Source organism: Camarhynchus parvulus, chromosome 14 (assembly GCF_901933205.1).
Source record: "Camarhynchus parvulus chromosome 14, STF_HiC, whole genome shotgun sequence".
NCBI lineage: Eukaryota > Metazoa > Chordata > Aves > Passeriformes > Thraupidae > Camarhynchus > Camarhynchus parvulus.
Genome location: NC_044584.1, coordinates 7,738,734 through 7,854,084, shown reverse-complemented (window position 1 = coordinate 7,854,084; position 115,351 = coordinate 7,738,734). Strand labels below are relative to the sequence as shown.

The following is a 115,351-nucleotide window of genomic DNA, read 5'->3' as shown; positions in this document are numbered from 1 at the left end:
GGCACGAACATACATTTGGGTTTTCACTACTTTTCACTGATGTCCCGCCAGGGACTTTCAGGTTTACACAAAGAATAGCCACTACCAGGGCCAGCAAAAAAAAAAGCTTTCAGCCAACTGAAAGAAATAATAATAGGTTAATTCTTTCATTTCCAGTCCTGAGGCAATATTCTCTCTCTTTCTCATGTTTTACTGGTCTTTTTAAACTGAGTTCTAGGGAAATGGGTGGAAGATGTGGAAATCCTATTGCAAAAGCACCTGCCCGCTCTTTTCCCCGGAGAGCCACACAGAGAACATTCTATTATTTAGTTAATTGCAAAGAAACAATTACAAAGGAACTTGGCAAACTCTCTCTAATCACAGCAAGACCCACTGCAGTCCAGTAAGTCCAGCAAATTAGCAAATAAGTGAACATAAAAAGGAAAGAATAACACAGCTCAAATTGCACTTTGTTCGTTTGTTTTGTCACTCTTCATTTCTATTTAATTATTTAAGGTATTTCTTCATAACATTCTGGTACATTTTGTATAATAATGAAGGTTTACTAGCATGGAAATGCAATATATGGCTGTTAAATATCTACCAAGAGAAGGAAGAAAACTGCCAATTTTCTGAGTAGATTATAGAGAGCCTGTTCAGGAAAGATTTCCAGGTTATATAAATAGAAGGTTCTGCCACAATTTGTATACGTTCCAAATAAGGATTATTGCTCAATAATGGCAATGCAAAGCAATGTTTGTGCAGAACATTGTAACTTGTACTACAGGCACTCATGGTCAATCCCATTTATTAAAAGCTCTTCTAATTTTCCATGCACATATGTAGAGGCCATTCAAGCCTTTTTTTTACAGCAGCACTGTAACCAAGTGACAGATTTTACAGGATTCCATCCCTAAAGTCAGAGCACAGCAGAGACTCTCAAGCTGTGTTACTCTGCTGAGGCTCAGGCTCAGCTCTGCAGAGCTGATGGGCTGAGCAGGGGACAGGAATGACATCCAGGTGTGGGACTGTCTGCCTGATGGCAATGGACAGGATGGCCCTCCTGTCCCTCCTGCTTCTTCCCACACCATTTTGAGCAGCAAGATTTTATGACACCTCAGTTCACACTACCAGCAACAGAAGACCAGCAGGGGCTTGTGTGGTAGCCAGTGCTGTGTGTCTGTGAGGCAAAACCCTCCCCAAGAGAGGGGAGCTGGGACAGCCTGAGCCACACCTTGGGCTGGGACATTGGTTCAGAGACAGCTCTGGTCAGGGGAACACCACAAACACTGTCCTGGAGAGCAGGGGGAGTCCAGATGCTCAGGTTTGAAAAGGGTAATTGGGAGGGACAGGCAGGGAGGGGCAAGAGGAGCAGGGTGCAACTTCATCAGTGAACCAGAGCAGAGTGAATTCCTGAGAACACAGCAACCCTCACTGCTCAGGGCTCTTCCTTGAGCACAGCAGGAGTGGCTACTGAACACCACTTGTAACCAAAGTGCCAAACACACACCAAAACCAGGCCAGGCATTGGGAAGGGATGTCAGGGCTGCCTCCACCAGCACAGCAGCACTTCAGCAAACAGAAGGAAACATCAGAGGAACTCATGCAGCACCTGACCACCAACCATGCCTGGAAATCCTTCTCTAAAAACCTGGAGTCTAACATGGAAATTTTGCTCTTTGCCCATTGAATGAAACTTTTTTTTCCCCTTAAAAAGTTTTTGTGAGGAAAGCAATTCATTAGCTGACAAACCTACCACAGAGAGATGCTGCAAAGCTTGCAAGAGTCAAGGGCATTCCAACTTCAGCTGCAGACAAATTATGGCTTAATATAACTAAGTGTGAATGTTTAATTGCTTTCAACTGAATTCAAGACCAGTCTGCTCCAAGAAATAATACCAATTTTTTCCATTCATGCCTCATGGATTACCTCTGGTGTTTAAGATTTAAAACGGAAGTTTCTCGTAAGAAATCCAGAGAATATGCCAGTAGAGCTGAGAGGAAAGAATAAAAAATGTGAAATTTAATTAATAAAATCATCCAACAAAGACTGTCTCATCTTGTACTCTCATAGCTGCTGTAGTCCTACACCAAGGACTCTGCTCGACAGGAGGATGACTGCAGGATTCCCATGTTTTCACAGCAGGGTCTTCTATTGCCATAAACCAGCAGAAGGCTTCTTTAGGGAGTCCTTAGAGGCTTTTTCAGTGGACCTGGAAAAGAATGCACATGTCCCAGCTCCTTCCAGAGCTTCACACACAGCAACAATAACCCAGGTGAGAGGATACACTGTTAGAAAACTGTTGAACTCTGTAGTCTCCTGCTCCCAGACCAGTTTTTTAAAGCAAAAACCCAGCAGCTCTTCCAGTTCTACCAGGTTTTGGTCAGGAACACTGCTCATTCCTGATGGGAAAATCTTGAACCTGCACTAAAAGAAAAGAAATTTCACACCTTACATGTTTCAGTTATCTTGTTACTGTCCACTCAGGAAATCAGGGATAAAAGGTCAGCCCAGGTGCAAAGAGAAAAGAGGACAGTGCAGTAGAGGCCAGAGGGGCAATGAAAATACAGTAGTAGCAGAAGAAACACATCAACATTCAGTTATAAACTTTATTTCAAAATTCAACAGTTCAAAGAAAATTCATTGCAATTGTTTTAGCTTTTCAAAGATCCCAAAATAAATTATATAAAATACTTGCACAGTTCTAAATATTAAAAAGATCATAAAAATTAATGGTGCTCTCATATGCCAAGATTAATCCTTTTCCATTTTGACTACATTAGAAGTTGCCTGTGCAGGGATTATTTTTAGAGCTATGCAGGAAACAATACAGTTTTCAGGTCTTGATGCCTCAGTAAAGATTTACAGGCAAAGGCACTTAAGGGCAAAAAGAGATCAAGAGAGATAACATCCCATTAAAGTCAGATCTCTGCACTCACACACAATCTCTAACTAACACTGCTGCAAACTGCAGATGGTTTTAAGGCAGAAACATTATTCCATATTGACAGAATGGAAAGTGTGCTTTTAGATTACACTGGATACAGGGGAGTTTCATTTTCATTCAAGGCCTTGACACCCCCACAAGGTTTCCAGGGCTTTCTACAGAGGTGTTTTTCAGAAACAGTGTGTTTGTACAGGGCCTATCTTGGCAGATTTGAGCCTCACTGATTTTTACTGTCCTCAGCTCCCTGTGGAGGAAAATGCCATTTATTCAAAAATTAACTTTTTCTTCCTTCTTTGTGCCACAATTCTTCCCAGATTTATGGGTGCTGGCATTCAGATAGATTACCACAGAACCAAACCTAGTGTCAATTACTACTCCCTCCAGCACATTCCATCACAGTGTACAACAGAACAACACCTAAGGCTGATACTGTGCAGGCTTCCCTTCCTCCTGTACCACACCAAGCTCCTGATGTGGAGTGAACACATAATTACCTTCCAAAGTAAGGTATGAGTTTGAAAGCCATCTCAATGTTAGTATCAGATCTTTGATAGCTGGGAGCACTCCCAAATTTAGAAAATTTTAGACACATTTTGATTCACCCCAGAGAACACTTGTTCCTTTTCACCCTGGTTTCTGCCTGTGTCTGGTCATTCCAAGCTCCCATATCTCATTAATCCCAGAATTTGTCTATGGACAGTGCTGCTGCTGGCCACATGCTCAGCTCAAACACAAACCCTCCTGCTCTGTATCAACTCCCTAATACTGTCACATTGCTCATTACAGCACAGTGAAGTAAAAGAATGTTTTCTTTATTGCATTTGCTGCCCCAGTACCTCCCTATAGGATGACAGCCAGGCAGGTATTTGGTATCAGCCTTGGTCCTGACACATCACACACTCTCCCTTTAATGTGTCAGGCCTCATCTCTGGTTACTCTCTGGAGAGATCCATGACAGAGTCACAGTTACAGACCTGAAACATTATACACAACAACTCAGTACAGCACTGCTTCCATTTAGCAAAATGACCCTTCTTCTTAATGTGGCTTCCAGAAAAAGAAAGAAACATATCCCAGCTTCTACCAGAAGGATTCTATCCCTTTTCTTTTACGTATATTTTTTTATCCTTCCTGCAGATGACAGTCATGTGACCAAAGCACCAGCAGGAAAAATTTACCCAGTGGGAGTGCAAATGACATTCTTCAGACTGCTTTGGGTATGGAGAGCTCCCAAAACTGCCTTTGGAAATAGCACAGGCAGCATTTCCACCGAGGGGATTAAATGAAATCAGCTGCATTGTGCTGCAGCCATCCAGTTTCCTCTTTGGCTCTAAGTACTGGCACAAACTATGATAAGCCTCAGATAGTCTTCATTGAAATCACAGAACTGAGACAGCCCTGACTTATTGGTATTCTGAGGAACAGTGGTGACTGATTTTTAATTTAGAAAAGCTGATAAAAATCTTATATTTAAGAGTGTGCTTTCTGTTTACAGGAGACTTTATTACTCTTTGATGACAAAGAAACCATTAGTGTTTCCAGCAAACCTTCACCACGTGCTTGTAAAATTAATTTCCCCTTCCAATAAGTATCTTGATTTATCTAGCTCACCTTAAAAAAAAACTCACACACATTTCAATGTCTTTGAAGGATGTTGGTGCAACAGTAGGAACTATCCAGTCCAAAAGTACAGCCTGCAGAGATCTGGAAAGACCCTCTCTGATGAAATCCTCAACAGCCCATCAGGCTGTTTTGTTTGGTCTTTGCATGGATAATCACACTGTGAGTGCTTTTTCTGGATGCAGTACTGATTTCTGTTATAATCCAACCTACCAGTTCTGCTCCCAAACTAAACTGCCCCAATTAGATATGAGCAATGTAGTCAGGTGAGCATTCCAGACTCCAGACAGTTCTATCTCCCATGTCAAATATTTTTACACATTAAGAGTTGACCCTGCAAAACACTCATAATTTGTGACTTTTTAAGCAGAAAAACCACTCACAGGGGTATCCCTTCAGAGCACACTGCTGCTGATACACACCTGCCCTGACAAATGCCAAAAGCTGATTATGTCATCAAACATTTCAACACAAAGCAGTACCACACATGTCATCATACATACACAGGAAAAAGTCAATAAATAAGAAAACCCAGCTGATACAGTGGGCCTAGAATAGTCCTATGGCAAAGAAATGGCTTTCTAAAAGCTTTTACAAGGTCTGCACAGACTGTAAATGTTCAATATAAAAATAAAAAGATATTAAAATATGATACAGTAAAAATTTTAAATAGTAAAGCAGAGATAGCAAATACCAGTTGTACCCCTTTCATATATGGGCTAAAAACTGGAGTTATGCCATGTACCACTTTCTGATTGAACAAATTATTTTATTGACCTGAAACAAAACTTTGTTTGGCATTAAATATCTTAAGGCTTTATTGCTTTCATTTAAATTTGGCAACTGAATTTATAATCCTCATTAAAAACATTGAGGTGTTTTGGTTGAGTTTATAAATCCAAACTCTCTGTGTACCAGGAGGGTAAGGTTAACAGTCAGTCAGTGGCTTTTAGCCATAAAGTCTGCAGAGAAAACATGTCAAAGAATTACTCATTTGTGGCTGAAATCATGTGAAGTGTCATTAAAAAGGGGCTGATATTCCCCCTTTTTCCATCTTTGATATGCTTGATCTTGGTACAAATAGTTTTGTTGGTGAACCAAGTAATTCCAGACCACCAGAGGCTGTTAGCAAACCTTAGAGGTGGGTGTGGCTTTTCTTCACCTGCAGCAAGGGAGGGACAACGACATCGTCGGAGTCATCGGAGTGAGCCTCGTCCAGGGCCACACAGGGGGCAGAGCAGGACCTGCCTGAAAGGATTCCAGCAAACAAGCTCATCAACACACAGCACTGACCAAAACAAACCCTTGGGCCACGTGAGCTATTCTCTGAGCCAGCAAGTTTCCAAGTTTACCTGGAGTCATCCAGTTATGGATGGCTGTGATCGTTTTGTGCATGGAGCTGTTTGTGCTCCTCTTTAATGAGCCACAGTGCACAGCAAGGGCTGAGCTGACACACTGACCCTGCATGAGCTCTCTTATTGCCTTTAAACCTTTGCAAGGGGTTACACACACCAAGTAAGGCCATTTGATACTGAAGCCATTGCAGGTCAAAACCAAATATTTATTAAATGCCCAGAAAAGGAAAAATTGACCCAAGCTTAAAGTACACAGAGAGGTCACAATGAGAACTTGACTCAAAAATAGACAGAACAAAGGGAAATAGATGCAAAAAAAACCTCACTGTCTTTAACCCTTACACATGTAAAACACCCAAAATATTGTACACATGCTGTTCTACTATAATGACAATAAAAGACAGTGACCACACCATTGGGTTTTCCCTTTTAAAAAAATTTTGTTTCTTTGCTCTTTTCCTGGATGTGTTTCTATGCATCTCAACCATTCCAATGCTTGAAGAAGTGTTCAGGTTGTGAACAGATATTCCTGATGATTCCAGTAAACACTGGAGAATCAGAGGCATGAAATCAATATGTACGAAGTCCCTGACACAGGAAGAGCAGAACCAGCAGCTTATAACCCCTGTGCAAGAGATGTAGGAGCTAAATGATGACTGCTATTAATACCTTCCAGCACAATATCCTCCCCTCAGCTATTAATACCTTCTAGCACAATATTCTTCCCTCAGCTCCACTTCTTTTTCAGTTTCAAACATAAATTCCCTGAAAAGACTCTCCCAGAGAAGAAAACAAATCAAGGCAACCTGTGGTAGAAAGAGGAAACTGGCAAGAAGCCACAGTCTGAGGTTTTGACCTGAACTGGAGGGCACACAGAGAATATTATCCAGGGACAGCAGACCTGCCACAGGGCTTGTAGTGAAATAAGAGATTTCTGACACAGGAAAAAAACATCCTGGTATGGAAGAGGAGGCATACACAGAAAGTGGAACATGGAATAAAGAAAAGGGACCACAACTGGCCCAGGAATAGGAAAAGAGTGACAGAGCCTGTGAATGGCAAGGGGGATGCAGGGAGGCCATTCCATTACATTGACCTCAGCCTAAAAAGCAAGGAAACACATGATTTTCTAGTTAAGTGAAAATCTCTGCATCAGACAACAAATAATGTCAGAGTTTTTCAGGGAGATTTATGAGACAGTACCACTGGTGATATGGAGGAGCAAAGGAAACTGTCAAAACCAGGCATGCTAACCAGAAGAAGCAACTCTAAGAATAAACATATTATACATGAAATAGCTTAATATTATCCAAATCACCCTTGATTATATCCTGCTCTGACATATGAGATTTTCTTGTCTTCATTTTCAGTTTGATTTCAACTTTATCTTGGTGCTTGTGAAGGCTAAGCACTGATATGGGCTAAGGGTTGTATGTAAATTCATTAGGATTCCAAAAAAGCCTGAAATGAAGTTAACAGTTGCAGCCAGAGTGGCCAGTAATATGCAAAGAGAAACACTGCCCTTAATCAAGATTGCTGTGCATGTACAGAACATATTCTTCCTTCCTGTCACTCGCCTGACAGAACAAAACAAAACACAACACCAAGTTTCACAGGCTGAATCGCTAATTTCTCTTTCATTTCATGGGAAACAGCAGAAATGGCTCTATAAAATCCCCAGGTCCTGAAGACAAGCAAAGCAGCACTGAATAATACACTTTTTAAAAATGTTTTCTTTTCCTAGAAAATACAGAGCTATCTAACCTGATGCAAACAATGACTTATAAGTCTGCAATGCTACACCAGGATTACATACATTCATTCTGGCAGATGTATAAGGTGTTTTAAAACACATTTTCATCTTCCCCATTGTTCTTCAAATAATGCCAGAGGGGTAGTGAATTGAAATGATTTATTGCAACACAGATATTGACTGAAAGCTTAAGATCATTTTAAGACCTAGAGGTCATGAAATGCAAGTCTGGACTTGGGACAAATGAAGAAAAAACTTGTTCAACAGCTGCATGATTTAAAGCTGTAAGAATTTGATTGCTTTTAAATCACTCAGCTGCTCAACAAGCTCCTTGTCTCACATCCTTCCCAGGCTGCAGGATGACCACTGAAATCCCAATTTACCATCAAACCCCAGTTTTGCCAGTGGATTTTTTCGTCAATCATGAGCCCAGAATGGCAAGGGTGGACTTTTAGTTAAACTTAAGCTACATAAATCCACATGGAAAAAAACCAAACAGATCCTTGAGGGGTTGCATTTACACCAGCATGCTCTCCTTCCTTTAGGAGGCTTTTCCTAATTCATTTTTTGGGAGATTTTGGTTCAACACTCCATGCACCAGGATCTAATACTTCAGAGATCTCAGTGCCAGGCAGACTTTTGGGCAGCTGTGCAGTTACAGAAGCACATCCCCAGTGTGCCTCCCCACAAACCACCTGGATACATTCTGTCCTCATCCTAGAGCTTGAAAACATCTCCCACATTGAGAAAATCAGCAGCAAACAAAACCTGCTCTGCTCCCAATCACTCCTTTTTGATATTCACCAGGAAAGGACTGCAAGGAAGAAAGTTTCAGAGTATGGTTTCCTCTGTTTCTCTTCCAGTATAAACTATCCCAGAACTTCTTCACTCATCACCTTGTCATAATCTGCAATAAAACTTAGCTTAGGAGACTTCATAGCTAGACAATGACTGTGCCCTGCTGGTACTCACTCCTATGACTGTGTTCACAAGGCTTGCTCATCTTACACTCCTCTGTGGGTCCTAGAAGGACTAAACATTTAAGGGATTCTTTCTCTTTGAGCAGAATTTCAGAACTGATTTACCCTGGCTTTAGAGTGAGCATGCCAATAATGACTACTGCAGTAGAGCTCAGGCAAATCAAGGTGCTGCAGCATTATTTTTTTCCTGGATACTATCACCAGACATAATTAAAGTCACTCAAAACTCAAACATCTTCAGAAGCAAGGACTTCCTTCACAAAGCAGAACGTGCCTCTGAATATGGAACACAGTGAAGTTTCTTAAACACATTTTCTTCCACTGAAGTGCTACCTCTGTTTTCACAAGCCCTGCAAATCTGGCTTATTCCCCACCTCCTATCTTAGAGAAACAGCCTCACTGCTTACAGCATTCTCTGTCTCTGAGCAAGCCTGCAGGGACTGAGAGCTTTTCATGGACAAAAAATCCTGAGCCAGTGTTTCTCAGGTCGCACTCAAAGTTGCTCCTTTTTTCCCCAACTGGTCCATAAAAGCCTCAAATATCCCACTCTGGACAGAACCAGCCCTTTTCAATTTAACTCCTTTGAAGCTGCATGTCTAAGGCTGTCTTATCTGCAGCATTGCTTTGTCTTTCTTACTCAGTACTTCTAACATCCTCCTAAAAGCCTCTTTGGCTTTAACTCTATCTTCTCACAAACAGCAATAAGGAATCCAAGAAGAAAACCAAAAGGCACAAGAGCCATAAAAGAGACAGATTTTCTCAGTTTGTATTACAGTGGTACTTGCTGGCAAGGTTATCCAGGACTTCATTTTTCCCCTTACTGCAGCAACTGAAAAGTGCTGAAAACACCATGACCAAGTGCACACGGCTGCCTAGGATGGCTCTTTCTAGCAGATGTCTGCCTGTCTTCTGCAGAAACTAAGTCAGGGTGGTGGAAATGCTCTCAGCTTGTCTATGGCTGAGGGCCCAAAATGTGATGGGAAGTACCATACCCCAGCTACAGGGCTGAAAAGGAAGCAGAGAAGGCAATGCAGGGGAACACCATGTTCCCTCAATAATTACCACTTACATCAGAGAGACCTTCCAAGCCACAGCTGGGACAAACAGACAAAGCTCTGTGAAGAAGCTGGTGCTGAGACTGTCAGAGCTTTTCTTTTTTATGCAGGGAACTGCACGTGCCAGTAGAAGCAACATGCTACCAAATGAAGCCACCCACAGGGAGTACAAGGCTGCACATGTGTGTGCACATGCAGATGTTCTCTATAAAACTGTGCAGGCACCCACTCAAAACACCCAGACTTTTGAACACAGGGGAGGGAGATTACCAGGAAGAGGAGATGTGGGGACTGAAGATCCCTGGAGTGCTGCTGAGCCTGGTCTCTTCTCTGAGCTGGGAACTGCAGGATCTGCTTTCTCACTGGGGGCACTGGGCACAGAGGGCCTGCAAAGAAACACACTCAGAGCATGAGGCACAGAACAGTGTTTGCAGTCTCTCTGCACAGGCTGTGCTGAAAAGTTTCTTCTGTTGCTGCTCTATCACCTGCAGAAGTGAACCCAGACACTGAACAGAGGTGACAGCCATGTACCTCTCCTTGCAACCATGGCAGCTGACATTAAAAACTTTCAGAGCAGTAAACCCTGGAGAGAAAGGAAGTATTTCTCAAGACAGAGTCACCATGAATCTAAGCAAATCCCTGCACCCTGCCTGAGCTAAGTGACTGGATGGTATTCTAGCTTCTCCCTCTTCTTCTTCCACATAACCCTTCACCTGCACATGCCAGGGCTTCAGATTCACACATTAAGCAAATGGATCAGTAATCTGTGTGGTAACAACAGCAACCTTTCTGTTCCACAGAGGAATTATTATGATTTCACTTTACTTTCACTCACTGCTATGGAAGAGAACATGCAGCAGAACATGGGAACACTCCTGCTGCCACAAAGCTCCTTTTAGGTCCACATCTTTTGAATCTTCTCAGGAACTAGCTCACCCTTGTCTTTTCTTATAACAATGGCCTTGTTCTCCTTCTCTGCTAAGGAACTCACACTAAAAATCTATTAAAAAAATACTCCTGTAATAAAAATGATTTTGCTATTGCATGTTGTAGAAATATCTACTCCTGGCTTACCTCTCCTGAAGGGATTCTGTACGTGCTAAGTGAGCCCTGAAAATGGACTGGATGAATGTCACAATCTCATCTCTCTCCTTGCAATCAGAAGAAAAGCTCGAGGAGTCTGACATGGAAGACAGGCAGGAGTTCTGCAAAGCAATCAGATTAAAGAAAACTGACCTTTTACAGATTGCACAGAAGCTCTACAGAACCTTTCACAATCTTCTTGATTGTGAAACTGGCAGTAGAACAAACATCCCCATCTTTTGGTCTGCAGTTTTTAAGGTTCTGTAAGACTAAATCAGCAGGAAATGCAAATCTGATCATCATGTAAGCTTTGAAGCATCAGCATTCAATTAATGAAAGAGCAGACACCTGCAAGGAAAGTTCATTTATTTTCCAGGAAGGAAACCTTTTGAAGATTAAGGAGGTAAGACGACCTTCATAATGGATTTATTTTCTGCTTGTATCAAGCCAAGTATTCAGTCCTCCTACATTGGGCCAGTTTACCAGAATCAAAGAGCATGGAAAGTACAATCAGATGGACAACCTGGATGGAGAATTACAAATTAACTATAGTCTGTTAAAGGTCCAAAGGATATTTGTATAACCTGGCAAATGATTTACAGAAACTGAATGTTTAATTGGTAAGGAAATTTTTTTCATATTCATAACTGAATAATCTGGAGCAAACTGGACATGAGAGAGGACACCAAGTCTTGGGCTAAGCATGCCTCATCAAAACTCCTTTACTTTTAAATCCAATAAAGATGTTTTCCAGATTCTTATTGCTGAACTTTGGTGAAAAAAGTTTATCTCTGACTCTAGTGATTGAGTAGTGAACCCTTGAGAGCAGGTAAAGTTTTCAACAGACTCCAAATTAGAGAGTTAAAGGGGGTGCTATCTGAAGGGAGAACCAGGGGAAAAAAGAGTTACAGTGTTAGAGACCACAAGGCTGAGAAGTTACAACTTTACTTCCAAGAAAAAGCGTGAACTACAGAAAGTAAGAAGGGAAGCCAGGGAATGAGCTCAGTGTCTTTCTAGAATTACAGTGGTGCTGCCAACCAGCACATTAAAACAATCACCAGGTGATTCAACAGATTAAGCCTGGAAGTAAAGTCCTTTACAGGGCAAGATAAACACAGAGTGATGCTGGGAACTCCATCTGTCCCCACAATTACCTCGGTGTGAGACTTCACATCAGGCACCCCAGCATCCAGCAGCACTTTCTGCCGAGATAAATGTCCCCTGAAGGCTGCCTGGAGCAGAACAACTGCCTGCCATGGAGAGAAGTGCCCGTTAGCTCCTCTGAAAGATAACCCCAGACACTGCACCCCCAGGGGCAGCTCTGGGCTTTAAATTCCACCTGGGAGGTGCTCAGGACTGATCCTATCAAATGCAGTGAAGTTGGAGCTGCCAGCACCAGCCTGAATTTCACCAACACAGCACCGTGCTCCATTCCCATGGCAGATTCTGGGTGCCCAGAGGGCTCTGAGATGCTGTGCTGCAATCAGAGACCAAACCAAGGCTGGCAGACCTTGTGGTGATTGCACTGAAGGCAAAGCCTTCCATTCCCCTCAGAGATTTTACTGGGTAATAATCAACAAAAAGCATTTAGAACAGCATGTTTGTGTCACATGGTTAGAATTAATTCTAATTTATGAAAGTTGGATTTCTAATGTTCTGGAAGAAACAAAGGTAAGATGCTACATTGTGCTATTTGAAAAAACAGTTTAATTAAAACCCTTCTGCAAAACATTCATCAAGAAATGACTTTGTGTGACAAACTTTTCATTATCTTCATAATTCTCACAATATTCTTCCTTAGCAAAAGCTTCAAATCCTATTTCAAATCTTTCTGAAGATTTATCATAATGAAAATTAAATCAGGATTAGAGTTATCACATTTAGAAAACTTTATTGTCTGTTGATATCAGATTTGGTTCAGAATTTTCAGAAGCTTTCACCTTGCAGAAGGTGCCAACTATGGAAAATTAGAGACCAAACATTTGAGACCACTGAAAATACATGAAACAAAATCAGGATGTCAGAAGGAAGATTATAGCCAGCCTGAAGAACAAATATTGTCTTGGCTGTTTGCCCTTTGATACAAATCAAATCTGTTGTGCTGTTTGGTTGGGTGCCATAAACACACTCACCTCATGCAGAGCAACTTCTTCTTTCTGAAATGAAAAATGCCCATGTTAATGCCACAAATATACACAAGTTTTAGCTAATAAAGATTTGCCAAATTTTCTCAATAATTAAAAGAAACACTTGTCCCAACCCCTGCCAAACTCAAACAACATAATCTTTCAAGATGTGTGAATAGATGCTAAAACAAGATAAGATTCAGAGGGGGCATAGCTGTTCCCTGGTAGGAGAATCTCACCTTGGTTTTGTACATCTTCCAGTATCTCTGGATAATTCTGGCTGCTTGCTCTTTCCTGTGACTTTCTTTGCCTGTCACCGTGCAGACTGGAGGAGCCTGCAAAGGAGAATCTCTAAGTTAGCACAGTAAGGACAGAGCTGAGAGGGAACAGATTACAAATGACTCAGGAAAATCAGCACCAGAGCTCATCCTGCCTGCAGGGCAGAGGGAAGTTCAAGAGGAAAACCTTAATTCTGAACCCTGTTTGTGTTCAAACTTATTGTGGAGATGACTCTGAGAGTGAAACACATCCCTGCCCCCTCTCAGCCCTCAGCAGGGCATGGGAATGGAGAAGTTTCCATTTGCACACACTCCTATTTTTCTGTGCATTGCTAAGGCACTGCTAACTCACTGTTTTGTTGCTCAGAAATGATTTGTGTGTTAGCAACAGACTGAGAACAAAAATCAGGTTATCTGATTCTGCAGTTCTTCTCCAGGAAAGACAAGTATTAATTAACCAGGGAGGTCTCTTGTGCCTCATCCTGGCAACTGTGGCCCCATAATCATCTCTTTAAGCTTACTGAGAGCTGGCCATTGTATGACACCAAGCTTGTGTAAGTTGGCATAAATCTACTCTTCTATCTTAATGAAATTAATTAGAGGAAAAAGGAAGAAACCAAGAACAAAACAAGATCTTGTTCCAATAATTTCTCCTGAGGTGTGGTTGCATATTCTACTTCTCACCACTTGATCTTTTTTGATCCCAAATTATCCCACCCTACTTGTCATATCTCACATGCCAAACAAAAGTTAACTGCAAGTTTAAAAGACTAATTTAATTTGTTGGTGTAAAATTTTAACTAGAGGAACAAGAGATTTTATAGACTCTGAAAAAACCTCTTGATTCTGTGAAAAGAATTTATTTATAACCTAAAACCGCCGAGCTCCAGGCTTAAATTTAGCAAATGGATCATGTCATATTAAAAATGACAACCTACTATTAAAATGAGAAATTGGTAGGAACTTAGTGATAATTACAAATAATGGGAACATTTCAATAAATGGATGGTTACTGGCCAAGAATATATATAGTCTGCAGAGGGAAAAAGGAGCTGTTTGTTGGCTGTTTTTAAAGACTCCAGTTATTTGGTATTCAAAACATCCTCTAGCATCCATGAGCCTGTAACACACAGAAAAGAATCTACAGAATGGCACAGTATATCAGAAACCAGAGCCCTCTGAAGCCACTGGACATTTTTATTAGTATTTTTTACTATGTGTATTTCAGGGTCTATTTATTTTTAAGTGCAAATCAAAACCCCCAGTAACAATTTCCAAGTAATATTTAGTGAAATGAGATTAACATGGCCACAGTGCCTCTGAAAGCAGCTCTGTCAGTGCCCATCCATCTCTGCTGGCCAAATACCTCACTGGGAAGAGGGACAGAAGACTGCAGAGATATCAAGCTCAGATATATTTTACAAAACCCCAAACTGATTCAATAGCCACATTTAAGACTGTGCAGGATTAACAGAATATATGCACAAAGATATTTATTAGGTAGAATGCCTCAACTCTAGGAAGACTTCACTTGAAAGTGAAGTTCACTTATTTCATTGTATTGACACCCTCCTTAATTCTTGACTCAAATATTATGTTCCACCAGCAGCAGAATTAAAACCCCCTCAATTTCCATGATGACGAGTGTTCTACAACCTGTAAATCTTCCCATGAAAAAGCACCTCACTTCCATCCTAACAGAAGAGCAAGTGAGTATTTTCTGACTGGACAGAAGTGCCCTAAGTGACCACTTGGCCAGCAGAAAATACACTGAAAAGGGATTTTTATCTTTTGCCAGTCTGCCAGGGAGCACATTTACCTGTGTCTCCATTCTTTATCTAACTGTCAACTCCTTCAAAACCTCCCTCCCTCTACAAAATCAGACTGAAATTAGAAAATGGCCTCAGATGCTGTAAGAAGATAAATGTAACCACAAATTTTTTATTTTTTAAGTTTTGGTAAAAGCCCCAAATACTTAAAAGTTTAAGTCTTTTGCAATATTACACTGAGAAAGAAAAAAAGCAACAGCAATGCAGAGGATCACCAACAGAACAGCTTCAAAAATCTCCCCAAGTTGCAGTGTTAATTATTGAAATAACTTATTTCCAACAAACATTGGGAGTTAACCATCATTATCTCTATGACAAGATTTAATAGAGCTCTCAAAAAACACAAGAAGCAGCTCTTTGGACTACCAACTCCATTTAAAATCTATATCAGACACAAAGAAAAAAGAAAAACACAACCAAAAATGTGGCTGTACCTTATTAAGCTTTTCCACTGTATCTTCTCCAATTTGTCTTTTCTCCTCCTCCAGTTTTAACTCCAGTTTCCCTACTTTCTGTGTCAGGTTCTGGATTTCCTCACTATGGTTGGAAAAGCAAAGATATTTATAGCTTATAGAAATTTTCTGGTGACCCTGCTTTGAAAATACTGAACCTATTTCATACCACTTGGTTGCTTTGGGTTTGTTTTTTAAGGCCAAGGAGGGAAGCTGCTCAGGATGATACCTGTTCTCATAGTAACAGACACAGAACATCAATTCTCAATCTGTGACAGCCTTATGTTAAAATTAAGGTTACTGTGGTAGCCTTGATACTATTAATAATGTATTTAGATCTGCTACAGTTTTGTATTTGTCAATCAAAATCCTTTCTCACAAAACAATATTGAAATCACTTTTTTGTGCCTCCCTTGCAGAGGATTCTCACTCACAGTTGTGCAGAATACAAGGAGTAACTGGAATGACACAGAGACAATGGTCTAGAAACACAGGTCAAGGTAAAGAGAGCACAACATTTTCATGGAGAAAAAAGTCTGAGCCCAACAAAAAAGCTTTTTCCATTTATCTTATTAATTTTTATTATAATTTAGATCTTATTTTGCTATAGTACTTCGTCTTCCACTTCCTCTGAGAGCACTCTATAGAAGTCTTTCCCTAGTAACTTACTCCATCCCTCCAAACACTCCTGCTTAAAAGAATCCCCAGCTTCTTGCAGCTCAGATGAACTCCTACAGAATTTGAGCCACTTCAAAAGAGATTTATAGTTCAGGAGATTTTTTTTTTGGTATTAATAGTTCCAAAAGGATCTATTCATAAAAATGCTTTACCTTAAAGTCTGCTCTTCTGTACTCTTTTCTTCCATCTTACTCTGCCACTTCTGCAGCTCCAGCTCCACTTCAGCCTTAGCCTGCAGTAATTGCTTGATATCTAATCTACAAAGGTACAAGGAAATCTCAGTGATACCTGAGACATTCATACTTCCACCAAGTAGTTATTTTTTCTTTAAACTTCTGAATCAATTGGATTTTCTCAAATTTGTAAAGTAACTGAATGCTTAATTTTTCCTTTTAAACAAAACTAAGTGCAAGCACCCATTGCTGAGGAGCAAAGGCCTCCCCATGTGCTCTCACTGTGCATTTTTGTTCAGAGGTGACACAGGAGGCAAAGTGTCCCCAACACACCTCCCTCTGGGCATGTCCCTGCTCACAGTGCTCAGATTAACCCGCCCCAAGGCCCTGACACACCAAACAGTCCAGACAACACAAACTGCACATCAATCACTTATGGGGAGAACAGAAGCCACAGAGCATCCCAGGGCAGAAGGCAGGTTTAAATGGAGAAAGTGGCAAATCAGGACAAAACATGTTGGAAAAAAAAAAAACCACAAATTTTTACAGCACAATACAAACAAGAAGTGCTTCATAAACATATAACCCTTATAAAGGTTTTCAGCGGGGCTGGCAAAAAAATAAACCTTGAAAAATGTGCTAGAAAAAAGCAAGTGTCTCATTTTCCATCCTCTGGCTTTTCTTCTTCAATGTAATATTATGAAGCAAGTAGGACTAGAACAAAGTTTTTGAAATAAAAACTGAAGGGATTCTCAAAATTAATATTCTAGTTGAAAATGTGAACTCCTTATTACATCATTTCATAACAGGATCAGAAATGATGAAACACGTCACACCTACAGAAGAACATCCCAGACAAGAGTAACACTTACTCTTTACTGAGCAGGAGATTCTGAAGTGCCTGCCTGTCATCCTTCAGCTTCTTCACCAGCCCCTGGAGGCGACAGCATTCCTCACCTAAACGTTGGGATGCTGGATGGTCCAGGTCCACAGAATGTGAAGATGACTCAGGAAGCACTTGGGATGTCTCACTGTCACCTAAGGACACCCTGCTGCTCTCCATGGCACACACTTTCTAAGCAGGGTAAATTCACATGGAAAACACGCACACACAAAAAAAGAAAATTAAATTTAGCGTGAAATTACTTTATTTAGGCCGTGAGAAAAGATCAAATGGAAGTTAATTCTAAAATGTGCACCTATATCTAACAAGTGTGAGAGAAGAAAACAGGGAGGGAGGGCTCATGCTACAGACAGCAGGTTATGTGTGTGAGGCAGAATGCACAAGGCTGAGACACTGAAGGACAAGGCAGTGGTTCTGCATTTTCTGCTCCCAGACAGGTAAGAAAGCCACTTAACTATGACCACTTACTTTTTCTAGATCCAAAATCTTCCTCACCAGCCTCTGTCTGCTCCACTCACTATAATCTAAATACAACAACAAAGCTTTAAACATGTAATTACATCCATGGGGCAACATTGTTCTTGCTTTTTGAAACTTCTGGCCCTATCAAAATACCATTTAAAGATCTCTGAATGCCAACTTTAAATATCTACCAACGAAAAAATGAGAATGGGCTTAAAATATCTCACTTCTAAACCAATTAGCTCAGAAATCAATATAAGCCACTCATGTTCACCAGTTTTCAGCTATTGAAAAGGTTTCCTCTATCAATTCCAGTTTACAATTCTCAGGGACAATAAGAGAGGAAACACAGATCTGACTGGAGAAATCAGACTCCTGAAAGAAGGCTCTCATTTCAACTTTGCCACTCCTGAATCTTCACCTTGTAATAAATCCCTTATTTCTCCCTTTGTAGGGTCTTGCTGTCACACATTTGTCAGATGTACCCAAACCCCTTGCCCCACCCTCAGTGATTTTCCAGCACACACTTTTAGTTTTACTGTGAGGAGGGGAAGTGCTCAGCACGTGATCCAGGTCCTCCTTCAGCCTGCGGTTCTCAGCCTGCATTTCCCTGATGTTCCTGGAGAGCCTCAGCACTGCAGCATTCAGGGCCCTCAGTCGTTTCTGGGTGTCTCTGCCCTCTGCACTTGGAAAAGGGATCAAAACCAGAAAGTTAACTTAAAAGCAGAGAACAAAGAAGCAGCATTAAAAAGAGTGGAGCAGCTTCACTACAGCCTCAGTTCCTCCATAATAACATTTCTCAATGTTTTTTTTTTTACTTGGGGAGTTACCTATTCTTCTCTGAAAAAGCATGCAAAGATCATCTTGCTCAACACTTCCAGAATTGTTTTAATTTGCATCAAAAAATTTGAAACATTGAAAATTCATTTATCACTTTTACTTCCTTCCCCACTCTGTTCCTTTATGCACAAACAAGGGCACTTGTATGAATATTATTTATCTTATTTTCTGTTTGTTTTGTTAACCAACCTTATAATGTTTTACCAGCACTCTGTGAACCTCTGATTTAAAAAATGCTTCAGTAAACTGTGAGACTCCTCCAAAAAACTGTCCAGCACAGAGAGCCAGCCTGCAGGCTCTGAATGGCTTTTGTTCACTAACAAACATTGAGATTGGGGGTGAGAGGGAGGGATACACAGAGATGGAATAATGCTCAAACAAATCCAACACCCAAGTGTATTTTCAGATAACTGGAAATGGTGCTCTACTGTAAAAGAAATCATCCTTGCGTCTATAAACCCCAGAGAGATCTGAAACAGATTTGAAGAACACAGCTAATATGGAAATGAAAAGCATCAGAAATGGGAAAGTGTGTTAAATCAACTTTAAATATACTACAGGGATTTACTTTTTTTTTCTAATAAAGGGGGGAAGAAATCTGAGTTTCTAGATGTGCAAAGTTGTAACGTTTGTTCACAAAACAGACTTTTAGTGAGATGAAATAGATTTGCTTTATTGCTGTGAGAAAATTCCCAAAACCTTACTGGAAATAAAGGCCTGAAGTAACTGATGGACTTAGTTTTGCACAAATGCCACTGCCAGTGACAACCACAGAACAGTTTGTGAAGGAATCTTACATCCCATCCACTGGAATAATTACAAGGTAAAAGGGGAGACAGCCTACAGTTAGCATATAAAAAAAGGCCGAATTTTCAGCTGATCTCCTTTTTATAAATTAAAAAGAAATGAAGAAAAAACCAAACAAAATAAGGCTGTCCAGGTGTCATGGATGACTATCCACATAGCTGGGCCAAACAGGAGGAAAAACAAAGAGTAAAAACCAAAACACAACACACCATCAAAATGGGGGAGTGACAGGAATTATAGAAAACATAACCAGACCACTCAGTGACATTATTTTAGGCTCATCTAAACCTAAATAAAAAAATCTATTTCAGTCCATTTTGACAGCTTCAAAAGTCAGTTTCTAGCTACAACTGGATACTACAGCTTCACATACAAATACCCAGACTTCAGCATTAACACTGAAAAAAAGAAGCCAAATGCCATTCACTTCAGCCAGAACTAATGGAGACAAGCATCATGAAAGAAATACTCTCAAACAACTCTTTCAACATGCCAGAGTCCTGACCTTCAACATGATTTATTATTTCAGTGCTCAGCCTCTCCAGCAGAGACTGGCAGTCCTGTAATGGAGAGAGACTGCCCTGACCACCACTTTTTGAAGCTGTGAATAAATGAGGACAAGGAAGAGACCTGGTGAGTCATTTTCACCTGTAAATAAATGAGGTGTGATGGCTTAGAGCCTTGAGAGGCTGGTCACTGCAGGCCTGAGCCAAAAGAATAATTTTTTTTAAAAAGTGACAAAACAAACTGCAATTTTCAATCCACAAGTGACAGTGAATTAGGGAACATAAGCAGTACAAATAATGAACCAAAAGAATTCTCACACGTTTCTATCAATCTAAATAATTACACTCAATGTTAAGACAGTTGTCTGTACTTCACACCAGGGGGTCAAGTATATTTTGAAGTGGTGTGGTAACAAATTTTACTGTCCTACAAGACACTCTTACCCTTTTTTCAGCTCAAATAACACTCACTTGCAGTGATGCTTTTAATTTGTTCTCTTAGTGGACTTTTGTCTTCTGCCTTTGTGCTTTGACTTTTATTGCCTCTATAAGCTGTTCACCCTCATGCCCACACTTGCACACCAGTGACAAGCACCAGTGTAAGGTTCTCTGACACAATTTACTAATCTGTGTCTCTGTACCAAAGGAAAATAATGCTTACTCCAAGAACATTTTCTTTGCAGCACACACTCTAGAGCGAGATGCAGAACTGACTCAAGTGTGAAATGCCAAACATCCAGGGAGTTTGTTTCAATTACCAGTAATGCCAGAATGGGTGTGATTATGAGGGAAGATCTAACAGAGATAAATTTTCAGTGCTATCCTGTACTTTTTAAATAGCTCTGGTGTTTTTCCAGATCCATAAAATGATCTATCTACAAGCAAAAAAATGTGACTAAGACATATTTCAAGGCTGTGAAGCCAACTAAAGCAGTACTAAAAAAGTAAATCTAGCAATTTAAATGACAAAAACTGTTCCCATGTAGTAGTTTTCCATCAGTTAAAGTAGAACTCCACACAAACATTTTTATCAGAAGAATTAAACATACTTTTTCCTCATAGTCTCAGACTTGGCCAGGAGGAGTTGGAGGCGATGAACCTGGGAAAAACAGATTCCATTAAGGAGCATTAGCAATGTCAGCTTCCACAGCAACACAGCTGTTCATTAGGTGAAAATCAGAACAAGACTCTCTGGGTAGTGGCAGAGCTAATGATGCCATCACTGAAGATCAGGCTACTGTTAAATTTGCTTCCATCTCAACATCACACTTATGGATGTATAGTGGGTTCTTGACTTGCCCTTTTTCATTAACACACTCAACTTATTGAATAAACACTTTTTTCACACACACATCTGGAGCTGTGAGAATAACTATGAAAACCTGCTACCAATGACAGGTGCTGTTAAGGTACAAGAAACTTATCTTGAACATTCCATTTGCACTTTGACTCAACAACTGCCCAGCTTCCTGTCCTGCATGCACCCTGAAGGACCTGCCAGACATACCTCTTCATAGTAGGTTTCCATGGCTAACCTCACTTCTTCCAAACTACTGGTCTTCATGTCTGCCTGGGATTCACTGAAAATAGAATTATACAAAAAAAAGAACCCAGTCAGATCAGCAAAGAGACTGCAAGCTGGTGGTTCATAATTTTTTTGGTTTATAATTGCCAATATGTTCTTGGGAGTTTATTAAAATGTCTTAAGGAACAGAATACAAATGAAAAATAACATGGATTTCCAATTCTTTCTATTAGCTCATCTAATACAAGCCTCTACCCCCTGCCCCCTCAAAGTCATACTTAATAGTGTTGTCTTTCTCCTTGCACTGCTCTTCAAGCTTGACAATCTTCTGCTTTAATCCAGTAACCACCTACAGAAAGAACAAAGAGCTCGTGAGTCCTTGAATAATCTGTCTCTTCACAGAAGGTCTATTCCTGTCTGCCCTGTCTTTATACATTGTACCCAATCAGACATACTTATTTCTACATATTTCAGTACTTAGTAAATCATACACATCTGCTACCCTGTGAAAAAGAGAACACTGATGAAATCAGATGCTTGATTTCATAATGAGTTTAACAATATGGATATACAACCATAAAATAGAAACAACATTGCCCAATACCTTGCCAACATCAAAGCAAACAATAGGGAGAATACTGCCTAAACAGACTCAAGACAATGACAAAGAAAGCTCCCCAAAATAATGTTAATTCTAGATCTTTGTTACTGACTCCTTACCTGCTAATAGAGATACAGATTATGTGAATCCCTAACTGATTATTCTTTCTGACCTAATTTAATTTTTTAGTAGTGTTTCACCTTAGCAAGAGGAAAAAGGACAAATGAAAGCAGGAAGTGATGAAGACACTCTTACCCATCCATTATCAGTCTTCTTTTCTGACCAAGCTCGTGCCAGCTCAGAGCCCTGCAACAGAAAAAGCAAGTGACCAACTCTGCTACTTTATTCTACTGCTGGCTCTCCCCACAGAATTTTCTAACCTGCTCAACTCCACAGTCCAACAGCAGAAATTCTGAACTCCCGATGCCCACAGCTTTCTATTAGCACATTTCTCCCAAGACATAGTTCTGCACTCAGTGACAGCCACAAGAAATTCAGTAAGATTCAAGTCTGCCCACAACCACAAATGTTTCTTGTCAGGGCCTGACAAGGCTGCTCTTCTGCCTCCTGGTCAGGTCTCAGAACTGCATGCACCCATCACTCTGCAAGAGGTTAACTCCCTTCTACTCTCAGGCAAAATATTCAGAAAGTAGGCTCCTAATTAGACAGCATTTTTATTTTACCTTTAGAAATTAAAGGTATTTGTGCTAAATGAACTTATCTGGAGTGCATGGCATCATTTTCCTTTGAACTGAGCTGGACTGCTGAGCTGAGATGCACAGACCAGAAACCCCTTTACATCACCTCTCATATTCCAGCTCATCACTCCTAGGAGTCACCACACTACAAACTGCCCCACGTTCATCCCCACAAGAAATCCCCACCCTGGAAGGATCCAGCAGTTGCTCAATCTGTTTGTCCTTTCTACTGTTCTCCTCTTCCAGGCGACGGAGCTTGGTCTTCATTCTGTCTCCCTCATTCCTCTGAGCTTGTATTGTCTAAAAGAGGGGAGAAGAATCATTTCAGAAATAGGAAAAGTTTTAGTTTAACCCTACATTACAAATGCAAAAAAATGTGGTGGATAGGCCAAGTTGTAGAAACCAAAGTATTCTGGATCATTAAGGCCAGGACAGGTACAGGATGGAGCAATCATGACTTTTTCTATAAGAATCAGAGAAACTGTACCTTTTTCAGTTCTATAATTTCATCATACATGTCTTCTTTCTCTTTGTAGTCAGGAGTTCCAGGAATGTAGCCTACAGAAAGGGGTATGTAAAATAAGTAGATCCAAAAGAGGTATTTTTAACCAACCAGAAACGTTGCAGATAAAGAGAAATATCTAGAACAGTACCAAAGTGGAAACTAGGTTTTTCTCCTTTCCTCGAAGAAGAAAAATCAACAAGGAAATTTATTTTAGAAACAGAGGTGAAATGGAAGTGTTACTGTATGAAACTTCTGCCAGATTTTGCAGCCAATTTTTTCCTAATTACTTCTCTGCTGCTACATTAAAATATCCATCTCAAGAAAGATACAAACATCACAGAAGAGTGCAGTCTTCTCATCCCAATAAATCCATTATTTACAAAAGGTTTCTAAAAGATGTCTAGAATGCATTTTTCTATTTATGTTTAACATGCACAAATATATCATCCTGTAAAGTTGCCAGAAACTGTGAATCACCAGTAAATGTATCGGTGTCATTTTAAATGGAAGTGGAATTTTAAAGTTTACAGTTCTCCTTTAAGAAAAGCAGAATAAAACTTTGAAAGTTTGGTCTTCTCATAAAACTCATTTGATTTTAATGTCACAACCACATGATAAAACACTTTCTAGAGAAGAAGTAAAAGGAGTCAATTACACAGAATTTCAGGCAAGCAGATGGTTTCTATCAATGGTTCCTAAACTATGTTTTGAAGTCACAATAAATTGTCTACAGCTGTCCCATTGAACCATATTATATTTGCAACGTTTTCAGCTGCAAATGCATGGCAATTTGCAAAAGTTTTGAAAGCTAATAGTGATTCATTGCTTCAAAAAATTGGAAATCCCTGCCTTAACCAATTTAGGAATCTCAAAAAGTATCTCATGGATCATATTTTCCCACATGTATTTTAGTAAACTAAAATGGTTCTTGCTTTTCTTAAGCAATATGTGTTTTAACAGGGGGAAAAATAATTCACTTTTATCTACTACACCATTATAGAGCTTACCATTACTGGAAGAACGAGCATGTTTTGGCTTTTTCATTCCCAGAGCTTCCTTCAAATATTCTGGAGTGCTACTGGAAACGTTAGCTCGCCCATGCCCCGTGTCAGCATCTGATTTCAGAGCATGGCTCATTCCTGCCAAGAGAAATGGGACAAAAATGCAAAAATCAGGCATAATTGTGAATTAAATTTGTGGAATTATTCTGAACAAATGCAACATGGAAAGCTCCAGATGCTGTTAATTATTCCCTCTATAAATGCCAATGCTCAAGATCAGATAATTCCAACCACCCAAATAAATAACAGTGAAATTAACTCCTATGTAACCTTTAATAAAAAACAAGTCTATTTTTTAATAGTTTATATGTTAAGCTGTCCACAACAATGAATTTTATCCACAAATGCAAACAACATTTCTATAGTAATACCTTGTTTCAGAAATCCCAGCCACATCTGCCTTGAGTTTTCAACAGTTGCATTCTCAAAACAAGCACTGCCTGTTCCCTGCAGAGATCTCCAAGCTGCAGCTTTTCTAGGATACAGTTGTGTGCTTGAGCTGTAGGGAGACTCTGCAGCAAAAGAAAATATCTCAGTACTGCCTTCAAAAGCTCAAGGTTACTAAAATTCTTGTTGTCTTGTTCTTCAAAGTTTCCAGACTCAATCCTATTACTTGTAAAAATAGAATTTAACAGCATATTCCAGACTGGCTTATACAGAGCAATGGGACAGGCACATAAAAAAGCCACAAAACCCAATAAACTCCACTATAAATAAAAAAACACAATTCCAAAAACTGAAAAGGCTTAGAAAAAGGCAGAGTGACAGTAGTATGACTAACACATGTGGAAATATTTATGTGTACAGTTTGGATAGGCATCCTTAAGATACCTGCAAATCTAAATGTTGTTATTTACAACACTTTGGGGTAACATTCACTAGAAGCCAATGAAGCAAGGTAAATGGAAAAGTATAGCAAAAAAACATAAACCCCAGAAAAAAAGGACAAACCTTTAGAACTGCAGATCTAATAATAACAACATTGTACTGGGGAAAAAAATCAAAACAACCCATCACAAATGAAACAGAGAACCACTAAATCTACACACAGAGATCTATGACTGGATGGTAGAGAGCTCCAGTAATTCCAGAGTCTCTCTGCACAACAGGTATCAGCATCTCCCCAAAAAGACAAGGAGAAAAATTCAGAATGGTTGCCATCAGAAGACATAATATGAGAAAAAAAGCAGATTATGCTGGAGAATCAAGAAATATAACCAACCCATAAATGTCAATATTTCAGTCTATACAAGCTGGACTTCATAGGTTAGAGAACAGATCTCAAATAGGTGTGCTCTGAACACAGCAGTGAATAACTCTGAAGAGAATAACAGGATGTTGTCTCAAATAAAGCTCCCAGTTCCTGTATGTTACAAATGTATCCAGTTTTGCAATTGCAGACTAAAAAGTTTTGCAACACTTACTTGGTGACTTTGGAGGTTTGTGAAAAATCTTCTTCTTCAACTTCTGAAAGAGAAATGGATTTTTCTTCTGTATTGAAAATACTCAGCTCTTAAGATATCATATAATCTCAAAATTGCCTTCAATCTCCCATTTTCTATGAAGCTCTTTTGTTCTAATAAGACAAAACCTTTTCTTTCAAAAAAAGAAAGATGGTAGCAGTAAGCAGATGCAGATTTGGGCACAGCAATGGTGATCAGAATTAAGGTGGTGCCAAGTGAAGTCTGATTATACAGATAAACTGTCAATTCTTGCTCAGAACATGAGACCTTTCCCATCAATATTAAATATGAGTAGCAGAAAATTCAAGATGATCCCAGAGTAGAGGCTGATCTGTAGAACCCTTTAGCTAAAGGAGTTATTCAATTCCATTACAACTCTCTAAAAGGATTACTTAACCCACAACTTGATAAAACAGCAAAATAAGGCCAAACACCATTTGCAGCCCCAGTGCTGAGAATCTGGAAGGCAGAATTCCATCTGAAATTAGAGATTTGTGACTCAAGCCCACTGCAGCGCCACTGTTCACTCTCCTCTCTGAGGGGTGCTTGGTGAGCAGGAGGCAGCACACAGATGAGCAGGAGCTCCAGAGGGGTTTTGGGGCATTAATCCAAACTCACCAGGGCTGTGTCTGACGGGCAGGTTTTCACGGACAGGCTGTCATCTCCCTGCAAACACACACAGGACATTTACTACTGAACAACTGCTTGCAATACACATCCAGAAAACTTCTACAGCTCTACAAAGCTGGAGAGCAATAAATTCACACAGTAAACACTGTGACCAAAGCCTCTGTTTCTCTGCCATTGCATTGCTAAAATGTCAATTGTTTAAAACAAAAAAAAGCCATTTTTCAAAACCACTAAAGCCACTGAAGGATGGTGGGGCTCTTGCTGCAAAGCCAGCATCTTTGCTCTATACAAATAGTTTTGGGATACTGTTAAAGTCACTTCAGCAATGAACCATCATAGAATTCTTTGGGGTGGAAGAGACCTTAAAGATCATCCAGGTTCAAGCCCTGTGCCATGAGCAGGGACACTTTGAGGGCACCTGAGTCACAGAGATTTGGCACTGCAGTGCACAGCACTGCACCAGCTGAACCTTCATAGCTCTGCATGAATTTCTCCACCATTTAAGCTGCAACTCACTCAGCTCTTCCCTTCCTCCCTCACCTGTGCTACCCCTGCTATGCTATGGGATTGTTCAGCTCCTGTATTGAAATGGGGAAGCGCCCAGGACAAGGGAAGAAACCTCAAATGCAAGGAAGATGACAAGTTTGCCTCCCTCTCAAATGCAATCCACAGCTGAAGGAAAATTTCCACTTAGCTTCTAAATTATCTGGATGCTGCCCTCACAGAAAGACCTTTCCTACTTGCTGCTGACTCTGAGGCACTCAGCACCAACCTGTGGACAGATGCTGATCTGTGCCTGTCAGAGGCAGGGGAGGGGATGAAGTATTTTTGGAAACCCTGGCTGGCAGAAGAGGAGCAAGGAGAGCAGGTTAAAGAGCCTGCCACGCTGGCTGAGAGCAGGCAGGGATGTGTCCTCACACACCAGGCCACACAGTTTTTCATTTCCTGAGGCAATGCTCCTTGCAGCACAGTGATTAATTTTGTTATTTTAAGGCGTCTCATTCTGAAATATCTCTCACTGCAGCTATCATGATTGGAATCAGACAATGTGGAGAGTGCCCAGCTTCGACAAATGGTAACAACAAAACCTTGGCCAGGATACAAACATGCAGTAACAGCCCCAGCACTATTGCTTGGGAACTTTCAGAGCCCCTTTGCTCCTGCAAAACTGCCCCAACCTGCAGCAGGCAACAACAGAACCTGGGGGCTCCCAGAGGGGCTCAAAACCTCCAGCTGGCTGCTGAAGGGGTGGGAGACAAACACCAGCACAGAATCACAGAATTATCTAGGTTGGAAAAGCTCTCCAAGATCACCAAGTCCAACCTATGACCCAACACCACCTCGCAGACCACGGCACTGAGCGCCACGTCCAGCCCTCCTTTGAACACCTCCAGGGACGGCAAACCCACCACCTCTCTGGGCAGCCCATTCCAATAGCTAATCACTCTTTCTGTGAAGGAATTCTTCCTAACGTCCAGCCTAAACCTTCCGTAGCACAGCTTGAGACTTTGTCACCTCTGTGCCGTGCTGCGGGGCACTCGGGGCGACACAGGCAGAGCCCAGAGTTCCCCCGGGGAAGGCAGAATCCATCCCACTCCTCCTCCGAGCCACCGTCTCGCCGGCCCGACGAGCCCGGGGGTTGCTCCAGGGTTTTGCTCCGGCCTCGCGGGAGCGTTCCCTGAGCCGAGCCCGGGCCGAAGCAGGCCTAGACAGACCCGGGGCCTTCTCCTCCTCCCCGCCGCTCACTCCTTACCAGTTCCCCCTCTGCGGCCGCCTCGCCAGCCCCCCGGGCCATGGTGGGAGAGCAGTGGGAAGGCCTCACGGGGCGGCGGGGCCGTGGGGTCCCCTTCGGGCCGTGGCTGCCGGCTCGGGGCTGGGAGCAGCCATCGCCCCCCGGCGGCACTTCCGGGTCGCGGTAACCATGGCAACCCTCAGAGGCCCGGGGTGGAGACGCATGCGCAGAGCGGGGGCGCGCCTGCAGGCAGGGCCGGGGGAGGGCTCGGCCCAGCCGCGGAGCGCGGGTGACACCAAGCGGCCCCGCAGGGAGCGAAACCCCGGCGGGCGGCGGAGCGGCCTCTGAGAGGGCTCCGCTCCACTTGCGGGCCAGGAGTTTTTGCCCGAGATCGCCGGGATAACTCGAGGCAGGGCGCAACTCCATCCCGCGCACCGCCGCTACCGTCCCGGAGCCACCGCCTGACCCTGGAGCGCGCCCGGGTCACGCCCCCTGACCGGCCAATGGCCACGCCCCCCGCTCCGCTGGCCACGCCCCCTTTGCGACACTCGCGGTGCGGCCGGCCCGGCCCGGCCCGGCTCGGTTCGGTCCCGGTGGCCCCGGCCATGTGCGACCCCCAGTCCCGCTTCGTGGCCCGGGCCCGCCGCCGCTTCGCCATGACCCGCGAGTGCGCCGTGCTGCTGCCCGGAGTCTGCGCCGCCCTGGCCGACCCGCGGCAGCCCGGCCTCGACGACACCTGCCTGGAGAAACTGCTGGACTGGTTCCGCAGCCTGACGTGGTTCGGTGAGCGCCGGGGGCTGGCAGGGGCCGGTCCGAGGGGAGCGGAGCCGGGACGCAGAGTAGTTCGGGTTGATCCATCACGGGATCGCAGAGTAGTTCGGGTTGGAAGGGACCTCTGGAGATCATCCAGTGCAACCATGCCAAGGCAGGGTCACCTGAGCGGGTGACACGGGAACAGGAGGCCAGGTGGGATTGGAATGCCTGCACAGCTGTCTGAGGTGCTGTGTCACCCGAAAATGCTGCGGGTGCCCCCGAACTCATCAGTTCTAGCAGCTGGCAGGGCTTAATACAAATTTTATATTTTAATACAAAACCCAAAAGACTTCATTCAGGGAAGAGATGTGTACAGGTGTATAAAGCAGTCTGATGGAACTGATACACATAAGTTGTCCTTTAGCACCTGCAAACAAAGCAGTTTTGCTTTTGAACCACTCAGCTCAGGGAACTGCTTTAGTGAGACAGGACAGTCGTGCAGTGGGACTTTGGAAGCTCTGCAGAGCTCGGTCCTGGCAGTGAGCTGCTGTTTTCTGCTGTCCTGGGCAGACCCCACTGTGGAGCTGGTGCAGGACAACCCGTGTCTGACAGAGCTCCTCAGCTCCGTGCTGGCCCTGCCTGATCCCAGCCCTGGCATCCTGTCCTTCACCCTGCAGCTGGCCGGGATCCTCGCCTCGTCCGAAAGCCGCTTCCAGCACCTGCAGGTGAGCTGGGTACCACTGACCCGGGTACCCACTGCTGTGTGTCTGTCTGCTCCTTCTGTGTGCACAGTCCCTAAAAACGTGCATGTTCTCCTTAGTAAATTGATGGCAGCAAAAGTGATTCGACAGCAAAGATCTACAATCACCATTCCTGTTCAATTCTTGTGTACAGCTGCTTCTCACTTCTGTCTCACCACAGCAGGACTGTGAATGCTGATGGGTAATGCTTCCATTTTTAGTTCAAAAGAGTGTATAGGGTAACCCAGCTCTGGGTTGGACTTGATGATCTTGAAGGTCTCTGCCAACCTAGTCATTCTGTGAACACTACTTCTCAGCAGCCACTGCACTGTACTGCATCCCAGGACAGATCCTGCAGATTTAAACTGCACTAACAGATGTTGTTTTCCCTCCATAGTAGGTTGACAGGAAATTTTTGATTCCTTGCAAAAACAAGGGAGCGTTTTAAAGCAGTGCTTTCTGCACCAAGATACGTTTTAGTACAAAAACCAAAAGGCTTCATTCAGGGCAGAGATGTGCACAGGTGTATAAAGCAGTCTGATGGACATTATGCACATAAGTTGTCCCTCAGCACCTGCAAACAAAGCAGTTTTGGTTTTGAACACCCTGGTTTATCCATGTGTTACCTTTAAGCGTGAGATTCTGAGCGCTGCCTGTTTTATGATACTTGTAGCAAGAGCAGGTTTCACCACAGCACTGATACTCTTGACTGGCACAGAGCAGCCCCTTTTCTCCCTGTTTACTCTGTTTTCTGCCCTGCCTCAGCAGGAGAAGCTGCTGGGGAGGCTCTTTGGCCCGGAGGGGCCGCGGGGCGGCGCGGCGTGGGAGGACGCGTCGGTGCGCAGCGCCTGGCTGAAGGGTGTGCACAGCATGCTGCACCACCTGCCTGCCCTGCACTGCCTCTGCTCCACGGGTGAGTGCTGCTGGGGCTGCCAGCTCCCCACCCTGCTGTGCCCCTTGCTGTGCAAGATGGGTGTCTTTGGTTTATTTTAGGTTAAAGTGAGCCATTTGTCCAAAAAACTAAGTAATTGAAAGATGTTGGTTAAGTTAGCTGAGCAGCAAGTTAACTTTTGTTGAGTTAGTTATGCATTTGGTTTTTTCCTCCAAACACTGAAGGTGGTGCTCTGGCTGAAGGGTGTGCACAGCATGCTGCACCACCTGCCTGCCCTGCACTGCCTCTGCTCCATGGGTGAGTGCTGCTGGGGCTGCCAGCTCCCAGCCCTGCTGGGCCCCTGCCATCCCAGCCTCTTGCTCAGGTGCCAAATGAGCAAGATGGGTATCTTGGTTTATCTAAGGTTAAAGTAAGCCATTTGTCAAAAAAAATGAAGTCATTGAAAGATGTTGGTCAAGTTAGCTAAGCATTAAGTTAACTTTTGTTAAGTTAGTTATGCATTTGGTTTTTTTCCTCCAAACACTGAAGGTGGTGCTCTTTCTAGAGGGGAAAGAATCTTTTAAAATTAAGAGCTCTTATAAAATTAAGATCCCTTATAAAATTAAGAGCTATCTGTATTCTTATTTGTAACTCCTACTAAAGGGTACATTTCAGCATGATTTTAGTGCAGAAAAACTGAGCAGAGGCTCATTTCATTTGCAGTCCTGTTGTTATGGAGTTATGAAATTTATGCTGTTAACACCAACTTTAGATCCCATGTACAGAGGGGTCTAAAAGACTGGATTGGTATTAAAGTGCAGCACATGCTGCTGTCCCTGTGATGGAAAAGTGGTGCTGATACTGCTGTTCATGTTTTTCTTACTGGTTATGTCCAGAGATGGTACAGGCTGTCCATAAATGCACATTGAGTGTGCTGTCAACTCTCCTAATGTCACTGATGTTATATTGAAGTCTGATCCTAAGTTATTAAACCCATGAGGATCTGAAACAATTTCATTTTCTTCTCTTTGCTTGTTCTTAAGGACTAGCTGACTTTGAGTAGAGACTACAAAATGAAGTATAAGAAAACCCCATCACCACCATGTAAAGCTGTGTGGTACCTGAATTAGAGTCATAACTGGTTGTTTGTTCCTCCAGTGACTTGTTTTGTTTTCCCACAGGAGGCATGGATGTGATCTTCACTCTGCAAGGAGATCCCAGCCTGTTTGTTGCTTCAGCTGCCAGCCAGCTCCTGGTGCACATGCTCACCTTCTCCCTAGAGTCTGAAACATCCAAAGCTCTCAGTACCAAGGACTGTGACTGGCCAGGCTGTGCCCAGATGATTGTAGAGCACATCAGAGAGTCCCTTCAGTCCAGCTCTGCCCCTCACATTGAGCAGTCTCTGAAGCTGCTGAGCAGTTTGTTTGGCAGTTGTTTTGGCAGTTGCTATGCTGCATGGACTGAAGTCCTTTGGTTGGACATAGCAAAGCAAATAGAATCCTTTCTGCTGGAGGAGACTGTTCAAGCCCAGCCCCTGCTGGCCAATCTTCTGCTGAACGTGGCACGGTAAAGATCTTGTGGCACCTTGGAGCCTGTGCTGAGATAGATCTGTTTGCCCCCCTGGGATGGGTTACACTTACACTTCTCTCTTCTCAGATCCCCTGCATTTTCTGGCACTGAAGGCAACTTTTGGACATTAGTAACTTCTGCTCTGGAACACTTAACCCCAGTACAAGCAGGTCCTCTGGCAGTGGGACTTTTGAAGCTCTGCAAATGGTAGGACTTACAGCAATGAAATTTCTGCACTGTGCAGGTGTTTCTGCTCCATAATTCCCCTTTAGGTGGTGAAAAAGCAGCAGGAAATCATCAGATGAATACAGCACATACAGATACTGATTTCCAGGCGAAATAACACTTTTGTTCTAAGATAGAAGGACACTTTTGTTGACAACATATGCCTCTCCCAGCCTCCTTACACAGGATCCCACTCTCTATTTGCATTGATAAAGCAATAGCTTTATCAAGCTTCTCTATAGCTTGATAAAGCTGCTTCTAAATTCCAGAGCAGTTTCTCCTCTGCTTTCATTTAGCATTGGAAGAAGGCTCAGATTGTCTTACTGCTTTTGTTGCTCTGTCATTGCTGGCATATTTTAAAGCCTGCATGAAAATCATTATCCTGCTCAGCATTTGGGGGCAAGTATTTGGGAAGGAGTTGAAGTTTGCTTGTGTTGGTAACTGCTGTTTCCTCCTTGAAGCCCACAAGATGTCAGGATTCAGGCACTGACTGTTCTGCTTCAGCCAATGGACTGTATTTTGAGAGCAGCCTCCCAGCCTCTGGAATGTGCAGGTACAGTTGTGACAGAAAAGTTAGAGGCCAGTCTACTTGCCAGTATTTTAAGTGCCTGGTGCATGTTCATACTACATCAGCTGAATATCTTGGTAGCCTTAAAAATCACAGCCTTTTTTATTCATTGGTGACCTGAGCTCTTCCCTTCTCTGGTCCTCTAGGTTTGCTGGATGAGTCTGTCAGTGATCCTGCCGCTGTTGAAAGTCTTCTGTCCTCCAAGACATCTTGTGCTGGTCTCCTGTGTCAGACCCTCACCCACCTGGAGAAGCTGCTGTCTCTGGTAACATTCAGAGAGGGGAAAAAAGAGCCTGGTCCTTGACAGACAGTGTTAAGATGGTTGCAAACTTTTTCAGTAAAGCATAACAGAATGTGGAGAGGAGTTGGCAGTGATGGTTTCCATATTTGAAGGAAATTTAGCCCAGTAGGCTCTAAAAAGGAAAACAGAGGGATACTGAGACTCCTAAAGAGGGAGTGCACGTAAGTTTTAAATTTGTCTTGATGAGCTTTGTTACCTTACTTGTATTGCAATTATTAATCCTGAGAAGAAGCACAAATTTGAACTGCTTTCCCAAGCAGTCAGAAGAATCTCCTTCCATCTGTGCAGCAGCAGTTCTTGGAAGAGAGGATAATTTATTTGTAGTACATTATGGTACCTTAAGAACCCACTAGAAGTTGCAATTTTTGCTGCCTTCTGACCTAAAACTGCTCTGTTCTTGAGACTGTTTCTGGAAACTTTTTTCTTTTCTTTCTCACCCATTAGAAACATTTAAGAGTGGATTTACCCTGTGTGTCTTTGCTGCACTCTCTCATGACAATATTACAATTCTGCAATGGCTTCCTGAGCCCAGCTTCTCCTCTGGGAAGCACAATCAGCCGGAATCTGATCAATTGCTTCAGAGTGCAAAAGTCAGCCCTTGATGTCCTTGCAGCACTCTCAGAGAAAAAAGGTGACTTAACCTTTGCTTTCTTATCCAAAACAATTTTACAGTTCTGTGTCTTTGTGTATTTCAGCAGGGATTTGGCTGCTCCATCTCTCAGTATTGGCCCTTTGGGTTTGTTTTCTCTGTTTCAGAGTGTGACACTCTCATAGGAAATCTATTTGATGTCCTTCTGGCATATCTGCAGAGTCCAAACACCAGCCCTACTGTGAGTATAGAACTAGGGAGAGATCCAGGTCTATTAGCTTGCCCCAGTGGGGTGTAATTCTCATAAAGGATCTGACTGCAGTTGTTTCTTAGCACACTTTGTATTAGAATATGTAAGACACTTGTCTTGTCCTGGGTGGCTTGCAGAAAATAGCTAAAGTTGTAATGAGCACATAACTGACCAGTACATTGAGAGTTCTTGCGAAGACAGGAGCCATCATGTCTAAGAGTAGCACTGACATACTCAGCTTGACATGGTCATGAAGTATTGAATTCTTTTTATTAAGGGGATTTGGGGTTTTGCTTTGTTTTGTTTGAATGACTCTGATGCCAGCTGCAAACCCAAAGCTGGAGGTCCTAGAACTTCATAATACTAAGCTGAACAGGGATTTTCTAGTTGTTTGTTAGAAATTATATTTAACCACCATTTTTTGTGGCTGGCTTCTTAGTAAGGAGGCATATGCACTTTTTTATTCTGATAATTTCTCTGTAAGTTTGAGGCTAAAATTAATTTTACCTTTAAAGGCATAAAGGCAACACTGCCTCCTCCTGTAGTAACGTCAGTCTGTTTTACATTGCTTCAGGTTCTAAAGAAAACCTTTCAAGCTACATCCAAGTGGTTGGTGCACTTGCAGGAACTGTCCTCCTCCAACAGTCAGTGGCCACAAACTGAGAAGATTTTGGAAGGTAATGAAGCTGTTCCAGCTGGGACAAACAGCAGCGAGGGGCACACATGAAATCTGCTCCTGCCTACCTTTCCTTTTGAAGCACTAGATTCACTTGTTCACAATTATGTTGAATTTAAGTTTAGCTGCCCAAATAGTGCTTTGCAGAACTCTGGAAGAAACACCCAGCAGCAGCAAAAGGGATTGTATGAGATGAAATGGTGTAGGGCTTGTACAGTGAGTGTTTCAGTAGGGCTTGTTGCCTTTCATGTCCATTCAGGTTTGTCACTTGCCTTTTACAGATGTGTTGGTGGTGCTGCAGAAACGTTTGTGCAGTCCTTGCTGGGAAGTCAGAGATTCTTCTCTGGAGTTCCTCACTTCCATGGTTAAGTGCTTGAGTGGTAGGTGCAAAGATTTACCAGTTCAGATTTGAGGAGTATTTCCTTTAATGGTGTGAAAGTCAGGCTGGTGAAACGTCTTCTGACCTGTAACTGGAGGGCTGAGAAAAGAAAAAAGTGTCAAGATTTTTACTCTTAGATCATGATCAAAATCTGACAGAAATATTAATATACTTACCCTGCTTTTTCTGCTAAACTCAGATTGCTGTACCTGCCTTAATGGCAGTTTTGATGAGTTAAACTGAGGGGTGTTGAGACTTGTCTGTCAAGGCAGGTTGACAGTGTTTAATGGCAGATAATACTTTCTGGTTTTCAGTTTGCTCTGCACTGGAGTCTGGTTTCTTTCAGCTGGCTGGGGGCTGGCCTTTAGGAGGCTAAAAGCCTTAACCTGCTTTATGTGCTTGGGCTTAATTACTGATTTTTACTTTACTGATAGCCCAGGCCTTGAAGCAGGCAGCACTGAGGCAATGCTGATTGTCATACAGGAGCTCTGCTGTGTTGGAAGGGAGGGAAATGTTGTCAACTGCTGTTGTCCCCAGGTCACAAAGGAAGTATCCAACATGCTCAGCTGCTTTAGCACTTTACCCCGCAGCCCCTCTCAGTGCTGCAGTTACTTTTGTTTTCTCTTCCATATGCCTGACAACAGGAAAGGAACACTATTTTTCCCTCCTGTAAGCAAAGGCATAAATTGAAACAAGGCTGGAACCATGTCCCCACTTGCCTGCAGAAAGCTTTTTCTTGCTGTTAAAACAACTCTAAGTGCAATTTTCTAAGTTCCAGTGTCTGTCAGGGCTTGACTAAAAGCTGCTGGGAGAGGGGGAGTGTGACACAGAACATCTGCCTGGTCCTGCAGCAGCTCCTCTCCCTGGCAGCTGTCCCTGTGGGCAGCGGCCATCCTTGTACGAGGCAAAGGGCTGTTTGCTTTGGAAACAGCTTCATGCTCAGAGAGAATAAAATCCCACTTCATTGGATTGCTGTCTTGTTTACAGACCAGAAGGAGTTCAGGCAGTGTCTCCTGTCCTCTGAGGTGCTGAGGCTGACAGAAAACCTGCTGGAGGACCCAGAGAGCTACGTGCGAGCGAGCGCCGTGACTGCCGTGGGACACCTGGCCCCCATTGCTTGCTTTGCTCCAGAGTCACCTGTCACAGGCAATCAGTATAACAGAGAGGTGGGATAACCTTTTCTGCATGAGCAATTCCCATCAGTTTACTGCTGTACTGCTTATAACTTTCTTCCCAAGTTATCTGCTGATGCAGGCAGGTTGCACAGCCAGTAATGGGAAGATTTTTCACCCCTGTTGTTTTTGTTTCTTTGCATGTTCTTCCCCTCACTGTGCTTTCTCTTTTGTCTTTTTACATCTAGAGCATTGTAGCAAAGCTTCAGGAAATCTTGTCAACCGACTCAGAGGGCTTTCCTAGGAGGGCTGTGATCAGCATCTTCACCAAGTGGCTGAGGGAAGGCTGCACAGGTCAGCTGGAAGATACAGAGCACTTTGTCTCTAGAGTCATCCAGACTGTGGAGCATGACTTAGACTGGGAAGTCAGACTTGGTGGTTTGGAGCTGGTTGAAGTTTTCTGTAGTCAGACCATTTGCCAGCTCTCCCAGTGTCCCTATGCTCCTGTCTCCTCTGCAGTCCCCAGTTCCACCCCTCAGAACGAGCTGCTGCAGGTGTTCTGTCGAGCAAAGCTGTTTGGGTTTTTGTTTGGCTCTTTGTGTGACTGTGACAAACCCGTGGGGCAGAGAGCCTGTGATGTGCTGGTTGGCTTGAGAGGTCATTTCTACCCCATGAGTACTTTGGAGAATCCACAGGAGATTGAAGATTCACCTGCAGGACGTGGCATTGCCTGGTTACAGAGGACACTAAGGCAGGGTTCTCTGGCTCAGAACTTCCCCGTGGATGGTGATGTTGGGGTGGATTTCCAAGATCCAGAGAGCATGATGTTAGCTTTGGGTGCAATAGATTTACTGGAGCTGCATGATGAGCTAAATAAAAGTAGTGACCATGTGGAGGAAAGCCCTCAGTCCCTCTTACAGGACATCCTTGCTGCTGTGGGGACCATAGAGGATAATGAAGTTGACTGTTACTGAACACAGCTTGTGCTCTGAAGGAGCAGTGCTCAAGCAGTTTTCTTCTGGAGGAGAAGGATGGTTTTGTTATCTGTTAAATGGGTTAGAAAATCTTTGCTTTAATACTGATGAATATTTTTTTTTGGTTAAGTGTCATTTCCAATAAACTGTTGTTTCTTTTTCAAAGTAAAAACATTAAGAATGGTATTAGTTCTTTTTTTTTAAGTTGTTGTCTTTTAGGAAAGCATCAGACCATGCCTACATAAGGAAACATTAAAAAAAAACAAAAGAGTGACTGCAAACAAGCTGTTGCAAGCTCCTTTTAGAGCCAGAGTAGCTACAACTGATGGAGACTGGTTTTAAGGAACACTTGTTTTGACCTTTCTGTATTTATTCTATAAACAGAGCTCTCAGCATTTTAAGGTCTAAAGCAGAAAGTGGCATTTAAGGAGTCAGAAGCTGATCATCCTTGGCATTACAAATTTTCTCCTGTAGATCACAGACTTGTTTGATCTCAGCAGTGACACCAACATGCTGACTTTGGTTTTAATTGAAGCCAGAAGCAAGTCCATTTTGCTGATTCTTTTTTCAAGTGCTCCTATTTTTCATTCCTAAAGTACTCAGTTTCCAACTTTTTGAGAGGAGCTTACACTTAAAGATTTTTCAAGATAAATTTGGTCTGTGATTAGCTTTGGTAACAATTAGAAACCAGCAGACATAGTGGGAATGGCAACATCATTTTCTGAGAAAAAAATGCCAGTTTTTTAAAACTTAGGGAAGAGTGCAGTTTGCAACTTGCCCCAGTATCTTGCCATGTGCTAAGAAGCTTCTGCAACCTAGAAAAATCCCCAAAGCAAACAGTACCTTTAGCAGCAGATCAAACCATGGTGGGCTCTTTTCCAGCACTGAGGTGTTACTGAGCATCCTTTATCCTCCTGCAGCCTGTGGAGAGGCAGAACATGACACTGATTTTGGGGCTGCAGCATCTGAAGCAGTGAAAGGACTGCACAAATCTCCTCCCTGCAGCAATACAATGGATTGAGCTGTAGTTTGGATCTCTTGCTGCTGAGGCTGAAGGTTTGCTCTGTGCCTTTTGCACAGCTTTATGTGTGACAGAGCCCTTGGGTTTTGTTCCAGCAGCTGTTTTTAGGAGAGAATAGCTCTGCTTCTGACACACAATTCCACCTGAGCTGGGTCTACACCTGGCAAAAGACAGAAGATACTCAAATTCAGGCCTTTTCCTGGCACTGCATTCATCTCAGAAATGGGTTAGTGAGAGAGCAGGGATGTGATTTTAGAGGTGTGGAGTGTTTGTGGAGTTCCAGCAGCCCTGTCCAGTGAAGGCACTGCAGTTCCAAAAGCAGCGCTCTGTGTTGACAGTAGGTCAGCTGTGCTCCAGGGGAGGAGGCAGCAGCTTGCTGGGTGAACCCTCCCTCCTGTTCAGCACTGCAATTCTTGTCATTCCAGGACTCTGCAGTTTGGGAGACTCCAAGGAGTTACTCAGATACCAGCAAATTGAAAAAGTGAGTTGTTACAGAAGGAAAACTCACTGCTTATTACCAAGGTCTCTCAACTCCCAGACCTATTAATTTTTCATGGAGCTCCTTTTTCTTTTTAATAAGCTGGGGTGAGGGTGACATGATATTTATAGCATTTGCATCATTGCAGTCCAAAATTGTGTTTATACACTTGTACACCAAAAAGCAAATTGCTTGGGGGGGCTCCTTACCTTTAGAAGGGGTATTTAGGACTTGTTTCCTCTTTCATTACAAACAGGTCTCCACCTCCAGCAGCTCTGTGACAGTGTATGTCTGTCTGTGTATTTCTGTCTGTCTGAGCTCCCTGCTTTGCCTTTTTGTTTTCTCTGCTGCTCCAGTGACAGTGGAGTGCCCCTGACACCGAGGTGCTGGCACTGCCATGCTGCCCCTGAGAGCTGGGACAGACAGGAAGGGTCAGGGACATCTGGGCAGAGTGTGGAACAAGTGCCCAGGCCTAGAGAGATTGAGGGAGATGAAAGCAAATTAGAAATTCCACCATTCTTTCTACAGAAAACAATGGGGTGGGATTTTTGAGCTACCAAGTTTATGAACACACACCAGGAGCTATTGATGTGGATCATCCCTCATGCTGGGATACCTCTCTAGGATGCCCATCTTCACACACTTGAGGACTCATACAAGCCCTACACCACTTGCTTACACTCACAGCTTATTTTAACCCATTTCTTACCTACCCAGGGTGGTTTTGCACCTCCACAAGATCCTTATCCCAGCCCAGAGCTTCCTGCTGGGTTAAGAATTACACTCTGTGCCAAGTCCTGCCAAGGAGCTGCGGTCATGCTGCACATGGAGGAAGGTCTGGCTCCCAAGGAGAACAGCCCTGAGCAGCTCTGGCTGCCCCCAGGTGCATCCTGGGCATTCACTTCAGCCAGTGCCATTGTTGTTTAACCACTTCACAGCCCAACAACCGTTGTCCCTCCAGAAACCACCACCAGCTCACTCTGTCCCACAGCACAGAGAGGCAGGGGCTGCCTGGCCTGCTCTAATGGACATTTTGGGATGGATTTCTCTGGAAACTCCAGCGTTCATCCCATCAGAGCTGTAGCTGTGTTTGCTTCCTGCAGGAGGCAGGCACCACTGGGAGTTTTCCCAACACCCACAGAGCTGATTGTGCCAGAGGCTGTGGCCACACATGGGCCTCAGTGCAAGAGGACACGAGGCTCAGGACTGTCCTTTGTTTTTAAGTAGGCTGTGAATAGCTGGCAGGAGAAATACAGGTGGTATTGACAAAAAACATCACAGTTTAAAATAATTGTATCTCTGGTGGCTGGTGCTGGGAAAGAAGAAAATTTCAAAGCTCATTTCAGCTCTTTATCTGCACAGGGGCAATGCCAAGTTGTGTTGTCTGATCTGTACACAGGTAGGAAATTCCTAGAGTTGCTTTCAACACACTTCAACAAAGCTCTGAAGAGAGGATTTATCCTTTGACTGCTCAGACTCAGACACCAGAGAGAATAAGCATCTTTGGCTCAGCCCTGCTCTAGCAATGGCTTATTGAAAGCTGCCAAAGAAATGGCTGTTAATTTTCTGGTTTAATACACTAGACATTTACAATACAAAGAATATTCTTTGCCTAATTACACTAATTGCACAACTTAGTCAAAAATGGGCTATAAATGTCTAGGGCTGTTGCTTCAGCTTAGATATGGGTGATCTGTGATTACAGATCAATTTGTGCACATCCATGCAATTCCTTCTATCCTCTGATAAAATCTGCTCTACCTTTCAATACATATTCATCAAGGCTTCTAAAAACCAGCATGCATTAGAGAGGAACTCCTCAAAAAGCTTCACTGCAGAAGATCTCAGCAATTTACAATGGAAATAGATACCAGCAGCAGCAGCAGCTCTGTGTCCCTCAGAGCACTGGGTTTTGTCTTCTGCTGAGAAATAAAGCAGCCCTCGAGCAGGGCCAGAGCTTGGGCTGTGTGAGCCCTGCTGCTCCAGGGGCAGGACAGCTCCTGCCTTTAACCTTGGAGCAGCACACTCAGAAATGGGGTTTGGAGGAGCAGTGTGTTCTTCTGGACAAGGCAGAGCAGAGCTAAGGATGCAGCTGTGAGGAAATACATCCTGGGGGCTCTCCTGAATCCCCCCATGGAAGGGGGATGAGCAGCCCTCACCAAGGGTCCCTGCAGAGCTACAGGTGCAATTACACAACAACTTCAGTTAAAGCAAAATGAAATTAAAGAAAGCACTGTTTCTATCTGTGATACTGATACTCACTCTCTGCTCAGAGCACACCAGCTGAAAGTGTTTATTTACATAATAATGAACATATAACAGGGCTCCCTTCACACCTCTGCCTCCAAAACAAGCCCATACAAACCAAGTTACTCCCACTTGCCTGGTTGTTAACCTCCATGCCAGGCAGGAACCCAATGTCTGGCACAGAGGGTGCACCCACCTCTTTGAGAGACATTTCTTAGTTAGACCAGACCAGATCAGGTGTTAAACCAAGACCTTAACCAGTTCCTGTAGAGTGTTAGAGCTTGAACTGTCATAGGTCTGATGCTTTTCCCTCATTGTCAGTGCAGGATAGGTGAGAATTACCCTCAGGAGACAGAGACCTTCAATCTTCAGTTCTCCCATCTCATTGTCTTTCGCTCCTCACATTTCCAGTCTCCACTGAGCCCATATTCCTGAGCTCTCCAGCAGCAGGGAGCAGGATCTGGCACACACAGCCAGCCAGGCTTGCCCAGGCTGGTCCCTCCTTTCTGCACTCAGATTTGAGCTTTGGCCCCAAACCAGGCTGGGCTGTGACCAGCACGAAGGAGCTGCAGAGCCAGGTCTGGCAGATGGTGAGTGCAGGCTACACATCTTGAAACATGACTTGGCCCAGCCAAGGCAGCTCCCAAACAAACCCGTTAAGATGCATTAGCCATCACACATGAAATCTGATTTAACCCATATAGGCTGGGGCACAGGTGAGTCCTAAAACCCATCACTCTTGATAACAAACACCCTCCATGGGACTGATCTCGTAATTACAACTCTCATTACGTACCAAAAACAAAAAAGCTGCAGTTAAAACACAAATGGCAGTGGTTGCTAAGTGACAACATCCATCACAGCCCTGAGACAAACAGTTGTGGCTGCACAGCACTCCTGTCTTGTCCATGTAATTGAGGGTAAAAATGGTGTTTTCATAACTGTCCAGTAACCTTAACTTTGACCCAACAGAGTATTTTGTGCTTTAGGCTCTGACAAACAGCCCTGTGAAAACAAGGCTAAATCTTCCACTGAAACCAGCTGAAGTGAATTTGATTCAAAATACCTTTAATATTGCATGCTCTTTCAACATATTTTCTTCCCAGTGAGGTAGTGCATAAGACAAACATGGCTTTCTCAGTGAAATGGCCCATTTCTGAAAACAGAGAGCAGTGACAGTATTTTCAGTGAGGGCCATGTGAAACAACAACAAAACCAACAAAACCCCCACTTGTCAGCTTCTAAAGGGAACCTGTGGGCTTTGTTCAACACTGAAGCTTTCTGCAATATTTGGAAAAGATGACAAGATTTCAGAGCCATAAACAACATTTATCCTCGTAAATAAAGTATCTAAACTGTAAATTTAAAATTACATGGAATGATGGGTGAGTCGCTCAGGAGGATCCGTCAAGGCACAAAGGGAAAGGGAAAGCAGGGGTGGGAGCAAGGTGCTTAAGAGCTGGGTGATAACCCTTGGAATAGAGAGACCCTGATTAGCACAACTGGCAGCTCAATGCATCTGATGAAGATTATTTAGGAAAAAAAGGAGGAAAACCAACTGTACACAGCAGTTTGCTCACCCCAACACGCTGCAATAAAACCTGTTTGGGGCCGTGCTGGCAGCGTGGACAAAGGGAGGGATCTGGCAGTGTCCTGTGAGCAGATCTGGAGTGAGCAGGGCAGGGCACACGCAGTGCCCAGCGCAGCAGGAACGCAGCAGCAGGCGCGCCCAGCCCGGCCAGGGCACCGACACCGGCGCCGTGTGCCCTGCCACCGTGTCCTCCCACCCTGAGGCTGCTCTGCTAATTATTATACCCTTCCCTAATGAGTTCTCTGCTGCTCCATCCACGGGTGCCTCGATTCCCTGCCAGCAGGAACAGATCTGCCCACAGCTCAAAGAACACACGAGCTGCCCGCGCGGTCAAAGCTCAGCCGTGTGGATAAAGCCAGCTTGACTGCTGCCCTTGGTCACCATCTCCATGTCAGCATAGGAAACACTTCTATTTTGCACATGACACTGGAGTAAAATGTTATTTGTTCCCCCTCTATATTTTATCCATGAACAGAGCACTTTTCCTGGCTGTTCTCATTGCTTCACCACAGTCAAGAAAAGGAGCGTGCCTCGCACTGGAGTTAAACCCCTGGGTCTGCTCTCCCAGTCCTGCAGCACAGGGTGAATGTTGCAGCACAGACAAAGGTCTGCTCTCCAGCAGCATTAAATCAGGCAGCTCCAAGGTGCAGAGTGTCTGGCTGGCTGCATGAAGGGCATGTTCTCCATGTGTGCTGGCGGGCACACAGCTCAAGCTCCCTGCTGCCACAGACATGGCATTGGGAGGGATAAAAAGAGAAGCCTCCTGTCACCCTAATTCCTCTTGAGAACTTCTGCCCCGTAGGGATCAGCCTTGCCTTCCTTCCTAGTTTGGGAGCATCTTCTCCACCCTTTATTTATTTCAGTGAGATCAAAGATTCATCTCCATGGAAACGCCTGAGCTCAAAGAGTTTCTGCACTACAGCTTTGCATCCTGCATGTAGGGCTTGGCACTGGCTTTTTGAAACACAAGCTTTGAGATGATCAGCAGTCAGGTGTCTCCAGAAATGGTTTGATGAGCAATAATCAATAACCTGAGCAGTGTGGGTATGTGTGTCACTAACACACACGGTGGAGTGGAGCTGCCATTCCATTGTGGACTCTTGGGCCCAGATTGGAATTGGCCCACAGTGGAATTCCCATGAAGAGCACATGAGGGACACTGACATGGCTGCTCTCTAGGTGCTGGCACGTTGTCCCCATATCTGAAATTTGGTAGGCCTCTCAGGAGACCAGAGCCACATGGGCAGAGCTGCTGGAGCCCATCACTGCCCACCCTGTGCTGCAGCTCATGCCTCAGAGGAGGTGCCTGCAAAGCTGCTTGGATTTACCCAAAGGAAGCAGTGAGTGGCCCAGCAAAGACCTCATGAATTCTGCATTCAAACTGCTGCCTCTGGGCCAGCACTGGCTGGGGCACTGGGTCTGTGTCATTCCAGTGATTTCCCTCCCAGTAGCTCTGAGCTCCAATTCCTGCAGCACAGTCACTCCTACAACTAGTTCCCAGGAGAGGGAAAATAAAAAAAATTAAATAAACCAGACATGTTTAATGCTATTTTTTGTTCCCTTTTCAGCTCACCACATGGCCACACAAACTGTTAAACTGTTGTTCTGGGGGCAGGAGCAACCAGCCAGGAGGAAAACTATTCAGACATCCATGGCAGCTGCTGCTGACAGAAAGGGGCCGTGGAGCTGCAGCCTTGCAGGAAATCCTGAATTCTACTTAACTCTCACACGAAGAAAAGGAGGACAAAAAGGAGTGAAATAGAACTCATTTACAGGACTCACATTTTCCCAGGATGTCCTACGAAGGGTGGGCAGGGAGTGGAGAGCACGTGGGGCTGCATTTGCGCTGGAGCAGAGCTAAATGCATCCACCTGGAGCGCATCAGCCAGCCCCTGGGGCAGGAGGAAGCCCCTTCTCCCAGCTCTGCCAGGGGCACAGATCCTGCTCTTGAGGAAGTCAGACCACACCTCACTGCTTGCAGCAGTGCACAGCCCCAAGTGGCACATATGCAAGCAGAATGTGATTTTTATAATCATATTAAAAAAAAATCAGAATAGTGACTGTGCAGAGAGCAATCCAGCTGCCAGCATTTAGCCTTGTCCTAGGGCACAGGCAGAATACGCCAGCCATGAATTAATACTGCATAAGCTGCACCATGCTGGGTTTCATGGCTTAATTATAAAAGAGAAAGCAATAATCAAGGGATCTGTAAGGCTAATAAATGTTCTGAGAACACCAAATGTGACACGAGAGCTGCAGCCAGTGCGACAGGACATGAATGCATTTAAAAAGCACGTTAATCACACCCTGAGCATTAATTCACAGTTGGTTTCCAGTGACAGCACTTGGCCTTCAGCCGCCTTTGTGGCGTCACTGGGCACAAGCAGATCCTCACCCAGCCCAGAGCAAACTGGGCTGTGGTCAGTTCCCCAGCCAAAAATCACAGCCATGCATCAGCCCAACGAGACACAGAGATGAGCTCTGGCTCGAGGCTCTGCAGCCCTGTTCTTCCCCTCTGCCTCGTGCCTGAGCTCGGTTCAGTGCCCACTCCTGGAGCTTTCTGTGTCAGTGATGTGTCCCCCTGGGTGCCCAGCACGGGTCACCTGGCTCAGGACAGCACAAAGGGAAAACCAGGCAAATTCTCCAGTCACTCTGCAGCAAAATGCTTGAAAACACTTCTGTTTCTCAGTGCCTCCAACTATCTCTGCTCTCCATCTCGTGTCTCATTTCACTGCAGTGTTTTAATTACGCAGACAGAGCTTTGCAGGGCTCTGCCTCTCAGGCACAGATCCCCCTCCTTCTGTGGGGAGAGCCTGTTTCACATTACTGACCATGTGCAGCTTGATGTCTGTACATCTCAGGGAAAACTGATAAACCTTAAAGATGGGGTGCCACCAAGCCCCTCTCCACCTGCACTGTCACACAGCAGTGCCCAGATTCCTGCAGACTGAGATGCCACTGCAGGACACGACCCAGCCCTGAACTGTTGACATCAGCCAGACATTCCCTGAGCTGAAACGCTGCAGGACTCAGTGCCAGACAGGGCTGCATATATAGAAACTTGAAATGTTCCCAAGCATCCATTTCTGCCCAATAATTTATTGGAATCAAAAAGTTTCCTATCTGCAAAAGTCTCATTCTCTAGCTCTCTACAAAGGGCAGCTCTTTCCAGTTCTCTGCCCAAAGATCTATTATCAAAGATTTATTTCGAAAGAAATAGCTGCCCTTCCTCCCTTACTAATATTCCCAAATTTATCTATGTCCTACTTAACACCTCCTCTGAAACCAGGAAGCAAAAAGCTATTTCTGCTGGACTCAATAAGTGGACTCTGCTGAATCCCAGGGACCAGACACCAGATACCAGGCTGAGTTTAAATCCTGGGGTGGATTACTCAGGCAGCAGCCTCCTCCTTCCTCAGCGTTCCTAAAACCTAATCAGGAGCCAAGAGGAAGACAATAATGAAAATAGATAAATAAATAATCCTTCTGTATATTCCCCAGATCTTCTAAGCCAAGCCAAATTTGTACACTGAAGTTGCATTCTCCTGGCTGTAAAAATACATATCTGCCCCCTCTTCTGCCTCTGCAACCATTTGGGAACCTGAAATCATGCTTCCTCATGGGAATGAATCATGGAGCAGCCACACTGACTTCCTGCAGAGACACAAAATCAATGGTAAAAAGTGAAGAAGACCCTTACATTTCCCTCAGATTGGCACAAGACAGAGTTGGACCAGCCACACGTGTGGGCTGGTGTCTCAAGAGTCTCCAGCTCCAGTCAAAACTCTCAGCTCTGAATAAGCCCATAGTATTAGAAGCTGCCCAGATGCACATGAAGCCTGATCTAGCCACTTATTTGCAAATAAATGGCTCCCTTTCATCCACCCACAGATCTTCTGCCCAGTGTTTTCATCTTCACTCCAGAGCTGTTTTCTTTTTCTCTCTCTTATCTTCTCCTCCAGCATCAGCTGTGGCAGCAGATTGCACTCACTAATCAAAGAGGGGCTGGGCTCTCTCTCTTTGCTCCTTGTGGCACAACAGTAACACCAGCCAAACATTTGTTTTCATTAAAGCTCCTCCCCGAGCTGCCAGCAGAGCCTGGACTGTGCCAGGACACAGCAGAGAGGGACAATTTTGCTGGTGTGGCTCTGCCTTAGGGACAGTGATGCCCCCAGTCCATCACCTACCAGAAGGTGCCTGCTGCTCTCTGCTTCTCTTCTGCCGCCTCCTGCCGAGGGAAGGGAGCTGTCCCTCGGGTTTCTCAGGGGGATCACGGAAATCCTGGAGTGCCACACCCAGTGCTGCTCACCCACTCCTCCGGGAGGTTTGTCTGTGGGGCTTTTTGGGGAGGGGTGATGCGTGGGGCACGACGCAGCATCACAGGGCACGTCCTGGCACATGGCATGGCACTGCCCAATGCAGGGCAGCAGCTGGGCAAAGGAGGGGCCTTTCCTCAGCACCAGCACAATGCACTGCATTTTCATGGTATCAATGGGGGAGACAAGGAGCACTTCATCCCCCTTCCACACCCTCTGACGTGTGGCAGGGAGCCAAATCAGCTGATTTCAGTGAGGAAGCAAAAACCTCCTGCAGTCTTGTCGGATGAGGTCCCTCAGACTCTCCAGTTCAAGGTGAAATCCTACTTTGATAACCCCTCATCTCCTCCCTCACATCCTTGACCAGCAGGACTTGCCAAGGGAGTGGACCTGACCCCAGACAGGTCCGTGCCATGTCCTCCCAGTACCTCTCAGGCTGGGAACTCTCAATCTCCTGTGCAAACCAGTCAGTCCCGTTTCTCCTCCTCTCCATCACCATTAACATGTAGGAGATCTCACCCTTTGATTTTGAGCCTGCTCCTCCTAGCAAATTTTGCACTTTACTAATTTCCATAGAAGCAGCAATATGAGATTAGATTCTTACTGTTTTTGTGGGGGCATTCCCTAATTCTCCTCCTTGTGTCCAAAGGTGGGACAGATGTGGCTGCAATTGCTGTAGGACCAACATCAAAGTGGCTGCTGGCAGTTCTACAGTGCTGCCCCAGTGTAGGTCAGGGTTTTGTGACTGGCCAGCAAAGAGATAACACAAGCTGAACCCACTCTGCTCTCTCTGGGCTGCTGCTGAGGTCCAAACTTTCAGAAAGTTTGCTTGTGTGCATTTATGCTCTATGGTAGCAGCACAAACTGGAATTAGCAGCACCATCCAGGAGGGATTTAGAAATCCATGACAAGAGCACAGCCTTCATTTCCTGAAATCAAGGTGGGGCCACAAAGTCACCTCTTCACCTCCTCAGAGCAGAGACCACCACATTTCACCCCATCCTTGCTCTGCTGAGCACAGGAACATGTGCTTGGCTGAAGCCCACTTTGGGAAAGGCATCTTATCTGGAATAGAAAACACTATCACATGGGAAGATTTTCATTTTCCTCAGTAATTTGTTCCAGCAGCTAATCAACTTCATTCTTTAAAAAATTAATGCCTATTTTCTCATTTCAATTAGTCTGCCTTCAGCCTGCAGCTGTGGGTTTGGGCTGTCTCTTCTCTCTGGCTTACACAGCTCGTGGGTACCTGCCTTTTCTACCCATGGAGCTATTTGTGCATCTACACAACTTTCTTTGGCTAAATAGCTACAGTTGCCTAAATTCCAGTCTCAGGCAGCACTTTTGGCATTTTTTCATCCTGGTTCTCCCTGAGGATGTGCTGCCCCATGAAGTTTTCTGCACTCACCTGCCCAAGGCATGCACCCCTGTATTTTACATCCTCCCGTGGCGAGGACGCAGGTCTGGCTGCTCCAGGAAGCAGAGCTCTGCACAAACAGCTGATTTCAGAGCAGAGTGGTGGCTGCTGCTGATCACTGCAGAGAAAGGCCACTTGTGGTGAGCAGCACGTCTGTGCTGTGACCAGCTCTAGTGGCAGCTGAGCTGATGCTGAGTGAGTGCAGCTGTCCTGGAGCCCTTCTGCTCCCTGCACGGCCCCAGATCCCATCCCTCTGATTCACTGCTCTCTGCACCTCCTGGTTGTCTTCTCATCTGAATTTTGACCACCTCCTGCTCCCTTTCCCCTTCCTTTTCTACTGATCCTCTCTTGATAAAACCCCTTGTCTCCTAAAAAGTCAGAGAGTGAGTGTGTGGCTGTTTCCTCATCACTGCCTCTGTCCCTGCCTCCCTCTCCCTCACTGCCAGCTCTGCTGGGCAAGGACTGCCCACCTCCCCCTGTGCCTGCCCAGGATAAATTCATCATTATGAGAACATTCAACCACAACACCAGCCCTGTTTGCCTATGCTGCTCAGTCAGTGGGCTGGCAGCCAAGCCAACTACTAATTTTTAAGTTTACAAGAGGTTCAACATAAAATAATTGTGCATTTTGGGAGCTCACTGTATCAGTGCATCTGGTTTTCCAGTTCACAGCTTCCTCATGTAGGAGCTGACTCTTTGAGGCTTGTTATGGCTCTAAACATGTTGACGGTGTACTCAGAGCAACTCATAAATACATAATTTAAGTAATTAATACAAATAAAGTCTCATTACAAGCAGCAACCAATTAAAACAGCACAGAGGGCATCTCCTGTGCTTTGGGTAGCAGCTGAAGTGGAAGAAGGTGCCATTGCAAGGCCTCAGAATTCCCTCCTGCCCTTCTCACACGCTGAACCTCAGGAAGGTTTCCCACAAGGAAGATTCACGAGCAGCGTCTGCTGCCAGGAGAAGCTGCTGCTTCGCCTTGGCCTGATTATGAGAGCAGCAAATTAGGGCAATTTTTCACCAGTGATGCTGCCAGTGCCTTCAGAGCAATGCAGGTCCCAGGCACGCAGGCTGCAGCAGGGATGGTCTCACCCTGGTGCTTGCTGATCCTGCAGCATGGCATGCAGTCATTGGCCACGACAGGTCCAGGACATTCTGCTGGCCCTTGCAAGCCCCATGGTTGTGCAGATGGCATTTGGGCTGCCAGCACTGCTAAAACCCCTGAAGCTGTAAAGTATGGTTTTTTTCCTAATTTGAGTTTATGTCACTTAGGGACACGCTTGGGTCCCAGTCAGGGTATTCCTTTTTCCTCCCATCCAGGGATGGCAGAAGTGGGGGATCAAAGCGCTGAAGAGAATCAAAACATGAAAGGCAGAATAAATGAAAACATGAAGAAATGGGAGCAGAGATCCACTCCTTTAATGTAATTAACCTTTCCAAGAACAAATAATATTCCCGAATTAAAGGACATCGTGGGACACACAAATGCATCCGGGGTCATGTGGGAGCGATGCTGCGAGCGAGGCATCAAGGCGAATGCAAACACAGCTCACAGGGCGGGGATGGCACCAGCCACCGGCACAACCAGTCCCCAGACAGCCCGGCTCTCGTTAGAGCACAGATTAAAGGGTTTCCACCCCCCGGCATCGCCGCGCTGCTCAGCCCGGGCTCTCTGGGGAATGCGCTTCCCCAAACGGGGGCTGCCCGCGCTCCCGCCCCGCTCCCGGCTCCGGCAGCCGAGCGGGACCCGCCGCCACCGGGCCCGTCCTGCCCCCGCACCCCGTGCCCCCTCCTGGACCCCGTGTCTGCCACCCGCACCCCGTGTCCTGCTCCCAGTCTCCATCTGCTCCGCGCATCCCGTGTCCCCTCCGCATCCCGTGCCCTGTTCCTCCAACCCGTGTCCCCTCCCGGACCCGGTATCCCTCCTGCACCCCGTATCCTGTCCCTGCACTCCGTGTCCCCTCCAACACCCGTGTCCTGTCCCCGTACCCCGTGTCCTGTCCCTGTCCTCCTGTCCTGTCCCTGTACCGGTGTCCTGTCCCTATCCCCGTATCCCTCTCGCATCCCGTGTTCTCCCCCTGTCCCCCTGTTCTGTCCCCGCACTCCGTGTTCTGTCCCTGTCCCCGTGTCCTGTCTCTGTCCCCGTGCCCCTGTCGCGGGGTCCCCTGGCCCGGTCTCTCCCCGCGGGCGCCCCCCGGCGGTTGCCCCTGGCGCGGCAGGAGGCGGCTCTGCGCGGCCGCTCGGCGAATCCCGCGGGCTCCCGGCGGCGGGGCCGAGCCCCCCTTTGCTCCCCCTTTTCTTCTTCTTCCTCCTCCTCCTCCTGCTGGTGCTCCTCCTGCCGCCGCCGCCGCTGCCGGGCTCCGCTCCGCCTCGCCAGCCCCGAGCCGGGTGCCCCGGCCCTGCCGCTCCTCCCGGCCTCCGCAGTCCCGGCCCGGCGGGCGGTGAGTCCGTCCTGTCCTGTCCCCGCGGGCACATCGGGGGGGTCTCGGGGTCGCCTCATCGGGGGAGGGCACGGTCAGGCGGGAAGGGGGGTCCGGGCAGCCCCGGAGTGCGGCGGGACCCCCAGGTGGGTGATGGGCATAGCCCCCGGGGTGACGGGCACCGCTCCGCGGGCGAGGGTGGCCACGCGCGGGGCATCTCCCGGGGGAACGGGCAGCGCTTCCCGGCGACGGCATCGCTCCGCGGGCGGTGGTGGCCGTGCTCGGGGCATCCTTCCCCGGCGGCGGCGGGTCACGCTTTAGGGCATCCCCCTCCGAGGGCTGGTGACCGCGCTCGGGGCATCTCCCGCCGGGGATTAGGGACTGCGCTCCGGGCATCATCCCCACGGGCTCCAGGGGTCCTGCCCGGGCACTCTCGGTGCACCCTCCGGAGGTTTGCGGTGCCGGGGGTGAGCTCGGTGTTCGTGCTTGGTGCATCGTCCCAGAGTGCTGGGGGACTTGTTCCCTCCCTGCACACCCACCCGTGTGATTCCCGCACCGGGGACCAGCATCCACAGCCCCTTTTCCACATCAGCGGGGCCGGGGGTGTTCAGGTGTCCCAGGAGCAGCACCTGCTTCTGCAGCCCTTCCAGAACATGCCTCGCACGCAGCAACCCTGATCAGCGCTACAGCCGGCCCCTACCGTGGCTTTGGGCTCTGTCGTTGTCCCCCCCAGCCACGCTGGCTGTAGTAACACCACGGAGCCCCTTCCTTCCCCTGGGCTGTGAAATGCCCACAAACATCCCCGACCTGGCGGCACCGCTTAAAAAGCGCTGGATGTGCTGGGAGGAGGAGGAGGCACCGCATCCCCGTGCCTTTTTACCTTTTCACCGCGGGATGAGGCGCTTTCACACCGCCCGTGCTCCAGGGAATACCCACCCTTAGCCATACCTGTTTGGGAGTTCATCCGTATGGAAAACGCAGCCGCTTTCCTGGCTAACACCGGGGCTGTCTCGCAGAGACCATTTAGTCTGTCTAGACAAGTATGATGAAGAGCAAAGTGCCTGGAGCTGAGTGATTAGAGCTCGGCTATCTCTGCAGTGCTACGTTTGTTGTACAGCTCTGATAGATGCTGCTCCGTGCTTTCGGATCTCTGGTTAGCAAGTGCACAGCACGCAGACATGGATTGTGGAGGATTATTTCATGTCAGAGGCAGGGAAGGAGAACACAGCCAGCCCTTCATCACATGTGTGCATGGGAGAAGCAGCACAGGCACTTGAACCAGACTAAAATGAACAGAGAAATCTCTGAAAATGGTGAATAAATGGGTGATGAGGGGGAGGAGGGGGAAAGGCACATACTTGCCAGCTTACTTTCTGGAGGCTAGCACAGAGAAGTTCATGAATGTTTGTGTGACACTTAGAAAGCCTCAAATGGCAGGCACTGAAAAATAGGGTAGTGCTTTTGTACGAGCATAGAATAAATAAAACCTGGAGAAGAGAAGGCTGAAATGAGGGATAATGTATGTCCTCAGGACATATTAAAATGAAGCACAGCGCATTGAGAGAGCAGGCTTTAAAATAAAACAAAATCAAAGGCAAAGTGGACGTGTATATGTTCTTAAATACTTAAGAACACTTAAATAAGACTATTTAAATAAGAACAAAAGGAAGCATCTGCCTCCACCTTAGGTATTTAATGACCTTTACAAGTCTTGTCTTTCACCTTGCAAACCTTTTTTGCATATTGTTGAGTTGTCCATCTAACTTGTCCAGCAGTCCAAGTTAATTAATGAGGCAGATTCCTGGGAGGACAAACTTCCAGGGCTGAGTCTTGCAGCAGTAACACATCAATCACAGCTCCAATAGGACAGGCAGCTTCTCCTCCTTGTAAATGCACGTGTGAATCCATGAAGGTTTCCACAGCACCAAGAATGACTCTCCCCAAGACCATCTGTTTCTGAGCCACAGACATATTCTAGAGACATTACACACAAATATTATTGGGATCTGGCACTACGTGAGGCCAGAAGGCTTTATCTGAGTTTCTGGGCTGGAACACACACAGATCTGACTCAGTGCTCTGTGGCCACTTAATGCCGACTGGACAGAGCACGCCAGAGCTCCATGGGGGTGCAAGCAAAGGGCTGAGCAGGTCCAGAGTGGATTTTCTGTGTGAGCAGAGGGGATTGATTCTGAAAACTGCTGAGTATCTCAAAACCAGGTCTGAGCCTGGCCAAAGAGATTTGGTGTGACCCCAGGAGCTGAGCCTACTCAGCAGGCAAAGCCTGGGGCTGTCTGAGCTCCTTGAGGAAGGAGCTGGACCAGTGAGAACTTTATTTAGAACAGAGCTTCTCAGTCAAGAAAAATCTCTTTCTATACATGTAAACAAATAAATTGAGAGAATTGCTTTCAGGCTGTCATGGGTGCAATACTGGGAAGCACTGAAAAGGAGAGGCTGATCCTGGAGCAGCAGCAGCACACACCAAGTGCAAATCTCAGGAAAAGAGCTATTAAGTAACTGGAGCATGTGTTGATAATTAGTTATCGCTCGTTATGTTTGCTCTGGGCTTTTCATTTCTATTGACTGGCGATGAATTTTCTGCACTGTCACTGCTTGTTTACAGTACAGCACCTACCAAAGGTAATTAATCAGTGTTAAGAGACCCTGCTAATGTCCCTCCGACATAGAAAGAGCCAGGTAAAGTCAGTTTGCCTCCAAATACTTCACAAGAGCTGAGAGGGACAGGAAACAGAGGGAATCTCCTTCTGTGCATCTGCAGTGCCTACGGGAGAGTCAGAACCAGAAATTACTTACAAGTTAGCTTATAAAATAAATAACTTTAGAAAGACCTTAAAAATTATACAATCTTTGCAATGTTAGGGTCAAATTCTATACAATACCAAATAACTTCATAATGCACTGAGTGCCCTTTCTGGACCTGTACATGGAATTTCTTCACACAAGACCATCCCTTTTTGTCAGAATATCCCAAATGAACTCACGCTGTATGATATTGCCCTGGCCTTTGAGAATCACCCTGTTACTGTCAGCCCCAGGCATATCTATCCAAGAAAGCAATGTCAATATATTAGAGAATAAATGACATATCTATGAATTACAAACAGAATAATTCATAGGTAATTTTCAATTACAGAGAATAATTTATATGTGTCTGATTTGCAAAGAGAATTATTTATGAGTAACCTGAATTGCACATGAAGCACATTAACAGGTTACTGTGGGAAAGGGAGTGTACAGACTGCTCAGGTGTCACGTGCTGAGCCTGGATTTTGGGGTGTTTCTTGTGAAAACACTCACCATGAAAATAAAATCTGTCAGATTCCATAGTAAACAGATTTGTATATTTTGCCCAATCTGGTCTGAAACCTCGGAGTGGTGCTGAAAGCCTCAGGGAATGTGTTGGAGCTCCTGCCTTGTGGAGCACCACGAGCAGAATGGCCACAGCTGGGGTCCTACAACATAATCCTTGGGAAAGGCTGCTGCCAGGAAAAGACAAGAGCCAAGTGCCAAAACCTTTGGGTTCTCTGTGTCTCCTCTGCCCTATGTGGAGGTGATGATGGATGATATGAAATATGCAAATAACAGAGAAAAAGAGGAAGATCTCCAGGGTCTGGATGAGATTCCCAGCACAGGCTCCTTCCCTGCCCCTGGATCCTGCACATGTTCCATCCTGCACACAGGGACATTGGTTGCTCCTTCATATCACAGAATCACTGAGGTTGGAGAGACCTCCAAGATCATCAGGTCCAACCTTCATGGATCTCATGTGGTCCAACACAGTTGCTCCTGGTTTAGGAAAAATTACAATGTTAGCAAATGGCTGTGAGATGGAGCAACAAAATGTGTGTTGGGAACAGGATGTTTTCCTAATGGTAAAGTAAAAAATGTCACAGGAGTGGATGTGGGGAGTGTCTCCACTTGCAGCAGATCTCTAGATTATTATTTTGCTTAAAGCATTTTCTTAAGTGCAACTACAAATTACTGGCCTTTTAAACAAAAGGAGTTCCTTTCTCCTCCCCAGGACTTGCTGGTCAGGTCCCACAGCTTGTCATTTAACAAGGGGCCAAAACAGTTTCTTTAAAGGCAGAACATCTTCTGAAATACCTGAAGGGCAGAAGGATGCATTGGTGCTTCCACTTCTTCATCCCCACCTTGTCATCTTAAAAACTGAGTTGGGAAAGAAACTATCCAAGCCAAAGTGCCATTCCCTCCTGAGGGGCTCCCTCAGGGAGTTACACCAGGCACCCTCAGCACAAGAACTAGAATTATAAAGACTTGTTGCTCTGCTCCAGTTAATGAAACACCATATCCAGATATTAGACCAAGACAAATCTGCTATGGCTAATGTGGTAAAAGAGCTTCTTTTTTCGACCACTAAAATTGGTCTGTAAAATTTTTCTGAAGCATTAATTTTCTCCAATTAAGTATTTTAGAAAAGCTTACTAAAGAGAAGTAATTGTCTTGGATTTGGAGAGTCTAATGGGTTGCTGCTGCTCTGTTGGAAGCAAAGCCAGACTCTCCAGGAGAAGGAGGCACATGTCATTCCAGACTGAATTCCTGCAAATGCCTCCCTGTGCCCGAGCTTTTGAACCACTGAAGCGTCGTCATGGGCACCCTTGGGCATGAGGAACATCACAAAACACCCATGGTCACAGCTGGGAATGTCTGGAGCTGGGTGAATGTCCCCTTTTAGGAAGTCTAGGGAAACAATGTATATCCCATAGCTTTGGGCTCACACTATACTCCACGAGGGACCCTGAGGGGAACACTTACTACAAGACTGTGCACTCATTGTATTTGCTGTCACATACATCCACTCTTTGCTGCTTCCCATTTAGCTGAGAAAAATCCATTCATTTTCTAACCAGCTCCCCCTCCCCAGACCAACACTCCAGTTATTGCCCAAAACGTTAACGAAAGCAGCTCATGCTTCCAGAAACTTTGAAATTTAAATCCTTTAACATGATCAGTCTCAACCTGGACCAAGTGCAAAGTCTCTTTCTTGACTTGCACTGGGCAGGCAGCAGCATCACCTCCTCAGGGAGCTGAATATTGCAAAGAGTTCCCCAGGGGACATTCTGCAATCACCAGGAAAAGGATGCTTGTATTTAAAGGTTGTGCAGAACAAGTGAAATCTTGTCCATTAGGAAAATGCCAGTCTTCACCCTACTCCAAGGCAAAACTCCTGATGTCCTGCTGGGGTCAGACTCTCACTTTGTGCTCCCAAATCTGGAAGGAAGTCAGAAGTGTAGGGATTTGGGTCACCAAGTGCAGGGAAACCTCACACAAACTCTTGCTGCTCCCCGTAAAAACCAGTTGGAACAATTAGGACAATTTTGGGCAGTAAGAAGAGCTCAGAAAGTATCACAAATTTTTTTCCTAAACTTTCACTGGATTAGGAACCTTGTACCACTTCAGGTCCCCCCATGCCACCTGCTGTCAGCCTTTAATGCGAGTGAAATACAAAGCTTGCAAAAATGAAAGAAAACTGCTTATCCACTCCCTCTCCAAGCTACACACCCTTCGAGACAGAAAAGATCACACTAAATGAGCCCTTTTAAGGACTACCAATACATACACAGCTTTTCCCAAGGGCTAGATGACAAGGATGCACTGTTAATTTTAATGGGCTGCCACTTTCCTCTTACAGTGCAAACCACCTCTGCATAACTGAGGAGAGGCTTTGGCTCATGTTGGTACTACTTTTTTTAAATATTGAATTTTCTTAATCGTATTGCTGTCCTCAGGGGCCACTGAATGCCACTTATCTAGCAGAACTAGGCTAAAGACCTACTTAAATTATAGACGTAACCAGTTCCTCCTTAAAATATTTAATCTCTTTTTTTTTTTTTCTCCTGTGATTGAATGCTGCTGCTACAGCAGTAATGGTCAGCAGCTGATGTCCACCCAGAAAGCTTTTCTGGCTCCTTTTGAGTTACTATGAACTTGCCTAGAAGAAGGTAATGCTTATTCCTAGAAACCCTGAGCTTTTGTGCATATATCCCCTAAATTTCTCATTGTGCTGTGAACAGGTGGAGCACTTACCTGTGGTAGGCAAAAAGCCCAAAGCACTGCTCCAAAATGCTCCAGCTCTGCTCGGCATGGTCTCCTTACAAAAAGGAAAAATCCAGGCATGGATTAATCATGGGGGTTGTGCTTTGTTTCCTCTTTTTCTTCCCTCTTCCCAAGGTGTTCACTGGCATCTCCCCAAGTGCATAAACTGCAGTGGGAAATAGGTGCTAGGAATAGGAATTAGGACTAGAAGTAGGGATAGGAATTCTGCAGCTTTAGGGAATGCTGGCCTTAGACTGGATCCTGGAGAAGATATTTCCAGGATGCTCCAAATTAGTTTCTTTGTGCTGCAGGCTTTCATTTGCTCTTTATTTACCACTTGACATCATCCCCAGCATTGCTGATGCTAACACAGTGTGACATGAAGCTGTTCATGAAGGGACACGATGGCAATGGGCCCGAGCGTGTCCTGCTAGAGAGGCACCACCAGCCTTGCATAGCAAGTCCCACCTTGGCTGGGCAAATGTACCCAAATCCTGCAGCCTGACAACAGCACTGGGAACCCTGGGATAATAGCTAGGATTAAAAGGTGCTAGAGGAAATTGTCACCGGAGAACAGCTGCTTTCACTGGTGTCAGATAAGGCAGGAGTTTAGGCTTCTGATCAACAGATAAAAACCAATATCAACCTCTTTGTTCCTGACATGGACCTGTTCCAAGGACTGTGGTTTATCCCAAGCAAATAGGAGCACCACAGCCTACAAGGTCCAGTGCAACCAGTTGCACAACACTCAGAGGTATTTCCCATCTTTTGGGGCTTCAGGATAGAGCACCAAAAAAACCCCAAACCAGTGAAGCCATCTCCAGACATCCAGCACCATTTTGGGCTGTGCATTTTTGAGCACCATGTCCTGGAACAGGGTCCCTGAGCCAGTGACACCCACGTGGATGTGGAGAACCCATAACAGCCTCTCCCATATGAAGTGTAAGGCCTGGAGCACAGTGTGCAGTGTTTACAGAATCCCACCACACCCTACAGCCGGGATATTGGCATGTCACTGTGAGGGCCAAGTGTGAGGAGCTTTCCTTTCCCTGGCAAGGCCGGGTGCTGATGGCTGTGTCCCATCCGTGGTGAGGCCGGGTGCTGACGGCTGTGTCCCATCTGAGGCGGTGCTGAGGCCGGGTGCTGATGGCCGTGTCCCATCTGTGGTGAGGCTGGGTGCTGATGGCCGTGTTCCCCACACACGAGGAGTTTTCCTGTCCCTGGCGAGGCCCGATGCTGACGGCCATGTTCCCTCCCTCAGGCGTGCCGCCGCCGCCGCGCCCCGCGATGCTGCAGTGCAAGCACGCGCAGGAGTTCAGCTTCGGGCCCCGCGCTCTGAAGGACGCGCTCATCTCCACGGACCCCGCGCTGCAGGAGCTCTACGCCAAGGCCTTCTCCAGGGCGGAGAAGCTGTTCCTGTCCGAGGCCTACAACCCCCAGCGCACGCTGTTCTGCACGCTGCTCATCCGCACGGCCTTCGACTGGCTGCTCAGCCACCCCGATGCCCCAGAGGACTTTGAGACCTTCTACCACGCCGTGCTGAGGAGGAAGCAGAACTTCTGTCGAAAGCACATTTACCTGCAGCCTATAGGTAATGGGGGGATCTTCACTGTGCTGCCTGGAGAGACACAGGAGGGCGGTGGGTGGTGTTGAGTGCTGCTAACGGCCTCCTCTAAGGACTCACCTGCAAATGCAATGGCCAGAGCAAAGACAAGTGTAACAGGCAAGGCTCTGACATGCCCCCAGTCCAGAGTCACAAGCCGTGGTGGCAGACCTGCCATATAAATGGTATGTGTGCCCCTGGGTGAGGCTCACAATGAATTTATGCATATGTGTATATCAAAGTATGAAACAATGCTGGAAAAACCAGCATTTCTGGAGGTCTGTCTCTGATGGTTCATTAAACACAGCCACCCGTTCCCACATTAATCATTCTGCACAAGTTAAACAGGAGACAACCTTCCAGCACATCTGCTCTGCTAATGAGAGCATACCAATGCCTTGAGCAACCTCTCAGAAAGAGCTCCCTCTTCTCCTCTATATCCATAACCACCCAGAAGTGTTCACCACATCCCAGAGTAAGCAATGAGCTCTAGAATGAACCAGCCTGCCCAGTTGCTGTGGCCAGTGCCACAAAACCCCATTGGAGCCTAATGCTCACCCTGGCTGTAAGGCACTGACAGAGAGCTTCTCTCCTCAGATTTAATCGAAGGCCCCGCTGGGCTCTCGCTGCTGGATTCCCTGCAGAGCTGTGTGGAGTCCTTCTTCCTGGGCCTGCGTGTGAAGTGCCTTCCCTCCATCCCAGTCTCTTCCATCCACTGCTGCTTCCGCCACAGCCGGGACTCGGACAGGGTGCAGCTCCACGCAGGTGAGCAAGGATCAGGCAGCAGGGAGCCCACTGAGACACCAGCCTGGCACACGGGCACGAGCTCTGCCTTAGGAAATGCCTGACACAGCCCTTCATTGCCTGGGCTGGGAGGGGATGAGGAAGGGAGTGAAAAGGCAGAAATCCTGTTCCCATGGAAAGCCCAGAGCTTTGAGGCTGGAAACAGGAATGAAAAACAAAGTGACTTTCATCATATTTTCCTCTGCTGTTTGTATTTTTCAGTGCTGTTATGTTTAGGTCCAGCTCTGGATCGGATCAGCTCTGCGGGAAGGCTCTGTTGATTTGGGGCAGTCTGAGTTCTCCCATCCCGTGTCCAGAGCCAAAGTAAATTATTGGCCTGGGTGGTGCAGGGGAGAACTCACAGGCCTTTCATGATAGGAAATTTGGGTTCAAGTGTCACACAGTTCCCCAGGGGACTGGGTTTGCCAGTTGCCAAACTTGCACTGCACAAACATCCACCTGGAATGAGATGTTTGCAGGTACCATGGGCAGCACATGCTCAGCACAGACCCAGCACTGCAGCCCTGGGGCTGTTCCAGCTTAGTTCTGAACTGCCTGGAGGGAAATTCTACTCCCAGGTGCTCATTCCATGGGTTAGTACTGAATTCATCAGCATCTCTGCTTTGTTTTGACTCTGTGCCCAGCGCCACTTCCAAAGTTAAGTCTTCTCTGATTTGAGAGATGGGCTACACAGCCATGGTTCTCCACCTGAGATGATGAATCCAGCAGCTCTGCCTGCCTGTGGGCTTGGATTACATCCTCCTCCCCCCATCAGCAGCAGAAATTCTGGCTCTGTGCCTTCCAGGGATTCTTCATTTAAATTAACATCTCTTTTGTATTTGTCCAGATGGGATCCTGAATTTCCTGAAGAACAACAAACCCATGGATGCCCTGTGTGTCCTTGGACTTACCCTGCTGGACCTTTACCCATGCGAGACCTGGAGCTTCACATTCAGCAAATTCCTGCCAGGACAAGGTGGGCTGGTGTCCCATGGTGATCCAGCACAGTGTGAGAATAAGGCAGCACTGTACCAAAAAGCCCTTCCCTGTGAGACTGGAATAGCCAAATCTTAACATGCTGCTCCCTGGTAAGAGGAACTAGGCTTTCCCAGTGTGGAATTAGGGGGATCAGGGCTCCTGATCCAGGCATAGGTAACTGAGGTGATACAAACCTTTTGTGGAGTTGGTCTCATCACACCCTGTGTGCCCAGCTGGACTGTGTTCCCACAGCTGTATTTTCATGCTGCCTAAGGTGACAGACAGCTGTAAAAGAGCAGATGACTGACATTACTCCCCTCTCTTCACAGAAGTGGGAGTCTGCAGCTTTGCCAGGTTTTCTGGGGATTTCCCCCAGGCTGGTTGTAGCAGCCTGAACCCACCCACACAGAAGGAAGAGCTGTGTGAAGTCAGCAAGGAGGGAAGAGAGAAGACCCTGCAGTTCAGTGCCCAGGAGATGGTCCAGTGTTGTAAGGTAGGACCAGCAACCTCCTACACCCCTGTTTCTTCCTGGGTAGGGTTAAATATTGCAGGCCAGGGTATAAAACAGACCTCAGCCCAGTGAAGCAGCCATGAGGCTGCTCCCAGAAGCACAGGCAGCCACAGCTAAGCCCACACTGAATTCAGACATAAAGAGCTTCCATTTTAGTGCACTGCATGAACAGCTCCTACTCCCCTCACCACTGGAGCAAGTGACAACATCAGTTATGGGCAGGCTACAGGACTTGTCTCAAAATCACAGAATGGTTTGCGTTGGAAGGGACCTTAAAGACTATCTTGTCCCAAACCGCTACCACAGACAGGGACACCATGCACTAAACAAGGCTGTGTCATGGAGCAGGACTGAAACAGCCCTGCCCAGCTCCCAGGTTCATGCTTGGGTAATCCTGAGTATTTTTCTTGTCAGGCACAGCAAGGCTGATACAGTATTTGGAGAATAATCAGAATATCTGATTGTGTGTAACTAATGGATGGCTGCAAAGGGTGACTCTGTCCTCCTCAGACAGTGACATCTGTGAGGGGAGGGGTCCCTGTGCCATCCCTGTTACATGGATGGAGGAGGAGAACACCTCAGCCACGTCATCTATTTAAATGCAGAACCCTTAAACCCTCCTCATCTCCAACACATCCTCTCCATGAGTGCTGTCCTCCCTCACCCCAACATCTGCCATATTCCAGCTCTGCTTCCAGTGTTTCTCCCAAAGCCGGCCCACACAGAGCAGTCACAGCAGCACCTTCAAAGCCACTTCCCTTTGCTCCCCTGGTATTTGCTCAGGATTTTCTAGTTTGAGACCTCTTCCTGCAATAATTTCAAATGACATTAAGTGGCAATGGGAGGAGGAGAGGAGTCCTCCATCCTCAGCCTTTCCACAGTTGCCAATTCCCAAGGCAGTCATGCTTGGCCAGCTGACTCCAGCTCAGTTTTCTGCTTTGGCACAAATGTTAATGGAGTCTGTTCTGGAAGGACTCAGATCTGTTATTGCCAACAGCTTCTTGCACATTTCTCACACAGGCTGTGCTGCTCTTTTCAGGCCCCAGTGGGACTGGTTTTCCTCTTTAAAAAACCCCTAAAACAACAAAAACCACCACATTGTCCTTGGGGAAGAGCAGCAGCAGCACCACCAAACACTCTGCCTACATCTGCCTCACCCACACCCACCCCTCCTTCTCCACAACACAAACATGGAGCTGGGAAGAGGCAGCCAGGTTCTCCTGTCACCTTGGACAAGCCTGGGCTGGGGGAATGCCATTGCTGAGCAGGAGCTTGGTCAGACCGCAGGGGAGCAGGGAAAGTGGAACAGCAGAGGAGGAAGAGGAGGGGGCAGCAGAAAACAGGAATGACCATGCACTGCTGTGATCTTTGCTTGCCCCACAGGTGACCTGCCACGAGATCTGCCACCTGATGGGGCTGGGGACGTGCCGCTGGCTGCAGTGCATCATGCAGGGAGCCCTGAGCCTGGAGGAGGCGCTGCTGCGGCCCCTGGAGCCCTGCCCCATCTGCCTGCGCAAGCTGCAGCACGTCGTGGGCTTCAAACTCATCGAGCGCTACAGGGTGAGCCCCAACCCCAGAGCCTCGTGGAGCAGGGACAGGGCAGGGCCAGGCTGGCTCAGCCCAAACCCCAGCTCTGAAGGAGCTGCAGCAGCCTGGTGAAGGCAGGAGGTCTCAGGAGATCTCAGTACGTGGTGCTGAGGCACCTCACACCTGAACATCAGGGTGTTCTACACAGGCTCTGACCAACAAAGCACTCTGCACAGTTCCAGGGCTTTTGGCTCTTCCCAAGGGACACTGCCACAGTCCAACCACACTTTCCTACTCCCGAAAACGAGGTGGGAAGGGCAGGCAGATTGCAAGCAGGAGCAGCAGTGAGCGCAGGGATTCCCACAGCTACGCCCTTTCCTGTGCCATCCTGGATTTTTGCCTCTCTGGGGCTGCTGGGAACAGGGAGGAAACATCATGTGTGTACTTTGCTGCAATTCCAGTTTAAATTTACGAGAAAGGATCCCAAATTATTACCCCCAGCATGTGGAGGGTCCCAGACTCATCTTTTGTCTCTTCTCTCTCACCCATATCACTGCTAACACCACATTTAGACGGATCACGAACAGTATTAACACACCCTTAGCTCTTGAAAGGGTTTTCTACCTCTGCTGTCTAAAAAGCAGGATTCAGTAGCCAAATGGTTGGTGGAATAGAAATAATGTCCCCATTCTCACTCAGCACCCATCTTCTCCCTGGCTGTGATTCCTGTCTGACACACATCATGTTCAGAGGCAGGATTTTCCTCGCTGCCTATTTTAAAGTCTGTGGGTTGTATTTGTAACAAGATACGAGCAGAATGAGAAAGGAGATGCCTCTGGTTTCATTCAGCATGGAATCAGATGCACAGAAGCATGGCAAAGACTGTGGGGAAACACACACTTTTTTCTGGTTTTCCTACTTACCTGTGCTGCTGCCAGACCCTTCTCTGACTCTGTGCCTGTTTGGTCCCTACTTCTGTCTGAGAAGTGTCTAAATTGCCCAGACCACCAGAAGAGTCTGCTTAAATAAAGCAAATAAATCCTGCTTTATTTAAACACCCAGCCTGTCGGCATCCAGCCAGTGCTTTCTAGAAGAGAATGACCACCTGCATTAATCTTTCCTAGAAATATTTTTTGCCCTTACACCTGCAGCAAATACTGTAATTGGCTCAGCATCCTCTGGTGACAGGGAACACAAACCTTAAGGAATGATGCACTTGCCAAATGTCACATCTGCTTCCTTGAGAAGGCAAAGCTCAACTAGATACAGTATAAGCTGGTGTAAGACGCTGTGATAATCCTGTAAGAGGCTTTGCCATAGAGTTGAGAGAAGACATGAATGCCAGAGATGAAATAAATAGTTAAGGAACAGGACAGAAGAGGGCAGAAAGCTTTGGACACAATAACAGAGAGCAAAGTTAACTTGCCAAGCACGTTAAGTGTAAGTCTGAAGTCACATTTCCTTTTGGAAACAATCACAGATCCCCACTTGCCACAAAACAGCTTCAGACACTCCTAAGAACCCCAGGAAATGCCACAACCAAGCTGTGCTTCAGCAGCAGCAGGTAACACTGCTCAGATCTGCAACTGAGACACAGTTTGGGGCAGGAAACCAGTCCTTATGCAGCAGAAAGAGCTCCTCAACTGATTTATCTGAGTTGTACTCAGAACCACACTCCATTTTTTATCCCAGCTGCTTATTCCAGCATGAGTCATCTTGAAAACTGAAAGCCAGTTAATTATCCTGGTGTTTCCCCACCACAATCAACATTTCCACATTTCCACCTGCTGCTTGTGCAGCATCCCTCATGGGATGTCCTCACATTGTGGCTGGATGAGTTTGCAGTGGCCACACACACACAGACAGCAGGTCCTAGTGACATCCTCGGGGTGGACATCCTCTTCAGCTGCTCTTGCCTGCAGGTAAACAAAACCCACACAGAGCTCATCCCTTCCTGGTTAAACAGGAGAACATAAGAGGCTGCAGCCCTTCAAACCCACCCAAAGTTCAAATGAAAAAGCCACCCAAAGGATGAGAGAGATTGAAGAGATTCTGGGAATTCAGGCAGTGATCCTGAGTAGATTATCCCCCTTTTTTGCTTTGAACAACCCAAATGTACTGCTGGGAAATCCACATCTCCACAGCTTTTTTTATTCCTGGGAACTGGGCTAAGTAGCAATAGGGATTCCTTCCCAGATTCACTATTCTTGGGAATTTAGAGCCATTACAAAATCATGGGCTGCTTGCAGCTTTCCAGTAGCTTTGCTGTCCCCTTCACGAGCCCAGCTCCCTCTGCAGCTTCTGGCACTGCCTTTGTTGGATAAACCCAGAGGGAGGGAAGGCCCACTGGAGGTGGGACCAGGCAGGAGAAAAGTTGTCCCTTTACAACTTTTCTTGCCCCAGAGGGAGGGGGCAGGGTGGATTAGCTAAGCTGAAAGAGTCCATTTTATTCCTGTACAGAATTCTTCCCCGAGGCTCCATGCTCAGACTGAAATGAGAAGCAGGGCTGATTTCTCCCACCCACTCAATTTGAGCTCTTTATCCTTTCTGTCACTTGCCTGAAGAGACAGCAATAGAGGAGGAAAGGAGGAGGGAGCAGTGGGGGGCTGTGAGAGGAGGGAGCTCCACAGGGCTGGGAATCTCCTGCCTGCAGCTCCCCCTGAGCTGAGCAGGGACAGATCCAGCTCCGTGCCTGGCACACCGTGGGGACAGCCCAGGCTAATCCTGTCACTGCTGAGCAACTGGGGGCTTTGCAGATGGATCACTGGGAGCTACAGAAAGTAAAGGAGAAGAAATAGGCCACAGGAGTGTGAAAAACTGAAAAACACACACAAAAAAACCTCAACACTGGCAGCAAGGCAGACAAGATCACCTTTTACCCAGGGATGACTGGAGTACTGTGGTTCATTCCCTACAGCATAAGGAACAAATGTGCCAGGAGCAACCTGTTATATGCCTCATTGTGGCATTTAATATTTAAAAAGGAAATTGTCTCAGACATTTTGCTTTCATTAATTGTTTCTTAGAATCAGCCTTCCCACTTGTTCATTTCAGCTCAGGAGGGAAGAGCTATTCTTGGGAAAAAACTCACGTTACCTCAGGCATTAACAACAGGATGAAACACAATTCTTCACCACTATCTGAGGAGTTTCTATAATGACACAGTTTCCTCTGGAGAGGCATTGGTTTGCCTTTCCTAGAGACCGCATTCACACAGCAGGGAGTGATCTGGTACAGTTTTCTCCTACCACCTCCAATAACAGGGCAGATAAAGTCCACATCTGACTGGAGGCAGCTCTGCCACAGTCCAAGAAAATGGGACAAGAGAAAGCTCCTGCTTTGTAGGATCACCAGGAGTTGTCTGACCCCATTGTCTGGCAGAGAGGACTGTGGCAGCAGCAGCTGAGCCACCCAAGATAAACAGGTTTACCTGGCAAACACAGGGAAGGTGTAATAGCATCTCTTATCCTCCACAATGAAACCTTTCTCCTCTCACCACAGAAGCTGTATGCTTGGACACAGACCGTGCTGTCCACGTGGCCAAGGCAGGAGCCAGCAGAGCTGTCAGCCTCCGAGGACATCCTCCCGTTCAGCTCCGACTCCGGGATGTGCTGCGAGAACGACTCCGAGGCCGTGACCTCCCTGTCCGAGCCGCTGACCCCCGACACCTGCAGCCAGGGCCTGTCCCTGGGGCCAGAGCTGGAGCAGGACGAGCAGCCCAGCTCCCTGCAGGAGGGGCAGGGCCAGCCCCAGCCCCCTGGGCACACCAAGGCCACGGACACCATCAAGGATTACGAGCTGTGGCTGGAGATGTGCATCGCTGCCCTGGAGAGGAACGTCTCTGAGGAGGAACTGGCTCAAGTGGACAGGAGCGTGGACACCCTGGCTAAGTGGGAAATGTTTACAGGCCAGCTGCCTGCTATGAGGAAGGACCTGCCCTTTGCTAGGGACAGCACTGGGCTACGCAAAGTTCTTGGAGACAAATTTTCCTCCTTGCGGAGGAAGCTGAGTTCCAGAAAACTTTCCAAAGGGGAATCGTCCCCTCATCGCTGGCGCTGGGAGGACAACTAGGCCGCGGCTGCCTTGAGCCAGCTTTGCTCACCTCACTGCTTCCAGCCTTCCTCACCCCAAGCTGTTGCTGTCTCAGAGAAGCAGCAACTCCCCCCAGGAATAAAAGGTGTTTTGTTTTCTGAGATTGCTAACACAGTTTTGATGTGATTAGTTCTTCTCCAAAGGTTTTTCCTGTGTTGGTCTAAATGACACCACCACAGTCCACACCCACCTCAAGTCCCATGTAGGTGCTTTTGTTTTCTTGGTCTGAAGTTGGCCAGGAAGAGTTCAGCCAGGTCCCCACTAAAGACTGAACATGCTCACACAGGAGCTTGGGCCATCTGAACAAACAGATGCAAATTAAACCAGGGCAGCTCCCCCACACAGAGAGCTCTTCTCTGCTTAGCACGTCAGTCCCAGGCACAGATGAGGTTTCTCCCTCAAACAGAGTGCTCTGCTTGCTGCCCCACCAGCTGGAGGTTGTGCTGAGCACAGGAGCACAATCCAGGCTGGTGGACTCTCATTATGAGCTGGGGGAGATGGAGGAGATGGGCACAAAGTAAAGCAGAAAGATCCCTGGCAGCTCTGCCCCAAAGAGCAGCGTTAGCCTGATGATTGTCCCTTGGCAGACCCTCAAAAGATCTCCTGAGGTGCCTCAGTTCAAACAAAGCCAGGCTTGGAGCATGAGGTGGAACCACCCACATCCTCTGTAGATTGGCACAGGAGAGGAAACCTTTGGAAACATTCACAGACTCATTGATTATTAATGTAAAAGGGGGAACCACAAGTGTGTTCCTCTTTCTGCCTTGGGAAGTGACCACCCTGGCCCTTCCCTCTTCCCACTGAGCAGGACTGGGTGCTGGTGCTGTGCTGGCACCCAGAGAGCAGAGCCTCCTTTCCCATGGCCAGGGCACGCTGCTCCTCCTGGCTATTTATAGCCAGAGCTCTAGAGGCTGATGGCTCTGTGCTCCTGCCAGGGGAAGGCTGACCCCTCTCCATCCCTGCTCCCTCTGCTCTGAGCACTGATAACGCTCCCACACCCCATGGCAACGTGCCTGAGCCCCAAATTTCTGCTGGCTAAAAATACCAGCAGGTAGGATCCGATTCGGTGTATCTGGGAGAAAGGGGAGATGTTTCCCTCCGAGGAGGCAGCAGCAGCTTTGGCTTCCCGGAGCACTTGCCCTGTGCACTTTGAGGCCCCCACCCCATCAGTGAGGTTCTGCAGCAGGAAATAAGAGGACAGCTGGAAGACACTGGAAAAACGCCGGAGATTTACACACGCAGGTGAGTAGCAAAGATGGTCTTGCAGTAAATTCAGCTGGATTCCGGAAACACAAGCGTTTCACATCCGCATGATTCATACCGGGAGAGAAAGGGAGTTTGGCTTCGGGGCCGATGACGGCAATTCCTGGAAACATTTTCCAGGCTGCGCGCCTGGAGCAGCAGAGCCGCGGCTGCCGCCCTCTCCTGGCAGCCACAAAGGTGACGGCTCCTCATCCAAGGCTTTTCATCCAAGACATTCTTCCCAGCAGCAGAAACCTTCCAAACAAACCCTGCTTGAATTACAAATCCCAGTTCTGCCCCCGAACTCGCTCATTTGTTGCCTGAACACATTTGCTATTTTAAGCAAGAGATTACTCTCTGTTCAGCCTTGTTTGCTCCTCCTTGATTCTGTACTGAATTATTAGGCTGAACTTTAGAAACTTCCCAGAAAGAGGCTCAGGATGACAATCCTGCCCAAGGGAACAGAGGCAGCTTCCCATCATAAAATTCCAGAGACAGCAGAGGAGTGGGGTGGCACAGAAGGGCTGGCAGAAGTCACAGATGGAGACTCCTTGTGACACCTGGCACACGTGAGTGCTGCTGTGAGAGCAGGAATTTCTGCTGAGAGCTCTTGTGACTGCAAATGGGTATTTTTGACACCATCACTGCCAGCACCAGCACTTACCCGCTCAGCTTGTCCACAAGTGCTGCAGGTAAGACACAAATGAGATGGCAACTCAGAGCTTTCACCTGGGCAGCTCAGCAGTGCCCACAGGCAAGAGGCAGAAAGTGGCTGAAAACACTTGGAAGTTCTTCAGCAGTTGGAGGAGAAGGTCCCTGCAATATTCCACTGCAGGGTTTGGTCATGTGAAGACATTACTCCTCTTCACAGCAGCAAAGGTTTCCTGCAGGGTCTGTGAGCAGCACTTTGCCCCAGCCCACAGCAGTGAAAGGCCTGGAGGCAGCCTGGGTCACAGAGGAACAAATCACTGGCCAAAGTTACACTGAAAATGAAGGTTATAACCAGAACTAAAGCACAAAGGCACAGTTCCTACCTCTCTCTATGTACCAGAGCTGCAGGGGGGCAAAAAACAGCTGGCACAGGAATAAGCAGTAGGCCAAACTGAAGTTAAGCCCCTAAATGAGATTTCCTGCATGTTAAGCAGCAGGTTCCTGGGGAGATCCTTCTACCTGGAAAGGTGTGGGAACATAACTTGCAGCTAATGAGCAGCTGAGTAAGCTGTGAAACAGAAATCCAGATGCAATAATTAGGAGTCACTTTAGATGGTCAAGCTGTGGATCAAGCTCCATCAGTAAGAAGGAGCAGGGTGCTCTATACATAAATCCAACATGCAGAAATCACTTGCAGTGCAGCAGCCAGGACTGGGGCTGGTTACAGAAGGTCCAGGAGCAGTTCCTGTGTGTGGCAGGCAGGAGACCTGGGTGCTCCCTGTGCAGCACCTCAGCCACAGCCTGGAGAGCCTTTGGCAGAAGAGAGGCAGGGGAAGGAAAGGGGCGCCCAGATGGGCAGGGCCAGCAGGTCCCAGAGGGACACAGTGCCAGCAGCCTGCCCCAAGCTCCTGGGGCATGGCCCAGGGCTCTGGCTGGCAGCCCTGGAAGGCACTGCTGGTGCTCCTCTGGCTCGTGGTGACAGGCACACCATGAATCCTGCACCTGAGCCACCTTCAGGAGATCCCCCAGCAGAACCAGCACCTCCTCCCTGTAGCCGCTGTTGGTTTCCATGTAATAACCCCTAAAGCCCAGCACAGATCCTTGTTGGGCTCCTGTGGCTCAGAGCATCTCCCAAACCACACCATCCTGTGTATCCTGTGGCTACCTGCAGCACCCTGCCCCACCAAGGCAGCTCAGGCACACCCCTTCTGCCCCAAGCTCAAGGACACTTGTTTTGAAGCAACTTCTAAAGTCTAATGCTGAACATAGTAAAAACCAGGCTTTTAATAGCTTTACGAGCTCATAAAGACAAATATCTTCTCCCAAGAATAAACAGGCAGAACATTCCACTGCTGCTCTGAAAACAAGGACTTGCTGGAGCTGAAGGGAGAGGGGAGACAAAGCCACTGTCCAGAGGGAAAAAAAACCAACACAATTAAAAATTCCATGCTCTTTACTAGTTAGGGGTGCAATTGCCTGCAACAGCTTGCAAGGGGGGGAGAGGAAAAAGCAGCACCTTCCACAGACATTTCACTAGCATGATCACTTTGTGATTTAACAGTGGCTGTGACCACCTCTCCCCTAAAAATGGAACTTCTCACTGAAATCTGCTTCTGCTGTGCAAAACTGAGGCTTTAAGGGAAAGCTACTTTTGGTAAAAATCCCTGAGCACTCATCCTAATTAACTCTTCTTGCCTTAACACCACACAGCTTCCCAAGATGCCAGTCAGTCCTGGGAAGAGTGGCAAGAATTTGGGATTAGTAACTGAGTAAACTTCCTCCCAGTCTGTAAGGATAATGAGATACCATGCTGGGGCTAGAGACCACAAGGATTTATTTAATTTCTCTCCTCAAAGAGTTCTAAGGAATACTTTAATATTACTATAACCACCCCAAAGCTTACACCTTGTACACTTGAGCAAAAATACAAGCTATACTTTGCATTTTAGAGCAGCCTCTCCCTGGGGAAACAGACATGTTTTCCCTTTTATCTTCAGTGTTGGATTAGTGAAATCGCACAAGAGATACTCAGGTTGTGAACAGGGAGTTGTGCTGCTCCTGGGAAGGTAATTCCAAGATAATATATGGAGTTTAGGCTCTCCCTGAGGCACAAGCACTCACTGGCACTGAACAAACCCACCTGCAGAACCAACTGCTGCAGCTCTGCTCTTATGGAGCAGCATCTGCACAGCTGAGCTAGCAAAGGGCATCCCACAGCAACACCTGGGCCCCAAAAGGGCCACTCTGCTCCACAGAGCTCAGCAAAGAGATCCCCTGGAGCTGCTGCTGTTGCTGAGAGCTTTTCAGGTTACAGTGATCACACCTGGGCACCTTCTGCTAGAGCAAACTGAATTTGCAATTGCTGCTCAGCAGAGATGCTGAACACTGGCAATAAATCTCACCTGAAAGTGCCCCCAGCTCCAGGGACAGAGGCAGCCACTCCCAAAACCTGATGCAGCTGAAGTGCTGCATTTCCAATTGTTGGTAGAAAGGACCAAAAATGCTCCATGAAGTGTTTCAAGCTGCGCACTGGCAGTGGAATTGACTTGGCACTAATAGGTTGCACAAGAAACAATCAAGACTGGCCACAAAACTCTGCCAGATGTGACCTTTGGAAGTGAGGGAAGGTGAGGTAAGGTTAACGGCATTCCAAAGGACTGGAGCCCGAGGTCTGGCAGCACAGGAGGGCAATGCTGTGTGACAGGGACACTGGTGACCCTCCAAAGGTTCTGCTGTGCTGCCAGACAGGGGCCTGGCCCTGGGAAAGGCCAATGGCTATTTATCAGCCCCCATGGCTATTGATTATCACATCCTACACAGCACTGAGGAATCTCCATCTCAACAGGCCCAATTCTCTTCCCTTGCTGAGCCCAAAATACATCAGCAAAGTCCAGCTGTGCCTCCCCTCCCACCTCCCAGCAGCGCAGATCCCCCAGCCAGCCCCAGAATGCCCCAGATGAACGAGCTCCAAGTTTCACACAGGTTAACGTGTCACCTGCCTGAGCTCCTGGACACACTCAGAAGAATGATTCCAACCAGGACTGGAGGAGTGGGAGATACCTCAAGGTTACAGACTGGGATTTCATGGCATGACAACTGCACTTCCATCCAGTCTATGCTGCTGTTTGTTCAAAAGGCAACTCTGTCACAGAAAAAAAAAACGTAATAAAGAAAAGAAGTCACCTCAAACTCTGCTGAAAGATGAAACCCATAAGAACAGTATAACAAGTCAAGTTTTAATAGATTTATAAAATTCATATATACAAAACAGTAAACTAAGTCACCAAAGCTATAAAATACACTTTTTACACATCACAATATAATTTTATCTAGTACACAGTTTTCATAAGTTGAAACTATTACAGCAAGTAGCTGCTTCTATCACGGATGCTGTTTTGGTGCTAGAAAGACACTTATGTGAGCAGTCTGGGACTGTGCTTTTACTTTATGCATTTTCCACCTTCTTTTAGTTTGTCACTGTTTTTAAAGTACTTTCCTGTGAATTGTTAAGAAAATTAAGGCTAAACTCAGGCCTTTCTTGCCCAATGTAGTGAACTGGTTTAAAAAAAAAGACTGATATTGCATAGTATGTGTGTTAATGCATAGGCACCAGAGAGCAAGTACATTGCAGAATAAAAGATAACATCACTTGGCTTCCTAAGCTATGTGGTTGTGCCACAGACAACCTGGTGTTTTGTCAGTTTGTTTTGTATTGATTCCACAAACAAGACAACTCCTCACTAGAGCAAGAAACACCAGCACTGCTGTTCAGTGGAGTCTCCAGAAACACCTTTTAATCTGTATCATCAATTCAAGCCCATTCCACATTCCAGACAACACAACTGGAGGAACTCTCCCTATCCCACAGAGGGTTAATGGCTCCAATGCAGACAGGACTCTGAACACACCTCTCCAAACCTAAGTCCACCAAGCACCTTCCCAAGCCTCGTGAGCTCCCAGCAGATCCTTTCTCCCCCCAGGCCCTGCTCTCTGCCACCTCCTCTCAGCCTTTGTGCCCAACCACCTGCACAAGAGATCGGTGGCAAGTGACAGCAGAGAAGTTGTGCTACTCAAAACCTGCCACTTCCCTCAAAAGATGCTCTCTCAGGTCCTACTTATTAAAAAAATGTTGCTCTCCATCAGTTGTAGTTGTTATTCAAAGAATGGAAACAGCCTCTTACCTTCTTGTGCTCTGGTATCTTGAAGAAAGTTTAAGCAGCTGTCAGGAAGGAGTAAGATGCTCTGTCTGGCCAGAGATCTGCATACTGTATTTTATCAAAATTGAGTTTTAGCACCCAGTGATGAACAGATGAAGAGAGAGATTTACAATGGCAGGGCCAGCCTTGCCAGCCTGCTGCTCTTAATTCACAGCCAATGGCTCTCTGGAGTCACTCAAAGCTTTTGGGTCAGGGCAGATGGCATTTCACTTCAATACAGCCTTCAAGCACCATCAGCTTTTGGCATCTGTTTAGACACTAGCTCCCCTCTCCTGCTCCCCTCCAACATACTTTGGCTTTTTTTTTTACCAGAATGCCCACCTTGGAAGTTAGTGCTGCTCTTTCTCCCCACTCTGACTATTTTCACACCGGACAGAAGATCCAACTTTCAGTCACAGGCCAAGAGCTGGGCTGGGACAGCTCCTCAAGCCAGGCACAGAACCACCAGCACTGACAATCTAGAACCTCCACACTCCCCACCCAGTAAAACACAAGCATATCAACACACAGACAAACTTTAACACTGCTTTCCAAATGCCACTGTCAAGATAAAAATGTCAAGGATTGAGCTGGACTGCCCAACCACCAAGGTGAGCAAAGAGGCAGCATCACCTGGTTAGCAGAGAGGCAGCTTCAGCTCCAAATCTCCTGGCTTTACTCATTTCCATCTATGCAAAAAAAGATTAGTGTTAAAACAAAGAAGTGCCCACTTCACAGCACAAAGCAGAGATCACCCCAGCTAATTACAAAACAGGCATTATTAAAAAGCACTAGGTCTTGCATTACCAATTACTCCTCACTAGGCTAGACAGTCCTCACCTAGAGCTGTGTGGAGTCAGCATTAACTCAGGCCAAGCCTGGCCCAGACCACGCCAGTCTTCCTGATCCATAATGGATGCTCCCTAAAAAAACTGTTAAAAGCTCATTTACAAAAGTAGGCACAGATGTTTTATAGCTGCTACTGAAACACCCCACCCAGCACTTTGTGTTACAGAATTACAGAGTATGAGGTAAAGAATTGGCAGTGCTATATTAAACCCCTGACTACGCCACGTGATTTTATACTAGAAAGAGAACACAGAAAAGAGGGTACTGCTCAACTTACAGTTCTCATCATGAGCTCAGTGTTTGGTTTACATGACAAACTGCACTGTGTGGAGGTGTTGTTGCATATCATGTTTGTCTCTCAAGCTGGCACACATCAAATCATCCATCAATGCAGCAGGTACTCCTGAAAATTTGATGACAGGAGCCAAGCTAAGTCAGGTGTCAAAACTCACTGCTTGAAAATCAGAGGGGCCTTCTAGAGAAATCCTCTAGGTCCCTACACAAAAGGATTTTTTCCCCAGAAATAAAGAAGTACACACATAGAAAAGACTCCAAAACATAAGTTAATATAAGTTAAAACATAGTTAATACAAAGACAGCCATCTAAAGGCAGCAGAGGACCTGTTCTCTAAAATGCTGTTCTGTGGAAGGCAGCTGTCTGTCACCAAAGAGAGCTGCTGGTTTCTTCAGTGGTACCACATCTGCTCTTTGAACTGCTTTAATTCTACATTTCTCTGCAGATCACAGTGACCAGGATGGGAATTCCCAGAGGGAATGAGGCCATGGGGATGGGGGGAACACAGACAGGATAGGACACACTCCAAATGCACCACTTTTCACACCAAATGCCACTTCAGCTGTCCTAAGGGAATTATATTTTTGTCTCCAGTGCCATGTACAAATGAGCTCTTCCTACTCCATTTCCCTGTGGTTTATTTGCCATTACTTTCTCTACTCTGCCTGCTTGGCTGCAGCTCAGCTTTACCTGCCTCAGAAGGCCTGGGAATGGTCATCTTCAGGAGCTTCATTCTTGTAACACGCCTAGTTCTAGGTTCTACACAGCAGCAATTAAAAAAATTAAATATATTATCAAGTTAATAAGTCAAATCATCTAGGCTGCCATATTAAATAAGATCCATTCTCTGCATGAAACTGAAAGTATCTTTGAGTTGTAAAACTGAGTGGCCAGTAACTTCAATTCCATAACCACCATTAGGTAATTTTCAACATTAAGAACTATTTCCTTCCTTCAAAGTGACAAGTGCCTATTGAATATGTCACTTACAGAAAACCACTCATCCTTTTGAACTCCACCAAGTCACCTTGCAATGCATCTAAGGAGTGCTCAGAGCCTGCCAGCACTGCAGGAGTGCTGACACACTCTATTAGCTTAACACTTGTTTTGAGGACAACAGACATGAAGTAGTGTTGGAAAAATGACTCCCACTTAGTTTTTCTACTTCAACTCCAGGTTTATGTAAGTTTCTGCCCCAAGCACAGGCTGCAAGAATTTCCTCTCTTTGTCCTCAGGAGAGACAACCCCTCTGCAATATTCTGTCACTGACCCCGGGTGTCAGGAGTGACAGCAAAAAGCTGCTTTTTTCTTAAAAAAAAAAAAGTACTTGTTCAAGGTCTCCATCTGATCATCATCCTGCCTGTGACCCATTTCCTGACCAGCCAAATGAACAATAAGCCTATAAAACTAACAAAAAAATATGTTCTCTCCAGCTGTGTTTACCTGCAAAGTTCTCCAGGATGTCACTTAAAATAAAGTCTTCTATTTGTTTCTGGTGAAAGGACTAAGCAACTGACCAGGCCTGTCCCTAGAAGTGTGAACAACCTCATCTACCTAAGCTCTGCTTTAGTAATTCACTGATTTACCACAACATGATTTTCTGGCTTTATTATGCTACAACTCTCCTTGGAAAAAACCCCCAAGCCCCCTCAGCTGCGGCAATATGAGTATTTTGCAGAGAAAGCTGACAGTTCAAAAAAGACCCCCAAGTCCTTTTTACTCACAAGCCAGCTCCTCTGCAAACTTGGGAAGAGCTTGAATTTTGCAAGGAGAGTTTCCTGACCTGGTTCCTGGTGTGATCCATCACCATCCCAACCTGACAGAACTCTGAGCCCACAGAGCCAAAACACAGATTTTCACCTGCAGCTGCAGCCCCACATCCAGGCCCATTTCATCAATTAAAACAAGAAAGGCAATAATGGGCCCAAGGTGGGCAAATTGGTTCCCTAAAACTGATTTAGTGTGCAAAACTGCCATATCATACAAAAAAAAAAGCAGCTTGAGAGCTCAGAGTGAGATCTCTCATGCTGTTTCTTTTCCAGGTGCAGATTTTAAGTTATTTAAAATACAAGTTGCATCATCAGCTCTGTTGAGGGTAAATCCATAAGGTGACTAAGGATACAAAACCATGGATGAGTGTCAAGAGAAAAACAGAACAGAAATTCCATGCTATGCCTCCCAGGTAAAACTACAGTAGATTCAGACACCAAACTGAGGTAATTCTTGAGAAAAAATACAGTTGAAAGGGAATGTTTAACTAATTTGAGAAAACAAGCATTATGTTAACTCATCTGGAAAATTCAGTGAAAGAATAAAGCTCACAGCAAACTAAGAACTAAAGTCAAGTCAACCTACAAGTCAGGTGAGCCCACAACTGCCTCCTCTTTCCCAGTGTCTTGTGTGAAGTGAAAACCACTACCAAGAACTCAGAAAACATCTGAAAGCTTTGAAAGCAGCCTTAGTCTTCAGCCAAACAAATGGGCTCACAGAAACCAACCTTATGTGATGAGTAAACTCGTTTGCATCACGCTGTGGTGAAACATTTTCCTTTTCAAATGTAATAATCTGAAGATTTCCCCCTATCTGAATATTAGTCACGTAACATTCTTCCCCTTCAAGGCTAAAAATTAATAAATATTTAAAAGACAGAGTTGGTCCTGGCAAAATAAGACTTGTTACAAGGAAGCTAATTCCTGTTTAAGTTTGCTGAAATTTAAGTTAGGTTTTCCCATCTGCAACTTCTCAGTTGCTTCTTACGTCGATCCTGTGCCTGTTTCAGGCATTGACACAGCCACAGCTTTTCCACTCTGGAGCCTGCACAAGGAAAGCCAGGAGGCTGCTACATCAGGAAACTACACAAAAATACTGATATGAACATCTGCAAGCTTCAGAGGGGAAGAAAGATTCCAGATTTTATCCAAATTAACATGAAAGGACAACGGAACAGGACTTTTCTTTGACCACATTTCCCATGGGACTACCAGCTGAAGTAAAACTTTGCATGTTTTGACATGCCATTACAGGCTCAAAGGGGATAAGAACTCCAGGGACTTTTTATGCTGACTTTTTATGGGTACAAACAGCCCTTCAGGTTTTATCCTTGGATAAAAACTATGACAAAAATTGCACAGTAAACTATGTTTGAGTTACCTAAAGGATAGCACTACAATATCTTCAGTTTGTCCATGTACCCCACTGCAGTAGAAAAAATTCAATGTCTGTACACAGAAAAGGCACCTGGCAGAGATTGAGAGCACAAGAAAATTTGGAGTTCACACCCAAATTGTTCATAGCCTCTTGCCATTTTACACCCAAACCACTGCCCAAAGGGGTGACTCCAAACCCAGCTGTGCTCTGAGTTCCATGTGCATCACTACAGGCTGAAGATCCCATTAAGACACAGATTAAAGGCTAATTTTACAGCAAGGTCTTGCTGTCCAAATCCATCAGTGCAGCTGGAAAGCTGGGATCTCCAGGGTGTTCAGCCTTCCTACAAGGTCAGCTGTTGGGAACTAATCAAGCAGCTGCTGTGCTACCAAAACCTTTGCTTAAAGAGTTTAATCAGCTTCTAAACTTCTGAGTTCAGATGAAGCCCTGTCACATGAGATACTGAACCTTCACAAATGCTGCCCACTGTGGGTGTGAGGACAGTGCTAGCTGGCCATGGAGCACATCTCCCTTGAGCAGCCACTGTGCAGATACATGGCTGGGTGCTCCAGCACAGGCTGCTGCACCAAGGAAATCAGTTTTCCATGCTGATTTCCCTCCAAGCATAGTGCAAAATAAACCCTTCTCCAAATCAGCGAGGCCTCAAGTCCCATCCCATTTACTCCAACATGAGTTTCCTTACACAGCTCTAGACCTCTCCCTCGGGAGACTCATGCAAAACCTTCAGACAAGAGCTGTGCATCCACCTTGGGAGGTGGATTCTAGACCCCTGGCAAAGCTGAACACACACACAAGACCTGGTTATACTCCTAAGGGTTAAGAATGGAACCTCCATTAACATTCTCCAATACAGCTGCCAATCTCATAACGTTTAGATTAGTTTGATCGATTCAGCACCTCCAAACTACAAAAAAAAAAGGCAGTTTGTACAATTAGTGTCTGAAAAATGAGCATGTTCATTGGAAACATGTCTTCCATCCACGGTTTGTCAGAGATTTCTGTTCTCCAAGAAGGCAGATGGTGGTTGTGTCATTCAGCGTTCCAAACTCGGTACAGAACCTACCAGGGCCAGGTTTCAGTAGTGTTTTAGTCCAAATGATTCAGTAGCTAACATCAACACGACTCCTCCGGCATAGAGCTCCTCTGTTTGGACTGGCTAGTGTACAGCATTCCTGAGCCAAGGAATTCGCACGGGCCCCGCACCGCACGCAAGGCCCATAAAGAAAGGATCAAAAACTTCGATGGAACCCTCCAGCGAAATTCCAACAGAGCAGGGGCTGCTCTCCTTCACTGCAGCATGATGTCCTTGAGGTTCTCCTGCAGGATGGTGTCCTTGACGGCGTGGAACACGAAGCGGATGTTCTCCGTGTCGATGGCCGTGGTGAAGTGGTGGAACAGGGGCTTGCTGCGGTTCCGCCTCTTCCTGTCGAAGCACTGCACCAGGTAACGCTGCACGTCCTCCAGGCGGTGAGGGTCGCCCTTGAAGTCCGAGAAATACTTCTTAATGCTGACAGTCTTGACCTTCTCCACGAGAAGGTCCATCTTGTTGAGGAATAGGATAATGGAAACGTTAAAGAAAAGCTTGTTGTTGACTATTGTCTCAAAGATATTCATGGACTCCACGAGTCTGTTTGTGCGCCTGTCTTCCATGAGGACCTGGTCGTATTCGCTGGAGGAGACCATGAACAAAATTGAAGTTATTCCATCAAAGCACTGGAACCATTTTTGACGCTGAGATCTCTGTCCCCCTACATCCACCATCTTGAAAGGAATTTTTTTAATGATGAAATCATGCTCTACTATCCCCTTGGTGGCTTTTCTGGCCAGCAAAATATCTTGTTTGCTGGGGAAATAGTTCTGCAAAAGAAAGGACAGAAGTGTCAAAAAAAGTCCTTAAAAAATTCTGGCTAATGCCTGAATACTGAAGGAATGGGTAAAATCACCAGAAGCTGCTTTTAAATTTAAATATAATCAGATGAAGAATGAATACTCAACTTAAAAACACGGGCCTCTTGACCATTTAGCTCAACACTTTGGTAAACAGCTACAGAGAATCCTGAGACATATGAGAACAAAAATGAAGTACCAATTCACTACTTCACACTTTCATCCATCAAGCCTCTTGGTTTAAGATTGAAGTGTATTTTTTCATTAAATTCTTAGCTACAGTGTTACTGCCACTTAGGTAGCATTTAATAAAGCATATCAAATCACCACTAAAAGGTGGGGTTTTTTTAAAATCTAGCTTTTCCACAGTTCATTACTCTTACAAGGACCATCTTGAAAGCTTTAGAGGAAACTTTTCTTCCAGGTTCACACTCTATGACCAGCAAGTACAGCAACAGATTCTGCCACAGGCAATCTACTGCTGTAGAGAAATTTGCTCTTCAGAACGTTATCATTGCTACTGTTTTGGAAAATCATCTCTCTTCTTTCTCCTCCAAGTGTCCAGACGGATGTTTTCATTACAGATTTTGAATCCTACAAGTGCTAGGAATGGTTTTTATTTTGTTAAGGTTTCATTCTGCTACCTTACATAGCAGCAGCCATCAGAACATCAGGAAAAGCAAATGAGATCCAGAGACTGCACAGAAGGGCTGACAAAATATGTGCGCAAATACAACTTCCATTTGTTGTCTGTCAAAAAAGATTAAACAAATGCTGAGCTCCAGCTTCAGAAAGCTGGAGTTTACTGTTCCTACAGAAAGAACACTGAATTTAATGCGTAATTATTTCGTAAACAAACCAAAAACCCCAAGCAAACCCCATTAATCACAGCACACTCAGGCTCTCCTTGTCTCTTGGAGCTCTTCAGAAGGAGAAGGTTTCTTACCAGCTGACCGATCCGATCCAGGTTATCCAGGAAGTATTTCACGGATTCACCCTGTGGAAAAGCAAAGACATGGCAACTGAGCTTGTGTCTAGGACAGCAAATCCAACAGAACCAAGGCCTTCTTCCCAACATGCACTGAGGTCTAACTGATTTTTCCAGTTAGAAAAATATATTGGTGATATACTGTGATACAACTCTAAGTTGAGAAGAGATTTGCACAAATGCTCAGATCTATCCAGTAAATCTCTACAATAAAAGAGCAGTGTTATTAAAGTCAGTTCTTTGACTTAAAGAATTTGGCTTTTTTCCCCTTGTAAGATAAGTACAGTTAACTGACACTGAGTGGGAGTAAAAAATGAAACACATTTATAAGAAACCAGTGTAGTTTGTTTAAAATTCCTAACAGTGAACAAAAGCATATCCTAGAAAAGTGGAAGATTTAAGTCCCCCACAATTTATGATAATTTAAGCTAGACTTGCTTGTCACAAACAAAGGAAAAAAGGAGCCTTTTCAAGGACTTACTCTTATACAGACAGTTCCTCTTCTGGGCTCAAGACTTTTAATAATAGACTTGCTCATCTTGTAAAAAGTCTTTTAGCAATTTTATCAAGAAGAAGATAGGAATGTGTACAGGGAGAAGTCATTCTTGTGTGAAAATTTACTCTTGTGTAAGAGGATTTGGTGTTTTATCAAACAAGCTTGCCTGTGTGTCCCACCCAAACCAAGGGCCCCTTTGCATTAATTGGGGACAAGAAGCCCTGCACAGACTTTTAAAGAAATAACAATATTGTTTCCATACAGATGCAGACTACTCTGGAGTGAAACCCTCCAGCAAATGCTTCCCTTCATGAAGAAGTAATTCAGTAAGCCTTCTTTATTGTTCAGGATGTTTCTTGGAGTTATAGCCATGTCATGAGAATGAAAAAGTGGAAAATCTGGTGCCTTTTAGTGATTTTAGGCAGGAAAACCCATTCCTTATCGCAGAGCAGGGCTGTCAGTCATGACCAAATGACAGTAGGTGCCCTCACCAAGTCACTAATTCAGAATGGAACTTCCTCCAAGTACTCCAGCTGCAATAGAAACTCTTAAACCTCACATCCTCCTCTACACCATAGCCCTGAGAGAGGACAGAATTACTGCCCCCAGCACAACTCTGAACAGATGAACACAACAGTTCATTGTGAGGAATCAGACTGGAGATCAGAGGATTCAGTGTTGGACAAGTACACACTCCCAGCATACGGCACACACAAAAGGAGCTGCAGCTCATTTCTTAACATTCAAAACTGGAAGTGTCTTTTCATAAAGGAGAGAGAACACACGGATTTGCAAAAGACTACCACGTATCAACAAAAGATTTACAATGGATTGCTGGCAGAAAAAAACCACTTCTTTTTTTGGGGGGTGGGGTGGGGGAGAGGGGAAGTTTCCAAAGAACAATTGCTCTAAGAGCTTCCTTACAATCATGAATTTTCATAAGGTGAAAGTAATTTCCTGTATTTTTTGGCACTCTGTGGATCAGAAGAGATATCACAGACTGCATGAATAAGAGAAAAGGGCTTCCTGTACAGCATTAGTCATATTCAGGAGATGGGAGAGCCCAGAAAGAAAAGATCACTGAAGCTACAAAAAACCCCTTCTCTATCTGTTGTGCTCCATCCCACACAGCTCCTTCAGATGTGCAAAAAATACTGCAAAGGGGCCATTTCTCATGGACATTCTTCCAATTTTCTACCCAGCTGCTTCAAGAGTCCCTGTCTGTCAGTCCCTGCCTGTCTGTCCCCCCTCCCAGGCTGGAGCAGGAACAGCCACGTGCCTGTGAAACGCAGGGACACACAGGCAGGATCTCCTGATTTACAGCTTCTGCCTCCCCTAATTCCCACCCCACACATCCATCACTCTGACATTCTGCACGTTGATAGGGAGCTAAGAAAATCAACTGATTAATGGAAAAAATACATGTTCATTTCTGCAGTGATTTAAGGAAAACAGACTTCTCTAGATTCTTACCCAGCTCTTATTAACGTTGCAATTAAGCCACATAATTTGTTCAGGGAAATTTTAATCAGCATTGGCAAAGCACTGGGAGAGCTGGGTAAGTCAGGTGGCTGGAACAGGTGTGAGCACCATATGCATGGTCTGACAGATCTAAAGGAATCTGAATATTCTCTTCTAGCACAGAATCCAAAGGCATCCAGGACTTAAGTCAAAATATCTGTTTCCAGCCAAAACAACAAATCCTCAACAAGCTCCAGAGGGTTTGAAGTTTAAAAAACCCTCAAAACATTAAAGCACACAAACATGAAGGGAAGAAAAACACCCACCAAAAATGTGCCAGAGTAATAAGCCCAAACGCAGTGCACACACTCAAAACCTCCTGCTTTAATGATTCCCTGATTAATGATTCTTTATTAAGTCCTAGGGAAGTGTGAACTCAGTTCCTGCTCCAAGGGCTTCTGGAATAACCTCGTCCTACATCTTAGTCAGATTTACAGCAAACTGGGATGTTCTGGGAAGCACATTCAGCTCCTCCAGGCAGCAGCACTCACAGGCACTGGGCATTAACTGATGTGATGAGTAACATGTAATGTATTAAATGAGGAAAAGATGGAAACTCCACGTTTCACAACTGTTTGCTATTAGTGTTTCTAATTAGAACAATTATGCTAACTGAACATTCCTTTCTGTATTCATTTTTCCTAGTCATTCAGACAGCAATATTAATTACATCTAGAAGTCAAATTCACTGAATTCTATATCAAGCTGCACTTCAATGGATTTTTGAATTCACTAATAAATTATTATTTATGCAAAGCTGTCTCATGCTTTGGGTATTACATACACATAAAAACAAATGCTTATGTATATAAACATATGTATATAAATAGACACACACAGTTCCTAAATCAAACTAGATTTTCCATTCAAAGCAAGTAATTATCAAAATAAATATCAGCTGTCTCTTTTATGTTGAGCTATTTTTTCCCTTTGTGACACTGGCCATAAAGAAGCTGGTTTGGCTTTTTCATTGCAAATATTTAGTGTTTCCCCAATATCCATCCAGCCATTCAGCTCCATTCAAAGCTGGATTAGCAGTTCAAGTGCTCTCCTCCTCCAGATCCCAGCCAGTTATTTCAGGTCCATGACCATGACTTCCTATAAAAGTGTCAGCAAATATTTGCAATTGATTCATCAGATACTAAAAATAACTTTATGCAGATTGATGACTTCAATTTCAGTATTTTAATGGTTCTGTTGGGGAAAAAAAGCTTATTTTAACATCACAATCTATTTCAAGCCATGCTTGCAAAGTAGAAATGAAAGCTGAAGTTATTTATAATATATGTATATTTATACAAAGTGTAACTACATAAATATAATCACATCATGGTGTGTTCACTTAGAAAACAAACAAAAAAGATCCAGATCAGATCTTTTACAAGCTGATGTTGCAAGAAAAACTGTGGCAGCTCCAGAAACTTCCTCAGATCAGTGGTGCTCATAGAAAATTGTTGAGCTTCTGCCTTTCAGATTTAAAAACGCTGTCTTGCATTGTCCTAATAGGACACTATTTCCTTTAAAAATATTCTAACATTATTCATAAATAATGCTTTTAAAATATGAAAGACTATTTAATTTCAACCAGCACAATACTGAGATAGGAGCCCTGTTGTGTCACAGTCCCAGCAGAGTGTGTCAGTGAAGCATTTACGCACTGACATTTCTTATTTATTTTATTTTATTTTTAACTAGTCCTCGATTAGTACATTTCACATTGGAAAGTTACAAGCTAGTTGGCTATTTTTATGGATTTTCATCTTCCCTGATAATAAATCAAGATGTTTCAGTGGCGTCTCCTGCACCCACACCCCGTGTTTTACGGGACAGCGGTGGGGGAGGGAGCACTGACCTCTGAGTTATGAATTTTATGTAGGTCAGATGATCCTTTTTTAGTGCCCCAGAGTACAGCAGTGACCATTGGTGCTCCACTCCTTGCTCCCCACACAAGAGTGACCACAAAGCTGGGCTGACTCATTCTGTCACTCTGAGCTCCCCTCCCTCTGCAGTCCAGACCCTCTGAGTAACAGTTCTGCCACTGGGACCAAGAGAAGGAGTTGGAGATGCTGTTCCCATTGTTCAGGAGGATGAGTCACTGCACATCTGGGAACTGGGGGAATCAAGAAACACAAACACAAGGCCTCAAATGAGCCCACAGTGCAGTATTGCTATTGGATTATTTAAGAAAAAAAATTGTTATTCTTTTAAACTGGCCTATCTGCAGTATAAAGTTGGGTGAAGCCAGAGAAAATAGTGCAATTTGTTTAAAAAGTGACTGGTGGAAGAGAAAGGGAGGAAAGTTGAAATGTAAACATATACTCCTGCTTCCTGAAATAGTCCTCTAAAACTCTTTTTATATGCTAGATTATTTTGACCACAGCATTCTCAAGGGGCAAAAGCCACAAAAAAGAAGAATTTTTAATCTACATACTTTGTGCAATGTGAATGCCATCTTAACATGAGCTCCAAATAAGTCACCATGAAAATAATGATTGAACTCAACATCCCTGTCCCTTCAGGCTACGTTCAGAGCACATAGGAAATCTCCCCACAGAAATATTATAACTAATCTGGCATCACTTCCTTTGCCATTGATAGCCTCATTTTGGGCAGAGTTCCCAAGCAGTATTTACTGCATGAAAATAATGCACAGCAATCTTTAAAATACCCCCAGAAACTCAGCAGACATGTTCTGGAAGGCCAGAATTTATCAACCTGCCACTGTAACCCTCAGTTATTCAGAGTGAGCCTTGGTCAGATCATAAAGGACAGTGACCCATCCCATTGTCCAGTTCCCTAAAATACTGGCTCATTTCAAACTTTTCCTGCTGAAAAGCAGTTCCTCTATATTCTGCTCTGAACTAGAAGACTTGAAAGGGGACCCTCTGTTCCAAATTGGCTTTTTTCCTTTCTTTGTCCCAAGGCCTTTTTGACATAATATTAATTTAGCCCTTCCTGATCATTCTGTCTCTGGCTGCTAAATTTAGAGTGCACAGCTTAAGGTAGACCTGTCAGTCTTACCTTGTTTCAAATGATGGATTAAACCACAGAGGAAGGAAATGTTGTACTTCAAGGAAGCATCTAACACAGATCAAACAGAAACACAAACTACAGATCTAACAGAATTCCCACACTATAAACAGATACTGCAAATAACAGCCACAAACTGCAGCAGAGTCTGCAAGGTGAGAGAACACTCATCCAGATAAAATATCCGGATAAAACACTGATCCAGACAAAAGACCAGTGTTGGGCACCCACCCTGAGAAACACAGAGGGAATCCAGGAGACCCTAGGAAGATGTTTGGGAATCTCCCAGCTCTGAGATCTTGGATACATAAATGGGATGGACTGAAAGAATTGACACAATTTCATCCAAAGCTGGCCTTTATTTAAGGAATTATTCCATGAGGGCTGCTTGAGACACACAGAGACAAAAAGCAAACTTGCAAGCAGAATCTTTGTTTGCAAACACTGAGATCTCCCCTTTTCCAGGTTTCCTGGGATGTCAATCGCCTCTTGACTGTAAGGGGTCTGAATGTCACCACTTCAGATGTTTAAGAAAAGCAAGAGGCCCAAGGGAGAAGCCAGGTTACAAAATAACCAGGAGCCCGGTACTTTAAAATGTTCAGGAGTTAGATCAGCCAAGTTTTTGGGTACTGAAATTAGAACCAAAACCTCACCATCCAAAAGTGATACAGAAAATGCTTTCCTCAGTGAGAGGTACTGGACACAAGCAGCAGGATGACACCCTGCCACCACAACACACAAATCCTGGGGAAGTGAAGGGGCTCAGGCTCTGCACCCTGCTTCTGCCCAAGGCTTAAACCCTCCTGAGGGACAACTACAAACAAACAACTCCCCCTGCCCAAGGCTGCAGGCTCATTCAAGAGATTACTGCTAAATCTGCACTTCTATTCAGCCTCACTGCTAACAGGGCATGGATTTGCTGCAGCCAGAAATGTGTTCTCTCCTCTCTCACAGCTGATGAATTCAGTATTATTTTCCAAGGAGGTGAGCAAGTCTGTGCTTGTTAAGAATTCCCCCAGAGGATGCTGAAGTAACCTAAATTGCCCTGAAATGCTGATGCCCATTGGACACTGCAATTCTGTTCTACAGATATTCTACATCCTGTCTGGGCATCGAAATTTATTGACACAAGACAAACATTACTTTTTCATTCAATCACCAGCTCCAGTGCAGAGACCAACCACTTCTTATTTAAGCTGTACAGAATTCCAGCTATCAAATCTCTCCAGTGTTATTTAACTTCCTCCTTAACAACAGACTGAGCTGCTGGCTCCCATCCAGCAACTCCAGTGCTTATCCAAGTTGCTGCTATCTGGACCCTACAAACACGCTAACTACAAAAAAAGTACCATATGGTTCCAAACTTCTAAAAATTACCTCTCCTTTCTCCTGCCTGCTCACACACTGTAGGTATCAGATGTTAAGGTCTGAAAATATTTAAAAAATTCATTATTTGTCAGCTCAGTCCAAACAGGCAATGGAAAAATGTGTTTGTACATGACAGGGTGGGTTTATATCAACTCATCCTCCATGACACATGGCCTAACTGTGCTTTGCAGCATATGGAAAATAATAGGTGATAAATATTTATTTAATTCTCCAGAAAAACTTTAGGTTAATCAGAGCTTCCACACCAGTACTAAGATTTGTGGAATCCTATGACTGAAATTCCAGCCTTGCAGCTAAGAAACACTCATAGAGGAGCAGGGTTCTTTGCTGAAGGGCAACTCTTAACCCGTGTTAGCTTTTTCCAGAAATCTAATAAAGCAATTCTTTCTCCCAAGTGCTGCAAGGGAAAACTAGAGTAACATTTTTTCCTGAAATTCTAGGTATTTCTACATCAACAGGATGTAGATGAGATAAATTACTTTTGGACTAGGTTAACAATTCTGTCCATTTGTCTCAAATATCCACACCAGCAGCAGTGCCTCCAGGAAGAAAGGAATTTTCTGTTAATAGACTAAGGCAGGCTCCATCCTACACTAAAAGCTTCAAGAAACATTAACAAAAAGTCCCTGTAATTTTGATTTTACTCATACTTACTGTCTTAATCACTGCTGTTTCTGCTTCACAGATTTGCAGTGGCTGGAAGAAAAACAAGTGCAAACAGCAGAGAAAACAGTACTGGCCACAAACAAAACACAAAGTGTAACACAAATACGCTAAATGTTAGCTTTTCAAAAAATAAATCTAGAAAAATCCTTAACCAGACAGACCTGCACATCAGGGATTCAGCATATCCTGCCCTTCACTAACCAGCATATAGCAAGAGTTGAGGAGTGGATGCAAGGGGATACAGACCAAACTGATGTGGAAGAATCACAGCTATGTTTAAACAACTAAAATAGTCCAACAACTGCATCCAACATCAGCAGCGAGCCCTGCTCAGAGCTGGCACGAGTGGCTGCCAGACCTACTCCTAAGCATCCCATGGAAGGATTCCTTCCTGTTTCCCTGCCAACTGTCCAAGGGAATTCATTGTCTGCAAGTGCTGCCAGAGCCCTTTCATCTCCACTCCGGAGGTTCTCGTGAAACCGAGCGAGCGCACGCCAGGCTCAGTTCCTCATCCCAGGCACAGCCACATCAACACCCCAAAAGCAACTGAGCCAGCACTCCTGCACAGCTAGAACAAAGTCCTGAGCTGCACAAGGAGGGATGGATCCAAGATTCTGGCCCATCACCAGCAAATTATCCCATTTATTCTCAGTGGGCAGCTGCCACGGAAAAATGGGCATTTTCAACCACCATGGCAGAATTTAGAAGCAACTGGATGCTTCTGCATCCCCTGGAATGATGCACAATCCTGTTATTCCCTGATCTCAGGCCCATGCTTTGCTCCCAGCAGGTCAGGATGCAAACCTGAAATTTGCTTTGTTTACAGGAGACATCTGCAGAACTAGAACAGACAGTGACAAAAAAAAAGTACCTCCTGAATTAATTTAGTCAGCAGTACTGACTATATGATCAAGACTAAATCACAAGTTTACCAGCGAGTTTCCCTTTCAAATCTTATCAGATCAAGGGATGGGAAATAAATATCTTAGATCTTGTGGGCTGAAAAAGCAGCTAACACCAGCCATGAGAGAATGTTGAGCTTGGACTTTTCCATGGCAGGTGGCCAGCTGGAAAGCTCAGCAACTTGGATGCACTTACAAGAGGCATAACCTTGAGTATCGTGCAGAACGATGCTTCCTGCTCCACTTCCACACCAAAGATTTGCTGCAGTGTCCTACTGCTCCACTTTCTGGGGAATATCAGCTCAGACATGTCACACTGACATTTGTCTGTTGTTAAACAGTGACTATAAGGATTGCAAAGTGTCATTCATCCCTCGTATTTCTTTAAAATTTTGTTCTAAATAAGATTCTCATTTTCTGTATGTATACAACTGAGATGTTTTTAGATGGGCAGAATAAAATGATGGCCTTGCAAAACTCAGAAAGCTGCTCAGAATCTGAAAGTAAGGTTTTAGGTAAAACTCAGCTAAAATGCAACCTAAGTCTTAGCTGCACTCAGGTGTGCTATTGAACAGCTTGATTCCTATAAGATCAAGTGTGTAGAGAATAGAGTGCAGAAAGCAATTAAATTCCACCTTGCTTACATTACTCTGAAGTTGTGCCCCATGCCCATTACCTCAGTGCTTGGCAGGCTCAACCACAGACAGCACAAGGCTTGCAGGTCTGAGGGACTCCTCAAGGCAGCTTCACAGCTGATTCTCAAAAATGATTTGCCCCAGAAACAAAAACCTCCTTTTGCAATAAAAGTTTGGTATTTGTGAATTCTAAGAGACTTAGAACTGACCAGCCCTGAGGTGCAGTTTCTGCCTGCTGTTACCCTGTCTGCCTCCCCAGTGCCTTTCCAATCAATGGGAATTCTCATCCTGCATTATCTTGCAAGGTTTTTTATCTATTCACATCAAAACATATCAGCTATTCTAAATATTCTCTCCCTTTGTGACATCTGTTTTGGCATGAGGAGGAGGAATTCTTCAAATCTACACTTAAACCTTCACCCTATTGATACTTCACTATGAAGATTTCATGCAACCTGGACTACTTTCAACATAACTTCAGAATTTGTTCTCTTTCAGGTTTGAAAACAAATCTAAAGATGAAATCTGTGATTAGAAATAGGTGACAGCTTCTATCCTTAAGGCCTCAGCTACACATAGAAATTAATCAAGCCGCAGTGGAAAGTGAAGTGAGTTTAACAAACTTTTCCAAGCTGTTGAGCAGACTAGCCTATTAAAAAAATCCTAATTAAAGCCTCGGTCACATCCTACTGAACTGCAGAGAGGGCAGCAGTCCAGCCACGTGGATGGCCAGCTGAACTCCCTGCAACCAGGAATGCATGTGCTGGGCTGGAAGAAAGGACAGAAAAGGAGAATACAGTAGGTATTCCTTTGTCTCCTGCCCACATCCAACACCATGACTGATTCACTACTGTACTCTGACCAGACTGAAACCACATGGATCAAAGCCTTGAATCCAGAGGTGGAATTAAATGGGAAAGAATTCCATCAATAAACCAGTGCTTTTTCAATTTGAGATTCTACTGAGTTTTCCAAAGTAGAATTAAGGGAGTATCAAGGAAAGCAAGTCAAATTAAGAGCTTTGGGGGTGGGGTGGAGAGCAGACCTTCTAAGGACAAACAGCAACAGTTTGTTCAGGAGCAAAGCCAAGTGAAGCACAAGTCTGCCTCAGTCTGACTGCAGGAATCTGTGTTGTATACAGAGGAGACATTTGAAAGGTGTCAATAAATTACTTCTCAGAGCAACATGTTTTCCACTTTCTCAAACAGAAAATCTTGCATGATGTTTCCAAGAAGTTTTCCTGCCCTCCCCCAAATCCTGAGTCAATAATGGAGAGAAACAGGTTTACTCCTCAGAGCTGCTTTAGGTGTAGCTGCAAACTAGGGAAGGTGGGGACCACGCTGCCTTCTGCCTTTGTGACAGAAACTTTTCCTGCAGTGCAGCTGAGAAAGGAGAAGTGAAACACCGAGCTAACCTCACCCTTCTCCTTTGGGAAGGGCACTCAACAGCTCTGCTCCCTCCACTAGTATTTGCTTATCAGCTGCTTGGTTTGTAGCACTTTGGAGCACTGAGATATTTCCTGGAACAGCATCACATTCAGATGCATCTTAAGTCATCTATCTATGAAACTCTCCCCTGTTGCACAGCTACCACTGCACATAAACCCAGAAGTCAAGAGTTAAACTCTGTTTCTTTCCTTCCTCTGCTCACCTCCTTTTCTTCTTCCGCATTAAATACCTGTGAAACAGAGCCTGGATTTGAACAGTGTGACCACTTCAGATACTCCAGTAACTCAGAAAAAACAACTGAAAAAATAACTCTTTGAAGTACAGGCATCTTAGTTTGGCCTCAGGAAAGGAACCATTGCTTGGGAGAAGGATCAGTGAGATAAAGATTCTGTCATCACACCTTGGCAAACACCAGGTCAAGGCAATTTGTGCCCACCTGTGATGCTCATGGCTTGTTCCTTCCCCACTGTGTCACCCCCCCAGCTGTGCTCAGTCACCCCCAGGCTGCATCTGCCCCTTCTCCAAGAGCAGCTTCCAAAAAACCCACCGAGCATAACCAAGAGCTCAGTGCAAAGCAGAACTCCCCAAATCACCATTTCCTATCGCTCAGTGGCATCACTGCCCAGAGCTACAGCCCAAGCTAAGCTGGAGCCAAGAGTGGTTTGCATTCAGTGGAACTCTCCATGTTTTAAGGCAAACCAGGCTTGTCTGGGAGACAGCAGGAGCAGGGGGAAAAACAGAAGAAAAGTAGGTTAGAGACCTTACAATCTTTTTGAGAAGTCATTGCAAAAAGGTCAGGGTTTGGATAGGGGGCAAGGGTACAACATCACCACCTGAGCAGGTCACTGCTGCCTCACCATCCTACCTGCATTTTCCTCCTCAGCTTTCTGTCAGGTCCCATCTTTTCAAGAACATGGGCTCATCAACTATAATTCACTGTCATTGTGATAAGTAAAGAACAAATTCAAATACCTGCTAAGTATAAAAATACAGAAGATATGCCAGTAAGACTCTCTCATAAAAACAGACCTAGTTTTTAATGATTTGCTCATTTGTTCATCTGTTCATGTTACTTGTTCTTGATCCTACATAGCTTACAATAAACTAGGATATTCAGGAAAGCCTGAAAGCATTCATTACCCATTATCCTATTAAATTCAGTGGCCCCTTTGAAAAATCCAAGCCTTAACCTCTTTACTGTTTTTTCTCAAGGGAACCTTTTAGAACATTTTTAAAGGCACTGAAAACACCCTTGCTCACTGTCCCAGTTCTAGGTGAAAAGTGCAAGGTTTGGTACCAATAAAAAGCTGAATGGGTACCAAAAGCAAGCTGAATCACTACAAAGAACATATAAATGAGGTACAAAAGGCTGACTTGTAAAACTGGAACTTTCTGAAGTGCACTGTCAGCACTGCTGCTCTGAGCAGAGAGAGCCATGTCAGGGAGACAGGCTTAACAAAACCAGTCACCTCTTCTTGGGCAGTGCCTGTTTTCCCCCCCATTTCCTGAAACCAACCACAGGGTCAGAAAACTGCTAATGCAGCACACAAAGTAGCAGGAGCTCTCTCTTTTCCTTCACACAGCTAAGCCAGTCCTTGCTGATCTTCAAGTAGTGCATGTAGCTTTCATACACCAAGAACTTTGAACTTACTTATCATGGGAACAAAAATATAAATGTCTCATTTTCAGTTGTATCTTTGAGACTGAATGGACAAAACCAGTCTGACAAGTGGAGCCCTTCCACTAGAAACAGGATTCTTTGTTTTTAGGCACATAAACATTAACATATATGTCTCTGCATAATGAAGCATTTTTGTAGCAACTCAAATAAGAGTTTTCCTTGTGCTACCATGACTTTTACCTATGCAGATGCTCATTACTGAATATGTGAGTTCTCTCCTGCTTCCATCAAATTTCAGAAGGAACTCATCATTAGACTCCCTCTGTCATTCAAAGGGTGCACCTTTAAATATGCCTAACTTCTCAGATTTCAGGAATACATTTCCATCACTGGGAATCTCTAAGCTGATAATAGTTGCCAATTTTAAAGTCTCCTCAATGACTGAGGTCCTTTAACAACTTTCTGAGTATGAAATTAAACAGCATAATCAAAGCTAAAGGCTGCTCACTGGGCTGGATTTGTTTCTGCCCAGACCTTTCCTGCACACTAGAAAGGGATAAAGAGATTACTCCAGTGGTTTGTAGCTGCAGTTGGGTACTGGCTCAGACAGCCTGAACTGAAAGTTTCCTTCCTTGTTTCTCACAGCATGTGCCAGCATTTCTTGATGGGAATGCAAAGATTAATTACAGCTGTACTTGCTCTGAACAAATCCTCATATTCAATACAGTCCTGCAAGATTTAGAGTAGCACTAATTAGGGCTTAGAACAACAATTCTGCAAAGACAAACATACAGAGTATTTTTTCTAATTATTTTATGCATAATAAAATTAAAGCTTCTTTCCAGAACCAAGGTGGCATTTCTTCTCAAGAGCTGGGAGCCAAAAGGACTTTACCAGCCTAAGAACATTAGATTTAGTGTTTCAGTGCTGTTGTTGAAGGTGAGACAGCAAACAATAACCACTTCCATATGCACACAGAAAGGCAAGGATGAGTAAAAAACCTTTTGGGACACCCAGACAGTTCTCTAAGGGGCTCAATTACTAAGAGGGATAGACAAAAAAAGTCTGTACTTAGTAAAATACCCATAAGGAAAAAGAAATCTTTCAACCAGGAAAATGGCAATCATTAGGCAAAAGGCAAATGCTTGCAATGAATTTTCACCACAGCAGCTGTAAATATGAAGTTGTTTCTCTTATTTATCTTAACCACACCAAAAACACAGTCAGTATGTATTGGCTTCCAAGGGCCAGCAGCAAAAAGCTCCTACAGGAAGCCTTACATAGTACCAGACTTTTTAATCTGCCTTCAAGAATCTGTAAATTAAAGGTAGGTCCACACTAAGTCTGAATTTCAGCCTTTTGGTACCCACAGAGAGCAGAGCATTAATGAAGTGCATTAACTGCACATCTTACAGACTTTGGAGGTGATTTTGCCCAAAGTTTTTGATCTTTAAATAATGTAAAAATTAAAAAAATGTTGAGTGCTGGGAATTCACTACACAGAAGAGCAGGACAGCCAGTAGCACAGCTCTTTTTATTCAGATCCATCTCAGCTCCCATATGGCAGGCATATCAATTTCTTGTTATCCACTTATTTATTATGTATGATCTGCTCATTACTTTCCAACTTATCCTCCCAATTCCATGCAGGCCACACTTCATCCAGCTGTTGCACTTTGTCATAACCTAAGGTCAGGAGAAATTCATGGCAAGAATCCTTCTATTTTCCCACACAGCATTTAGCACTCAATGCTTGGTTGAGGTTTCAGGTAGGTACAGTCACAAACTGCTGTTCTCCACTTGCACTGTTTTGAAAAAGTCATAATTCATGACCTTTCTAGTTCTTCTTATTTCTCTCCAATATCACAAAGTATTTAAGAATGGCTAATAACTGTTTTACCCATCACAGCTTTCTTAGGTTGTTTTTGCCTCAGAGAACAGCACTTGCCACGGGGAAAAGACTTTGCAAGAGCAGATTTTCAAGAATTCAAAATGATTTGCAGTGATTCCCCAAATGGTTGTGAATCCAGCCTACTTGAAATGCAAGATCTTCTCACCTCTTGTTCAATGGCACTTAAAGCAAAGCTGAGAGCACCAAGTGCAGCATTCCTTGCTGTGGGTGACAGCCAACATCTCCAACTCTGCCTCCTGCTCAGGCTGAACCCCTCCCTGCCTGTCAAGACAAACTGGCACAGCCAAGCCCTGCACTGCTGCGGGAGCTCTCTGCTGGCAGCAGGCCCATTAACATATCTCATTTAAACATTCATTTTTAGAATATTGCAAATTTAAGACTGAGGATTGAACTTCTGCAGATGCAAATTAGCAAACTCTACAGCCTTAGCCAGTACTCACAGCATTTTGCATGAAGGTTTTCAGCTGCACTGTGCTTTGCTATCTCTCAATTTTTAATAAAACCTAAGCTATAGCTTGTTAACTTTCACCTCCTTTAACAAAATACCACTTCTGTTGGAGGATTCTTACTTGAGACCTTGCTCTGAAAACAATTTTCCTATTTGGTCACAGAGACAGGATTGGAAGCCAGGGACTCCAGCTGCTAATCCTTCCTGCTGCAGAGCAGCCACCAGGCTTTGCAGTATTCCACTTAAACAAGCAATTAACTTCCGCTGCTGTACAAAGATGAGTCAGACTCCAGAACCTGACCATAAACTTTGGAGGTCTTGGGATTTGAAACAGAACTAGAACTTAAATCTGGATCTCTGGCACTTAATTGCTGTGACACTGGCTCAAAACCTTGCTCAGATATTTAACTAAGAAGCATCTTCATAACTCTCCCTTCCATACGAGTCCAGAGCAAGTCAGTGATCTTTTGGGTTAATATGACATCTTGATTCAGACAAGGCCACTCTTTCAGAATTCTAACATAACAAAACTAGATTATCATTTACTACCATTGTGTTTTATACATAAAATACAGCATTATCATTCCTTACATGTACTAGCTATGATCCAAGCCAATTTACCATGCACAGCCTCACAATAAGCTTCAAAAAGAAAGAAAGAATATAATATTGTTAGATACAGATGCACTTGACTTTCAGCACTAATAGTGTGCAAATACAAAAAATTAAGGCTCAGCAACAGCAAACATAAGTTTCTGCTCTGCAGCTTTACTGCCAATCCCTTGTTTCGTAAAAAAATTTGTGGGTTAGAGTGGTATGTCCCATCCAGACCTAGAAAAGAAAACAAAAAAACCATGTAACTTCCCAGAAATAATTTAGTTTCACAGGAGTTCAGCAAGCTAGGAAATACCCACGCAGAGCTCAAAAATAATTTGGCAGAGTTGCTGCCTAGTCCCAATTACATGCATTAAATTGCAACAAGATTTCCCAGGCTGGCACTTTGAACAGTGTGGTTATTGCCTTTGTACATCTCACCAGCATTGGTCAAGCCTCAATGGATTTCACTGATGAAATATGAGAATTTCACAGCTCTGGGAAAAAAAATCATCCTTGCAGAATAGGCAACATTCAGAGTCTCTTGTGTTAGTTCATATTCAAACAGTAGTTTGCAAAGAGAAGAGCTCATTTTTGTGTTACAGCCAATTGTATAAGCTGGGCTTGATTTGACACTCGGTATTTCCTCAAGTGCAAAGTGATTTACAGCAATGCCAGGAACAAGTACCCCTGCATTTCAGGGCTCTGCCATATGTGCTGAGAGAGCAAATTGCCTAGAAACATGCTTCTGGGGCTGCCTCTACTCTGCCATTGCATGTTCAAGAGAAATCATCAGTCGGAAACTTTGCGCTTCAGGATTCAGGACATCTCTGTTAAAGTGCACTGAAGAATTCTGACAAAATACAGCACATTGCTGTAAATTTCATTGAATGTGTCACTTCAGAAGTCACCTACTTCTCACATTAAGTCAATTTTCTGCTGCCCCATCTCTCAATTCACTTGGCTTCAGCCAAATGCTGCCACAGAATCTCCCAGTGCCTCAGGGGCCGATGTACAGCCCAACTCCTGATTACATCACTGCTGCACTGAGCACTTCTGTACAAAAATAAAGACACTGAAGCTACAGTTTGTCTACCCTGAACTGAGAATTAGTGTGAATGACTGGTGCCTCCCCTGCACACTGGCAGGAGCACACAGCTGACTGCCTGTGAGGCTCTGAAGCCATCAGCTCCTTGCATGGGGAGAAGGCAGCAGCAAAGCTCTCCTACCCCAAGGAGCAGGCTGCTCCCTCTGCAGTGCTCCAGCTCACTGCCTGTCCTCACAGGCAGAATTTAACCAATTCCAGGGGCTGCTTGAAAGAAAAAGAGCAAACCCCATAGTTATTCCTCAGAGGGGTGACCCATGTGCTATTGCAAATATCCCCCAATTCCCCCTCACTCTCATCCAGAGAATGGTGAATGAATATAAAAGAAAGGGTCTTTAAAATATTTTCCAGAGTCTTCCCACAACCAAGGCTTCAGAGGCTCTCAGTATTTGAAGTATTAATGGAAGCGTTCCATACAACTCCCTGTGCACACAGCTAAAAATAGCTATGGACACAGTACCAAGGTTTTTGTCTATATTTGCAAGAGCCTTACTTCCCTCTCAGGAACCACAACTTCCCATTAATGCTGACATTTATTTCTTCTTTTAAAAAGAGCTATTAAAACACCAAAAAGTCTTTTAACACTGCAGGGAACATGAATAATAATATTAATACATCAATAACAATCTCAATTGATATTCTGGTGATGGATCATGAACATATTTTTTATAACAACAATGTCAATTTTGCTCTAAGAACTGATAAAGACACACGATGGCCTTGGCAGATCTGTTCATCACTATCCATCTGTTCTGCCCGTGACAAAAATATAATTTTTTTCCCCTGACAAGCCCCATTTGTCCCATCTTTACCCACAATGACATCAAGCATGCCAAGCTGCAAGAAGCCAAAAGAGTATCTAACCTTGTGTCAGACTTTTTGTTCTGGGCACATTAAAGAGAAGTGAATGGCTTCTCACATTCTCACAGTAAAGACCTGAGAGGATGGAAAAAACCAAAAAACCCACAAACCAAAACAGAAACCACATGACCAAAGCAATTCCTATCTTGGCCTTGGTCTCCATGGTTTACAACATAAAAGGAAATGCCACTACTGGGTGAAAAAGAGCCTGCAGATGCAAGCACCCAAACTCCCAAATACACCCAAGCAGCTGCCATTAGGCTCAAACTGGCTAAATCCTGCAGGGAATCCCACTGCCTGCTCTCCAGGAACATTCCCTGTGGGATTTGTCTCCTCCTGCTGGGACTGGGGGATTTGCAGCCCCTTGCCCAATCTACCACGGGCACCCTCCAAGGAACAAACATCCCCGTGAGCAAAATATTCCTTTCTAACACACAGACAGAAAATGGGTGGGGGGATAATGAGGGCAGGGGAGAAGAATCCCATTCTGATTACAAAGGAATTCCTATTCCAGTAGTTAAAAAACGAGGACAGACGTGACAATGGAAGCAAACATACAATGGAGCTTTTGTCCCCAAACTACTTGGCTCCCATACAAGGAACAGAGGAACTTGGGTTGGTGGGGACTGGCTGGGGTAGGGGAAGAGAGAGAGGCTGATGTTTGTAAAAAAAAAGCAAAATTGGTTCGTCTGCTTTAAGAAAGGCTGGGAAGACAAAAAAAAAAAAAAAAGCAGCCTGCTATTGTAGAATCCACCCACTCACTTCTGAAACGCTCAAAGACCCAGACAGGGATTTACAACCAGCACTTGTAGGCACTGAGTATGAAGCAGAAAACACTCAAATGCCCAGAGGCAGCTTCTGTGGTGCCAGAGAAGCAGCTTTTAGACTGCACAGGGTTATGGTCAGAGCTGTTTTCTTTCAACAAGTTTGTTACTGCTGAGTCAGTCACTGAGCTGGGCACTGCAGACCATAGGAAGGCACCTGCACACTGCAATTTTCACCTCTAGTCAACCAACCAACCACTGTGTTTTACTTTTTAACAGTCCCACAGCTTCCTGGAGAAACAGAGCATTCACAGCAGACCAATAATCCTACAGCTTTGAAGCCAAAATAACAACAATGATTTATAAAAAAAGCTGGTGTTAGTTGACTGCAAGATGAGGGTGAAGAAAATGCCAGTGCTGAGTGGGGTTGTTTTTTCAAACAGTGTCAAGGCACATTCAGAAAGATCACAGTAATGTAAAGCTGCAAAATTTTGGTGATTATTTAAGAACTATTTTAAAGATAATAAATTCAGTTTAAACCAAGCATATTCCATTTAATAGCTCGCTTATATTAGGGAAGAAAGAGAGTGCTGATGCAGAGGTTTTCTTTAGCCTGAGTTAAAATCAGCTCAAAAAAGATTTATTTTCTCAGAGTCCACTATATCTGGCTTCTATTTATTTACACAAGTCTATATCCAGCAAGGGTTTAAACTAAATGAAGGTATGGGTTTATACATATCATATGCAATTACAAATCAGGCATCTCCTTAAACCACCTCTTTCTTTAAAACATTATGTAGTTTTATTTTTTTTAAAGGATTTTACAGTTGCTTATTCCCATATATTGAGGGACTCAGACTTCTGCTGAACTTAGAAGCAAGATATGGAAACTTGCTCAAAGTATCAAGGTGTTAATAATTTGTTTAATCCAGAAGCAGCATTTAAAAACCTTTAATGCTGCCAAGTGTTTTTTTTTTAGTTACAAGTGAGGCACTTTCTGATCCCCTGGTGATGCAGCCTGCACAATAAAATAACAGCACCCAGATTTTCATGCTGTCAGTGCCACAGGTGCAGGACTGGGATGGAGTTACAGAGTTTTTGGGACACAGGTGGCTGCAGTATTGACAGGGTAACAGCCCTGGTGTCTGTAGCAGCTCCAAGTGCCCCAGTGGCACCACCCAGGTGACACCAGTGGCATCCAAAAGGATGCACCACGGAAATGCAGCATGATGTTGAAGATGACAGCCTCTTAAATGATCCCTTGCATGCCTCTCTGCTTTGTTTCTGTGGGGCTTTTTTATTTTTTTGGTATTTCCTGTTTAATCCTCTAAGCCAGGGAATGCAGAGGTAGGCCTGCTACTTTTGGAACACAATTTATTCAACAAATGGGACTTTCCCCCCAGTTTGATACTACTTTATTGCTAACCAGTACAGGAATGAACCTCCCACATGATCCCCACCTGAATCTCTCCCTACAAACAAAATCCATGCCTGACCATAGCATTTCCCAGGGAAAAACACAAACAATCTTAGCAGCCTGCTGATGCAACTATTGCTTACTATACTGGATTCTCTTAGCAGTTGTTTCATGGCAAATTCAAGTTCCCTGTGGCACAAACCATCTTTTTATTCCACATTTGAACATTGCTTAGAACAGCAAAGCCTGCGTCTACAGATGCTAGGAATAATAGAACAATTAATCCATCCTCTCTCCCCCTGCACATCCTTCCCCCCACCCCCAGCGCTGTAACATGGAAATTGTTTCATTTTTAGCCTAAGGAAGTGAGGTTTATTCCATCATCCTGTGACAGCTTCATTTCATTTATTCTTCACCTATTTGGCAGTCTCATGATACTTCAGAGACAGATTTCAAAGATATGCAACAACAAGACTCAAACAGGCATCTTATTAGTGGAGACAGATGAGTAGCTAAGGGCTGCAGCACGAGTTTAACTACAGTACCAGACACCAGAGAACCCACACAGAGAAGCAGCATGAGGGAACAATCAGAATTTCACTATGCAATTTCTCTAGTTCTCCTTCTCCTTCAGCTGTATCGACTTCCTTTGTAAAAGAATCTAAAGGAGACTATACAAAGCCCTGTTTCTGTCCTTTAACCCCTCTAATTAAACAGTGACAACATAGCAGTTGTGGTACCAGGTTGTCTGGATCAGTACCTTGTTCTACAGAACAGGGAAGAAAAAGAGAAGGAAAAAAGATCCTCTCCATCTTGTACATATGAAGAAAAAGGAGTGGATTATGAACAGCTGTCAGAAACACATCCCATACCAGAAGTGCAGCTATTTTGGCACGAGAGCATGAAGACCTAACAACAAGAAAGCAGGGAAGAGAGCACATTTTTATGCTGACTGTCATCTTTCAGTTGCTTATCCAAGTTTCACTTGCAGACGTCAGGATGAAGAGAAACAGTCAGGGAGCAGCAGCCTGAATGGGTGCTGCACTCACTTCAAAAGAGCTGCATGCAGGAAGAGTTTGCCAGTATCAATACAGTGCAAGCTGGCAGGACTGGAAAGTTACAAATTAAGTGTGCCTTCATCAGTGACCTACTATGAACAGACCTACTGAGCTGCTAAAATATTTTTAGTTCAACCAATTCCTGCCTTTTTTGGTTCCTCTTGCTCTTCCAGTTTATCCAGTCATGTGCACTTTTCCACTCCCTCTTACTGCCATGTAGTTTTTCAAGTTTGGCTCCAATTACCACTTGTTTCTGCTGCTGAAGTGCCCAGATTTACAGCACTCCTACAAACAGCTAACAGGGTGGCTCCATCTTGCACGTAGCAAGCTGTGTTTGAGCTGAAGAGAGATTTATAGTGCAGCACTTGTCTCCTCCCAGCAAGCAGCTGGATGTACTCACCAGCTGGTACTCGCTGCGGCGGCTGAAGGCTTCCTTGATTCCTGAATCCCTCCAGAGAGCAGCCAGGGCAGGGACGTAGAGCTGGAAGGTGGCAGGCTCGATGGGCATCCCAGCTTTGTTCTCAAAGGCCATCAGGAACATTCCATGCTTCTCATTCTCTGTGTACTGCCAAGGGATCCCCAGCTTGTCCCGTGCGTCAACCAGAACCCTGCAGCCCTAAGGAATCATTCAGAGAAGAAAGTCGGTGAATAAAGATTAAGGACTTGAAGGTACTTGAAGATTATTTTTTTGACACTGTTCTGGTGAGACTGAGCTCAGGAGAGAAGCAAAAACATTGTTTATTGCAACATTTCCAACAGAAGTAAGATAGAGTCTGCTTCTGTAAGCAATTTAGCCACAAAATATTTCCCCAGGTGGAAAAAGTATTAGCGGCAACAGCTAATGGCAACAAGCAGTGCTACCAACAGATAATGAAAGTAAACATCAGTGAGAGTATGAAAAGTGTCTGGGAATTAAGAAAAGTGTCTGGGAACTGGTGTGTGATCATCATAGCTGTAGTTTTAAAAGTAACACCACGCCTGAAACCATATTCTTCCATCTTTTCCTTTGCATTTGGGTTTCTGACACCAAAAAGGACATCCCAGCTTTCTCAAGCATTAGAGAGATCAGAAGAGCATCACAGGACTGAAGACATTGAATAGATTCCAAACTACCAGGCTCAGGAAAGTAGATCCAGTTTTCCCTGAGACTCAGCTTACTTTTTGAACTTGCCACACATTTGCCAAGCAGTGTGTGACAGGTAGGTTTTGCTGCTCTAATACTGGAAAAGAAATCTAGAAGTAAAGAGATATAGTTCTCAAATTCAATTCAGGATTACTGAGCTGGTTCTTTTCACATTTTTCAGTTTTTATGGAAACCTAATTTCATATTCATGGCAATAAGCCAAACACATGAGGTTCAAGAAATTTGAAACTTCAGTCTTGACTCTAACTTCACCTGCAGTAAATAGCTTCCAATGGCCAATATTTATTTCTCAATAGTGAGTCCCATTTCAGTAATGGACAGATCTGCTAATGGTGACTCAGCATCTCACGTACCACTGAATTCACAAGTAAAATCTCTGGGTTATACTGGGATTACTTTCCTCGTTATGTTGATCTTTGGTTCTAGACATTCAAAAATAAATAAAATTTAAAAATCTACAAAAGTGAAGTTCTGTTTCCACAGCTACTCACAAGAGCCTCCACAGTACTGGACTGATCTCCTTTTTTTGCACACTTTAAGCTATCAAGACTGCATGTATGTTTTATTAACACTTGAACTTTTCTGCTCTCCAGTTCTTAAGCAGCACCACACAACAACAACAGTAACTTCCCAATAGCAACCAAGATTAGAGAGGGAAGTGAGAATCAACTTAGTGGAGTGTCACAGAATAGGAAAAGTGTCGTGGTTGTCACTAGCCAGCAGTGCTCCTGAAGAGCAGCTTCCCAAAAATGTAAATATTTATGATTCAGTACTGATTGTTACTTTTTCTCATAAAGTAGAGACTGTATTTCCACAATACCATGAAGAGACTAAAATCAAATATATTTACCAACTGATGCTTTAAATTCCAGACATAACTATTTAGTAACTGTCATACAGACTAAGAGCCAACTCTCATTCCCAGTTGCAGAGTTTATCCCTTTATTAACAAAAGCCTTTCAATGGTTATTTGAAGGGCACTAGCAAACAGAAGCATGAAAAACCCACTTATAAGGCTCTGACTTGCAGATGCCTCCATGACATCTCACAGCTTCACACACTTTTGCAGACATTCCCTTGCACACACCCCCATCTTGGCTGCAACTGGAAGGCAGGGTCAGCTCCCCACTATGCCCAGCTAAGAACTTGGGAGATTTTTCCAGAGGATTGTGGTGACTGAGACCAGCAGGACAGAGTTATTTCTAGGTGTCTCATGCCAGGTTTGTCTCTGCTCAGTGAGAACTGCTGTGTATGAAATGGTTAATCAGCAGCGTGGGACAGCGATCACCATCTCCCCAAGGGCCACTTCCATCCCCCGTGGGTCACTCTGTCCCCTCACTGCCCTGGGCCCTGCACAGAGCTCCCAGCCCACACAGCTCTGACCTTCCTGGGGCTGGTTTAACCCTTCTCCAGCTCACAGCCCCTGCACAGCATCTCCAAGGGTGCCTGCAGGTCTGCACAACTCCTGCTTGGATAAAAGAGCTCTGGGACCTCAGCCCAAGTGCTTTTCCCCACAGTGCTGTTCTGACTTTCCCTGCTCCTGCTGGAGACACAGAGGCTCTCAAGAGGCTGTTTGTAGTTAGGGAAAGTTTCATTATTTGTGTGGAGAAAACCACAGAACAGTTTCAATCAAGGACGTACAGACTGCTCCAGTCCTGGAATAGTCACTTATCTGCTGCTCATTGGAGATGCAGGTTTGACCCTCCCTAAGGAAAAAAAAGGAGCTAAAGTTAGGTCCCACAGAGCCTGTGGGAGTGGATTAGCCACTGTAAGGTCAGCCATGGGGAGCACATGGCATCAGCATTGCTCTGACTGTTCCAGAGACAGATGTTGCCACCAAGTCACATGCAGAGCCCAATCTGGGACAAAGTGATTCAGTAGTGGGACACCAGCACTGACAAACAGACACACACTGCATGAAGGAAATAAAAACACAGGATAGAAACCTAGCAGGAATGCTGTCCTATGCACACCCATAGAGCCTCTCAAAATTTTTATAACACATCTGCTTCAACATGTGTCTCTAAAACACATCAGGAATGAAAGCTTCACATAATGAGCAAAATAGTCAATGTTTCTTCCACCCAACTCTTAGCAGTTAAAAGTGTGACTCAGCAAAATCCCCAGTAAAGTGAATCTAAACTAACATTTCTCCATCTCCACAAAACAGTTCCATAAATGCTACAAACAGATGTCAGAAAGATGAGGAGAAACAGAAAACGCTAAATTTAGATCCTGTGTATTCCTCTTCTCACATCTCAGACTTACTGGTAACACTGTATTTTGCAAGCTCACTGAGCATTTGATAATCCCTGCCTCATTAATCTGCAGAGCAAGTCACCATAGGAAAGGTTTCCACTTACTGGAAATACAAGCAAGACACTTTTCCCACCCCTTTCCTGACAGTTTTTCTGATTTTCTCTGACTATAGAAAATGTCAATTCACTCTTTCATTTATGAGGCTGAACACCATCCATTACCATTCTATTTACAAATTTGAACTACAGAAGAAAATGAAGCAACAAGTTTAGATGGGAAACAAACTTCTGAACACTTTAACTGATTTAAAGCTTTTGTGCTGCAGTTAAAGCAGGGCCCAGAATAAGCATAGATGGAAAGAATTAAAATTCACAGATAAGGATAGTGTCAGGCATTAGAAAATAGAAAACCAGCAGCAAAATGGAAGCACCCGCTAGGGAGAAAAAAAATAGGAAATTCTCTGTTCCGTTCCTTTCTTAATAATTTTAATATATTCAAGTCACTGCATAAATCCCTGGCATGCACAAAACCTGAATGGAATCAGGGTAGAAGAAAGAAAAAGTGTAACAAAAGTGTGATGAGATCTACCTCATGAAACAGCACATCTTATACAGAAGAAAATGTTAAGTATAGAAATCCATAGATTTGAAAAGACAGCTAAGGCATAACACACAAGAAATCTAAAGAAATCACAAACCACTTGCAGAAAGGGAATAGACAAAGACTATTTTTCTCCTTCCCCTTGCTAGACAAATATGAGTTATCAAACAGTTCAAACTCAAAACCCACACACCCCCAGCCAGCCAAATGCATTTACACAGGATGTTGGCCAGAAGCATAAATGGACTCCAAAAGCCATGAAGAAGAATAGATGGAAGCAAAGTCCAGAGAGGACTATTCGATTACATTCCAGATGCAAATCCTGGCTCAGGGAGTTTCCTAAACCAAAGGCTGCCAATAACTGGAGGAGCACACCAAAGGATCACATTGCCTTGAGCTCGTACCCCATTTTGGTTGTGGGTTGTTTTTTCATGTCACAGACAAAGGCTGAGCTCCTCAGCCTGACACAGCACAGCTGTTTGGAGCACGTTTGCTGCTCACCAGCAGGAAGGTTTTATGAGCATTTACACAAATGCTCATTACTAGGACTGGCTCAAATACAGTTTTTGTCATTTATTTTTGAAAGCATTCTAGCTTTGAAAAAAATCCAGGTTCTCTTGTATTTTTAAATAATAATTAGACGAATTTGTGGGAATTATTAGACAGGTTATCATGAGCTAATGCCACCTGAAGCCAGAGATGTTTGCAGTATTTAAAGAGCAGCCTGATTTAAGCACATCTTACATCTGTAGTTACACTGCTACATAAAACACAACACTCACTTTTTAAATTATTCATATGCTCCAGTACTTGAAGGATTCATTATCCCTAAAGCCTCACACCTTTCACCAGATGGACCAACCCAGAGGCCAAGTGAACTCCCCTCAGTAAAGCACCAAACATAAAATTGGCACCACAGGTTTGGGGAGCACTTGCTCATAGGCAAGGCCAGGTTCTTCCATGCAGTCAAGCGACCAAAAAACCTGATTCAGTGTCTAGAGAGAACCTGCAAGTATAGAGTTTGTATACAAATAGAAGAGTTTCCTACAGTGCATTTTCTCAAATGATTTCAGAGAATTGCTACTGAGTAAGAGAGCATAGACAACAGAGTAACTGTTACACATGAAATACTACAGCAGCTACTTTTTACACTTTTACCATTAATACACTGCTCAGCCTCCAGCATCTCCATATCATTTATGGGCCTTACTGTCCTGGGAGAGGGGCTGAGCACTGCTGAGCCCTCCCTGGGGGCTCCAGGTCACAGCCAACAGGCACTGCTGTCTTCTCCTAGGGCTGGGAACCAGCAGGAACACTGCAGGCACAGGCAGAGTCCAGCCTGTTTCCTACTGCGTGTTTTTCCTCTCTGCTGTTGACAAGGAACTGGCAGAAGTCTGGGGATCTCATCTCACAGAGACCAATCTATATCAGAGCTGCTGCCAACAGGATTGCTCCCACCTCAGCCCACAGATATTCTTTGGAGCCAGAGGAACAATACAAGGTGATGAGGAACACAGGTCTGGCTGAACAGTTTTTAAAAATGAAGTTGTCAGTGTTAGCAAATACAATCATATGTACTGTTTGTAAATTGCTGTCTGGGCACTGCAGAGAAGGTGACCTACTACAAACAGAGTGACAGCAAGACAATCAGATTTTTACAGCACACTATCATAAAGGCATTAACAGAGTGTTTCTTTGATCTATGTCCTTGAAGCATTATGGCCAAGCAGCAGTAGAGAACCCAATGTCATTCAGGATAAGGTTTTACATTACAGAACAGCCAAAAAATGAGGTACCATCAAAAGGGGCATCTTTCCTGGCAGAGGAGTTCCACCCTCTTCTGTTTGATAGGTTTGTCATTTGCCTGAGCCCACAATCCAGCGAGCAAACATCACCAAGAACCTGGCTATTCATATAAAAAGTGATTTCCACTGGCTACATTAGTTTGCTGTGAGGCGAGACACACACAAGGGTAGGGGTGGGAGCAGCACCAGTTGGCCCAGTTAGACAACAAAAAGGCTCCCCAGTTCTGCATGTCCTTTCACCACTCACATACTCCAGTACCACCCAGGTGACAGCAGGGTAAACAGCAGAGATGACCGACCTTCCAGGCCAGCATACAAATAAAAAATGGCAACAAAGGGGAAGTGTCATTTACCTAGTCCACAGGAACACAAATATTAAAAAACATTTGGATTAGCCACTGAGTCTCTGGATTGGGAGCAGCAGTGATGTCTGCTTGTCTGGAAACTCTGAAAAGAGTCCTTGTCTTTGAGAGAACCCAGCGAAATGACGATAAATGCAGCAGAAGGAAAATACCCACTGCAAACTTGACTTGTAACTCAGCACAGGGTAGAGAGATGATGACCTCAGAGATGACGTTCAGACCTCACAAAAAGTTCTCAGTTAATGCTTTCAGACTTGTATTAGCAGCTTTCTCTCTCCCACCAATATCAGTTCACAGTTAGTTCATGCTTTCAATACAGGAGAAGTATCTGCAGCTCCAGAGGTATCCCTGCCACGCTGCCCTCATGGATTCAGTACCCAGCACATTCAGTGCCAGGATGGAACCAGCTCCTGACCTCCACTAGGCTGAAAAATCCCAGGCAAGGGGTGGAAACTCATTTGGAAACTCTGCAGCCTCCAAATCCTTGCAGTTTTTTCCTTGTTGGAATTTGCATTGAACTTACTTTTCCAGACAATGTAAACTAGAGTTGTTCCAAAGTTTTCCTGTAAACATTTTTTACAGGACAATTTGCTAATTTTTTTTTTTTTGCCAATACTGTTTCCAAGTTAATTATAAAACTAACCAAGTGAATAAGTTGGGAGTAAGCTCCCAAATTTAGTCACTTCAGTGACTAAACTTTTGTCTGGAAGACATCAAAGTATGTGCCTGCAGTCTCCAGGGACTAAGTCATGTTCTGCAATACTAATGACTACATCACAAGAGCATTGTGAGCTCCATTTTGGAACTGCTATGAATATTTATCATTTACTACTGACCATTACTCTTCTTCCAGTATCTGCCATGATGAAGAGAGATTGCTGTCTCCCAGCCAAACCAAGAGACACCCCAAATGCAAAGGGACCACCAGAGTTGATGGAATTTACACTTAAGACACAGAAAATACGCCAACTGGAAGTTAGTAAGAGATTCATTGATGAAATGAACCTGGAACAACAAGATCAGCAAGACTCGTCAAGGTTTTTTGTCTTTTCTACATAAACTAGTGAATATTATTTTTCTTAATAAAAAAAAGATAATCAGAATTAAAAGACTGTTCTAATACAAAACTTTAGCACTTCTATATTGAATTTAAAGATTCTAATTAACCATAGTTCCTATACTCTCCTTGTCATTCCTCTGAAAAGAAGCTGTTCCAGCAGAAAGGAGATTGACACTGTCCTGAGACCAACTACTCAAACAGCTGGATCCCAGCTCTGCAGCAACAGATGGAGTGTGACCACCATCACCTCCTAATGGGTTTCCAAACTCATTTGCATGTAAACCCAGGGAAGTGTGGAGTCAAGACAATGTAAAGAGTAATTGGGTTTACCCTATGTATTTCCCCTGAGTTTGTAGGCCACTGAAAGAAACATGCCGACATTATAAACGAGTAACTTGGTCACTTTCAAGTGTAGTTCCCAAATAAACTCAGGAATAATCTGTTTCCACACGCTAGGGTGTGTATCTGTACCTGGCTGCAACTTGAAAGTTGCAAAAGGGTTTTCTTGGTTTTTTTGTTGGTGACAGGAGGCACAACCAACTTACTTCAGCCACCATAAACACAATTTAGGTACATTCAAGGTACACAGAGTCCCAGCAACAGTCCAAGTTTAGTATTAATTGCAGAAGTCTAAAGTTCTTAAAGCTGCCTTCAGCACAAGCCACTTGTTTTGCTTAACTGCCACTCATATTCTTGCTATTAAGGAGAAATGCTCTCAGGTATCCCCTCGTGTATTGCAGCTGCACTCAAAAGTCCCAAAGGATTGTTCCTCAAAATTTTACACGTTCAGAATCTTTCCTTGTTTTTTCCCCACTCAGAGCTCACAAATGATCACACATAATTTCCTGTGTAGTCCTTCCCTCTGCAATTCCAGGCTTTTTAATTCCTTACTCAATCATTACACTTCAGGCCACAAAAAGAAGAAAACACTCATGGATCTACTGAAACCTTGAGCTGGTATTTCCATTCTCAACAGGAAAACTAACATTACCAAAAGAGCTCAACAGATTATACTTCAGGCTTCTAAAAGCTGAACTTTTTCGCTCTTCAGATCAAAATCTCCTAAACAAGCTGGTGCAAGTACCACTCTGGTGCTTGTAGATTGCTGTAATTATTTTCTTATGCAACTAAACCGGGTTTTTTTAAGCAGCATGATATTCACATACTTGAAACAAAAAAACATTTAGACAAGGAACATCAAGAGTTGTGACCCGTTGAGTGTCTGAGCTCTTTAACTTTTATCAAAGGAAGCAAATAGAGTAGCAAGGCCAACCCATCTGTTTTGGATGGAAAGCATCAGAAAATTCCTGTAGCTACAGTTAAAAAGCATCAAAATCCTCTGTAATACCACCACACATTGCTTAGATTTGAAACTTAAGGTACATGACAGTTTTCCAACATAGCCAGGAGTCACCTTAAAATTCAGGCCTGGGCAGCCAGACAGCCCTGTCGTGTGCACTCTCCTTTTCCAGGTGGGTGTGCTGAAGTCCTGAAGCCTGTGTACTCATACCAGAACATTAACACTACTGCTTTTCACTTCAATCATCAAAAAGTTCCAAAAAGTTACTTTGAAACTTAGCCTCGATTAACAAGCAAAACCCGAGTTAACCGATGACTATTTACCTTAAACCAAAGCAAAACTCCTGTATTTGAATACCATCCCACAAATGCCAGAAAAAGCTAGCAAGGCCCTGAACCATCACCTGTACTAAATGGAAAAGTAAATTCTGTATCATAGGTTTATTTTGCTTCAGCATTTTGTTTCTGACTAGGGTTTCCCCAAAATGGGAGATGAGAACCAGAGAGAACAGGGTAAGCAAAGAACTCAGCATTAATAAGATATCAGAAAGGCAAGAAGGTGAAAACTCAAAATAAAGTGGAAGCTGACACTAATGTCAATTCATACTTAGCACTGTTATTTTCAGAGAGGTTTCACATTGTGTTCTCTGAAGCAGTTTCTTCATTCTCCATAAGCTGTACAGTTGCCTAAACACCACTGCAATAAGCATTTCAGAAATATCCAGCACTGTCACAAGAGCAGGAATGCTCCTCCTTCAGAGAGGAGTTTAGTCATGGCTGGAAAATGAAAATTGACCATTTAATCCCAGAGATTTACACTGCATTTCTAACTCAGATCTCAGTGCTGCAGAAGCTTAGGGGGACCATTGTCTGACCATGCTGAGGGCTGTGTGGAAAAACGGGCTAAGGTTGCTGCAGCTGTACTTGACAATGTCACACAGATTTAAATGCTATTTGATAGGATCATTTCCACTTCACATTGTCCACATATAGTACTAAAAATTCATCTGAGATCTTTTATTGCCAGTTAAACACATGGGGATCTTGGCTTCATTAAGTCTTAGCCAGTGATCATTGAACTTCCTGAAAAAGCGAAAAGGACCTGTAGTCTAAACACTCTGTTACAGAAAGAGCAGCAATCACGTGCACTTGACAATTTACACTGTCAAAGAAGCTAAATGAGTTTACTTTAGACACTGGATGTTTATCCACGTTTAATGCAAGAGAGTATTACACAATTACCCTAAAATAAAAGCACTGACAATCACTCTGTTCTGAAAGGTCTGGTATTTGATTTCTTCCTGATGATTATGGCAGAATATCAAGGTGTTATCAGGTTTCTCTCTGATGAGCAAAAATGCAAACAAAACATCTACTGCCTTCCCACCAGAAAACTCTTCTAGCACTCTTTGTTTGCTCTTCCTCCTTCCTCCTACTTTTTCCAGAGTGACTGTTCCCAAGCCATTCCCCAAAAACATACAGGGGGAGTATAAATTGTATTATTGTATACAAGAGCCACCTGTGTTATCTGGAGAAGCAAGGGAAGGAAGAGTCTGACATGTACCCAAAGGAGAACCCCAACCTAACCTTAACACTCCCAAATCACCACCTGCAAAGCCAAAAGGGCAATCAATCTGCTGAAGCATATTAACCCACTTTAAAGCTACTTCCAAATTTTATTTTCAGGATCAGAAGAGTTTAAAAGGTTCAACTGACATAGTCCAAGAAGTGCTGTTATCTATCAGAACACCCGACTGCTATCTTGAGAACCAAAATTCTATTTTAAATTCTGCAAATCTACCCAGAGCCATCCAGCAAACAAGTTTTCAAGCGTGTGACTCTGCCTCCCCTACTACAAGGAGGAGACACTTTTCTTACCAAAGCACACCAAGTTCTACTGCTGAAAGCTCTACACCTTCTGCATACATAAAATATTACATCATTTTACCATAACTGCTACTGCTTAGACACCTTAAAGAGGAAGGAGTCTCAGATTTTTCCATTTTCACAAACTGCTTCCCTAAAAGCTTCTCCTACCACTTGAAATTAGCAGCAGCAAAAAAATAAATCACTGACAGGACCACAATAAGCATTAATACCTAGAATAAGACTCCTTATTTCTAGGAATATAGATTTAAAAAATCATAACGCTCTCTTGCTCACATAACTACAATCAGAGAGAAGCTTCTGAATTTCAACTTTCTTGCAGTTAATGGGCTCCAGCCTGAAAATGGACAAAAAGAAGGAAAAGAAAATTAGACAACAATTTTCCTGTTCATTAACAGAAGTGAAAGCCCTTTATGGAACAGCAGCATTCTTAAAAACAAGAGTCATTGTATGCGTGCACTTATTAAGTGCACATAAAGCTTCTATTTAAACACAAATCTGGAAACTCAAAAGTAACTCGTTATCTTTAACTTGCACAGTTCCCTTTCCTTTAACTTTCTATGAAATCTCACAAAGCCTCACAAATCCATCCCCACAGAAGAATGGTGACGGTCCTACAGAAAAATATAGGCAGGAAAGCAGCATTTCTTTTAGGGAAAGATTATGAAGATGAAGTGAGAAACATTCCTGAGTGAGCTTTTTATGTATCTTCTAAAATGTGATCACTTCTACCTGCACAGGGCATCAAGGCTTGTATCCCTGAAAGGAACAAGGTTGCTTTTCCCCAGTTATGGAAATATTGGTCTGTACACCAAAGGTTCTCCCAGCAGCTTTTACAGTCTCCAGTCAATAGAGAAACTCGCTGCCAGCACTATAAAACCCGCACACACACTGAAAGCAAACTTTCCTGCAAAGGCACCAAACCAGAGTTATTTCCATTTCATCTCCAGGTTAGGTAACACCCCACACTGCCCAACTCTGCGGGCCTACACTCCCGCATTTCTAACGATGCACCAAGTAAGTAACAACCACTTGCGGCCATAACATCTGTACGAGGAGCCCCTTCTTGTCCCATCTCCAGGTGCGCAGACTGGGGACACTTTGCAAAAGCAGAGAAATCCCGCCTAATTTCTTCAAACCTTGAAGTTTCTCCAATTCCGACTTCGAGGATGCTCTCATAATGTTTTTTCCAGAAGGCAGGCCACACCTATATCCTCTTTCCTCTGCGTTTCCACAAAGCTTTCCTCAATCCCCTTTGCAGGGAAATTTCCTTTGACCTTTTTTCACGGAAGCTTTCAGCCGGGAAACGCCGGAACCCACATTCCCCGGGCCCCCGCAGCCCAAAGGTGCCCGCCCTCCCAAACACCTGCACCGAGCCCCGTCCCGGAGCGCCGGGAGCCGCGGCGGGGCAGGCGGGGGGCGCAGCCGCCGCCCCGGCCGAGCCCCCACGTCCCTTCCCGAGGGCACGGCCCGAGCTCCCGGCGCTGCGGGATGTGCTGGCCTCCAACCCCGCTCCCCTCGGCCGCCCCTCACCTTGAGGATGTTCTCGTAGATGGTGGCCCGGAACTCCAGCAGTGCCTTCTGGTCGAACTCGCGGCCGTGGATGATCCGCATCTGTTTGAGGAAGGTGGACTTGCCGCTCTCGCCGGCGCCCAGCAGCAGGATCTTGACGAGGCGGCGCACGGCGCGCCGCTCCCGGGCCAGCATCGCGTCGATCTCCCGGCTGCGCCGCCGCGCCTCCCGCTCGGCATCGCGGCTCCGCTCCTTGCCGTCCCTCCGCGGCTGCTCCCCGGCGCGGCCCGCGGCCTCGGCCGGCAGCAGGCAGCGGCTCAGGGTGCGCACCACGCCGGACATGGCGGCGGCGGCCCGGCAGGAGCGCTCACAACGCCGCCGCCGAGACCCCGAGCTCCGCCAGCATCGGGCGGAGGCCGCCGAGACGCTGCGACCGGGAGGAGGAGCAGCCGCAGCCGGGGGCTACGGGCCGGGACCGCCCATTCCTCGCTCCGGCTCGGCCGGGGGAGGGGTGCGGGCGGCGGGGCGCGGCCCGCAAGCCCTGCCCGGGGAGGGGCGCGGCCGCTCCGAGGGGGCTGCGCGGGGCCGGGGGCGGCGGGAGGCACCCGGAGCCCTCGGCGCGGGGTCGCGGCGGTGCCGCGGCGGGCGGGGGACACGCGGCCCCAGTCCCTAACCCTGAGCGCCGCCGCCCGCGCGGGGAGGAGCCCGCACCGCCCTCATTGGGCGGCAGCGCTGTCGCTCAACGCGTCCGTTCTCCAATTGGATGAACCGGCATGCGGGGCGGGACCAAGCGGGCGACGCGGCTCAGGGCAAGGCAGGGCGGGCAGTGCCGGGAGAGGGCGGGGACAGGAGCGCGAACACCAATCAGCAGTGAGAGGGCGTGGCCTCGCTGCCGGGGGTGAGGCCTGGGTGGTGGGCGGGCCCGTGGCGTGACGTCACGCCAACAACCAGAGACATGACGTGACATCACGGCGCGTCCGGGATGACGTCAGGCGGAGCGGCTGTCGTGGGGCCTGGGCGCGCCCTTGGGGTCCCGAGCCGGCCGTACCGAGGCGCTGTTTGTAACGTGTGGGTCAGAGCCCGGTGGGGTTTGATCTCACCAGACAACATGCAGTGATGTAAAGAAACACGTCATCGCTGACGTCATCAGGGAACACACGTCCATAGCACTGCAGCATCCGCAGATCCTTGCTCGGCCAGATTAAATGCACAGAGATTTGTCCCCCCAGCCCTGGCTGCCCCCAGGAGCTGATCCCGGGTGGATCCGGCCCAGGCTGAGCCCGCTGCCCTGGGGCTGCCCTGGGCGCTCCAGGCCCTGCTGCCATCAGGGTAACTCCTCACAGACACCGCTGCCATCAGGGTAACTCCTCACAGACACCGCTGCCATCGGGGTAACTCCTCACAGACACCGCTGCCATCGGGGTAACTCCTCACAAACCTGCACCAATGCAGGGCCCCGCTCCTGCCGAGGTGGGGATTAAAGTATCAAAGTACACCTTTGAAAGAAAATCCTCCTCGGTCTCGTGATTAGGTACTGGAGGGAAAAAAACATTTTGGGAAGCAGCTGGTGTATGATCACCTAGCAGTGGCTGGGATCCCAGACCTTCTGGCTGCAGAATGAAATCATAAAAGACAGGCACATGTCCTCAGTTTTTTGAGATTATTTGTCCTTTCTGCATTACTTCTGTCTGTGCTTACAAGTATTTATGGCATAAACATCTATTCCAGTTTAAGTTTCAGATTGTTTATCCTCCCCAGGCCTGTTCCAAGCACGGGACACAAAAATAGAGAACTGAGGGAAACTACTAGAATGACTGGGATTTCAGAGAGTATTAAGGATGCTGAGTCCCAGGCTGGTTTGGGTTGGAAAGGACCTTAAAGCTCTTTTTTTTCACTCCCTGCCATGGGCAGGGACACCTTCCACTATCCCAGGTTGCTCCAAACCTTGTCTAATCTGACCTTGGACATTTCCAGGGCTGGAACAGCCCCAGCTTCTCTGGGAAACCTGTGCCAGGGCCTCCCCACCCTCACAGGGAACAAGTTCTTCCTAATATCCAATTTAAATTCATCTATCTTCAGCTTAAGGCCATTCCCCCTCGTCCTGTCACCACCCTGTCAAAAGCTCCTCTCCAGCCTCCTTGTAGGCATTGAGACATCTTAGAAGGTCAGGGAGTCACAGATTTAAAACACAAAAAATTACAGAAAACCTTTCATGGAGGTGAGAATCCTGTGTGAGGATTAATCCCACTGAGATGTCAACTCTTCCCAAACAGCGAGTGTTTTTCTCCCTGGCAAGAAGAGACATTTCAAACCACATTTAGATATTGCAGATTTCAGGAGACCAGCCCAAAACTCTTAGTCCTGAGCCATTCCCTACAGAAGTTTCTTGAACAGCTCCCCTTCCATGATTTTACCCTTCGGTTGCAGTTTGAGCCTCAGGAGCAGCTCATTCCCCCATAAAAAGCTGCTGTAGTTCAAGAGTTTCCCACTGGATGTCATGATTGCCCCACCAGAACCCAGCCACAGCGGTGGGATGGAGACGAACAACCCAACCCGAACCACCGATCAATGATTTTCGCAACAGCTGAGCACTCAGGGCTCCCGCTGGCATCCACAGATGTTACACTGCCTGGAAATCAGGAGCTGTGCAGTGCCCAGATTGGCGTTTTCTGATTAGCTCGGTTTCTCCTGCCGCTCTGGCTTTGTCTGTGCCCTACTTGAAGTTCTCTTCAGAGTTGAGGTGCTGAGGGATTTTGGCAGAGAGTTCAGTAACTGTGAAGTCCCACTCCAGTGACAGACCTGCTTCATCTGGGAGAGGGAAATTGCGGGATACAATAAACTAATCAAATCAATCAGGTGCCAGACGTCCTTAGTTCTCCATGCATTCATCCATGAAAGCAGCTTTCAACAGCTCCCATCGAATTGTCAAAAGGAAAAGGTCCAGCCCTGCCTCCATCCCCCGCAGCCCCGTGGTTCCCCATGGAATCCCTGGGAGCAGCACAAAGCTGAATTCTGTTTGCTCCTGCAGCAGCCCAGGGCCGGGCAGGGCTCACAGCCATGTGACAATCCCCACTGACAGCCCTGCAGAGGCTTTGGCATGAGCCTAAGCAGGAGGTGAGAGTGTCCCTGGTGAGAGTCAGGTTTGTTCTCAGCCTCAGAGAATTCTCTTTCCCATTTTCCTTATTACCTGTCCAGCTCCACGCTTCAGGATTTCCAGTTTGTCTGCCTTCTTTGCGCTTAAACTGAAATTAAAACAACTTGTATTGATACAAAATAAAATAAAGCAATATCAATTACTTCATTTTCCTATTCTTTTACCATCTCAGTTTTCCCTTTTTTACTTTTTTTCCCTATTTTTACTCTGTTTTCCTCTTTCCCACCTCTGTTTCTTCTTATAACTCCTGTTCTCTTTCTGCTGATTATGCAGCTGCTTCTATTCCTTCTTCTTTAATCTCCCATAGAGAGAGTGAAAAGACGAAAAGCTGGAAGAGAACAGAGACCTGGAGGATAGAAAGAAAGGGAGATTCAATGAGGGAAGCATCATTTCCATTCCCTCCCTTGGCTACGAAGCAAGTGAATCATGAGGAGAAAGATAGGGCTCTTGGGGGAAAGGCTGGGGAATAAACTCTGGGGCTCTGGCCCTGAGAACATCTGCAGATGAAAGCTGGAAAAGTGTCTGGCAGCTGGAGGAGGCAGTGGCTGCTTGTGCATGAAGACCTGACTGCAGATGGGAGTGACAGCAGGAGGCCCAGGGGGAAGGAGCTGCTGCCACTCGAGCTGAGGGTGCAGCTGATGGACCCTGCATTAAAAACTGACTGTTTGCCACTCCTGGGACATGGCTGCTGTCCCCCTGAGTGCCACCAGACACCAGAAGAGCATTTTGCTCCGTGAAACTGAGAACCAAATAAGCCACAAGGAGGATTTGCTCCTGCTGCAGTAGCAGCACCTTGCAGCAATGCCAGAGCTACTGCAAATGCAATCAAAACTCCAGAGTTTAGGCACAAAAATGAAGATCTTAACAGGATGGTAGGGAAAAGTGTGCAGTGGTGGAATCACCCAAAGTGATAAATCACCCACCCTGTGCTGGTGAGCAAACTGAGTCAGAGTATTGGACTGTTGCTCCCACAGGGCAGGTGCACTCCTGGCTTAGCCTGGCTGATTTGAAGATA

General features: G+C 45.2%; 4 protein-coding genes across 6 annotated transcripts; 2 read left to right on the top strand and 2 right to left on the bottom strand.

Annotated features, from left to right (window-relative positions):
• Positions 1–2,039: 2,039 nt before the first annotated feature.
• IQCE (IQ motif containing E) lies at positions 2,040–28,413 on the bottom strand. 2 transcript variants are annotated; one of them, XM_030958298.1, is made up of 23 exons: positions 28,064–28,413; positions 26,299–26,346; positions 25,642–25,684; positions 24,589–24,729; positions 24,164–24,295; positions 23,139–23,209; positions 22,838–22,951; positions 22,209–22,259; positions 21,631–21,701; positions 21,335–21,407; positions 20,877–20,926; positions 18,202–18,359; positions 17,681–17,736; positions 17,181–17,383; positions 16,288–16,392; positions 15,440–15,542; positions 13,138–13,233; positions 12,905–12,928; positions 11,927–12,022; positions 10,764–10,894; positions 9,960–10,075; positions 5,681–5,794; positions 2,040–2,191 (listed from the first exon to the last, which is right to left on the bottom strand). In XM_030958298.1, exons 1-22 carry the CDS (start codon positions 28,103–28,105, stop codon positions 5,682–5,684), a joined length of 2,037 nt encoding a protein of 678 aa, XP_030814158.1. In that variant the 5' UTR covers positions 28,106–28,413; the 3' UTR covers positions 2,040–2,191; position 5,681. The 2 variants fall into 2 exon arrangements, with proteins under 2 accessions (XP_030814158.1, XP_030814157.1); XM_030958297.1 differs by lacking the exon at positions 2,040–2,191 and having other exon boundaries at positions 2,575–5,794.
• On the top strand, positions 28,320–37,176 carry BRAT1 (BRCA1 associated ATM activator 1). 2 transcript variants are annotated; one of them, XM_030958296.1, is made up of 13 exons: positions 28,320–28,825; positions 29,366–29,520; positions 30,304–30,448; positions 31,588–31,972; positions 32,063–32,182; positions 32,662–32,753; positions 32,915–33,033; positions 33,514–33,700; positions 33,826–33,899; positions 34,483–34,585; positions 34,866–34,964; positions 35,951–36,129; positions 36,324–37,176. In XM_030958296.1, the coding sequence occupies exons 1-13, from the start codon at positions 28,546–28,548 to the stop codon at positions 37,047–37,049; spliced, it is 2,664 nt and encodes an 887-aa protein (XP_030814156.1). In that variant the 5' UTR covers positions 28,320–28,545; the 3' UTR covers positions 37,050–37,176. The 2 variants fall into 2 exon arrangements, with proteins under 2 accessions (XP_030814156.1, XP_030814155.1); XM_030958295.1 differs by having other exon boundaries at positions 28,321–28,825; positions 30,301–30,448.
• Positions 37,177–50,471: 13,295 nt separating this feature from the next.
• Positions 50,472–66,208, top strand: AMZ1 (archaelysin family metallopeptidase 1). Its single transcript, XM_030958246.1, has 7 exons — positions 50,472–50,563; positions 57,879–58,208; positions 58,818–58,985; positions 59,851–59,979; positions 60,311–60,474; positions 61,876–62,052; positions 65,521–66,208. Exons 2-7 carry the CDS (start codon positions 57,905–57,907, stop codon positions 66,088–66,090), a joined length of 1,512 nt encoding a protein of 503 aa, XP_030814106.1. The 5' UTR covers positions 50,472–50,563; positions 57,879–57,904; the 3' UTR covers positions 66,091–66,208.
• A 5,016-nt stretch (positions 66,209–71,224) lies between these two features.
• On the bottom strand, positions 71,225–111,740 carry GNA12 (G protein subunit alpha 12). Its single transcript, XM_030957947.1, has 4 exons — positions 111,204–111,740; positions 99,655–99,870; positions 79,346–79,396; positions 71,225–78,369 (listed from the first exon to the last, which is right to left on the bottom strand). The coding sequence occupies exons 1-4, from the start codon at positions 111,522–111,524 to the stop codon at positions 77,800–77,802; spliced, it is 1,158 nt and encodes a 385-aa protein (XP_030813807.1). The 5' UTR covers positions 111,525–111,740; the 3' UTR covers positions 71,225–77,799.
• Between the last annotated feature and the right edge of the window lie 3,611 nt (positions 111,741–115,351).

Excerpts from the sequence above, each read along its gene's own strand:
- IQCE (XM_030958298.1), bottom strand. The coding sequence starts at position 28,105 with ATGGCCCGGGGGGCTGGCGAGGCGGCCGCAGAGGGGGAACTG. Across the intron at positions 17,737-18,201 it reads TCCTCACAGTAAAACTAAAA|ATTATAGTGAGTGGAGCAGA; the intron begins GTGTGTGCTGGA and ends TGTTGTATTTAG. Across the intron at positions 17,384-17,680 it reads AGATTTTGGATCTAGAAAAA|AAAGTGTGTGCCATGGAGAG; the intron begins GTAAGTGGTCAT and ends TACCCTGCTTAG.
- BRAT1 (XM_030958295.1), top strand. The coding sequence starts at position 28,546 with ATGGCCACGCCCCCCGCTCCGCTGGCCACGCCCCCTTTGCGACACTCG. Across the intron at positions 28,826-29,365 it reads CCGCAGCCTGACGTGGTTCG|ACCCCACTGTGGAGCTGGTG; the intron begins GTGAGCGCCGGG and ends TGTCCTGGGCAG. Across the intron at positions 33,034-33,513 it reads TGGAGAAGCTGCTGTCTCTG|AAACATTTAAGAGTGGATTT; the intron begins GTAACATTCAGA and ends CTCACCCATTAG.
- AMZ1 (XM_030958246.1), top strand. The coding sequence starts at position 57,905 with ATGCTGCAGTGCAAGCACGCGCAGGAGTTCAGCTTCGGGCCCCGCGCT. Across the intron at positions 58,209-58,817 it reads CATTTACCTGCAGCCTATAG|ATTTAATCGAAGGCCCCGCT; the intron begins GTAATGGGGGGA and ends TTCTCTCCTCAG. Across the intron at positions 62,053-65,520 it reads AACTCATCGAGCGCTACAGG|AAGCTGTATGCTTGGACACA; the intron begins GTGAGCCCCAAC and ends CTCTCACCACAG.
- GNA12 (XM_030957947.1), bottom strand. The coding sequence starts at position 111,524 with ATGTCCGGCGTGGTGCGCACCCTGAGCCGCTGCCTGCTGCCGGCCGAG. Across the intron at positions 99,871-111,203 it reads TCTACGAGAACATCCTCAAG|GGCTGCAGGGTTCTGGTTGA; the intron begins GTGAGGGGCGGC and ends ATGATTCCTTAG. Across the intron at positions 78,370-79,345 it reads TGGATCGGATCGGTCAGCTG|AACTATTTCCCCAGCAAACA; the intron begins GTAAGAAACCTT and ends TTTCTTTTGCAG.